This window comes from Antedon bifida, chromosome 7, assembly GCF_963402885.1.
Source record: "Antedon bifida chromosome 7, ecAntBifi1.1, whole genome shotgun sequence".
Classification (NCBI taxonomy): domain Eukaryota; kingdom Metazoa; phylum Echinodermata; class Crinoidea; order Comatulida; family Antedonidae; genus Antedon; species Antedon bifida.
The window spans coordinates 2332517-2476695 of record NC_136232.1 but is presented as its reverse complement, the minus strand read 5'-3'; the positions used below and the strand labels follow the sequence as shown (position 1 = coordinate 2476695).

General features: G+C 33.4%; 10 protein-coding genes and 1 long non-coding RNA gene across 14 annotated transcripts; 6 read left to right on the top strand and 5 right to left on the bottom strand.

Moving 5' to 3' along the window:
- Positions 1-5221: 5221 nt before the first annotated feature.
- Positions 5222-10140, top strand: LOC144848342 (uncharacterized). Its single transcript, XM_078705060.1, has 3 exons — positions 5222-5618; positions 5841-6080; positions 9705-10140. The coding sequence occupies exons 1-3, from the start codon at positions 5222-5224 to the stop codon at positions 10124-10126; spliced, it is 1059 nt and encodes a 352-aa protein (XP_078561186.1). The 3' UTR covers positions 10127-10140.
- A 1009-nt stretch (positions 10141-11149) lies between these two features.
- Positions 11150-29852, bottom strand: LOC144847539 (GRIP and coiled-coil domain-containing protein 1-like). 3 transcript variants are annotated; one of them, XM_078703951.1, is made up of 18 exons: positions 29836-29852; positions 25706-25856; positions 24462-24607; positions 23215-23367; positions 20790-21008; positions 19116-19165; positions 18874-19015; positions 17886-18067; positions 17429-17622; positions 16770-16912; positions 15842-15958; positions 15161-15241; positions 14724-14857; positions 14101-14227; positions 13293-13454; positions 13092-13135; positions 12663-12792; positions 11150-11933 (listed from the first exon to the last, which is right to left on the bottom strand). In XM_078703951.1, the coding sequence occupies exons 2-18, from the start codon at positions 25788-25790 to the stop codon at positions 11889-11891; spliced, it is 2154 nt and encodes a 717-aa protein (XP_078560077.1). In that variant the 5' UTR covers positions 25791-25856; positions 29836-29852; the 3' UTR covers positions 11150-11888. The 3 variants fall into 3 exon arrangements, with proteins under 3 accessions (XP_078560077.1, XP_078560076.1, XP_078560078.1); XM_078703950.1 differs by lacking the exon at positions 29836-29852 and adding an exon at positions 26523-26610; XM_078703952.1 differs by lacking the exons at positions 13092-13135; positions 29836-29852 and adding an exon at positions 26523-26610 and having other exon boundaries at positions 13249-13454.
- On the top strand, positions 28771-31241 carry LOC144847541 (solute carrier family 45 member 3-like). The gene is made up of 3 exons (XM_078703954.1): positions 28771-29951; positions 30269-30534; positions 30997-31241. The coding sequence occupies exons 1-3, from the start codon at positions 28829-28831 to the stop codon at positions 31210-31212; spliced, it is 1605 nt and encodes a 534-aa protein (XP_078560080.1). The 5' UTR covers positions 28771-28828; the 3' UTR covers positions 31213-31241.
- A 44760-nt stretch (positions 31242-76001) lies between these two features.
- On the top strand, positions 76002-83042 carry LOC144847558 (uncharacterized). The gene is made up of 3 exons (XM_078703980.1): positions 76002-76139; positions 80590-80868; positions 81519-83042. Exons 2-3 carry the CDS (start codon positions 80601-80603, stop codon positions 81698-81700), a joined length of 450 nt encoding a protein of 149 aa, XP_078560106.1. The 5' UTR covers positions 76002-76139; positions 80590-80600; the 3' UTR covers positions 81701-83042.
- A 4970-nt stretch (positions 83043-88012) lies between these two features.
- LOC144848341 (histamine H2 receptor-like) lies at positions 88013-88973 on the bottom strand. The gene has a single exon (XM_078705059.1). It carries the CDS (start codon positions 88971-88973, stop codon positions 88065-88067), a length of 909 nt encoding a protein of 302 aa, XP_078561185.1. The 3' UTR covers positions 88013-88064.
- Positions 88974-97053: 8080 nt separating this feature from the next.
- LOC144848339 (galanin receptor 2a-like) lies at positions 97054-102457 on the bottom strand. The gene is made up of 2 exons (XM_078705058.1): positions 102401-102457; positions 97054-98471 (listed from the first exon to the last, which is right to left on the bottom strand). Exon 2 carries the CDS (start codon positions 98447-98449, stop codon positions 97397-97399), a length of 1053 nt encoding a protein of 350 aa, XP_078561184.1. The 5' UTR covers positions 98450-98471; positions 102401-102457; the 3' UTR covers positions 97054-97396.
- A 4423-nt stretch (positions 102458-106880) lies between these two features.
- Positions 106881-113742, top strand: LOC144847550 (very-long-chain 3-oxoacyl-CoA reductase-like). The gene is made up of 10 exons (XM_078703967.1): positions 106881-107084; positions 107700-107746; positions 107941-108016; positions 108870-109045; positions 109366-109410; positions 111536-111570; positions 111825-111906; positions 112303-112368; positions 112704-112853; positions 113166-113742. The coding sequence occupies exons 1-10, from the start codon at positions 106922-106924 to the stop codon at positions 113271-113273; spliced, it is 948 nt and encodes a 315-aa protein (XP_078560093.1). The 5' UTR covers positions 106881-106921; the 3' UTR covers positions 113274-113742.
- Positions 113743-113763: 21 nt separating this feature from the next.
- LOC144847549 (inactive hydroxysteroid dehydrogenase-like protein 1) lies at positions 113764-121028 on the bottom strand. 2 transcript variants are annotated; one of them, XM_078703965.1, is made up of 7 exons: positions 120797-121028; positions 119959-120081; positions 119115-119225; positions 118670-118770; positions 117569-117685; positions 116777-117004; positions 113764-116017 (listed from the first exon to the last, which is right to left on the bottom strand). In XM_078703965.1, exons 1-7 carry the CDS (start codon positions 121008-121010, stop codon positions 115910-115912), a joined length of 1002 nt encoding a protein of 333 aa, XP_078560091.1. In that variant the 5' UTR covers positions 121011-121028; the 3' UTR covers positions 113764-115909. The 2 variants fall into 2 exon arrangements, with proteins under 2 accessions (XP_078560091.1, XP_078560092.1); XM_078703966.1 differs by having other exon boundaries at positions 120927-121011.
- Positions 121029-121107: 79 nt separating this feature from the next.
- LOC144848073 (uncharacterized) lies at positions 121108-127492 on the top strand. The gene is made up of 2 exons (XR_013613822.1): positions 121108-121491; positions 126996-127492. It is a non-coding gene; the product is annotated as an uncharacterized LOC144848073 (long non-coding RNA).
- Positions 121855-125614, bottom strand: LOC144848071 (uncharacterized). The gene is made up of 2 exons (XM_078704744.1): positions 122490-125614; positions 121855-122380 (listed from the first exon to the last, which is right to left on the bottom strand). Exons 1-2 carry the CDS (start codon positions 125460-125462, stop codon positions 122102-122104), a joined length of 3252 nt encoding a protein of 1083 aa, XP_078560870.1. The 5' UTR covers positions 125463-125614; the 3' UTR covers positions 121855-122101.
- Positions 127493-129820: 2328 nt separating the features above from the next.
- LOC144847540 (zinc transporter ZIP12-like) lies at positions 129821-143501 on the top strand. Its single transcript, XM_078703953.1, has 13 exons — positions 129821-130143; positions 133556-133819; positions 135085-135292; positions 135495-135571; positions 136308-136436; positions 137169-137343; positions 138151-138320; positions 138762-138926; positions 139555-139644; positions 140117-140171; positions 140425-140577; positions 140781-140968; positions 141321-143501. The coding sequence occupies exons 1-13, from the start codon at positions 129883-129885 to the stop codon at positions 141456-141458; spliced, it is 2073 nt and encodes a 690-aa protein (XP_078560079.1). The 5' UTR covers positions 129821-129882; the 3' UTR covers positions 141459-143501.
- Positions 143502-144179: the final 678 nt, after the last annotated feature.

The following is a 144179-nucleotide window of genomic DNA, read 5'->3' as shown; positions in this document are numbered from 1 at the left end:
ACATTAGAATATAATAATGATGATGATAATATTGATGATGATGATAATGATGATGATGATGATGATGATGATGATGATGATGATGATAATAATGATGATGATAATGATGATAATGACGATGACGATAATAATAATAATAGAAGGTAAAAGAGGAAGAGGCAGACCTCTTTGAAAATGGATTGATGACAACAAAGAATGGATAAACACAAAAAGTTATGAAAATTGGATAGAGACGGCTGTTAAAGCATGACCTCCAACCTTCAATGTGAAGATGAAACCAAAACCAAATATAGATAGACATTATGATCAATTATGATTATTTAATAGTTTGCTTATATTTATTTCTTGGAAATACTTTTTCCCCAAAATAATTAAGTCACAATATCGTGTGCAATTATGATGGCATATATTTCAAGCTTGGATATGTATTTTAATCTCAAAAGTTAAAAGTTACAGAGTCATAAACAAAAGTATTTTAAGTTTACTTTGGGAATAGAAAGTAAAGTTTTATTTTTAATATAAATAAGTACACGTGATGGCAACTAAAAAAGGACATTTTAGGTTTTTATTTCCTTATTGCACAATGTTTAGTTTGGTCTAACCATAGCAGAAATACAGTTGAAATAGGAATCTGTTTACTCACACCAAGTTATCAAAGAACCAAGAAGTTTCTTAAAACAAAAATGATGATGTTGTGTTTAATAGTGTTTATCAGTTTGCTGTTTGTCAGAGATGTTACAGCAGAAGAACAGGACGTTGAGTTTGATTCAATGTATCATTCCAACAAAAATGGGATGCAACCTGTGAAGATCATACCGTCAAGTAAAGAGTATAATGTTTCATTATATGGTTCATATAATGTTGGCTACAATAACTTCCAACAATACTCATCAAAGTTGACAAAAGTCAAATGCGAACTGTTTATCTCTTTCAATTTACAACAAAATGCTGGAATACACACCTGCCAAGATTATGATAATCAGTATTTTCTGATTCCTTTAGGTAACGTCAACGTCAACGACAAATTTCAGATCAGATCTATTGATTGGAGAATTGCCTGTGAGGACTTAATAAAGTACATCATAGAAGGCGAAGAGATAACAATCAGATGCAAGGTGAAACAAATTAGAAAACAGTACAACAATTATCAAATGACAATTGGATGGATCCAAGGTAAATATTACATTACAGAGTTGTATCAGTTAAATAAGGACACAGAGACAGTAAATTTTAATCAGACCTTTAAATGTTATCAATGGGGATATGGTGTATTCTTTTATTGTATTTCTGGAATTGATATACAATTTTCAATCTGCTATACATTGCTTTTAAAAGTTTACCCTCAATTAACAGTCAAAATATATAAACTGCATGAACGTTGCTTTAAATGTGAGGCTACAGATGGATCTGGTGAGAAACACTATACTTGGATGTTAAATGGACAAACCTTAAATAATTATCGTGGCAATGAAAGTCTAAGATGCTTCACCAACTTAACAGCTGGTGATTACGTTGTAAAGTGTCTGGTGACAACTACTGCTCAAAGCAGCTCTGATGAGATAGAATTTACAGTGAAAGACAGTATGCCAACTAATGCAAGTAATCAGTGCGAAAGTATGCCAACTAATGCATCTAATCAGGAGACTGCAAACAAACTAACCATAATCCTGGCATCAGCGACAATGATTCTTGTAATAGTGGTGGTTATTCTCATTTACCTACTCAAGAGAAAATCTGGCAATCTTCCACAATCTGCTGGAAGTAATCAGAGAAACAGCACCACTGTGAATTCCGTCAGTACTACTAACGTTCCACCTACAATACATGCTGATGATGGAGTGTACTACACAAATAAAGATACAGCAATGAGTGCTGAGACCAACAACAATAGAGATCAGAACACAGATACAGACAATAACAGCATAGAAGAAGTTGCTAAAGTACCACATCATTATTTTACATTAGAGAAATAATCAGGAACATCTTTTTTGGAAACTCACAGTAAAAAAAAAGGATATTGTTTCACAGAGAGGACACATCTCAATATTGCATTGCATAAAAATATTAAAACCAAACCCAACCAATCATTTTTATGTAGGTTCATATCATAAACGAATAATTTCGTATTTCGTTAAAGCACAAGCTCACAAAAATAATATAGACACAATGATGCCATCAGCAATTTAGCATATCAGGCCGAAGCACAGATTGAAGAAACAAAAATATATTCAAACTACAAATACAGAGTAGTTTGAGGAAATGTTTAGCACTGAACAAAGTATTAGTAAGCAAAGTAACCATGAATTGAAACGTGTCAAAAAAGGTGTTTTTTCATGGTAGCTGTTAGCAACTGAGACTAACACAGTTTCAATACGTTTTTCATCTTATGAAATTATAATGCTATTTGGATACATATTATAGTTTATAGACAAAATATATACCGGTAGTTTGTAAGTATAACAAAATATGGCAATAAATTAACTTGTTTTTTAAAAATAAATCTACTAAGTTATTACCTGGAAGTGCTTATCCTAATAGTTGGGTTTTCAGATAATATTCTGTTTAAATAGTCTTACAAAAAGCAAATTTGCATTTACATTAAAATACAATGTTAACTAAAATATTTTGTTTGTGCTTGATTATTTTGAATTCCACTACAATCTGTCACTTCATGCCTTTGCTGCAGCAAGAAAAAAAGTATGATACTGATATTTGATTGGTTACATCAGAATATAGTAATGATGATGATAATGATGATGATAATGATAATAATAATAGAAGGTAAAAGAAGAAAGGGCAGACCTTTCATGTAAAAATTCTTTTCCCGTTGTAACATGATGGAGTGTAATTATGATGGCGTGTATTTCATTGCTTGTAATATGCATTTTAATTTTATACTCAAAAGTTACAAACATAATCAAATTAAGTTTACATTAGGAATAGAAAGTAATTATTATATTTTTAATATTAATATAAGAATTTAACTACACACATGACGGCAGTAAAACAAAGTAAATTGTAGGTTTTTATTTCCTTTGGAAAACTTTACTGGACATTTAGTTTGGTTTCACCATTATTAGCAGAAATACATAAAGTTGAATATAGGAATCTGTTTACTCAGACCAAGTTATCAAAGAACCAAGAGGTTTAAACCAATTAATTAAACCTAAACAAAAATGATACTGTGTTTAATGGTGTTTGTAAGTTTGCTATTTGTCAGAGATGTTACAGCAGAAGAACAGGACGTTGAGTTTGATTCACTGTATTATTCCAACAAAAATGGGATGCAACCTGTGAAGATCATACCGTCAAGTAAAGAGTATAATGTTTCATTATTATATAGTGAATATAGTCTTGGCTACAAAAACTTCCAACAATACTCATCAAAGTTGACAAATGTTAAATGTGAACTGTTCATCTCCTTCAATGCACAAGATACTGGAATTTACACCTGCCAAGGTGATGATAAGCAGTATTTTCTGATTCCTTCCCTTGTCACAAGAAAGGATATGCAAGATACTAACTGGAGAATTGCCTGTGAAGACTTAGAAGAGTACATCATAGAAGGTGAACAGGTAACAATCAAATGTAAAGTGAAACGGATAACAAAACCAAACAAAAATTATCAAATGACAATTGGATGGATCCAAGGGAAAAATACCATTAAAAAGTCGTATAATTTATATAGGAACACAAGGGCATTGCCTTTTAATCAGACATTTAAAGGGTATGAACGGGGAGATGGTATATTCTTTTACTGTGTTACCGAATTGAAAATTGAAAACCATCGGTGCTATACATTACTTTTAAAAGTTTACCCTAGTCAATTAAGAGTGAAAATAAAGACAATGCATGGACACTGCTTTAAATGTGAGGCTATGTGTGGATCTGGTGAGAAACACTATACTTGGATATTAAATGGACAAAACTTAAATAATTATCAAGGCAATGAAAGATGCTTCACCAACTTAACAGCTGGTGATTACGTTGTAAAGTGTCTGGTGACAACTACTGCTCAAAGCAGCTCTGATGAGATAGAATTTACAGTGAAAGACAGTATGCCTACGCTAAGTGATGCAACTGCTAATAACAATAATATATACATCAACCACAGTCATTCTGTTGATAGTGCTGTTTATTCTCATTTATCTATTAAAGAAAAAGTGTGGCAACAACACTTCACAACCTGATGGAACTAGTAATACAATAACTGCTCATTATAATAGCTTATACACTGCTAATGTTCCACATGCAATGAGTGATGGTGAGGTGTATGACACAATTGATGATACGACACGAAATAGTGAGAATGACAATGAACATACATATGAAGAAACTAACAGAGAAGAAGTCACCAGAAATTAATCAAGTAATAAACTAAATAACTTTATATCTTTCTGATATCTTTCAATGTACTACGTTGAGTTAAAGAACATTGTTACACAGAAACCGCAAATGAAAAATATTACAACTGTAGTGTACCTCATATAGTATATCATTTATAATATATACGATATGTGTTGAAAATAAATATATGTGTTAAAATACATATAGAGGTACTTTTTATATATATTTGAAATGTAAATACAATACATTAAAAAATGTTAGAATTTGTGTAAAATCATTTGCAAAAAGAGATATTAAATAATTTACTGATACAGTTAAAATAGTTAGCAACATTTGTGTTTAAAAATAACTTCTGGAACTTTATATTAAATAGAAAGAACATAATGACTTATATCGTTATGAATTCAATGGTCTATAATAACTTGTTCTATCATATTGAGTCTAAATTATTAGTTTTTAAGATCCATCAATTTTTCAAAACCATATAATTGTGATTGGTTAATAAAAACTATGCTTCTTATAATTTCATGAAAATATTTTCCCACATTAAAAATAGTGCAATTAAAATTGCTTATAGATATGTCATACTGAAAGTTGAATGTTATTGATAAAATCATGTTAAGTTTACTTAAAGAATAGAAAGTAAAATTATATTTTTAATATAAATATATCAACTACACAAATGACGGCAGCAAAAAAAGAAGTAAATTCTAGGTTTTTATTTCCTTTGGAAAACTAGACATTTAGTTTGGTTTCACCATAGCAGAAATACATAAATTTGAAATAGGAATCTGTTTTACTCAGACAAAGTTATTAAACCAAGAAGTTGAATCCAATTCATTAAACTTAAACAAAAATTATGTTCTGTCTAATGATGATGATCAGTTTGCTGTCTGTCAGAGCTGTTACAGCAGAAGAACAGAACGTTGAGTTTGATTCACAGTATTATTCCAACAAATATGGGATGCAACCTGTGAAGATCATACCGTCAAGTAAAGAGTATAATGTTTCAATATATGGTGCATATAGTGTTGACAACAGTAACTTCCAACAATACTCATCAAAGTTGACAAAAGTTAAATGTGATCTGTTCATCTCCTTCAATGTACAACAAAATTCTGGAATATACACCTGCCAAGATGATGATCATCAATACTATCTGATTCCTTTAGGTAACGTCAACATAATTCAGATTGAATATATTGATTGGAGAATTGCCTGTGAGGACTTAATAAAGTACATCATAGAAGGTGAAGAACTAACAATCAAATGTAAGGTGAAACAAATAATAAAATGGTACAATTATCAAATGACAATTGGATGGATCCAAGGAATGTATAACATTACAGAGTCATATCAGTTAAGTAAGGACACGCAGACAGTAAGTTTTAATCAGACCTTTAAAGGTTATCAATGGGGAGATGGTATATTCTTTTATTGTATTTCTAGAATTGATATACAATTTTCAATCTGCTATACATTGCTTTTAAAAGTTTACCCTCAATTAACAGTCAAAATATATAAACTGCATGAATGTTGCTTTAAGTGTCAGGCTACAGATGGATCTGGTGATAAACACTATACTTGGATGTTAAATGGACAAAACATGAATGATTATCATGACAATGAAAGATGCTTCAACAATTTAACAGCTGGTGATTACCTTGTAAAGTGTCTGGTGACAACTACTGCTCAAAGCAGCTCTGCTGAGATAGAATTTACAGTGAAAGACAGTATGCCAACTAATGCAACTAATCAGGAGAGTGCAAACAAACTAACTATAATCCTGGCATCAGCAACAATGATTCTTTTAATAGTGGTGGTCATTCTCATCTACCTACTAAAGAGAAAATCTAGCACAACTCTACAACTTGCTGGAAGTAATCAGAGAAACAGCCCCACTGTGAATTCCGTCAGTACTACTAATGTTCCACCTACAATACATGCTGATGATGGAGTGTACTACACAATTAAAGATACAGAAACGAGTGCTGAGACTAACTATGTCTACAGTGGAGATCAGAACACAGATGCAGACAATAACAGCAGAGAAGAAGAAGCTAGCCAAAAAGATTCTAAAGTACCACATCATTATTTTACATTGGAGTCATAATCAAACAACAACTTTTTTCAGAAACTCACAGTAAAAAGGAACCTTGTTTCATAGAGAGGACACATATCACAGTGTTGCATTGTTTGAAAAATATTTAAACCAAACTCACCCAATAATTTTATATAGAATATCATTTGCATGTAGATTCATATCATAAAAGACTTTTTTAAGATGATGCCTGATCAGAATTTTAGCATCAGGCCATAAGCACCGATTGAAGAAACAACAATCTATTCAAACTACAAATATACAGAGTTTGAGGAAATGTTTAGCACTGTACAAAGTATTAGTAAGCAAAGTAAAGATTTAAACTTGTAAGAAAATAAATAAAATGGGGATTTTTTCATGATAGCTGTTAGCAACCAAAACTAACACACAGTTTCAATACGTTTTTCATCTTATGAAATTATAATGCTATTTGAATACATATTATAGTTTTTAGTAAAACTATATAGTTTGTAAATATAACAAAATATAGCAAATATATATCAGTTTGTTAATATCTAACTAACACTTTCTTTGTGCATATGTTAACTTCTTTTTTTTTATATGTAAGTGTGCCCTATATTTGTTTAATCCACTAAGTTATTACCTGGAAGTGCTTATCCTAATAGTTGGGTTTTTGGATAATATTCTGTTTAAATAGGCTTACAAAAAGCGAATTTGCATTAATATTAAATACAATATTAACTAAAACATTTTGTTTGTGCTTGATTATTTTGGATTCCACTACAATGATTGCTGCAGCAAGAAAAAAAGTATGATATTGATATTTGATTGGTTACATTAGAATATAATAATAATATAAGGTAAAAGAAGAAGGGGCAGACCTCGTAGGATATAGATTGATGACATCAAAAAATCAATCAATCAACACACAAAAGTTATAAAAATGTGTGAGGCAAACATTGGATAGAGATGGCAGTATGCCTACGCTAAGTGATGCAACTGCTAATTTCAATAACGTAAGCATAATAATAACAATAATATATACATCAACCACAGTCATTCTGTTGATAGTGGTGTTTATTCTCATTTTCCTATTAAAGAAAAAGTGTGGCAACAACACTTCACAACCTGATGGAACTAGTAATACAATAACTGCTCATTATAATAGCTTATACACTGCTAATGTTCCACATGCAATGAGTGATGGTGAGGTGTATGACACAATTGATGATACGACACGAAATAGTGAGAATGACAATAAACATACATATGAAGAAACTAACAGAGAAGAAGTCACCAGAAATTAATCAAGTAATAAACTAAATAACTTTATATCTCTTCTTCTTCGTATTTGGAGCCAACTTCATATGTGAAGACTCTGCTCCTCCAACTCTGTTTTGCTAGCTCTACTGTATTTGGTTGTGTATTATTATTCTATTTAGTTATTCTTTTACAGAGAGAAACTGACTCCCTTATTTATTTTTAATTATTATTATTATTATCATTATTACTTTTTTTTTTCCCCCTTACTTCTCCTTTCACTTTTCTTTCTCTCTTTTCTTCTTCCTTTCTTCCCTTCCCTATCTTTCTAAGATCTTTCAATGTACTACGTTGATTTAAAGAACATTGTTTCACAGAAACCACAAATGAAAAATATTACAACTATAGTGTACATAGTATATCATTTATATAAGATATGTGTTGGCTTTAAAAAAATATCATGAACTTTAATTGAAACACATTTAACTTTATTAAAATACATAAAGTGGTAGTGTTTATATATATTTGAAATGTAAATACAATTAATTAACATTAACAAGTGTTAGAATAAATCATTTGCAAAAAGAGATATTAAATAATTTGCTGATACAGTTAAAACAGTTAGCAACATTTGTGTTTAAATGTATTTAAAAATAACTTCTGGAACTTGATATTAAATAGAAAGAACATAATGATTTATATCGTCATGAATTCAATGGCCTAATTAATCATATTGAGTCGTCAAATTATTAGCTTTTAAGATCCATCCCTTTTTCAAAACCATATAATTGTGATTGGTTAATTAAAACTATGCTAATTATAATTTCATGAAAATATTTTCCCACATTAAAAATAGTGCAATTAAAATGGCGTCTCATTGCTTATAGATATTTCATACTGAAAGTTGAATGTTATTGTTGAAATCATGTTAAGTTTACTTAAAGAATAGAAAGTAAAATTATGTTTTTATTATAAATATAACTACACAAATGATGGCAGCAAAACAAAGTAAATTTTAGGTTTTATTTTCTTTGAAAAAACTAGACATTTAGTTTGGTTTCACCATAGCAGAAATACATACATCTGAAATAGGAATCTGTTTACTCAGTCCAAGTTATCAAACAAGAAGTTGAATCAAATTCATTAAATTTGAAAAATTCAACAAAAATGATGCTGTGTCTAATGGTGTTTGTCAGTTTGCTGTTTGTCAGAGATGCTACAGCAGAAGAACTGGACGTTGAGTTTGATTCACAGTATTATTTCAATGAAAATGGGATACAACCTGTGAACATCATACCTTCAAGTAAAGAGTATAATGTGTCTAGTACATATAGTGTTGGCAACAATGTTTTAAAACAAAACTCTCTGTTAAAGTTAAAAGTAACATGTGAACTGTTCATCTCTTTCAATGTACAACAAGATGCTGGAATTTACACCTGCCAAGATGATGATCATCAATACTTTCTGATTCCTTCACATGTAACAAGAAAAGATACACAAGATCCTAATTGGAGAATTGTCTGTAAAGATTTAGTAGAGTACATCATCAAAGGTGAGGAAGTAACAATCAAATGTATGGTGAAACGGAAAACAAAACCAAACAAAAATTATCAAATGACAATTGGATGGATCCAAGGGAAAAATAACATTACAAAGTCGTATAATTTAAATAGGAACACAAGGACATTGCCTTTTAATCAGACATTTAAAGGGTATGAACAGGGAGATGGTATATTCTTTTACTGTGTTACCAAATTGAAAATTGAAAACCATCGGTGCTATACATTACTTTTAAAAGTTTACCCTAGTCAATTAAGAGTGAAAATAAAGACAATGCATGGACATTGCTTTAAGTGTGGGACTACAAAAGGATCTGGTGAGAAACATTATACTTGGATATTAAACGGTTTGAATAGTTATCATGGTAATGATGACAATGAAAGATGCTTCAACAATTTAACAGCTGGTGATTACATTGTAAAGTGTCTGGTGACAAGTATTGCTCAAAGCAGCTCTGATGAGATAGAATTTACAGTGAAAGACAGTATGCCTACTAATGCAACTAATCAATGCCAAAATATGCCAACTAATGCAGCTGCTCAGGAGAGTGCAAACAAACTAACCATAATCCTGGCATCAGCTACAATGATTCTGTTGATAGTGGTGTTCATTCTCATCTACCTACTCAAGAGAAAATCTGGCTCAACTCCACAACCTGCTGGAAATAATCAGAGAAACAGCACCACTATGAATTCTGTCAGTACTACTAACGTTCCACCTACAGTACATGCTGATGATGGAGTGTACCACACAATTAAAGATACAGCAATGAGTGCTGAGGCTAACTACATCTACAGTAGAGATCAGAACACAGATGAAGACAATAACCGCAGAGAAGAAGAAGTTAGCCAAACAGATGCTACAGTACCACATCATTATTTTACATTGGAGAAATAATCAGGAACTAAACCACTTTTTTTTCGAAAACTTACAGTAAAAAAAAGAACATTGTTTCACAGAGAGGACACAACACAATATTGTATCGTTTGAAAAATATAGAAACCAAATTCAACCAATCATTTTATATAGCATAATACCATTTATATGTAGGTTCATGTCATAAAATAATTATTTTTTATTTTTTTAAAGCACAAGCTCACAAAAATAATATAGACACAATGATGCCATCAGTAATTTAGCATATCAGGCCAAAGCACATATTGAAGAAACAAAAATCTATTCAAACTACAAATATACAGAGTTTGAGGAAATGTTTTTCATGGTAGCTGTTATCAACCGAAACTAACACAGTTTCAATACGTTTTTAATCTTATGAAATTATAATGCTATTTTTAGTAAAAATATATAGTTTGTAAATATAATAAAATATGGCAATATATAAATATACAGTATATATATATACACTGATGAAGGGCTAGTGTTGCCCGAAAGCTCTGCTAACTTTTCTGGCTGTTTTACTTTATCATTTTGATTTAGCCTTTCGCTTATGCTGTGGGTATCAGTGGCTGGATCTCAATGGAGATACAAAAAAAAAAGTGAAAAGCCAGATCGAAACGATAAAGTATAAAGTTATATATATATATAAATTTGTAAATTGTAAGTTATTATCTGGACGTGCTTATCCTAATAGTTGTGTTTTTGGTTTTTTTTCAACAAGTGCATTAATAATAAAAAATGTTAAATAAACTACAGTATTTGTTTTTGGTTTCCACTACAATACATGAATGAAAAATTATTAATAACAGAAGGAGGAGGAAGAAAGGTTATTAAATGATGATGATAAAGACACAGAGACGTGGTATGCAAGTTGAAGATTAACGCTGACAGTTAACTTTAACCTGAACGACTATGCTTTATATAATAAAAATACTATACTATAATAATGACAGCATTCAAAGGAAGGAAGAGGTTCTGCGAGAATTGTTACGGAAAGTCGTTAAAAAACAGTTAAAACCATAATACACTTTATTATCCTTAGATACACTTTATTAAAAAATAAATAATTCAATGGATTTAACAAGAGTACTCTTTAAGTTCAACAAGAACAAAAACAAAATTGAAACATATATTTCAGAATAATATTGTTGATTGATGTTGAGTATATCAGCGAATCTGTCGACTAATGGTTGAGATTCTTTACAAGCGTTTACACAGGGTATAGTACAATATTTAGGCGGTGAGCCTTCAAAAAAGACCATCCGAGTCCCTCCTGCTCGTTTCACAATTAAATTATATATTACTACAGTCCATAAAATAGCTAATCAAATATTAAAACTTTAGATAATTTATGATGAATTATACAATAACTTATAATATTATAACGCGAGATCTTCTTCCTAGCACCCTGTGTAAAGATAAACCAATAAGTACCATTTGAAACTATCATAACATTTCCATGTCACCGAAAGAGTTTTTGTCTAAATCTGATACAAAATGTGATTTATATTTTTTATAGATATTAACAATTTAAAATAGAATGGTCCCAAATTTCATCTTAATTAAAATCAATTACAGTATCAATGCTCAAAGAAAATCCAAATTAGGTAATTAAAAACAAATATTCAAATGATAAATAATGCTGAATAAGCAATAAGTAAGTTATATAAATATAATATTTTAATGCCAATCTTTCAAAAACAAAACAGTAAGGACATTAGATAAAGTTTTACATAAGTTATATATCTTGTACTGTATATTATTAGCCCCACCAGCCTGCTGCCAATTTCTTAGTTACATTATCAACCTGAAAAATAAACAAATTTGATTTTAAAAGTATAGTAATAAACATATTTGACTATAACCCCACCTTCCTACTTTAGACTAAATTCATACACACACATTTGTTTGTTTACATTGGTAAAGTAATCCAAGTATAATCCTATAATACTATATAATATAATTCTCTATAGGATTTTCCATTATTTAACAAAACAGCTCCATCATCAGTTCTGTGAAAGGGATAAGTGTGAATGTAGTTTAATTGTCCTCTAACCAAGGACTCTACCATATACGATTAATAGGTTTACAAGACTTCTGAATATGAATGTGTAGTTTAATTTATAGTGCAACAATAGCATTCAATTACAGCAACTTGATCTTACCTTTTACTCTTGAAAATGTTACTCTTCGATAATTTTGCTCTTCAATAATTTTATTCTTGAAATTTTAATCTTGACAATTTTACTCTTGACAATTTTACTCTTGACAATTTTAATCTTGACAATTTTACTCTTGACAATTTTACTCTTGAAATTTTAATCTTGACAATTTTACTCTTTAACTTTTACTTGTGACAATTTTAATCTTGGCAATTTTACTCCAGACAATTTTAATCCTGACAATTTTATTCTTAACAATTTTAGACTTGACAATTTTAATCTTGACAATTTTACTCTTGAAAATTTTATTCTTGACTACTTTAATCTTGCAAATTTATTCTTGACAATTCTAATCTTTTCTCAAACTGACTTACCTCTTTGGGACTAAAATGTAGAATTGTAGCGATGACATGGAGCAAACTTTGTTTACTGGAGAAATCATCTGTTTGTATATAGCCCAACACAACATTCTTTAAATACTCTAGGTTCGTGCCTTCTCTAGACCTGTGTCAATAAAAATTTCAAAACGTATTACTCAAGAAAAATAATTATGAGAATAAAATCTATCAATCTACTATGAAATGGAATTTAATGAATTATTATCATTTACCTATCAACTTATATCTTGTATTGTTGTAACACATGATCTTTTCACTAAAGATCTGTCTACACTATCAAAAGTGTGATGTGCCCAATATGGTAGTGATATGACATCATATTTTATGTCACATAAAGGTTGATAGTGTAGACAGAGCTTAAGGCAATGTAATTTATCTATTTAATACTCTGCACATATATCATACCGATTTCGTTTCCATTTTTGCACTTCTTCTTTCAATTTCTCCACCTCATTTTGGTGGGTCTCCTGACTTTTATCATGTTTCATTGTAACACATGACGAAGTCATTAAGGTGAGGTAAGTTATTTTGATCTATTTAATACTCTATAAGTATATCATACCGATTTCGTTTCCATTTTTGCACTTCTTCTTTCAATTTCCCCACCTCGTTTTGGTGGGTCTCCTGACTTGCAGCATGTTTCTCCTGTAGTTGTCGTAAGGCTGTTTCTAGTTCTAACTTCTTTCTCTTAATAATCGTCAATTCAACCTCTTTTCTTGACTGTTCTTCTGCATAGTGCAGTAACGAAGCTGTTCCAACACCCTTCATCTGCAAAATTATAACCATATAAACATTAGTTTGTTAATCAAGACAGTACTGGGTATGGTCAACTAGCGTTCTTGCACCCAACAAGTCATCCAGTCATAGATGTAATGCTGGTTAGTTTGGACATCTGATGTTAGATATAGGCTTCAGATTTAGATCCTTGTAAAGAGTGAGAAATCTTATTTAAAACAAGCTATAGACACTTTTATAAATTTGCTATTAAAACTACATGTGCAACTGGAGTCATATGATGGATTCAACTGATTTATGTAGCAAACTATTAATGTTTTTTTTATTTGAATTCCTGACATCTCTTTGACTTGCAAGTAAGGATATACCTAAAAATGTATTTCTTTTATATATAACTGAAATTATAGAGTTTGTAAACAGAATTTTCAATAAGGGGATAGTCCTGGTTCTTCTACTGTCTTCTATGTGGTGGTGGGCAAACACATGAATGAAACTTGGGTGCTAGTCATATGGCGGTCCATTTTTTACTTTTTATATTTTGTATTATTTCGTGTGCATGACTTTTTTTAACCTATCTAAATACCAGTTCAACCGATTGACGCTGTTATACTTTATTATTTTTTTGACAATAAGGATACCGATATTTTGTGTTTGCAATTGAGAAAAGCTTAAGACTCACTAGTGCAGCTGACTGTCTGTTATGCAGCTGTGTGACAGTGGCTTCAGCTTGAACAGCATGTGGATCATCATGCTCATCATCATTATCTGTAAATACACTGGAAGATCTGGAAGACGGGCTTGCATCACTGTATATAGAAAACAATTATACGTCAATATCCGATTACCCAGCATAAGTAACTTTGTTAAATATATTGAAATATTTTAATCTATACATATTATATATTGAATCATCGTCTTGTGCTGGGTGGAGGTCCAAATTACTTAAAAGACCTACTACCTATATACAGAGTATCCCTCGGAGGAGAGTTGAACCTGAAGTTGTAATTATGACAGCTTCTATCAGAAAAGCTGGATTACATTTTCAGAGATGGAACATAAAAAGCTGTATTGGCTCATATTGGTGGAATTATCACACAAACTACTTTGAGGATCGAAATGAAATTAAATTATTGAAATTGAATCTTAAAACCTATTTTCAAATTGTAACTTGAATTGTAAATCGTAGTATAAAAAGGCACTATACTAAATGTATATAATGTAATCATCCCAATATAAATCATCCAAATCCAGGCAATCAATATTGGCTTTAAATACATGCCTATAAAATAATTCTAGGATTACCTTTGGAAAGGTGGAATATTATGTGGATGAAGTTGTTGCTTTAAGTTTTCAATTTCCTTATCTTTATCTGAGAGCAAGGCAAGTGTGCGATCACGCTGTTTGTGAATCTGCTGCTCCATCTCGGCCGATCTTTGCTAAATTATAAATCAATTAAACAATTAGTTTAAGTAGTCTTAATACAATAGAACAGTTAATAACAACTTTATAACAAGTTCTTCTTGAGTAGAACAACAACCCACACTCTCCACACCTGGCAGCATGCAAATTGACCACTAAATCTTGAGAGCACAAAGATGGATAGTAAATTAAAAATAAAAGAAATCCTCTGGCTCTTAATCCACATATATAATACAGAAGGATTTGAAACTAAAAATTGTGTTTAAAAATAAACATGTTATTTTTTATTTTAAAGAAATAGTAATAGTTGTGATTCCAACCTTAAATTCATACTGAGCTTGGGATATTTCAGATTTGTGGCCATCTTTTATCTTTTTCATTGCAGCCTCCATCTTTAATATCTGCAAACAAATCACTTTTTGGTATTTACTTACTTACTACTAAGGATGGCAACATAAATAAGTCAGTTTACGAAATGTAGAATTCCTTCTTTTTATGAATTTTTAAGAAAATTGATATATAGCCTGATGTCTGGACTTAATTCCAGTAAAAATGTTTAGTCTCAACAATTACATATATATATTGTTGCCCGAAAGGTCTGCTAACTTTTCTGGCTGTTTTACTTTATCATTTTGATTTAGCTTTTCGCTTTTTTTTTGTATCTCCATTGCGATCCAGCCACTGATACCCACAGCATTGTCATTTTTTCAGTAATTTGTCTTTGGATTTATATATATAAGTATATGTATATAAGTCAAAGATGCTCTCCAGGTGGAATGCCATCCTGAGATGAGATCACGTCATCTTGTAGTAATTAGTCAAAAAAAAATTTATTTGTAATTTTACTTTCTATGGACCAGAGATTCCGAAATAAAAGATTGATTGAATAGTGTGATGATGGGATAATGATTATGTTGGTGATGTTGCTGAAGATTACGATTTTGATTATGAATATGTAATGATCAGTAATCACTAAGATTTGTTTTTACACCTCGGTTTACCTTGTTTTTATGTTCATCCTCTTGGTCATCTAGTTGTTGTCTTAGCACCACAATCCTGTCTTTCATGTCACTTAGCTGTGTCTGCAGACCATCTATCTCCATATTGCTTGTGGTGTCCTACAAGAGATGAAGAAAAATGTTGTAGTGGAGCTGTAGCTTGGTGGTTAACATGCTTGCCTTCCAATCTCAAGGTCCGGGGTTTAATCCTGACCTAGTGTCAGGGTTGTAACTCTTTCAACTCCACTACCTATGCCTCAAATGAGACTTAGTTGATAAGCACGATAAATTATTAAATAGTTTTAAAATGTAATTGACAAGTTACTCGCAGCTTAGAGAAAGAAGAAACATTGATGTTGTATAGGTACTAAATGGCCACATACAGCTATTATTTAGAATTGACAATTGTTTTTAACCTTAAATAGATTGTACAATAATCTATATATAGTTTTTCACAATCATCCACAAGCTTCTAAAACTGGAATTACTAAATAAAAAATATCACAATAATATTGGTTCATAAATAATTGAATGTATTCTGCATAGTGTTTAAAGAGAGGAAAATCACAAGAGAGGAGGAATAAAAAATGTGCATAAGTTTCAATTAAAATATAAATACCACTGACCAATCACAATGTGATGGATCATCCGATTGTGATTGGTCACCTCAACTTTGGTTGTTCCTACGTCGTTGTGTTGCTTCCAAGTGAGAACCAAGCCTAAAGCTCTGTCTACACTATCAAATTAGTTTGACAAAAAAAGTTTGATATGCCCAACTATGGTAGTGATGTACCCAAATATGGTAGTGATATGACATCATCAAGTCCATATATGGTCACATCACATTTTTTTATATCACATAATTGATAGTGTAGACAGAGCGTAACAGAGATTATATTAAAAGTGGTGGTTTTTGTTGTTGTATACTAACCCTGGTATTTTTACTCTTCAGTACACTCTGTGCTCTCATCTTATACCTTTCAAATTCATCCTTAAGCTGTTTCAGTTCCTGTTGACATGCATGATGCTGATTTTGACTATCCAAACTTGAGTAGTCATCTATATTACAGATTTCTAAAAAAGAAGCATGTTTCAGTTGTAGTTCTACAAGTAATGTTGTAATCTTTATACAGTATATCATTTTATTTCATTCTAGAAAAACCCCTAAGAACAACACACTAGAATTACAGTCTACAGTACACCACTTTGACAATTATCAAGTAATTCACATTTAAGGCACCGAAAACAACAGCAATGATAACAGGTTCAAGGACTCTTAGACAACAGTTCTGGTTGTAGAACAAGTCTTGTCGGATAAAGAAATTAAACTGGATGTAAGGTGTACACATTTGCCTCATGTGCTCTTACAAGAACCCAGTCTTTTAGAAGAGATGGGGCTACCCCTGTATGCCAATACATGTTAGCCATGTTTAAAAGATGGCTGATTGAGTGGTGACCTCAGATCTATTATGAATACCTTTACCTTTACCTTTATTACAACAAATAACAAGATGATAAAATCATTTCAGTATGTCCGCTTGATAAACCATTATAAACTGTTCAAAGAGTCACATAATAAAAACTACTTGCCATCAACATCAACAGGTTTTTCTTCTCTCTGATAAGCCAGTTTCATGAGTCCTTTATACTTGGTTATTCGCTCCAATATCTCTGGGACACTGGCTGTTTCATCTAGGTCATCACCCATCTTCTCACTCTTATTGGCTGCTCGTGCCAAGGCTGTATTCTCCAAATCTAGCTGGGTAATTCTCTCTTTTAATCGCCTGAAATTACGTAATTTCTTATAATAATATACACTGAAATAACAAATAGTTATTATTACAGTCAACTTTCCCAATACCAATATGTCTGATTTTCCAGAAATTCTGGTATTCAGAATGTGTGTTCAATGGTAAAATAGAATTTGGGACATTTTGGTCCCAAAGAAAAGTCTGGTATTGGGAGATTTTTTGGTTTTCAGAGAGTCTGGTATGGGAAGAGTTGACTGTATTATAAAGTTATAATTATTTTCTAGTAATCAACTTACTGTATAGCCAGCTGATCCTGTTGTCGAACTCTGGAGTAGTTTCCGACGACATCAGAGAGTTCTGAGAGTTTAGCCTCTAACCCAGCCACTCGTTGTTCCTCCATTGATGCAGTGCGTTTCACTTGTTCCTGTGCTTCTTTTGACTTCTGCTGTTCTAACTCCACTTGCATTCTGTGCTGTGCCTATAAGAGAAAAGAAGATCTTTGGGAATGAACTAAAATAGTTATGAAGAATTTAAGTGGATAGGAGTATATCAAGATACTGATCAAGAAAATAATGTATATTACCGCTTTAACGATTTTGTACACACCATGGAGTCAACACTAGTGTTTTATTTAACATGAATTTTAAAAAATCAAACTACTCCAGAGTTTAAACACTGGGGTTGAACACTTAAATGCACTCCACTTGTAAAACTCATTGTGGACACACCAAGGTTTATTGTTGATGTGAATGAAGTTACTACAGTTCCGGAGACACTTGGGTGTTTCTCAAGAATAAGTAATAAGAAATGATGGACAAACAAATACACTGGATAAGACTACAGATACAGAATCGTACGAATGATGATTTATATGGTAATGTCTTGATGCATACAGAAGGGTCTATAGCATATAGCATCAACCAAATGCACACAGCACTTAAAGTACTTATCAGAAATATTAAGATACACAACTGTACATACTCGAAGTCTCTCGGAATTTTGCTCCAAAAACACACAATTCGAAGTCGGCTTAGGTGGTCAAGAGGAGCTCTGCATCTTATCTAAAGCTCTGTCTACACTATCAAACTAGTTTGACAAAAAAAGTGTGATGTGCCCAAATATGGTAGTGATATGCCTAAATATGGTAGTCATATGACATCATCATGTCTATATATGGGCACATCACATTTTCTTGTCACATGTTTGATAGCATAGACAAAGCTTTATATTTGAATATCTGGAGCAAAAGATTAAGCAATTGTACATTTGCCATAAAACAATTACCTTCATTTCAGCCATTTCTCGTTGGAGATGTAGAAGCATAGGTGACGGTTTGGAAGCACCGAGTTCAGTCTCTCTTAACTTAGCACGAACAACACCTAGTTCATCTGATAATCGTTTTACTGTTTTCTCGTATTCATTAGTTCTACAATAAAATATGATATTTAACGCTTACAAGTGTAAGTTGTCTTCTAAGGGTTTAAGGTTGCACAGTAGCAGAGTTAAATTATTATTGTTTTATTTACCTGTTTGGTGTATTTCTTTGCCTGGCTGTTTCATCTTCTAATACTTCAACCTAGAATCAATTAGAATACAACTATTTGAAAAACAATTTCTAAACTATTAAATACTTCTTATGTGTTCCAATTATTACATCACTTTGACCATGTCAAAAATTATGCTACTGCAGTTACTACATGTTGAAGTTTTACCCTGCATATGCAATTATTTTTTTTGAATAACCATATACACTGTTTATTGCTGTGGCTCATGAAATAAAATCATTATTACATTACTGCAGTAAAGAAATGTAGCTACTGCAGTATTTTACTACAACAGAATAATTTTGAAATGATTGCTTATGTTGCATATCAATCAATCAAAATGACATTTATTTCTTTCATTCATAAACAAATATATTTTCTTTCAATATACAAAAACAAATGAAGGAGGCACTGTTTCAAAAAGTGCCTACTGAAAACACAATATTCAAAGATGAAAAAAATGAGTTTTAATAATTATAATAATTTACATTACTACTGTAATGGTTTGAAAGATTAAATAGAATAAATAAATAGGCCAACCATTTACCTGGAGGTATAGTACTTGTTTGTTTTTATATATTTAGGCAACTTGTCAAGGATAAGTATAAGTTTACTATCCTTCTCAAAGGTGACAAACATAAATTCAAGATCTTCAACAAGGGAACAATTACTATTATAGTATAGTATTGGTGAAGAAAACACACCTTTAAGACAACATAACAACACAGGTCAATAAAGAACATTCACCTGCCTAACATTGATAGAGCAAGGAGAAGCCACAACTAAAGAACATTCACCTGCCTATCATTGATAGAGCAGGGAGAAGCCACAACTTTGGTGGGTAGGATCACTTGATTTTAAATTTGAAAAACTTGGAAATGGAAGAAAATTGAAAGGGCATGATGTTGACAAGACACACTAGGGACATTTGTGGTGTATTCAAACAAGATGAATCTGTGTCACATTATAGCTGGGCACGAAAGGCTTCTAAGAATTTGTCATTTGTACGGAAAATGTCACGTTCACTAGTTAAAATAGAGGGCGCTAAGAATATCGTGGGTATTACTAAAAAAATAGTGTTATTTATTTCTTGGAAATCCGGCAGCACAACTTATGCAATAAAAAAAAATTATGTCAAAGACATTTTGGGTGAACTCTGAAAAAGATGAAACACAGTTACAGATGTTACAGTTGGAATTTATGAGTGACATACTTTATTGAATTACAGTATTATTAAGCATTATATAAAGTGTTTAGTTGTTCCCTTGTCTACTGGGAACTATATGTACGTCACACTATGTTTTCAAATGTACTGCTTTCTGTATAATAAGATGAAAGTGTATTTAATACAAACAATATGTTTTTTAATGTATTATAAATAACAAATAAATCACAAAATAACTAAGCTGTATTATAAATAAATGGCCTCTTTATACTAGGATGAAAACGAATGATGATAAATAAAAAATCCTAATACAGTCAACTCTCCCAATACTGGACTCTCCCAAAACCAGACCAGAGGTCCAAAAAGTCCCAAATTCATGTTTACCATTAAATACACATTTTGAATACCAGACTTTCCAGAAAACCAGACAAATTAGGCCAGAGCAAAGGTGTCCCGTATTGGGAGAGTTGACTGTATAACCAAGCATTTACCATATGTTCGAGTCTTTCTTTTTCTGTTCGTTCTTGTGCTAGAAGAGTTTGGAGCTCACGGAGCATCACGGCATGGTCGATGTGTTCCTGTTCTCGTTCGTTTTGTTGGCAACGAAGTCTTGCTTTAGCATCATCTAACTGTTTAGTTAATTCAACCCGTGTTTTATTGAGTTCCTCTGTTATTTCAACAATTGTTGCTGTTTTTGATTCATTATCCTCCTATAAATCAAAAGTACAAAAGGAATTACAAAACAAAAAATCATAATTGAGCACATGTGGCGCAGTGTGTTGGACGTTTGCTTAAATCCTTAGGCAAGATACTTTCATTTCATTATTTATTTGCCTCTCTCCACCCAGGTGTATAAAATGAGTACAGGTTAGAACAAGACACAATTTTGCACTGATTACTAGCTGCATTGTTATGGGAGTATGATTTCATATGGTTCAAAAAATGACTGGGATAATAATGTGCAGCACATTGAGAACTTGCTTATATGCGCTATATTATTAAAATATTTAAGGGGTGGGAAAGAACTCTTTTGCATGATAGAAATGTACAGTATGTATTGCAAAATGTTCAACTTTTAAAGAAATTTCTGAAAATGATATTGTTCCCAAACTATTGACCCTTTGCTTAACTTGTGTTGGTTCGCATTTATTCAATGTTTTTAATTAGGCTTTTCAATTCATTTGATGTAAATCCATAATATTATTATTAATATTAATTCTATAACTTGTAATAGATTTGTAATAATATTTTGCAATGACTCAACAAGTTCCACTATTTGTTATTTTATGTACTAGTTTCTGTTTTCTAAAAATAGTTACGATTTCCTTTCAAAAGAAACAATGTTTTATTTTTACTTTCTGCATTTACATCCTAATGTTGTAAAACACATCACATGATAACCAAAAATAAGTCTAGTCTCAATCCTGCCACATGTATGTTACTAATACTAAATGTAATGATCTAAATTTATCACATTAATTAAAATTATCAAAAAAACATACTTGGAAGCGGTAGTTAACACATCATGTTAGACCTGGGGAAATGTGGTTTTTCTAAAAACAGACCACACACATGTCTCAAGACATTACATAGATGACAATGCAGTTAGTTGTTGCTGACAGTTATTGAAATTAATAAAAACAATTTGTCTTATATTCAAAACATCTTTGTAAAGAACCTTGAGCCATCATTTCTTAGAATGATAATTGGCTATTTCTAAGTATTTTTTTCTTCAACATTGTGGTATGTGTGGGTAAAAGTGGCTGAGCAGTTAAAGCAGGGGCGCACGTAGACTGTAGCCATAAAAATGGCACTGGTTCAAGGCTCTTCTCGACCATTGTTTGTTGGTAGAATAAGTTTTCTCGGATAACAAAATTAAAACTGGAGGTCCTGTGTACACTTTAAAGAACCTAGTGTTTCTTTCAGTTTACTGAATCACCCCAGTTTACTGGCCATTCTGGTAGGTGCTGCCCTGTTGCTAGTCAGTAGAAGACCTACTCGAAAATTCAATTGAGGAGAATATAATAAAACAAACATCTAATTATTTACATACAATAATTTCTTCTTAATTTCTTAGCACTGAGCAGATACTTTTTTACAATTAAATGTTCGACTACTTTCTATTTTTAATAAAACATTTTTTGTTTGAAGTTACTTATTTTGGGTCAGATAACACTGCAACATTAATTAGGTTGTACTTTATCTAATAATTTGTCCAATCAACCTTTTTATTATGCAGACGGTATTTTAGTTTACACCAGGGAAAAGATAATTTCATAGAATGACCGTAGTGTGATATTAAACTCTGTTTATGTTTAAAACATTGTTGTATGGGATGTACTTTATCTTATCTTGTGCCCACCTTCATGTTTTTATTCAACAGAATGTGAAATTTGTATTCACCAGGGGAAATATAAATCTGTTAACAGACCGTTCCTTAATATTAAACTCATTTTCTCGTCTTCATAACATTGCGACATGGTTAAGGTGTACTTTATTAATCATAACCTAATTCATTCAATATTTTGTTTCCACCACAGAAAAGAATGTTAAATTTCAGACATACTATTTCTTAATGCCAAATACATTTTCCCTTATTTTTTTTCAAAAACAATGTGGTAAATGTTGCACTTGGTATCAAATCTTAATCTTTTGATTTCGGAGAAAAACCTACCTGTATATATTTATTGTTATTTCAGATAGTACAGGTTAAGAAGGGACAACTTTGGTACTGTAATTGAAAAGGTTATTGAGTCACGAACATAACACTATCACAAATAATGTAACCTGAAAATTCGGAAGGTCATTGTGGAGCAATAGCTTGGTGGTTAATATGCTTGCCTTCCAAACCTAAGGTCCCGTTCAAACTTACTTTTACTTGTAACTTACGACCAAGGCAGTAATTACTAAACATACCCTTAAACTTTTTTTGTCTGCTTGAAAACTAGCCTCCATCTTGGATTTTTGAGCTGTTACAGTTGCTAATGAGTTGGTCAGAGTAATTATCTGTTGCTGTAGTTGTTGTACTTCATCCTTGGTCTTTGTAGACCTTTGCTCCTCACTTGACTCCTAAAATATTCAATCAATTTATTTATATCATCATTAATCATTAGGTTTGTTTTTCCAGAACTTGAGATAGAGCAAGGATTAGAATGGACTTAACTTAATTTGGGTGTAAGTTTGGGTGCTCAGAAATGGAGTCAGGAGAGGATTGATGTGGGTGAAAGTTTGGGTGCTCAGAGATGGAGTCAGGAGAGGATTAATTTTCGGTGAAAGTTTGGGTGCTCAGAAATAGAGTCAGGAGAGGATTAATGTGGGTGAAAGTTCAGGTGTTCAGAGATTGAGTTAAAAGAGGATTAATGTGGGTGAAAGTTTGGGTGCTCAAAAATGGAGTCAGGAGAAGATTAATTTGGGTGAAAGTTTGGGTGCTCAGAAATAGATTCAGGAGAGGATTAATGTGGGTGAAAGTTTGGGTGTTCAGAAATAGATTCAGGAGAGGATCAATGTGGGTGAAAGTTTGGGTGTTCAGAAATAGATTCAGGAGAGGATTAATGTGAGTGAAAGTTTGGGTGCTCAGAAATGGAGTCAGGAGAGGATTAATGTGGGTGAAAGTTCAGGTGCTCAGAAATGGAGTCAGGGGAGGATTGATGTGGGTGAAGGTTTAGGTGCTCAGAAATGGAGTCAGGAGAGGATTAATGTGGGTGAAAGTTCAGGTGCTCAGAAATGGAGTCAGGGGAGGATTGATGTGGGTGAAAGTTTGGGTGCTCAGAAATGGAGTCAGGAGAGGATTAATGTAGGTGAAAGTTTGGATGCTTAGAAATGGAGTCAGGAGAGGATTAATGTGGGTGAAAGTTTGGGTGCTCAGAAATGGAGTCAAGAGAGGATTAATGTGGGTGAAAGTTTGGGTGCTCAGAAATGGAGTCAGGAGAGGATTAATGTGGGTAAAAGTTTGGATGCTTAGAAATGGAGTCAGGAGAGGATTAATGTGGGTGAAAGTTCAGGTGTTCAGAGATTGAGTCAGGAGAGGATTAATTAGACCTATAATTATTCAACTATAATTAAAAACCACAACATCCCAATGAATGGTGAAACATACTAATATTAGAACAGCTACATGTTGTTGGGTTAAAATTGAAATGAATGCCATGCACTTGTTTACAAACCTTGTTATTGGTGGAATCATTATCTAAATCATTTTCATCTTTCTCTTGATTCTTTAAACCTTCAGGTTCTTTTGATGTAAGTGCATTCACACCAGCCTCTAATGCCTCTTTCTCTTTCAACAACCCTTTGTATGCTTTAACAACATCTGAAAATAAATCAATTATTAATTTGTAGGCCATTAGTATCAAATCAAATTTCATTTTAATGTCATCCTAATTATGGCCCAGAAATTGTAAGAGCTGGTAATTATAACATAAATCAATCAATCAACTTTTTGGTTTAAAAGCACCATCATTAATTAGCCAAATCACTAATGAATAAATTATCATGATTCATCATATCTTATTTCTTTATTTCATCAAATAATGACATGACATGCTCTACATAGACAAATCAAACAACAAGGAGGATTTTATAGTTGCTTATTAAATGTCTTGAGAATAAGACAGGACTTGCACCAAAGACTCTGCATTAGGTAGCCAAGCTCCTAAACTACTTAGCTGCAACTCAGAACAACTCTATCTACATAAACATTTATTTACATCTATTTACATTTATTAATACTATTAGTTGACAGCTTAGTAGATATTTGTTTCAATTTTAATAAGTTCATATTAAGTTCAAGGAGAACTGTGGGCACACAATGTTATTCTCGTCGCAAATAGAAGAAACCAAACAGTAAGTTAGTAATTAATTCTAGAAACAGTAAGGAAAGTGTCTTATGGACATCCTGTCGTCATTAGAAGCAGGTGAATTCTGTACTGGGTTGGATTCCTTGGGGACACAGTTTGAAAAAAGATGCATTTAATTTCCTGTCAAACCCAAAGAAAACCGACCTTCATATTACTGTATAAACATAATGTAGTTTTGTTCCTTTCTAAACTACTACTGTAAGTTAACAAACAAATCCACAATAATTTCGCATCTAAATAGCACATTGCCAGGGTTGGCAAGTAATATTACAGAATGTCCATAATTTATTATAGCAAGTTGAGAACTCTGCATTAGTATTTTTTAAGTAACTAACTGTATATCCATTATTTCAAAATGTTATCATTCGCAAAAAGCTATCTACGTCAAATTACATAGTAATTTTATGATGGTCTGTTTTTTCTTAAAGGATATAGGCCATTTATTTAATAAAAAAGGACTGGAAGGATGAACACCATTTAGGAGGGGGAAGAATGCACACCAATCACCCTTGGATATTGATTTCTACTCATAACAGATAAATCATACATACCTCTAAGTCTACCTTCACATCGAGTTAGTTGATCTTGCTGCTTGTCAATCGTATCTAAAAGTTCTTTTCTCGTTGTTCGATTCATCTTCAAATATTATTTATTTATTACTATAACATCTTTGTGCTGAATCTATCCATTTTTTATGAGAATCTGAAGAAAATGATTATTTATATAAAATTAATGTGATGTCTCTAAAATCTTTAGTTAATGAATGACATGCAATAAACTAACAATAGCGTACAGTATTATTGTATGTATTCTTCAATCAGAGAGAGATGAGGGGAAATATGTATATGTAGAATATGAGTTGGAGGAAACTGCATCAATAGTTGCTCAATTTCGACATTGTAGCTTTTAGTCATCTATCAATAGTAAAGATTTCTACATATAGTCTATGGTGTAATCGATTGTAGTGTAAAATGTATGCAACAATTTGGCTGTTCCTTTTGTTTGAATGATATGTACTGTATACTTTGCTTTGTTTGTGGAGAGGTTATAATGGAAATTGTCTTCTGTGCTGCCACATATATTTCTTCCTAAATAAATCAAACTCTGATTGGCATCACATTTTTCAGTTTGTTGCCAATTTTTCAGGAGGCTCATACTCATAGGCTAGGCTTAAGCTTAGTACTTATTGTGCAGAAGACCACCGCCGCGGCGGCCTGAGAGAAAGAAGTGAGGAGGTTGCAAGTTGTTTGTACACGAGGCCTAGCATTTATAAACACTATTTATGAATAGGTAAACATTATACATTTTCAAAAAAACACAACGGTACATCATAACACGTTAATATCAGTTAAAACAATACAATTTTACCTATTAAAAGACGTTAGTTTTGTCAAAACATTCTCCTATTTTTACGCTGTCAAAATAAAAACACGACACGTCAATATAAACACCGCCCTCATTTTCAATGCACTCCTCAAAGAACAAAACTCTGGGCTCCCAACAAGTTTTTTTTTGAACATTAATATTATAATGTATACTTTACTTATTCGTTTTAAACACACCTTTACAAGCTGCGTGTGCCACGTGTGTTTCACTGATGAATTTACAAAAACTGAAAGAGGCCTAATCTCAAAGTTAAACTGATTTTATATTGGTCGGCCGCCTTTTACTCTTTTAGAGTCGGGGTCTACTTAATTTTAGACTAAAAAATTAAAGCGCATATTATGCATAAAGCCTACATACCGTAAATATTCTAATAGTAACCCCCCTTCTAATAGTAACCCCCTTTCTAATAGTAACCCCACTTCTGATATAGTAACCCACCTTATAAGTTCTATAATAATAACCCACTCCTCTAATAGTAACCAATCATGGGGGTTACTATTAGAGTCACAAAACTATTGACAAAATGATTGATTGTTTATGATGCAGCCGTATTTTGAAAATAAGGAGATAATGCATGTTGATCTCGGGAGTGGGGAAAGACTGAGTGTTTTTGAGTTTAAAAAATAAAGTTATTCAACCAAATTTGTTTATTCGTACTGTTTTTTATGTCTGACCGGAAAAGTTGGGGGTGGGTTACTATTTTCAGGTGCCTAATTTAAGATTAGTAATAGTAACCCACTACTCTAATAATAGTAAACCCGCTTTTAATAGTAACCCACCCTAACAAACAATCAAAGACCTAATAACCCAGGGTTACAATTAGAAGATTTACGGTAACACGTTTTCAATAGGACAACAGCTGAAAATTGAAACTGAAAGACTGCAGTAGCAGGATTGGAAGGCTTATATCATGAGGAATTATTCATTTTACTCATGTTTACTTTAGTGACGACAATTTATTTAGTCTATCTATATATTTTTAAAGTAATATAACCCATTTTTTTTATTTGTCAACCGCTTATCTTTCAACTTTTTGACACAAAAATGTGTTTCCATAGGAGGATACAGTTATCATAAAAGTAAACAATTTCTTTTAAATATTTCTGTTGGCCTTTTGGGTGGCCTTGTCATATTTAAAACTTTCTTGTACAATAATCATAATATTTCTTACCAATCAAAAAAGGCCACTCGACTTTTTGACGTAAAAAAATAAATAAAAAACCAATCCATGTTTTAAAAGATCTTGTTTTATGATTTTCATTCTGTTCAATCTTAATCGTACACTAAAAGGGAAGGGTTTTAATTAAGTGCTTTTTGAAAAGCAGTTTCGTATATTATTATTAAATTTCAGCCGCGCGCGGCGCCCAACGCTGAGGTCAGTCAAGCATGACATTTATCCTTTTTGTCTTGAATGTTTACATTATACCAAAGAAAAAAACACGTTTCGGTGTGCATTGATGATGTGTCAAATCTTCCAAACTGTCTGAAAACGCATAGTAATACTTCTATATTAGCAATTATGTTTATACAGTTATAATAGACTTATCCTAATTGGAAACCTTGTTAGACTGTAAGATCTAACATACTAACAAAAGGCTTATGTGCTTAGTTATTAAGTTAGCCCATCAGTGGGACCATGGAGTGGTGGTCAAGGTCAGGAGGATAGCCTGGAAATCCTGCCTAGTTAGTCGCCACATAGCAGGCACTCTGTAGGCCTAGCTTTATACAAAGTCATAAAAACCATGCAGGGATCCTGCACGATATACACACCCCAGAACAAGCCAGTTGCAAATATCTCACCAAACCCCCTCATCAATACAAACTGAAGCTCAGTGGATGAGGTTTATTTGTAGAGAAAGTGTAATAAATCCTTTGACCAAATATTTAACTATAAAATAGTTTATCGGCAGCATTGTGTTAGCTTGTAATTCACAGTTTGACTTGATAATGTTTATCATAGATAATTAATACAAATATAGTGATATTTGATAAGGATTTAGAAAATGGTTCAAAGTATAAATTCTGTACATCCCTGCAATACTGAGGCCATAGACATCCTTTTCGCTTCAGCTTTTACTGTTCAATAGCTTTGTTAATTGTTTCAACTTCCTCATTATGTTTTTTTCATGGTCATGAAATCCACAAAATGTCATCGTACATCAGGTATATTTCCCAAATTTTTAAATTGCAAATAAAAGGTAATACATCATCTATTTTTTTATTCTCCAGGTAATAAAAAAGAATGGACAAAACTAAAGATGGGTCACTTTGACTAGTTTTCTAGTACGATGACGATTGACCTCAGATTTGGGTTGAGCTATTTGATAGTTTTAAACTTAATAACATGCAGCCTAGAACTATGCACCTCAGCAGCCTTCAGTTACCTTCCACCAATGCTACTGGAGGCTGGCTTCTCAGAAAGTGGCATGAGTGTTGTTATGGCTATAGGACCACTCATTGCCCTGTTCTGTGTTCCAGTAATGGGCGTGATGAGCGACAAATGTACCTCAAGATTCGGAAGACGAAAACCATTCATCCTACTACTTTGTGCAATAACCTTATTATCACTTATATTCATTCCTAACGGAAATAAAATAGCGCATGGAATGACCCACGTAATTCCAATATCCAAGCATTCTGCCGAGTTGAGCATAATGGCTTTATCCGTCATCCTGCTTGATTTCAGTTCACAAGCGTGCTACACGCCACTTGAGTCGCTGTTGTCAGATCCTTGTAAGACGGCAGCTCAATACAACCGAAGCTTTGCAATGTTCTCGTTAATGATGAGTCTAGGTGGATGTCTCGGTTATCTCATCACGTCAATCAACTGGATGGATAATTCGTTCGGCATTTACGTAGGAGATCAAGAACTCGCTGTTTTCGCTATTCTCGTGGTTATATTTATTATATCTATGCTTATTTCTATTTGTATAGCAATTGATCCACCATTTGAAAAATTAAATACGAACGGTGTTACATCAGCAAATGAAGGGCAACAAGCACTTCTATTGACAGAAAATTCTACAAAAACTACCGACAACAATTTGGACATTTTACCGAATGATACTTACAAAACGGACATAGTATCACCTGCAAACACTATACAAAAATCTTTTCAAGAAAATTTAACATTATATTCATGTTTTACCTTGCTACTGGTACCTCTAGTTAAAGTATTTAGATTTATAAAAACAATTTCTCAGACAATTACAAAGATAACCATTTTTGACACATATAATTCATATACCTCTATGCCTGTAAACTTTAAGAAGCTGTGGTATGCCGATCTATTTACCTGTGTTGGCATCATGGGCTTCCGTCTGTACTTTACTGATTTTATGGGAGAATCTCTCTATCATGGCAACCCTGATGCTGCCAAAGAATCGGCTAATAATCATCTATATGAAGAAGGTAAAAAAAAACTTTTTTTCATGTTTCTTTTGTTTTCTTTCTGTTCTGGCACGGTTCCGGTCTGATGACGACAAATCAAATCAAACATCAATGTTTTTTTATGATGCTGCATGCGTCTATATGGCAATTGATATACGTATAGCTGTGTGACAATGAAACATTGATGTCCAATTTGATTTTCCCGTGCTGGACCCGAACCACGCCGGAACAGGCGTGAAAGACCTTTTACACTATTAACTTTGAATTTAAAAAAAAAATTAACTAAACATTAAACAATTAAAAACCAAAATAAAACAAAAACTTTTATTTTTTTGTAGGCATACGCATGGGCAGTTGGGGTTTGCTTCTCAACAGTGTGACTTCCATGATATTCTCGGCATCCCTGGAATATGTAATCAACATGTATGGATCTAAAGCAGTTTATGTATTCGGTATGGCCATGTTTACAATGGCAACTTTCTTCATCTTATTCTTGGATAACATTGCTGTGGTTATTTTCCTGGCTTCGTTAACTGGATTTGGTAATGTTGTTGTTACTACTTTACCCTACACAGTCTTAACCATGTATCACGAACAGCCAGAGGTAAGCTCTTTGATTTAAAGATGTATTTTCCCCAAAAAACATGAAAAATGAAGATTAATAAAATCAGACTTTGAACAGGCCATTTTGTATTTTTAACAAAGTTAATCACTTCCGCTCAATTTTTCAATTTTTGGTCAAAGTAATATGTGACATTAAAATGGCATGTTCATGTTCATATAACTAACTACAATTACACAATTATAAATAAAACTGGAATGGGTATTATAATATATACAGTAGATACTCTAAAACAGAACACTGCCTTTACAAATTAAGGAGCATACGATTTGCAGCGACAAAAGACCGTTCATCTGACCAAAACAGTGTCAAAAAATAGTTCATTAATTAACTTATCTAAATCTCCCTATAGTCATTTCAATCCAGGTTTCAGTTTAAAACCTTTAGGGCACAACATTCTTAAGAACCAATCATTATAGTATGATATTCTCTTTTTTTCCCTAGGTTTTCTTTTCTGATGTTGATACTTCAAAACTTTTGAATCGTAAAGGTACAGATATTGCCTTACTTGATGGGGCATATTTCCTTGCGGAAGTGGTTGCGTCATTTCTTTTCGGCGTCATTGTGGAATTGACAGGAACGACAACATCATACATTGCTTGCTCTTTTATCTTTGGTGTCATTGGTTTGACTTTTGTATTCAACGTTAAATTTTCTTAAAATTTGTTTTGTAATATTTATTTATACTGGATGACCTCTTCAGTCAAAGATTGGTCTCCCAAAGGGCCCAGTTATGTACACCGGGGTAACTTCCTACTCGTCTCGAAAGATGTACTGTACTAGGTTCTTTAAAGTGCACATAGCTAGCCTTATAGTGCTTATCCGAGAAGACTTGTTCTTCCACCTGAACCATGGAGCAAGTGAGCCTCGAACCCTTGCCGATGTTATGGCTACGTAATTACGTTTCTCTTTGCCACAAAGCTACTTCAAAGTAGTTTTTCTATCCATGTGCAACATATATCAAATTATTACTCCCTTTTTAAGACAATCTGTATTTTTAAAAGATAATCTTTGCAGCGGTATTCTTTCTAAACATTTAAATATTTACATTTATGTCATTAGATTTTGCTTTATATTTTATATTAAATTTTATATGATTTTATTTATAAATTTTTCTTAGAATAGGTTAAGAAATAATATTTTTATAAATTTGTTTTATAGACTTTGTTAATAAAACTATTTATTATAATAACTTTATTGGACTTCTGGTATAAGCCCATCTTCAGGTAAAATCCCATCTTCTGGTATAAACCCATCTTTAGGTATAAGCCCATCTTCTGGTATAGGCCCATCTTCATGTACAATCCCATCTTCTGGTATAAACCCATCTTTAGGTATAAGCCCATCTTCTGGTATAATCCCATCTTCAGGTACAATCCCATCTTCTGGTATAATCCCATCTTATGATATAAGCCCATCTTCAGGTACAAATCCCATCTTCTGGTATAATCCCATCTTCTGGTATAAGCCCATCTTCTGGTATAAACCCATCTTTAGGTATAAGCCCATCTTCTGGTATAAGCCCATCTTCAGGTACAATCCCATCTTCTGGTATAATCCCATCTTCTGGTATAAGACCATCTTCTGGTATAAGCCCATCTTCAGGTAAAATCCCATCTTCTGATATAAGCCCATCTTCTGGTATAAGCCCATCTTCAGGTACAATCCCATCTTGAGGTACAATCCCATCTTCTGATATAAGCCCATCTTCTGGTATAAGCCCATCTTCAGGTACAATCCCATCTTCTAGTATAATCCCATCTTTAGGTATAAGATATAATTCACACCATTTTCTTTTAATGTTTCAGAATAGAGACAGTACATATGTTATTATTTTATCATCTTTACACATCCAAAAAAAAAAAATAATTTATTGATAGAGCTACATACCCCTGTACAATTCCTGGATCTGCCACTGCTTCTATGGTCTTCGTTTAAATCTAGCAATAAGTGAAATGGATACAAAAGTACTTAACAAATTCATGTATTAAAGGTAAAATGGGGTGGTATTTTTTTCCCCCAAAAAATAGAAATTATTGCATTCATTAATAGGATTGTGAAGAATGGTCTTCAGTTTCAAAGTGAGATACTGTTTGCTATTGTACAGTTTTGCAGTTTTTTAAAAGTTTTTACAATTTTGTTACTTGTTACATTTGATTTGATAATGACTTAATTAATTTAGAAACGATTACATTGATATCATAGATATTTATTATTTAAACATTAATTTTCTTTTCTTTAATATTTTGGACGTTGCTTGCAATTTTAAACTTATGTGTAGTATTTTTATACTGTAATCTGTTATTTATCTAAAATATTTTTTCAATATAAATTTTGTTATTTATAATTTTATAATATTTTTAATATCATTGAAAACATTTACAGATTTAAGTGCATTAACATTGTTTAAAAGTTTGATATTGATCTAAAATATGTTTGAATAACCTGTCCTTTTAATTTAAGATAATTAATTTATTTTATTAATTTGATTTTTATCTTGGTACAGAGAATTGTTTGTTGTGTAACAATTTTCCAGATACTGCCATCAACGTCCAGAAGAGTAGCATATTTGTGTGCAATAACTGGTATATGATTTAATATACAGAATATTCAATAAATGTCCATACCTATATTGTGCTCCAACATGTGTCTTGTGTTTTTTTCAACGCAATTTTACCCCATAACGAACATGCCACTGAAATGAAAATGAAATTAAGATGTTTAAAGAGGCCTGGGTAGCGTTCCCGTTTGAATGGAATTTTTTTTTTTTTTTTTTTTTTATCTATTTTTGAAAGATCATTCACTTTAATTCACATCCAACAGCCAAAGGCCTATAACAGGATGCCTTAAAAGATACAATATTATTTGTATATATATATATATAGATTTTTTTAAACAACACAGAAACGACAAGAACAACAAGAAGACGAAAAACAACGGGCACAAAAAAACATGGCAAAATGGCAAAAATTGGTTACAAAAAAAGGTTAAAATTAAAGGTAAACGAATGATCGGTATTTAGAGGGAAAAGGCAACAAGCAAATGACAACTGATGGTTAAACATTTAGTGAATTAAAAATAGTGCTACAATAATCGAAAGAAGGTCTAACTAAGAAAATGTACAGATGAAATTTAGTTTTGCTATCCAAGGTTTTGCAGTGAAAAATGAAAAAAATACCGAGTTACCCTTACTAACAATAGTATCTACATGATGATTAATATAAATATATTTTTTGCAGCGTTCCCCGTTTAAAATTCCCTGCCTACTAATGCTTTTCTTTTTCTTTCATTCAGAACGCCGTAAATGAATATTATAAACGTCAGTTGGGACGGTGGTTTGATAGAAATGATAGTTGCGATGATTTGATAAGTGAGTGAATTCATGCAAACGAATTATGAAAAATGAGCTGATTGAAATTGTACGCTATAAAGCCAAATAGACAACAATAGTCTACACGTTATAAAGGAAATTATTTTTAAACTAGTAAACTTTTCTGTCAGAGACAGACTCCGCCGGCTGCCCTCCCTCCTCACTGGGACCCCTGCGCCTATTATAATGAAGTATAGGTTATCCATGGCGGAAAAAATAAATATTGTTTGAAGAATTTAGAATTCTCACTCCTGAGGATGATCGAAGTATATTGATCGAAACTTCGCAAATTTTTTGTCAACATAAAAAATAAATATATGAATAAATAGATAATATTTTCCTCCTTACCGGAACCCCCGCCTATATTACAATACATTTAGGTTATCCATGAATACAAAAATATATTGTTTATTTATAAGGTTTGCGGACAATCTCAAATTCTTTAGGACGATCGAAGTATATTGATTGAAACCTCGCAAACTTTCAACATAAAAAATAAATACATATATAAATAAATAGATAATATTTTCCCTCATGGTTTATGACATGTGTGGCGCATATACACGCGAGTATTCCACGTGTTATGGTAAATATTATGGTTAAAATGTATCTGTCGGCTAAATTAGTAAGTGTCTGTGTCTCTCTTGACAGAAATATCCGTGAACTTGCTAACGCGTCTGATAAAATTTGCATTAGATAAAATATTTGTAACGGACATCCATCCATAAGTCAAGGTTTTCAAAAACTTCCTACGGGTAAATACCTTGTGTTGGTTTTACTGAAGATTTATAATAATTAATAATTTAATAAAAACATTTTGATCTTCTTCTTCAGACTAATCTAAGTGCGGAAGTTATACGATGAAAAGTGGCTTGAATTAGTCTGGTGTAGTATTAACCAACAGTCAAGGTGAAAATACTATGTTTGTTTACTTTTAAATGTATATTTTTAAATTAACAAAAATATTATGATCTTATTCAGACTAATCCCAGTGTGAAGGTTTACGGTGAGTTGGATTAGTCTATACCAACAGTCGCGCCATTAACCAAATTTGTTTACATTTTAAATATTATAAATTAGCATAATTATGAACAATTATACAATAATAACATTACAATTTCATTCTTTGTAGATTTAAACTTAAATTTAGCAAAGGTGTTTTGAATGTATTTTTTTTATTTATTATGTAAATTGTGATTGTCTTTTTTGTTGTTTACGTTTGTCATTTTTATGTATTATGTATATATTTCTTTCTTTCCCATCTTGGGGGTGTTTTTGAATAAATGAAACTTTAAAAAGATCAATCAAATACTTTTTCTGACGTCATACAGAAGACCGATGTAAGGTGTCCAGATCTATTATTACAATATGAATCATTTTTATTATAATTCCGTAAAAATTCCCAGAAAAGTCTAATCCAAAAATTGGATATATAATTCCCTATTGTGTAGTAAATGTAAATTTATGGGAAACTATGATTGTTTCCGCCGTAAATATCCATAGTTGTGAGTACATGGGATTTATAAAATCGAACTAAAATTGTAATTACAACAACCCACATTCTCTCAATCAACGCAAGAGCATCATTGTTGCGTTTCGATTGCGTCATTATCTCACGGGTTTGCGTCAAAGTTTCCATTTGTATCGCGCATACGCCTAGCCTACTTAACTCGAATACAGCATCCCTTCGAATAAGCACCAACTTTAATTCTCAAAAGTCTACCTGTAAATTGCTACTATCTTGACAGGTGTTCACCCACATTGGTTTACATTTTACATTTCTCTACTAGAAATAGTTTACATTTTACATTTCTCTACTAGAAATAGCATTTCTCATAAACCTATAGAGCTTTTATGGTGACATTATCCATTTATTAGTCGCTTGCAACGCGACTCTACAGCTCACTATGTCGGTCGGTCGGTCGGTAAACACTAACTTGAGCACGCGACTGCCTTGTTTTCTATAAGTTCTCCCATCCCCTCAATCCAGGGCCCTTTAAAAGGTTACGTAGGTGCTTGGGCGTTATGAATAATCAAAACCAGTTCTGCGTCATCAACACTTAATATGGTTAAACAAAATACGCACCACCCAGGTAACGGTAAACGGCCCACGGATGACACAACCGCAGACACGACGCTTCCTCGGAAGAAGAGACAACGAAGACAAGAAGACACACACACAGTTGACGTCACATAAGTAGGCCTACAGATGAAACGTCACATGTACGTGCTCCAATGCCAGCCGCGTAATCCAATAATACTTCCCAAGGGTTGTTTGTGAAACTCTTGCATATTAAAATAAACATTTATCCTTGTTTTATAAATTATTATATCATTTTAGCATGTCATCATGTATCTCGTCGTCTTTAACTATTGTTTCCTTTTCAATTACCGGTATTTATTCTGAAATACACTATTAGTAAGTTATACAATAAGAAACGTTCTGGCAAATGTTTTAACATGACGGCCCAGGAAACACTCCTATTAAAGGGTACTTTATTGGGTCCCGAAGGTGTCCCCTAGAGGTCCTACTGTATATTATTACAACTCGTTCAGCATAGCTCCGAGTGGTTCAGTTCTCACTTGTAAACTGGTTTGATCATCGAGTGTGAGTGACACCAACATTAAAAGAATGTTCAGCGCTCAATTATCCCGGACTTTTGGGGTACTGGTGAACCATCTTTTCCGATGCCAAGGAAATAGTCGTTTTAAATTACCACTGCACGGTTCATCCCGGGAAGTAAAATCTCCTTTGGTGTAGGCCTACAACCGTGATGCAATTTGTTGTTTCCGTTTATGAAGAGTCTATTTGTTTTAAATAATTCCTCCCTTTTAATTTAGTCTGATTAAATTAATCAATCAATGATTTGGATCAGGCCAGATTTTGATTAAAATTATAATCTTGCTTCGCGAGTAGTAGGCCAACCGTAAACTGCGCAATTTGCGATAGACCATTGCATAATATAAGTCCGTTCCTCTATGATTTGTCGGGGTAACTATACTCAATAAAATTTACTAATATAATATATTGTGGCCGGAATCATTTAATGAAAAGTTATCTACTATAAAAGGGAGATATATCTAAGAAGATTAAACAAGATTATTCGTTAATGATCCTCATTACTACTAGTCATATTATTGATAAACAAGATTAACGTTAAGCCAACGAGTGGGCAAGATCACCATTCCACAATATACTATAAATTAAATAGCCTAAACATGTCATTTTCGTTTGTCGGAAGGAGTTGAAAACATGATCGTGCCCAACTAAATACTTTTCACTATCCACTACCGGGGATTTAATTTATAATAAATATAGGCTTACCCAAAATACTTTAAGCTCGGTTTACACTATCAAACTTTATGTGACAAAAAATGTGATGTGCCCAAATATGGACATGATAATGTAACATCACTCCATATTTAGGCATATCACACTTGTTGATAGTGTAGACATACCTTTATAAACTAAACATGACATGATTCCTTCAAAATAATATGTAAATTAAACATGATTTAACTAAATCTGAAATAATCCCTGCATTATTGGATAAATAGAACCTTGATTCATTTTGATGAAGTAATAATAACATTGTATAAAATGCGCATTATCAATGAACAAATAAAGAAAGAGATGGTATTCATCTTCAAATAAAAAAAAATAATACAAATGCTTTCTTTTGTAAATTTGATTTCACTTATGATACACTTTCTAAATTATCGTATCGTGAATAAAGTATTTTTTTTTAATTGATTGTGTTAAAGTTCTGAACAATTTACAGCAATATCAAGTTAACATGGTACTGTTTCGCTGCACAGGCATCATAGTCGTCATAATCGTCCAAACAATGACACAATTTCAGCGAATCTTTTTATCATATCTCAAAATGGTCTGGCAAAACAGAATTTAATCGTATAAGTGCGAGATCATCATCATATTATTATACTGGCCTCCTGTCATTACCATCACTAACACTATCATCATAATCATCATGTCATCATCCCATGCATTGTCATTCTCCTTAAAGCTTGGTTCCCACTAGGAGCAACGCAAGGAAGGAAGTGGAACATAAGTGGTTCGACCAATCACAAGCGATGGATTATTCGAACTGTCGGTTGTCATTGGTCAACACGCTTGCGTTGCGTCTACGTTTCGTCTTAAAGCCTGGTTCCCACTAATAGGGCACACGCAAGGACTGAAGTGCAACCCAAGTAATTTGATCAATCACGAGCAATCGATTGTACTGTCGATTAGTTATCATTGGTCAACTCGTGTTGCGCTTACATCTTTACGTTGCGTACCACAGTGTAATAGCGCCCGGTCCGTCAGTTTCAACGGAATATGCAGGCCTACGTAACATCAAGGTAATCTATTGCCTTGTACATGTACAGTGGGTGGTTACACAACGGAACTTTCATTTAAAATCAAAGACACGTAATTCCCACAATGCAAATTAAATGAATAACAACAACTAGGCCTATTGTGAAATGTTCTGCAAACACCGCGGGAGTACAGAGATGATTGACAATGACTGTAAAAAGATGTTCACTCGATGTATTATTATTATGAATAATAATAATAATATAGTTATTAAAATACCAGACACTTGAATGGGAATGATGCTAAAAACGGACTTGACAATAATTGGACGATGAAAACGATCTTGTACAATCTAAACAGATGCTAAATAAAGAATTAACTTTGTCTGAAAACTATGATAATAGTCAATTAATTGAATGATTGGAGTCAAGCCATGGTCTAGAAAAGTGAGAACAAAAATAGAATATTAATAGTGGGTGTTCTATCTCAATTTGCGTTTTCAAGAATATCATCATAATTCGTTTCATAAATGTAAACAAGGCCATATACATGGCTGCAGTCACGTGCGCAAATTTGAGTTAGTATTTACCGACCGACCGATTAACCGACCGACATAGTGAGCTGTAGAGTCGCGTTTGCACGGGACCAAAAACAAACAAACAGGGCCTAGCAATATATAATAATTCATTTTATTTAAACTAAATTTACAACAATTTTAATTCAAGTTTTGAACGTAGAAATATTCAATTTAGTATTGTTATTTATTGATTTTTTAAGGGATACCGGTACATTTATTTAGTTTATTGTCACTGCCTAAAAAATATATATCAACTGTGTAAGCGCACACTTTTAGTGTTATTGTGAGAAAAGCAGATATGGAAAATACATTTTCACTCAAATTTAACAGGTGATTCTATTGTCCTATTCGTACTAAAATAATAGGCCTAAGTATGTTATAAAATGTCTGTACCAAAATGTATTGGCCTAGTCTGCCGCCTGTTTAAGTTTAATTGAGATATCCAGCTTCTACTGGACTGGCAGGAATCTAGTTTGGACTGTGTTAAAATGGCAAGATTCTAAATGACTGAGTACCATCAGCAGAGCTTCTGATATGGACGGATGGTGGTGACTTTAGTAAAGATTTTCCATTTGAAACCAATCAAGATTGGTAGAAAGTAAAATGCAGGACTCAGCAAAACGTCTTATATGAATGGGTTGTGGTTGCTTCTTTTTAAGATTTTCCAAATGGATTTAAAACATCAAAATTGGTAGAAAGGAATTTTAGCGAGATGCAGGAATCCTTGAACATGTACAATGATGATGGCTACAAGATTCTAAAGAACGGAGGTATACCATCAGCAAACCATCAGCAAAACGTCCGATATGGACAGACAGTGGTTGCTTCTTTTTAAGATTTTCCAAACGATTTAAAACATTAAAAGATTAGTAAAAGAAGATGTTCAGCAAAACGCAGGAATCCTTGGACATGTACAATGATGAGGCTACCAAATTCTAAAGGACGGAGGTATACCATCAGCAAAACGTCTGATATGGACGAATGGTGGTTGCCTTTGCAAAGATTTTCCAAATGGATTTGAAACATCAAGATTGGTAGAAAGAAGATCTTAAGGTGGATGCATGAATCCTTTGACATGTACTATGGCTACACGATTCTAAAGGACGGAGGTATACCATCAGTAAAACGTCTTATATGGACGGATGGTGGTTGTTTCTTTTGAAGATTTTCTAAATAGGAATTGAAAAATTGAAGATTGGTAGAAAAGAGATTTTTAGCAGGACGCAGGAATCCTTGGACATGTACTATGATGATGGCTACAAGATTCTAAAGGAAGGAGATGAGTACCATCAGCAAAACGTCTGATATGGACGAATGGTGGTTGAAAAGATTTAAAGATTTTCCAAATGGATTTCAAACATAAATATTGGCATAGAAAAGAGGTTTCATTTTTAGCATAATGCAGGATTTGAAGACGGGTTGCTGTTGAAGGGGAAGTGTCATCAACAGGAATCCTGATAATTATGGACGTATATGATGGTTACGTCTTTCTACAATGGATTGAAGAAGGATTATTGAGAACTGTCTTACGCAAAATTCATATACTGCTGTCAAATGCAAAGTAAATCGTTGAACCTTGTTTCAGTTGTATCAACCTCTTTCCTTGTCAAATCACGTTTATCATGTCTCTCCTTGCTAATCGCCAACGGCTATCAAACATTACGTTATAGCAATACGATACAGTAACCATAATCTACACTTTTCTTTGAAATTTGACCAAAAAATCAATACTTTTTTTTTTAATTCTCAAGGCTATCTTTCTAAGATTTTAAGCTATATAGGTTATTTATATATTTTAATAACATTTTGTCAATAATTGTCTGAGAGTTGCGCTGAGTTAATTATTAATTATTTTAGAAACAAAAATAGAAAGTAAGAAAAAAACAGTAAGTTGTATTTCGTAATAAAACTGTAATATTTAGGCATGCAGTATTGGTGTTTTCAACATATTGTTCTTGAACTATGTTCACCTGTATGTTCCCTGATTGGATTTTCATCAATGTCATGTTGTGTAGCCTATTGGGGGCTTCTTAACCTATCTACACTATCACACTTTATGTAAAAAAACAAAACCAATGTGATGTGCCCATATATGGACACGATGATGTTATATCACTACCCTGTTTTGGCACATCCCACTTTTTTGTCAAACTAGTTTGATAGTGTAGAAAGAGCTTAAGAAATGTTGTTATGAACTTTTAAATATATTGTCCCCCTGAAAAAAAAATAAAAAAAATGTTTTTGTTGAATAAGCCATTTCAATATTATATAATAATTATTCACTTAGACCAATAATTGGATCGGGAAAAAAAATTATTTGCCTGAAAACTAATTTAAAGCCAAAAAATAGTTGAATTGACTGGAAGTCAATGGGTTTTTGGATGAATTTAACCGCTTATTTAGTCTTTGTATAAGTAAAAACATTATTTTTTCTACGGAGGTGATAAACTTGATGAAACTGCAAATGGCATATATTTAAAGCATATGTTTCATGTTTTTGGTGGGATACTACATATTTAAATAATTTCACATGCACAGATCGATATCATTTTCTTCCGATTTATGTTTCCGAAGTTGTAGATTAGTTTCAATTATGAACGTGTTTACATTGCCGAATGTTACATTAAACTCTAAAATGCCCATAGTCAATGACTTACTCAATTCAAAATGCACGAGGAAAGGAATACATATATATGCCTAATTTCACTGTCATGTCTGGATGATATTCAATGCCTATTGTTAGCCCCGTCCCCTCCCAACTTCACCTTTAAAACAATGAAATTGTAAGCTAAAGTTTGTGCGTGTAACATTCTTGTCTCTCTCTAATTTTAATATATTGCCACAAATCGTAATTCATATTCTTTAAAGAGACATTTCTAATATTAAGTAAGGTTTGCGGTACACCATGTGTTTCCAAAAAAAAGAAATAAGGTAAGTTTAGAATATCTCCATGCACGTTTTGGTATATTATTCGTCTACTCAACTTTACCCCAGAAGACAGTTAGCATAGGCCCAATGACCGAAATATTGAGACATTCTCAACTTTATTATTTCCTTTTTTGGACTCACACATAATGTATCATAACCTCTAATTTTGTGTTTATCATCCACCTAAAGCTCTGTTTACACTATCAAACTTTATGTGGCAACAAAAATTGATGTGCCCATATATAGACACGAGGATGTCATATCACTACCATATATGAGCAAATCACTACCATATTTGGGCACATCACACTTTTTTTTTGTCAAACTAGTTTGATAGTGTAGACATTTGAGACGTCCCTTTCTATTAAAATAATGGGGGAAATGATATTTTACATATTTATATGTTATATATATAATGACGTTGTTTCATTTACTTTCATAATATATACGACATTTAATATTACTGTATTTTATATTATTTAGTTCACACTTCTCTGACTTAGTACGTTTGTAAAAACGAACAATACCCTCATTGCTATTCGTGAAGATAATTGAAATTCGGACATTATGACATTTTAGTAAAGTGAATAAACTCTTTTATTTAAAATCAGTTTACCAATATCTAGTCCTCATGTACTCGGAACTGGGACGTTTTCTGCATTACAACTCGAAATCAAGTACAAATATGACTTCGCTTTCTATGAGCAATCCATGTGTTGATCGTAAAAGAGTGGTATTCGATCCGAAATGCATTTTAAAAACTCGAACAAAGCCGGAGGCTGCGAAATGCTATCTTGATATAGATGAAGAAAATCGTAATCATGTATAAATAACAACATTTGTACGTTTTTTTTTATTCCTATCTGTTCGCTTATTTGCCGTCAGTATGGCGTACCGGTATCGGATACGCCATTATGTTTAGCAATACAAATTATGGAAATGACGTCAGTATAAAATATATTTGAAAACATATTTTTAAAGAAAGATATCCATCCATTCAAAGCCATGATGCAAACAAATTTCTTTCTTTGATATAAGCAAATACAATGCTTTAACACTTTCTCGGATTTCAAAAGTTCGATAAAAACTTCTAGAAATTTCAAGAGGATTGTAATGTAATTATGCTTGTCAAATTTTGGAATCTACAAACAGTTTGATATAGGTCTACTTGGAATTTAAAATGCAAAAAAAGTATGACGGAAATATGTCCTATATTATGAAAGTAATGAAACAACGTCATTATATGTATTCTATTATTAGAAATCCATAACTTTATAATGAAATCGTGTTTTTATTCTCTTGTCAATCATAACTGCATGATTACAATTCAGATTTCTAAAGATAATATACTAAAACTTACTATTTAGGCCATAAAAAACGCCGAATTCTACGAATTTTATTATTAGATGTAACATAAATTTATAATGGAATTGTCTTACGTTCGCTTGTCAATCACCAATCGTATGGTTATCAGAAGTCGTGTAAGACAATCTAATGATGTTATCTGTAGTTCGGTAACGCATACAAGGTACATGTAATAACGAAAACAATAAAACGTTATTACAAAGAGATTTCGACATCACCCAGTAGAATCAGAATAACACATGTTACAAATCAAATTCGTTTTATTGCTTTTACAAAATATAGATTTTAATAAGCTCGTAAGATTTTTGCAAATGCCATTTATTACGCTACGTTACGTCTCAATCTGTTGACTGATTTATATTAATTATTTGACTTTAATTTGATAGTTTGAAACTCACAAGAGAGTAAAATCAGATAATAAGTATGGTACTACAAATGTTATATGAATATAATTATGTAATTTAAGTTTATCAATGTATTAGGCCTTCTAAGATGTCACTAATGTAGCAGCATCAGGTAAAACATGTAAATGTGTTATGTATAAACAACAATTATTATGTCTTTATTGTTTTATATAAACTCAACGTAATAAAACAAAAATAATATGTTTAGTTAGTAATGTTTATAAAAGGAACATTTGGCATACATGGCGTGCCATAACTATACACTGGAGAAAAATCAAATCACCCGCTGAAGAAATAATGACTAGACGAGACTCAGGTGTTAATACTGACAGTTATCATCAATCTTTAAATAAAACAAAAATGATATCGAATTTTTACACCGCAGTGTGTCAACTTGAAAACACAAACACTTTGTCGTGAATATACTCACCATATCCGACAATGTTGACGGTGAAACCCCGCATATAATCTACGTGATGATCGGTGCAAAAGACAATATTAAATACATTAATTTTTACATAATTTTCAACTGGAATTATTTAGGCCTATACGGATTGCAGCCTTGCTATAATGTTGTCCCAATCAAATGTTATTGAATTAAATATATGTATTATTATTATTATCTTAAGCTCTGTCTACACTATCAAACTTTATATGACAAAAAAAATGACATGATGATGTCATATCACTACCATATTTAGGCATATCACTACCATATTTAGACACATCACACTTTTTTGTCAAACTAGTTTGATAGTGTAGGCATAAATTCAAAATAATGAACAACGCCACCATGAACGCGACAAACTTTCCCATCAAACAGGGTTCACTGTGACAATGTGTTCCCATTCAATAAGTATGGCTTTCACACATACAATAACGTGTCTCATTCATTTGGTTCTTAGTGTGTTCATTCTAATAAACCTGCGGGAATGATAAAGGTAGGGTCTATACCCGAGGTGTCGACTACAATAATTAGTCTATATGTTGTCAGTCGACGTAAGTTCACTCTGATGATTTCCTGTAGCTTACTGGCTGCGTCAAACAAATTTAGCCTTGTCTGCCGGCGAATGTAAACCCTGCCGATGTCGTTCCCCCGCTGGGGCTACATGTCTGAAGATGAGTTTGGTGTTTCTGCATAACAACGAACTTTATCCGAATCTTTCGAGTTCATCGCCATCGTGTTTTGTAAAAGACATTTGTTTTATGTCAACGAAGAGTTTTCTAACGTTTTTCTCATTAACTTTATGACATACTGACAATTTTGAATACTGATTAAAATATTAACACTATTAAAATGATGAACAGCAAACAAGACCCATGCGGGGACCGAGGTTCGCATGCTCTCTTTGAAACAAACTATAGGCTTGATTTGTGACAGTTATATACAACAATAAAACTACATTAAAAAAAAACAGAAAGGAGCTGGAAAATCACATAATTGCTTTTAGAGCATGGAAAACAAACAAGACTTCTGCGGGGACTGAGATTTGTGTTCATACAGTAGTATGAATGCTTGGTTTTATATCTAACAATTAAAGCAGAACGAAGAAGCTGCGGAACCCCCCCCCCCCCCCCCCCCCCACCCCCCAACAAAAAAAAACAGGGACGAGCTGGAAAGCGTATAAATGCAGAGCATGAAAAACAAACAAGACTCATGCGGAGACCGAGGTTCACATCCTACAGCACTTACGACGAAAACAAAAGAGAGAAATATGTTCTAAGTAATCTGATTTCGTAAAACAAATTAATATCGTAAAAGCAATTATATACATCCTACAGATTCCAATGTCCCCTGATATACTTTTTGTTACAGAACTCATATCAGACATTTATGTTATTCTCCCTTGTCTCCTTACGATGTCCTGACCCAGAACCCATCACAAACAGAATCCTCGTCCCTGTAAGCTTTTATTTGTATTTCAAATCCTAAATATTGCTTAGGCTAAAATAACCACAGAAACATTTAATTGTAAAATACAATTAGTTTCAAGGTATTTATGAATATTCTGGCAATTGTTGTCGTAATATGTACCAGGGGGATTTACATCTCCTGAATATACAGTCAATAAATATTAGTAAAACCTATAATGATTGCAAAACGTAGACTTTAATACCGTCATTTGTTTAGTAATTATAACTCTTATATTAGAACAGATATGTATGTATAACGTATGCCCCCGGTGGTAATAAGTATAGATATATGAATTATGTGCAATTACAATGTTTTAATGGAAATTTGTAGAATCTTATTTTGAAAGGAATAAATCATAACTATTTGATTGTGTGCCAATTTGCCATAATACTCGACGCCCCAGGTAGATGTCGCAAGTGACACCCCGAAAACACTACCATTTTCATCAAACTGTTAGCTTGTTGCCAGTTTGGATAGATAGCAAATGGTAGGGCCTAAAGCTCTGTTTACACTATCAAACTTTATGTGACAAAAAAGGTGAGGTGCCCATTGACATGATGATGTCATATCACTACCATATTTGTGCATATCACTACCACATTTGGGAACATTACACTTTTTTTGTTAAACTAGTTTGATAGTGCATACAAAGATTTATGAGAATACAATAATTGAACGATAATAATTGGGTAACTACTGCGAATAATAAAATAAATAATTGGAATTATGCTTATTGCTGGAGTCATCTATTTTTTTTTCAAAAGATACTTTCGAGTAACCTGAGAATGACACGTTACTTTCAGATAATAAAAGTTATTTTATTGCATTTAAAATAAAGTGAATTAAACTGTTAATGCAATTATCATGCAATTGTCTACAATATTCAATAGTTTTATAGTGAATTATTCACCCATATTAGTAATAATATTAACGAAAAATGAGTGGAACTATATCATTAGAATTAGTCTGAAATGTTGTACCTAATTGAGAGTCAAGTAACTAAATCCAGGCTTTGCACTTTATTAAGACGTATAATATAAAGACATCTCATGGTCTATTATAAACGAACATCTCAAAATCTATTTTAAGCGCATTTTATGTTTTATGTGATATACTGTATTGTAATTTCATAGGTTCAATTTTATTGCGTTGTAAGATACATTTATTTCTGTTAACAGCGAGTTGATCGTAAATTAGATATTGTTTAGTATAGTTCTCTCCAATGAGAGACTTTTATTCAGTATTATTATACTGATTTAAAACTATACAAACAACAAGGCCAACAGCCATAAGTCGCGTGCTAAAACGCATAGTGATACCGGACCGACAGACAGACCGACAGACCGACAGACAGACCGACCGACCGACCGACCGACATAGTGAACTATATTATTTAAAACTATACAAACAAACATGATGCAGGCGTAATACGCCCTCTTTCGCATGGATCTTTTCGCGGAAAAAACTTCAAGCAGCATAATTATTGACACGCGACCGATTATCGGTATTACTGTATCCTCCAGTATCATAGGGAAATTTCGTAATACAGCATCACATGTAATGTCTAGTATTATAGACCATAACCTAGCAGTAAACCTAACCAGGAAGTTGTAATTAGTATAATTACAACTCCCTGATCTAACCTTTCCATGATACAGGCACCACATATGATACTCAATCAGTAACGAACTTATAGGCCTATGTAAGCCATTAATTGTGACACCCGAAAACACTACCATTTTCATCAAACTGTTGTGCTTGTTCCCATGTTGGATAGATAGCATTGGCATTTTGTTATTAATAAGGTAACTCATAGAGAAATTAGTTGACTAATAATCTAAACCATTGCTTCCAAAAGAGGGCTGGTATACTCTCCCTAAATAACGACAGAGCACGATCGTCGCTACGTTTTACTGTGCAAAATACTGTATTTTCTGTTAGTTCAATGCACTCTGAACGAAATTTGTCACCTTTTGGTATTTATAATTCCAAAGGGAAGCATATTTACTATTTACACCTCTGAACACTGGCTTGATCTTAGCGGAGGTAAAACAGAATTTGGGCGACTTCATATTATCCATCAATTAAAATACCTTACTATAAATCAATCAAAATGATAAACCTACAAAGGCAATAGGATGTCTTGCCAAAACTAACGTGTACTTTTTGTATTTTTAGGTCTATAATAATATGCTATTTATAAATGATATAAGCTTACGTTTGTTTCCCGTGGTTATAAACGGTAAAGTTTCTCACAATTTCATGTTTATAGTATAAACAAATTACTGTAGTATTAATCTAGAAATCATAAATACATACAAAATTTGTTACCAAACTTTTTGTAATGTAATCATTGATAATGACAATAGGCTTAGTAATCCTCGATAGTTGTGCAACTGTTAGAAAGATCAAAATAACGTTTACGTGCACGTAAACTTTATTTTGTGTATCTTGATCTTCTAACAGTTGCACAATTATCGAGGATTGAATACTGAATTAGATAGTACCCAATTGTGGAATAGGGCCTACCATTATTTTCAGCATTTCAACGTACTATTACAGTGTGTCTTTTGACGGTATCACTGACTAAATGAATGGAGGTTTATTTTGTTTCCTCCATTCTAATGTCAAGTGTTTTACGCATTGCAGAATTAGGATGCCTAAACACTGTATGTCCTTATAAAAAGCCAAGTACGCTACAATGACAAATTAAGATGCTGTTTACATGTAAAGTCATTTAGATATTATAGGTCATTTTAACAGGTTCGCCCACTCATTGTATAGGCCTATTCTTCAAAACGATTTGCATTTTAATGAAAATTAAACCAATTCAATTGGTAGCAGGTGTGAGTGAATAAATAATTAAAATTAATTCAAAATAAATATAGTATAACCTATAGGTGTCATGAAGGTGTTGGGAACTCTGGGATCAAAACTCTAATTTCTCATGAATGATTATAGGTTCAAAAATATGAATCAAATTACATTATGTAAACGGTGTATTACTATAAGTATTAATTTTAGGCGCGTTGCTCCAAGGGACGCTATAGGTAGCAATAATAGTGAATTACTGTAAATACAGAAGGTGACGATAGCCTACATTTACAGGGGGAAAGCACGACAGCAGTAAGCACAAGATAATAAACATCATAGTTATAGATTAGACACGTCACACAAGACGCTCTAAACATGACACACGTGGGCCACCGCACCTACTGTACGTCAGGCCTACCAGGTAGGATACCTCCCTGGGCCTACTAACGTAGACCTCACTACCAAGTTCTTGCAAGTATACATTGTTGTGACCATCAAAGACAGGATTATTATGCGATCGTGTATTTTAAAGTACGTGCATCGTTTTTTTTAATTGAATGTCAGTAAAATTATAAAAATGATCACCTATAATTTGTTAGTAAGTAAGTGACTTATTGAATTCGTGACGAATTGAATTCTAGTTATTATCTAAGCATCGTAACCACTTATAAGCTATACTCAATTTATATATTTAAATAGGAGTAGGATTAGGAGGCCTCACCCTTATTCTATAAGATACGGTTGATGTACAGAATAGTGACCGTTAGGTTTTTTTTACGCTAAGCTCTGTCTACTCTATCAAACTGGTTTGACAAAAAAAATATGGTAGTGATATGCACAAATGTGGTATTGATATGACATCATCATGTCCATATTTAGGCACATCACTTTTTTCACATAAAGTTTGATAGTGTAGACAGACCTTTAGAAGGTTTGAACAAAACATTTTTTCCCTAAATCCTCATCTAAAGATAAATACTCTTTTTCTATTGTTGTTCACATATTGAATTTAATTACGTAATAATACTAATAGAGTCACCCTTCGATTAAAATCGTTGTTTAAATAGCCAAGATTCCGCATATGGCACGCCACGGTCAAATCGTGAAATAAACATGTTGCTTATTGCTCAGGTAAATGGTTTTTATGCTCGAACGCACCAAAGGAATGACATTAACTAAATGAATAATGCTGTAATTTGTTGATTAATATCAAGGTGTTTGGAATATTTTTAGTTTAGTAATATTTTTACTCGGAATCTAGTATTAGGTATGCACTAGTAGTCTCCATGAAGGTGACAAAGCACAGGTTGAAATGTTCACATATCATGGTTTTGTAAATGTCACATTCCATGAAAGTATAAATTGATGACAACAAAAAAGGGACAAATAACAACAGATTATGTCAATCAAAGTACGCTTGCCAGTGACAATATTTGTGGCAGATCTGGGGGGTAGCAGCTCCTATTTTATTAAACGACGCACGCCACATCGGTTTTATGAGAATATAAGTTTTATTTATTAATAATAAAAAATACTACTTCTGTTGACAAAGTCTTTATCTGAAATCCTGAATAGAGTGTGGCCTATCTCAATCATCATCTGTATATATTTGAGAGATATCAACAATAATATCTGAACTTGATAATAAGACTGATACGATAGCCGCATCAAATATAAACAAACATGAAACTAGCTATATGAATTCAAAAGTAGTCGGCCTATAAAATCAATTTTTTTTAGAAATAAATTCTAAAAATACAAGAAAAAATCGAACAATTTAGGCCTATAAGTATTTTGGTTTTTAATAATTTTAGCCTAAATAATGAAAAACGTATCTATACTGTTTAGTATCCATGGGCCGGATTTATCAAACTTGTCTTAACTTTGCCTTAATTCCTTGATAAAATCATCATGATTAAATTAGGGTGTACAATATTATATATAATTCTTCCATGGTATTCCCAATTAATTTACATTATACAACACCATCATAAGGTTAAACAAAACCGGATTTTGAATTTGGGCCCAAACATCTCTTGGACAGCTATACGGGCAAACGAAAAAAAAAACGCTTATCCTATTTTGTTTACGTTGTTTTCCTTATATTAGCCCAGGGGTATTTATACTTTATTTTGACCACTGCAGTTATTTTACATACCAAAATATTTTACTGGATTATCAGAAGGACAAATTTATCTCCCACTGAGAAATCCAAATTCATTGACCCGTTTTCATAAGCTTATTTGAGTTCTTGTTCATCACCGAAAGATCTAGATATTTACTTGATGTCCTAATGTGACGTATCTATTAGCTAATTACACCGTACATTTGCGGCATGTTTTTAATGTATGTGATGGTGAAGACACAACGATGACATGATTGAACATGCCATGCTCAAAACACAAACATACATTTAGTGTTCAGCCTATATAAAAAACGTTAACTACGTAATAATATTGATCTGGCGACATGTGTATCGTACAAAAACACAAATGTTTTTGGAAAAGGTGAGCGTGTACTAGAGTTCAATGAACTAATAGGCTTACTGCTAGGAATTATTAATAGAATATTTAAAAGGGAAATACTACAAACAAAATGCACATAAATCAGAACAAAATAAACATTTTAGGTTGAAAAAAAACCTCATAAAAACAACTGATTTAAAAATAAAAACAATTAAAACCCATAATCCCTATCTGTCATTTAAAATGGAACGATGTACACACATCGCCTTATGTTAACCAGTGTTGCAAATTTAGATACCATACGATGCCTGGTGTATACTAAATTATCAACCCATGAAACGCTCTAAACATGTCGACCCGTGTAATTTAGTGCTGCAAATAACGATTTTGGTTTATCAACCTATCATTAATATTTAAAATGCAACGCTCTTGAACATGTCACCTTAACGCCATACGATGCATGGTGTATACTATCAACCCATGCCGACACTGTCAAACATTTTTAATGAAAGGCTCTAAACACGTCACCTCGTGTCATTTAGTGCTGCAAATAACGATTCTGGTTTATCAACCTATCTTCACTACATTATTTAAAATGCAACGCTCTTGAACATGTCACTTTAACGCCATTTAGATACCATACGATACCTGGTGTATACTATACAACTCATGCTGACACTGTCAAACATTTAGAATGAAACGCTAAACACGTCACCCTTTAATGCTGCAAATAACGATTCTGGTTTATCAACCTATCATCATTACATTATTTAAAATGCAACGCTCTTGAAGAACACGTCACCTTAACGCCATTTAGATACCATACGATGCTTGGTCTATAACAGTACAATACCTGTACCATCCATATCTGTCATTATTTAAAATACAACGCTCTAAACACGTCACCTTAACGCCATTTAGATACCATACAATGCTTGGTGTATAACTAGTACAATTCATACCATCCATATCTATCATTATTTAAAATACAACGCTCTCAACACGTTACCTTACAGGTACGTCTATGCGGTACCTGATTATTTAAAACGCGACGTCCTCAACACGTCACTCCACATCATTTATGATGCAGTTCGTTGAAAGAGAAGAAACTATTTCATGATTTATACAGTGTTCATGATGTTATTTCTATCTCAATGAGTGTAAAATGCATTCTATTATCAGTATTGTTCAACATAATCGTCTAGACGTGATAAATTGTAAATTGCACACAGCGAAGACACTTTGGCCTGCTATAAGGTTTTAGGTCAGAATTAAAGCTAGACTTGTAGATAATCTTTAATATAAATGATAATTCTTTTGACAAAAAACAAAAGGAATTCGTATCATATTGCATTAAACATAATACAGCTACATACATTATTGTTTTATGTGCCAGTATTCATCAGCAAACTCACGTGACATAAAAGAGCACTCTATACAATGATCAGTATTCTACAAATGTTTGAAGGCAATTCCATACTCGTTTAGACACAGGACGGACAGTCATATCGCTCTCTACCATGGTAAGGGTGGGGAGACGATCTCCTACTCATATTGACAGCAGCCACAAATAGAGCACTCTCTTGATCGGTACAAGGGGAGACGATCCACTAACTCGGCAACTCGTCCCGACGGCAGCCATAAAGAGCGCTGCCGAGCATGATCAGTACAAGGGTGGGGAAACGACCCCTTAACTCGTTTCGACGGCAGCCACAAAAAGCTTTGCCTAGCATGATCAGTAAAAGGGAAGACGATCCCTTCATTCGTACCGACGGCAGTTACAAACAGTGCTGCCTTCTTAAGGGGGGGGGGGGGGGGGGCAGCCACAATCCTATTCATGCTCAGTGCAAGGGTGGGGAGACGATCCCCTACTCGTTTCGACATACACAAACATTTTCTTTACGTATATACAAGGGAATCGGCTGAATGTTTCATCCGAACGATGGGCAAATGAGAGTAAAATCATTTTGTAAAATGACAAGATAGCGCTGACTTACCAACAAAGGAATACAGTTCACATCATTATAAAGTCATTGGTTCAAATCCTAAAAATCCTGCTTTTAGAAAGTTCATGCCTTGCGCTAAAATTACAAAATCTGTGGGAAAACATAACTGAAGTTAAACAGATACATTAATATATGTGGTATACTTTTAAACCAATAAATTAACCTTTCAATTGTAAACATTGTTGTGGGAAATGTGCGTATTTATTCTGTGGCAACTATTTTTGGCTTGGACTTATATGATGTTTTTTAAACATTTGATGTATTGTTTAATTTTCGTACACAATACATGATTTGACGTTAGGCCATAAACTAAGCCTAACCAAACCTTAACATAATAGGTGACACTGTATTACATACTTTGCTTCACCTTATTTACACCGGGATAACGACTACACGTCTCGAAAGATGTATAGTGCACATGAGCTAGATGTGTACACTGGACCTACTGTTTATAGTCCTTATCCGAGAAGACTCGTTCTACCACCAGAGCCAGAGTGGCATGGAGCGAGTGAGGCTCGAACCCTTGATGTTAATATGGCAAGGTATGGGGTTTTCACTGTCTTAACCGCTTGGTCACTCGCTCGTAAGTCCACGTAACGTAACGGGGTTCCAAGTATTCGAAACCGCTACATGTTTTATATCTTCCAATAAAAACAATGAATAAGGAAGAAATAGATGAGCTGATGCGATGGAATGTAGTAAGGTGTCCGTACACCTGTTGGAGTAAAGGTCTGTTGATTGTCATATGCTAAATCTTATTCACATAATATACTAAATACTGAAATGGAATAACTTTATTATGGAATCTTTGAAAAAATGTTTGTATTTTACCCCCTCGATGAAGATGTTAGTGAACATGACCATGGCCTGCGCTGGGTTCTGACCAGATAATATAGCAAATAACAGAAATACCCAATAAAAATGATAAACAGGCAGAAATACCAATATAAATATTTGCACATCATTCTAAAATATCTGTTTGTCCACATTCCTTTTAAAAGTTTTGACCGGAGCACAACGACAAATTATTTAATTGGTAACAAAACGCGATGCTCCAATTCCAAATCAATCATTATGAATCACTAAAGTCGTTGAAAGCAGTTTAAAATAGATTAATAATAATACATATTCCTAGAATATTAATTATTTTAATTAGATATAACGGAATAAGTGGACATACAAAAAATACCAGAAATTAAGTGAAAAGCAATTATATAAGGTAATAATTATAGGAAATCTTTTAAAACTGAAGTCACAAAATTTGTGTTCGGTGTGTGACGGTAATTCTCATCAACTTTGAATTATTATGTTATCTTTAATAACTATTTCACTATGTATTATATTTATTATAATTATGTACTTTGATATTAATTTGTTTACATGATTTGCTTGATATCTTCTAAAAGAAATAGAAGTTGAACTCGACGGCATGTAGTTGCCTTTTCTCTCTGTTCTTTTTATATTCTCTTTATTAAAAAAATACTGACCAATTTACATCTCGTGGCCAAATTGCGTTTAAAAACATGTCAAAAAATACATAAGAAATGTAAGAATAAAAACAGCATTAAAAAGGGAAATAACAATCAGGCGAAAAAACAAACACATACAGTTTTTTAAAAAAGGCAAGAGCATTGTCGGAAGTTGGCATGGATGGTAAAATTGAGAATTCAACTCCAACAATTCGACTATTAGCAAATCTTTTTGTCCATATTTCACTCTGTTATTTTGATATTGTTATGCTTTTTACTATTTTTTTCTTATGGATGAATAAACGAAACTTGGTGATAGATTACAGTTCGTTATAAAATGGTCAGTACATTAGTAGGACTATATTCAAATCTAAAAAGTTAATAGGAAAAAGAAGCGAGATGCGCGCATGCGTGAAACCGTACCATTTGTATCGCATAAGTAGTTGTCTGACAAAATCAGGAAGTGTGAGGTCATTGCGTAACTCGTCTGGTCAATCGAACTAGCATGCAGTAAATCCATTGAAAGCATGTCATCATCAAATAGATAACAAATCCGTTTGATAGTAATTGATATAACGGAATAGTTCGTTAGAAATTTGACAGCTAAAATGAAATACTGTATATCCTTATGTCCAAACATAGGAAGTGTAAACAGTCACTATAAATCCGGATCAATCAGCGTATGTGACGACCATCATGTATAAAGGTCTAGGTATAAATCCCGGTCAAGATTACGTCATGACTCTATTTAAAATATAGTACTGAATTTTTATATTTTTCCCTTCTACATAGTTTCCTCTTTATTTGTAATTAGCGAGGGCCGCTTTGATTGGCCACCTTTTAAAGTCTCATACTTGAATGCGACTTAATATGCAGAGGAATAGGTAAATACTTACCTTTAAAAAAATCAGTGAATATACTGTAAGTTAATAATAACATTAGCGGTTCAATAATATCGTGCGACAGATAGAATTCTGCTGAATGCAAGGATTGAGGGAAAATAATATATATGGCAATTTCGTGATACATAATATGTATTATTATTCTCATGTGTTTCACTTGTAACGCCTTGTACACTTTATGTGACAAAATGTGATATGCCCATATATAGACATGATGACGTCATATCACTACCATATTTGGGCACATCATACTCTTTTTTTGTCAAATTGATAGTGTAGACAGAGCTTTACACAAGCTTTCCATGATACAGGCACTATACAGGCATACTTTATTCGGTACGAAATTTGCCTATCGGTACTTGACAATATATATGTGGAAATGGGCTCGGTACATCACGAATCGGGTGAATAACCGTACAAAATGTGTTAAAGGCAACATGGTATTTACAATAAGAAGGATATACTAAAACTATCATAATCGACGGTGGTAGGCGTATTTAGCCCGCTATATGCTTCTTTTCCCTTTAAAGGGTTGGAATGATGTGTCCCGTGTGTTACATTTAGCGATATGGGTTAGAGTTGATTCGAACTGGAACATCCTTTTTGTATAGGGACATATAAGTACTCCTTAGCGAAGAGTGAATGTATAAACTCTTCCTTTGTACCGGCACCATTTGAAGTCATTAAATAATATACAACTCATAAAAAAAAGGGCAATACAAAATAACATCCCTAAACTCAGATCAGGTCAGAGGTTTGCCCTACTCTGACGTCATTTTGTACTTTAAACATTGAGAAAACTTGCGAAGAAATTCGCAAGGGGATTCGAACCCACGACCTCGGATCCGGATCACTAGCCTTGCGTTCACACCTTTAGACCACCGAGCTTGCACTGATGGCTAAATATGGATTTGATTCGCTGCGGATTGCGAAACATTATGACATACATGGTGCGTTACATGTACTATCTTGGGAACAATTCCGGAAGTTTTTAGATGTATGCAAAATAAAGTAAGACAGTGTTATGGAATGAAACCTAAACTAAACTGTTCCGGCAAAATGTAATTCCTAAATGGCGCAACTTGTCACGTCGAGTCTCCGCACTATCCTTTATATTTAATTGTCGCATTTTTCAAAGCGACTATGACAAATCTCCTTAAAGATGTATTGTCCACCTGAAAAAAATAATTCTTACATTTTTTTTAATACGCCATTTTTTTTTTTCAATACGTCACCTAATAGTTATCCACTTTGACCAAAAATTGGATCGAAAAAAATGTATTTACCTAAAAAACTGTATAGCAAAAAATAGTCAAATTTGCTGCCAGCCAATGGGTTTTTGGTTAATAACCATTTATTTTGTCATTTTATAAGTGAAAACATTTACGGAAGTGATTAACTTGATTAAAACTACAAAATAATCTATTCGAAGTCTGACTTTATTAATTTTTATGTTTTTGGGGGACAATATATCTTTAACTTTTCGAATATGCAGGGTTATTTGACCACCTTGCAAGGAAAATGTCCATCTCAATGTATGTCACTATAGTTCGCTTGAGGCCATTGTTCTTTCTTGCCATTAAAACTCTCATTTTTTGCATCCGCATATTTTTATAATGTTTACAACAAATTATTTGGATTAAACGTTTTAAATAGATTAAAACAATTCCATTGTGTAAAGTTGAATATATTAAGATGGAAGGTATAATGCAAATCATCGTATGCCTGGAACAATGCAATATATTATTCCAATTGTGTCAAATTATAGGTACAATGTACTATGCTAAAGATTACATTAGGCAAAACAAATTTCCATATATAAATAAATGCCTGTTTATAAACTAAAATCATACACAATTTTAAATGACGATGATGATTTTAATGAATGAATTAAAAACAATGCCTTCATGTATTAATGTCTTATTTGGATGCAACGACGTATACACATAACAGGCGCAACGCAATTTAGTCGGTCGGCCAATCACAAGCGACAGTTTAAATGATCCATCGCGTCCTGATTGGCCGTCTAAATTGCGGCACACTTACGTCACTGCGTATTTTGAGCGCAAAGTGTATACCAATCCATGCATTATAGTATATATGATTTTAAAGGAATCAGCCAATTAACACAATGATTTTGATGTGTGCTATTTTAAGCACTAAAATTAAAAATATTTCCGGTGGTGTGACACGCAGCATAATAACAGGGAAGATTGACGTATGATATAAAATTCATATTGTTAATTCACAATATTATACTTTTAGTAAATACAAAGTAAAAATAAAACATGTTTATTATTTTAAGCAATCACATAGAGTATTATTTTATAAATACAAATAGAGGAAATAAGTATTAATTATTATCATTATTATCTTCACTTCCTGTTGGTTTAAAATTTATTTATTAAAGCTCTGTCTACACTATTAAACTTTATGTGACAAAAATGTCCCCATATATGGAAATGGTGATGTCATATGTTGGCACATCACTACCATATATAGGCACATCACACGTTTTGTCAACTAGTTTGATAGTGTAGACAGAGCTTTAGATGATTTTTGTATTAACTTCTTGAAAGCGTATATCTTTTGATATCATTGAACTTTAACATGTAATTGAAAATACAGCTGGTTCTCAGGATAATCGAGTTAAAGCAATAAAATCAATAAAGCAATCGATTCACTAGTAATTTTCGATAATCAATATTTCATTACTATTATCAATAGTAAATCGATTTTCCATCATTAACCTTACAATAATCGAAGTAAACCAATGAAATCAATCGATTCACACAGTAAGCAAAATGATTTTCGATAGTCGATATTTCATAATAAAAGTTCTGTGTTATCAATAGTTAATCGATTTTCTATTAATAAAGCTGGTTCTCAGGATGATCGAAGTAAAAACCAATGAAATCAATAAATCAATCGATTCATACAGTAAGCAAAATGATTTTCGATTGCCAATATTTCATAATAAAAAGTTCTGTATTATCAATAGTAAATCGATTTTCCATTATTGAAGCTGGTTCTCATGATAATCGAAATAAACCAATGAAATCAATAAATTAATCGATTCACGCATACGTGTTGCTAATCAATACACATAAAAAGGGAATACTATCAATAATTTGATTATCCAATAATTAAATTCAAACAAACCAATGAAATCATTTTTTCTTAAGTTTCGCTATGTTTGACTCAAAAAAAAAAATTATGAATATTATTATTAATAGTAAATTACTGATGATATCGAATTCCCATTATTGTAATCTGAGAATTCCTTATTAACAATGGATTACGTATAGAAGTGGAAAGTGACAAAATCGTTTATATTTCTCATCAAACTTAGAAAAACGGAATTAAAAACCATTTAAAGTGTTAATGAATGTCGTATATATTATAGTATAATATATCGTATCTTTTATCGTATTATGTCCAGCCATATCCTTAATCTGAATGTTGAAAGTATAGCCTACGTCTGTGCGGGCGGAATTGGGTCGGTCGGTTCTGAACTGCAGTTAGGTTATTTCTTAACTGAGTTAGGTTATTTCTTAACTGAGTTAGGTTATTTCTTAACTGAGTTAGGTTATTTCTTAACTGAGTTAGGTTATTTCTTAACTGCAGTTAGGTTATTTCTTAACTGAGTTAGGTTATTTCTTAACTGAGTTAGGTTATTTCTTAACTGAGTTAGGTTATTTCTTAACTGAGTTAGGTTATTTCTTAACTGAGTTAGGTTATTTCTTAACTGAGTTAGGTTATTTCGTACTGCAGTTCAATAACTGCAGTTAAACTAACATCTTGTGTTTACAAATTATACTTTCCCCAAGTCTGTATTTGACTTGTATTTTTTTCATGTTAGTTCACCAGTCAGCTTTTCATTTTTTTTGTCTGAAGCATTATAAGTATGGAACGCCATATGTGCATTTTTACTAATATTAAGTAAAAACACGCGAAGAATTCATATAACGCATGGTGATCCTTTTCTTTTGATGCGCGGTAGAAGCTACCTGTACATCGCCTCTCATACAAATAGATTCCGCAACAGTTTCAATTCAAAAGCACACTGAATGTTCGAGACTTTTTTCGAGGTTTTGTACTGTTTTTTGGTTGTTTTTTTTTTTTTAGCATTGTGTTGTGTAAAAATGTTTCAGAGCAACACCATTTTCAATGTATTATTCATACAGATGATATAATAAATGGAAATGATGATGATGTTTCCACCGATGTATAAATGAATCATTACCTAACCAATCCATTAGGCGACAGCATTTTGTGTTTCGTAAATTACAAAGGATTTATTTCCAACATTGTACAAAGTATTCTCTTTTTTCCCCAATTGTTACAAATCGTTTAAATAGGTACCCATTAATCACTTTGGGCAATAATCAAGTTAAGCTCCCCAGCGGGGTGAAAATTTCGCACATCTATATATTAAATTAATTACTCAAATTAAAAGTAGGATAAACTAGTGACGCCTTGAGGCATCTGACGTTTTTATATATGAATTAAACAAAATTCGATGAAGATGAAAACATGTAAATCCGAAATAAATTCAAAAATGATTTTCTTTCAATGAGACATGTATTTACCAATTATAGATAGTAACAGAGACGTGCACAAAATATTAGCCAATAATCATTCTTTTAATTTTTCTTTTTTCTATTTCTTTTCACACCGTACAACCAAACGCAATGGTACAACTGGAATGCAATCCTCCTATATCGTTTCCCAAGCTAAAGATAGTATGGGCATATAAAGCCGATTATAATGCTGAGAAGTATGAGCCCGTCACTTACTCAAGAAGAAGAGTCAGTCAAAGTCAGAATGGCGATTTAATTATCGGCAATGCAGAGGTAACGGATAAGGGATTCTACGTCTGTCAAGCCAACAATGATATTATGTGCGCTTTATAAACCTTATCTTATCTTATAATTATCTCTACAAGTTTAAAATTTCATTTCGAACTTTCTGATTTTACGATGCAGCACTAATTACGCAGCATTAATTACGCAGCCGTAATTAAATTACGCAACAATAGTAGCGTATCAAACACGTACTGAGCATGACCTGATGGAGTGTGTTAAGACTTGTTATACTGTAGTTGCAAACTTTAGTGGCGGTGTCTTCGCAATACTATACATATAATCTCACTCTTTCCAAATCATTAGAACGCCGAGAGGCACATACTCGTTGTGTTGTTCTCATAGGCGTGGGCAGGTGGGGGAGGGCCATATTCGGCGTGGGTGTGTAGAGGGTTAGGGGATTGGGTGTCCTCTAGGTATAACATACGCCAGCAAAATGAATGACACAAGAAACTGTAATTGAAATCAGTCCATCACAAGCCGATTGGTGACATGCGCAGACGATAGTAGAATGAATGTTGCCTTGAGTCTCGTAACCTACTGATCTTCATTCTCTTGATAGATAACTTCCGAGTGTAACAAATTATGTTTGTTAACTATTGACGTTCACGTCACACCATCGTCACATGGTTCTCTATTAATGTATAGTTGGCATCAATATAATTGATTATTCATTTGGTTTGATTCAATCTACAATCTACGTAATTTAATTTAAATCGATAATTTGTTTACAGACTTCTAAAATATCACATTCAATATAACACCAACTCGCTCTCTGACTCCCACTCATTACGAATGTACGTGGAATTACTAATTATACATAAGTTCAACTCGTATTAAAACAATTTGCAGTTTCTGATCGACATAATAAAGCTTCGAGAATTTTTCTCATTCATATATTTTACTAAAAACAAAGTAACAACCCTTTCAAGATCTCCACTAACAGTTATACAATAAAAATAGGCCTACATACAAAATATAAAAAAGGGACTGCGCGTGGACTCAAAAAGAAATGTGTAATGCACAACTGTCACCAGGCTTGACAATAGGCTTTTCCATTTTGTTAAAATTCCATTTCCACGTTACAACTACTTACTAACTAACTAGCTTGGTTTCCACTACGTAAGCGCAACGCAAGCCAGTTGACCAATGTCAAGCGGCAGTTCGAATTACCATAATCTATCGCATTTCATTGGTTAAATCACTTGCGTTGCGTTTAATGCCTAGTTCGCAACATCACAACGCGAGTGTGTTGACCAATCACAAGCGATGGATTATTCGAACCGTCGCTTGTCATTGGTCAACACGTTTACGTCCTTGCGTTACGTCCTAGATATCGACGCCATTCAATGATTATCGGAAATTGTAACACTAGAGATATTGATAACATCTCTATGTTGTTATTATCAATATCAATATACTACTAAAATAATATCACAATATAAGATGATAATAAAGATAACAATTTATAAAGAATCATGATATAATGATAACAGAATAATTGGTAATGGATAAACGATATTATAATAAACATTTGTATTGACAAACATGCTATTTCATATCACTTTGTATACAATTATTTATTTATATATGAAAGCAATCATGTTTTGAACTGACACAACAACAACGCGGTAAACACGGCAATGCTTACGTCATGTACGATTATTTTACGCGCATAATTTCCCCACTAAAACAATTATGTGATTTTAATGTATCTTAGATACAATGGAGGTGTGGTGAAGTTGATTGTTACGGGTTAATTAACACACATGCCCTTGAACCATATCACACATGACTGCGACGATTTAAATTTGCTCTATAGTAATTCCTCTGTGATTTGATAGAGTACTTTATATCACATAGTGATGAAATATTATTATTTTTGATCTATACCTCATTTATGATGATTGATGCATCGTGATTAGTTAATAATCTCAGAAATTAATTGCGGTGAACCCTGCGCTTGGCCATATAAAGATACAAAGCGCACAAATATATCACTATAACTGACTCATAATTCTGAAAAAGATTAATACGTTTATAATATCGCACAAATTAAAATAATTTTAATAAATTACTCATTTTAATTAATATACTAGATTTGTGGAAGTTCAAACGAAAGTAGCCGGCACAGAATTATTATTATTATTAATATAACCATATATTAATAATAAGACTCACGACTAAAAATTACCTATCGTGACGTATTGATAAAATGACGAACTATTTGGCTTTAATATTATTTTGAAATAGGCCTAGAGAAAAATATAAAATTCTGCGATTGTGCATGCGAAATTGTTTTATACTTACGCATATAATTATTACTTTAATTAAGTTTGAATGAATATGAAGGACTTTAATAATTACCGGCTGAATGACCCTTGATGAAGAAGCCATTCCCTTAGGATACCCCACTAGGGACATTTTCCAGTGAAACGAATCAGAAGGGAGGGTGGATGGAGGGCAGTGACGTAAACGCAGATGCATGATTCCCCTGGTTTAGGAACCTAATAAGTGGCCCTCCACCGTTTTTAGACTTTGTTGACATATTTCAATGCTTTTTGTATTCCTCGGGGCCCTGCTCAGGGGTCTCCATAAGTTCCGGGGCCCTGGGTTTAGCCAGTGAGCGCTCATAGCTATTACACCACTGATGGAGGGAGGATTAACACTACGGCCCTTGTGTTGGAAGGTTACTCCTATTTAATGGGTTTTAATGTAATAATGTCACTATTATTGAATGCATCATGATAAATGGCATGTTTAACGCAGGAGGCGGACTCATCGTTTACCGAACACGTTGTTTCAACATTCTGCGAAAAAATACTGAATCATTACGAAATCGAATCGTTTCGAAATTTATCTCAATTCACGGAAAAAAAAAAATTGGAAAATTTGCCTTCACTTTACCAGTAGTTAATTGCAGGGCGGGGCTAAATACATGATTCACGACGGAACCAGTGTATGTTTGGTCTTTAGTGTATCGGAAGATTAAACAAACGTATCTATTACACAAATATTAATGTTCATAAATGAAAACATTAGTTTATCTCATAATCTCATAGTTAAATTGTTTATATATAATTGATACAACATTAATTTGGAAAAACGTATAGTAAGCCATAATCTATTAATACATTAGTAAAGAATCTCTCTGGGGAGCTTTCATGTGAAAAGAACTAAAAGGGGAAATATAACGGCACGCCATCCCCCCCCCCCCCCCTCCCACCCCCACTATTCAGAAGACATCCCTGGGTCCTGGTGTGATGTGTAAGTGGTAGAGGTTCTACCGTATAAACAAGTAAACCCAGAATGCATGGAAGAAAAATGGGCAGTTTAGTGGTGGTGACACTCGACAAATGGTGAGTTTAGTGGTGGTGACACTCGAAAAATGGTGAGTTTAGTGGTGGTGACACTCGAAAAAATGGTCAGTTTAGTGGTGGTGACACTCGAAAAATGGTCAGTTTAGTGGTGGTGACACTCGAAAAATGGTCAGTTTAGTAGTGGTGACACTCGAAAACTGGTCAGTTTAGTGGTGGTTATACTCGAAAAATGGTGAGTTTAGTGGTGGTGACACTCGACGAATTGTCAGTTTAGTGGTGGTGAAACTCGAAAAATGGTCAGTTTGGTGGTGGTGACACTCGAAAAATGGTCAGTTTAGTGGTTAATTGTATAGATCTCTTGCGCGTTCGTACCGTATTGACAACTAAGTCCAGTTGTATAATGGTTAGGACATCGGCAAACCAAGCAGAACGTTCCGGGTTTGAATCCCGAAGTTTTTTTCTCATTCTCACCGATTTCCTTATTTTCAACGTTTCAGACTAATTTATTAATTTTCAGTATATTACCGAGCGGTTTAGAATGTATTGTGTGCTTGTAAATTTATTATCAACTGCCGGATCCGCCAGTGAGTATAAAAAACCCTCTTATATACGATAAATAAAGCCTACTTCATCTATCACGCATACACTTTAAGCATTTTCCGGATTATTCCAAACGGTATTGTTCCGGAGTACTGTGTATTACTCAAAACGGTGGGGTTCCATTAATTACCGTACGTTTTCTATAAACGGACAGTCCCTCGCGATTTCCGTTTGAACTTACCGACAGGTGCGTCGATTTATACACCTTGACACCGTTTTCTCTATAATAGTAACCACTTGACTTTAGATTCACATCACGTTCATTCTATTGACGATAGAATAATAGTTATACAACAATGACAGGGGATATTATAGTATAATGATTCTTAATAATGTTCATTTCCTTTGCTACTTATATATTTAGTATTATTTATATTATTATATTAGAACTTATTACGTGACGTATATGTCTCATTTTGTTCACTGCACTTACCTACCGTACCTAATCGAAGTCAATATAACATATTACATAACATATTATGGTGATGATGGTGTATTATACTCCGGTTTGGGTGCTAGATTGGTGTTTTTCACTCTTTCTCGTTATTGTCAAGCGCATAGAGACATCGTTTATTTGCGCTATATAAATCTATCTATTATTATTTATTATTATTACATCTACTTTAGGGCCTATATATAAGGCCTATACTAGTTTGGCAGTGTAGACAGAGTAGGCCTACACCGTCTGCACATAACTATGTTGATGCCTCAGGAAATTCTGAAAGACTAGGATACTCAGATGCTGGGGAAGTCTACCCATATCCTCCCTTCCCTGTCAAACAGGGGAACACTAAGCTCCTCCCCATTCCTATCCCTTAAGTTAAGTTAAGCGTTAATGATAGGGCCGCTGATACGATGTTATGGCGCAAATAAATAAATGAAAAATAAATTCTTTCATCCCGCGAGGAAAGATATACTGAATATGCCTAAAGGACACACATGTCCGTGAGTATTATGAAAGAAGATATATATGTCGCAGGCCTCCCCTGTATGCGGCCGGTGGTTGTTCGAGCCATTGCCGGATCCTAAGTTATGGCATGTTAAAAATAAGATATATTATATTTCCACATCGGAGGTACTTATGAAGCCAATAAGTTCAGAGGTCAATGGCATCGGAAGTAATTGACAAAAATGTCGGTATCTATAAGACACCATCGGTGGCAATAGTGAAATTAATTAGAATAAAATAAATAATATTTACCAAATTTCATCTATATTTTGTTTCCGAATTTAATAGTCGGTTTCGGAATTAATGGATTAGTCTATGAGACTAAGTACGCGGTTGCATTACACTTTTGAGTGTCCTGTTTTGCTACCAAAGCACGTCAATCTATATTATATAAAATGTATCTATTAAACAGATGCTTTTACTTATTATATATATATATATATTTCCTAAGCAAGAACTACTTGTTAAATAAATAAAACTATGGAAGAAAATATTAACTCAAGTAAAATTAGATAATTTGATGATTAAGTTTACAATGAAGATAAGATATGTTATCATGAATTAGTATAAGGTGTATGTATAGATGTATGTTATATTGGTGCATACATGTATTCTACATTCCCATACTGCAAATAGTTTGGTTATGCTTTGTAGCATGTTACAAACCGAATACTGACATTATGTAATTATGATGAATTGGATAATGTACAAATGTAAAAATCATAATGAATGAAACAATTTTTAATGATGATGAAATAAAAGTGGGAAACCCACAAAAGACAAAAAAAAACCTCAAAGTATAGATAATACAGCTTGTGATGGCTGAACTTGATACTAAAAAACGTGGATCATCTTCCACGGCGGACAAAAGCAGTACATGAGTAAGGGGAAAATGACAAAAAGCTTTCTACTTTCTAATGAGTTTATGTGGTTAAGTTATCAGATATTGTTTTGACAACTCCTTAACTCCTTTTGTAACATGATCAAATCCATTTCCCCCTAACTGAGTAGATTTATTATCATTTTATTTATATATTTATATAAAAAGATGTTGTAAAGTAGGTAAAATCATTTAACCTTGAGTTATTCTAGAAAAAAAAGTTAATTCCACGAAATTAGACATATAGGCTTCCCACACACAATACCTTAGGCCACACCTATAAACATTTTGCTTTTACATTTATTATATCCAACCACATGATATATCAATTGTAACAGCAAATACATCTCATTGTCGACATGTATTCGAGTTAGTTTTGACACGTTTTATTGAAAGGCCTAATTATTACCGACCCAAATATCTGTACAACGTCTTGGATCTGTGAAACAAAACAATTGTAAATGTAGATTTATACGGCGGTAATCATTTAAAAAACAAAAATAATTCACATTACTTTAATACTATTTAACTAAATGCATCAAGTAAACCGTGATGCGACAAGGTAATGAATGATGGGAAGAAACTAAAAGGATCGATCAATTATATTAACAACAAAAACCCGATCACAGTCGACTACTCAATGCATATTGCATATTTATAACTACACAAAATCTTTATAGAAACAGTTTTAAAACACAATTGACATTTGGACACTTCTCTAGGAATAATAATAATAATACTTTTTAAACAATAACCATGTGAAAAAAAATACATTAGACACAATGTCGACCGTGCCTAGAAATAGTAAATTGCGTACGGTTGACCGTACCGATAGAAAATAGTAAATTGCACGTAAGGTTGACCTTACGTACACGATATTCACTTCCAAGATTATTAAGAAACGTTGATTGTGGAAATTTTGCGATTCATTTATAATATACACATTATAACATTTAAAAATTTAATAAATGGTGAAGAAAGAGGAGAACATAGGAGTGTAAAATGCCTTTTCTAAATGTTGTTATTTTACAAGAGAATATAGAAGACTTATATATCTTATAAAAATGTGAACTAAAACTTGGATGAGTCCATAAAACATTACTCATTATGATGTACGTAGTTGGAAAAAACACACCACAATTAATAAACAATTCATTTTACTCTTCAACAATTGAAAACAACGCAATTTTCCAAGAACGATTGTAAATGGAAAATGAATAATAAACTTGCCATGACTTTTAATGTAAACATTACACAAACAACAATAAAATATCAAGATCTGTTCACGAAAAGGCCGTTAGGTCGTAAGAAATCAGTGCTAAATGTGCAGGAGAAACGTGACAAAGTACTAAATTAGCTTATTGTCATGATATTAATCTACGCCTACAAATAACGTTTAGATAAAAAGCTTTAAAAGATGTAATAAAATGCGAATGTAAGATTATGATACAAAAATCTAAATCGAAATGTTCGTCATAATATGTCAGCATTTAATTGTTGGAGAAGCGCGATAACAAGTTGGTCTAATTAATTTATTCTATTTATAAAATCTAAAATCATCTTTGATTTTGAAACCGTCAGAGCTTTCTAAGATGATGTCACGCGTGGGGTTAAATCATCTTAGAAAGATTTTAATTTTTTAATTTAATTACTTAATTATCTACATAATGATGAAAATAAACACTTGTGTTCAAGATGTATTGTCCCCCACAACATGAAAATGATTTGTTTTGATTCAATTTTTATGCCAATGGCATATTCACCAAACAAAATTTAAACATATTTTGCAGGTGGACAAAACCCAATACATCTAAATATATTTTTGATGAATGACTAAAGCTAATTGACGGATGAAACAAAACATTTTTTTTTTAAATTATTAATAAACAATAAATTACATAATGACAAGATTACGTAATATAGGAAAAATCAAATGTCGGAATGTTATCACAAAATAATGGTAAGTAATGGACAAATATTGAAAAAAAAGCTAAAAAATATTGATATTGATGATATCTTTTGCTTTATTTTCAACACCAATATCGCTCTGCACTTTTCTAGTGAACTTACCTGTGTGCATTATTAATAACAATACAGTCATAATATTATCATTATAGTATATGCCTACTGATAAAACTATTAAAACCAAAATAATCGAAAACTGATAATATAATAGCGATGGCGTAAGTAGGACGAAAGAAATAATCGCTAACATTATATGTTTTATAGAATCTGTCAATAAGAACAATACACTAAAACCACTTCCTTTTGGACACCTCTATCAAGTGGACACTTTCAAGTAAAACGAACAAGTGAAAATATTATTTGTCAACAATATCAATAAATATCTAGGGGAGACACTTTGTTGGTTCCAAATGTATCCCCTTAATGTGTTCTACCGTATAAATTATATTAGACCTATGGATTAATTATTTATTAACTGACTGAACAATAAGAATTTGCTACATCCATCGTACTTTAATAATATTAAACTTTGTTTATTATTATTACTATATGTTATGATAACAACAATACTATCATTAATAATATGGCTATTGATATATTCAGTAATAATATTCGAATAATATAATAGGAATGAAGTAATTAAAAATAGAAATAATAATCGCTCAATATAGAGTTTTAGTCTGCAAAATCTGCTGAACTATGTCAATGCAGATCTTGATGGAATAATAATTTGTATTAGAAAAATGAAAAATCAGTTGATAAACCGTGAACAAAGACAGTATTGGAAAGAGAGATAATTTAGAAAACAAAATGACAAATGAACGTGTATAAAGTACCGAAGTAAAGTTATGAAGAGGAAAGCAATAAATAGTAAATGCATTGGACATGATAAGTTAATCTGGGACGCAAAATATTGTAATATAGATTCTGAAACGTCTATGATGTTGTGAATAAAATAAGACACATCTATAATATTCATTTGTGTTTAACGTGAATTAATGTGTCGATGTGGCTTGAATTCTAGATATGGACGACTAAATATACCGGTCGTGGAGATGATGGCGATTTCGTCAACGGTACAACGGGCGGCCAAGGCGACAATTACGATAACGACTAAGAATTTGACAACGGTTATGAACAGACAACATATTGTTGAAGAACATTTTGACAAGCATGATGACTCCAGTAGTTTGAAGGCGGGAAACAGAGAGGACAATAAATGATGATAACAAACATGTCGACTCCAATTGACGGCGAAGAACAGAGAAGATGGCAATGATGACGACAAACATGTCGACTCCAACATATTGACAGTGAGGAATAGAGAAGACAACAATGATGACGACAAACATGTCGACTCCAATGACGGCGAAGAACAGAGAAGAAGACAATGATGACGCTAAACATTTCGACTCCAATTGACGGCGAGGAACAGAGAAGAAGACAATGATGACGATAAACATGTCGACTCCAATTGACGGCGAGGAACAGAGAAGAAGACAATGATGACGATAAAAATGTCGACTCCAATTGACGGCGAGGAACAGAGAAGAAGACAATGATGACGATAAACATGTCGACTCCAATTGACGACGAGGAACAGAGAAGAAGACAATGATGACGTTAAACATGTCGACTCCAATTGACGGCGAGGAACAGAGAAGAAGACAATGATGACGCTAAACATGTCGACTCCAATTGACGGCGAAGAACAGAGAAGAAGACAATGATGACGACACACATGTCAACTCCAATTGACGGCGAGGAACAGAGAAGAAGACAATGATGACGACAAACATGCTGACTCCAACAATTATTTATGGTGAGATAAATTGAAGACGACAATAAGTGAAAAAAGAAGGAATGATGGAAGGCTCCGGTAACATGAATGCGAAATTAATATGCATGTGTACACGATTATTCCTCATTAATATAACGATCATTTTACATGGGTATTAAAACAACATTTCAAAAGAAACGCATTAATATTTTACATTTACATCAATGCCATTTGGTTAAAATATGTGATAAATTACTAATAGTAAAGTTACCGATAATGTGTCATTTATGACAATTACTCGGCTTATCTTATTCTAGGAACGATAAGAAAAACGGTTACAATATGACTATTTAATCTCCTCTATTTTAAAAATGAAATTATACTTAGTAATAGTAGCCATCCATTATTCAAAGAAATTATCATTAATTTTGTACAAATTGATGAGTATTACAGTCTAATATTACTCAATGGTTATTGACAATTTTTATCGCCATTATGGGTCAATTGGAAGCGATAAGTAGATACAGCCAACAAGCAGAAAAATTAAGATTCAATTCAAACACAGGTGAGGTGGATAAATGATCTATACTCGTAGACACAGTCTAATGTAAAGAGGTAACAAAATAACACCATATCGGAACAATTAACTGATCTTCTTTCATCATTATCGATCATGGAATTGTCTGCGGTTTCTTCCTAAACATTACCACGTTCTTTTGAAAAGAATTAGTAAAATCTACTTCCTGTAATTTTGCCTGACAGCGAATGTTTTAACATTCTTTTATAAATCACAACATCCATCAGAGACGTCAAGAAACGTCACTGCGAACAAAACTAACATGTTGTATTCTAATGGTCCTAAGTTGATGATTTCTAAAACTGAACAATTAAGATCGATACATATACATTATAATGTCTAAACAAGGCCTATCACAAAGTTGTATCGTTGCTGAGTGGTAATGGTTTATATAATTTCTCTCACTCGTTCATTGAGCAACTGGTGACGTTGTTTCTCATAACTTTAACCAAAATTTAGAAATAGTTCCTGATATTCGACGAACATGTGAAACTTTATAACCAAACTTTGCTAGATATAGAACAAATTAAGATACAGTACTTAGAACAGGTCTAACCTGCTTGTTTCTCTCCCAAACCAGTTGGACTCGCATCCATAATTGGTCTTATCGACCAGTGAGCCCTGGCCAATTTGGATCTATGCCACCGGAAAACATTTACTTTTCAACCGCTTGAAATGGAGACGTAACGAATTCATTTCTTCCTCCATTTCCATCTTTAATTTAACTTGAAACCAACCCCGTCGTTCGTTATCACGAATTTCTTCTGATGATACCACAGAATTATAAAGAGTCATGCTGAGAAAACAGATCAATTCAAAACATTGTACTTATGAAATAATAAAGTTCATGCGGGAAAACACAAATATGACATAGTACATTTGATGCATGATTAACTTTAATATAATACAAAAATACAATAGTGCCGTAGGCCATCATCTTATAATCAATATTTATATGAAATCTCAATTTCTGATTTTTCTAATACTAGAATAAGTACAAAAGAGTAGTGTCCTTTTTACTACATTTGTGTGTTTAATTAGTGTTACTTGTTTAATCAGGGAATTAAGAGTGAACATTTCATTCTTCCCTGGTTTAATTAAAGATGTATTGTCCCCAAAAACATGAAAAATGAAGATTAATAAAATCAGACTTTGAATAGCCCACTTTGTAATTTTTAAAAAAAGTTTCCGTAGAAAAAAAAACACGAAAAAATAATGTTTTCCACTTATAAAATGACAAAATAAACGGTTAAATTCAGCCAAAAACAAATTGGCTGGCAGCAAATTTGACTATTTTTAGTAGCGTGGACGCGACTCTATAGTTCACTATGTCGGTCGGTCGGTCTGTCGGTCTGTCTGTCGGTCCGGTATCACTATGCGTTTTAGCACGCGACTTATTGCTGTTGGCCTTGTTTGCTTTAAATTTTTGGTCAATGTAAATAACTATTATGTGGAATTAAAATGGCATATTGAACAACAAAAATGGTAAAAAGTATTTTTTCAGGGGGAAATATATATCTTTAATGATGTGGATGTTTACTGCATAATTCAACAAAATCACGTGATATTCCATAATGACCAATTAAATCTTCCATGCTTTGTTATTTACCCGGGTAATACATTGATCATGTTGCTGTTATAATTGATCAATCACTTGTATAATACAACATTACAATCCTTTATCCATTTAGGTTCATGAATAACCGTAAATAAATGTTTGAATAAGAAAACCTGACCACAGCAGTAAAATAACGATCTTCGGATCAGGGGTGAATGACAGTCTTTCACAGTCACTCTCGCAGTTTGTTTATATTGTCAAATAGCTCTATACACTCTCGCGGATGACTAATAGATGATACGTATATAGGCCTACTATCGCTACTCTTTAAATCTTGTAGCTACACTATTAGGTAATGATGGTAACACTTTCATTATGTATCTATTAGTCATGTGACGTACTGTAGGTTAGATGGAAGATAATTGTTCCTAGAAATTCATGTTTGTCATTCATGTTCAGGTTGGCGGTCTAAAACGATGATAATGGTGTGTTTGTTGTCATTCCTAATTTGTAAACCCCTTCACATGAAGTTTGATTGATCATGCTGCTGTCAGTGTAAAACAACGATAAAAATCATCCATGAGAGCGCGCGTGTGAACGCGATTCTAGCTAACCACTTAAACCACCACGCAACACCCATTGTGAAGTTATAAACACAATCAATATGTAGATAAATATTAGAATAAATGATTGACATGTATATTGTGAAAGTCATTGACACTATTAGGTAAGTGTGAACAAAACACAAAGACCATACCTCGTTACTGAGTGAAACACACATGTGAACGCGTACGCAATAATAGCAACCATACACGTGACGTCATCTTATTACGCGTTAGGTTTCATAGGAGATAATCACGTAGGTTATGGGTAGTTGGAAGTTAACAATTAACCCATTCCCCGTGATAATTCCTTTTTATATAGCATGATTTATCCGAAACCCATTACATCTTGTAATTAGGTAGACCTATTCCTTCATCATCAATACTTTATACACAAACGTTATAATATTGATATTATATTGTTTTTCAGTTTATCAATAGACATATGAAACATAGTATACAGGTGTGACGTAATACTGAGCGCGCACGCATACTTATTAACCAACGGCTTTTACATATGTACCGCGATGCCATTTATATAGCGTTGTTTGGTCTTATTCTGTGGCACAGCAGAAATTAACGTTAAAAGCACTCGAGATGCTGTGATTTCAAAAGGCCCCCACAAAATAAATGGCTTTACTGAAAAAAATGAATCATACAATTATTGATGTTATCATTTTCAAATATTCAAAGGTTATTGTGGGTGGATGCGATTAAATTCCCATTACATTAAAAATGGTTGCCGTGAATTGTATATTAGTATTGACATTTTGTGCATTTTGACATAGGTTGGGTACCATTATGTTCTCAGTTTTCGTAGCTGGATATAATACACCACCGCAATGACGCAAGGAGACTGACTTTTTCAGTGTGTAACGTTTATATTTAATATCATCCACCAGACTTACATTTTGTCAAAATAAAAGAACAAACGTTCAAAAAGTCACGTGGAACAACATACATACTAATATAATAACATTCGATCACGCACGTCGTCAACATTTGTGTCCTGTTATATCATTAAAGCTTAGTTCCCACTAGGACGCAACGCAAGTAAGCCGCAACGTAAGCGAATTGGCCATATCAAAAGCAATGTCGTTTGTGAATGGTCAATTCGTTTTGCTTACGTCCTTGCGTTGCGTTCTAGTGGAAAACCGGCTTAATGAGCTACAGCAGGCTGAGATACATAGTATCACGCATGATCCACTGTTTTGTAACTTTGGACTCAGACGAATATTTTAAAGAGCTCTTTCATATGCCCGTTTAGGCTTATTATTTACCACGGGTAAGTTGGTTTCAAGGGCCAATTGTCGCTAATTTTAGTGGGTAGATCACTAACTTACCCGGCTAAATAACTAAGCCAGAACGGGCACGATGTCTTTTCATCGTCCTTTACATTGAACTAAATACGATGTCGGTTCGGATGGCTTGCCAAGTAACGAAATTCGTAGATTGCGCGCGCTGTACAAGGCTTTGTTTCCACTAGGACACAACGCAAGTATGTAAATAAAACGCAAGTAATTTGAGCAATCACGATGAGATCTGTCGCCTGCGATTGGTTAATGCGTTTTTGTGCCTACATTGTCGTCGTACGTCCAAATGGTGAACCAAGCTTCAAGCGTGCTTCCCACTAGAACGTAACGCAGCGACGTATCGACGCAAAGTGATGTATTGCGTAATCACAAGTGGAAACCGACGACGCAATAGTGGTGCAAACATCGCAGGTTTGATTTCACGCAGGCGGGGGCAAACACAATTATTAGAAAGGCATTTGCTTACGTTGCGTAGACTGCGTTACGTTGCGTCATATAATGAGAACCAAGCTCTATCCTTTGTTAACGTTTTCCGTCTTTCGACATTACGCTTTCCACAATTTGTTTCCATTTTTTTCTGTTTTTGGCAGGATGGTTTGGTAGCTCTATATATACGGCAATGTTATTAAAACACACGACGCACTGCTATATTGTACTTATTGTGTATGTTGTCTTACGAGTTTACTTACACGCATTCTCTGTTTTTTCCCCTGGAATGAATAATTAGCTTACTGTAGTGTGATCAATGTTTGTTTAAATTCAAATCAAAATAAGAACAATAATCTAGATATTCATGCTAAATGCAAATTTCAGCAACCGCTAAGCCGAGATGAAGACAGTCGTCATCAACAAATAGTGGACAATCAATCACATTAAAACACTAGTTTACTCAGTTTTTACCAGAGCGCAAAGGCGGTCGCCTGTAGTCTAGGTTCTAGACGCATTTTCAAATTAATATAAGTAAAATATGAATATTTTGGCACATATGGCGTTCCATGCGTATAATCTTGATCTCACCCAAAAAAACAAACAAAAAACGAAACGCCGACTGATGGACTTACATAAAAAAGACAATGTACAGATTTGGGGCAAATCGCCTAAGGATGCCTGGTGCGAAGCGTCTCGTTTATACACGTTGATGCTTTATATACCAGCCATGAGCTTAGTCGTCAGACAACATTCACGATCACTGCTCAGTCGTCGATATTATTATTAGGTCGTGGTTGTCAATTATTCGGAGAGGTTCACAACCATTTGAAACTTTTGAAACGATTTTAAATCTCCAATCTCCAATGTTTACTTTTGGTCATCCGTACCGGTCAACAATAAATACAACGTACCAACTTAACTTATTGAATTAATTTTAAATAAATTCATTTTTTGCCATGTCTACAATAATATAACAATGGTCAACTGTGATGAATTGAATTGTAACGGTTAGGCCCACTTGTGATGACAGACAGTTTCAAACAAATATGATGACGATTTTGATGTCCTATTCTGTCAAACGTCTAGTTATTGTGGTCAGTAAGATGTCCGTTGGTTTATGTCCAAGGACATACTAAAAACTTGACCATGCAATCAATTCGGATGCTATTTCAAAAAAGACCCACGGATTTTTGTACGATCATCAATAAAGTGTTTACACGAAATTCCTGCCTGGTACAAATCAATCATATTAGTGGCATTATAATGACAGAACAAAACTGAAGATTTCAGTAAAGGCAGTTAGCGTATAGGTAATAATTTACAATAATAATTACAAATATAGTAGGCCTAAAATAAGTCACATTTAGTAGGCATATTTCATATTCACGGGTTAGTGTGCCATGTGCTCGTTCGTTTAATAGGAAAGTGTCCCCCTATAGGAGTGTCCCCCCCAAAGGAGGGGAAACTATTGTAATAAAATCGTTAATGCTATTTGTATTTTTATACCGCAATTCCATTGTCTTTTCATCCTAATTCATAATCACACTGTAATTATATTGTTTGAAGGTTTGCATGGCGAAATCATATATGATGTTGATATAAAGTTTAAAGTTGACAACCACGTATATCTGAAAAGAACTGTTGAGTTTCTCGACGTTTCGATCAATATATACTTTGATCGCTCTCACTCTTGAGGACAATCAAAGTATAGTGATCGAAACGTCGTGTACCGCAAACTTTATCAACACACTGTGATTATTCGGCACTGTTAACACCACAGAGTCATATACAACTTCTGTGTATCAAATAGTTACGTGCAATAACAATCGCTGTACATGCTATTATTTATATTATTATATATAATCGATATGACTGTTGTTTTATCTGCGTAAATGTACTAACTACAGGTAAATAGAAATTGACTTTTAAAACAAAATCCTCAGATCACTGAAATGGATGTAACGCCCCTAAGATCCGGTTTAAACCACGACACTCATTGGCTATCCCCGATTCTGCGGGGTGGCAGCATATATATATATATATATGAAGTTATTTGCTATTTGTTCCAAAGCAGATATTTTATGAATAGGATGAAACAATTTCTTTTCTTGATTTAAAACTCTTTTTGTATCGAAGTTTTGAGAAACAAATATTACTATTGGAATAGAGCGACAAGCCGGGAAATAATAATTTACACTGCAATTAATCAATTTGTAAGTATTAATATTAATGTTCTTCAATAATTAATTATGCATATCATGTATATTCATATCTATATATAAGAATCTATATAGGTAAGTACACTAATTATTATAATTATCATTATTAAGCACACAATATAGGTACTGTATTATTATAATTGGCTATTTTGTCGCTTAATATCTTTTTTTTTATTCTTTCTATTTCAAACCACGCTTATAATACAATCTTTAAAGGTTAATAGTTTTTATGAGAGAGTAATTTTTTCCCAAACCTTGTCATTTCTTGTTCTTTAGTTTAACTTGTTTAATTTCCTTTTTCTTTTATTTATCTATTTATGTACCTCAGTCGAGATAATCAGCCATTATTAACTGCGGCATTCTTGGTCGGTTTTTAATATGCAAATTGTCACCAAGCTGAAAAGAATGTTTTTAAGTGAGATTTTGAAGTAATCCGGCAGATATAATGTTTCGTCGCTTAGCGTGGTGTAGCTAATCTCCAACAATATTCGGTAACTCTTTTGAAATGAGGATTCAACGAATAATGTAAGCCGTCGAAATACAATGTGATGATATCGAGGTTTATTATCTCATTCAATTCGTAATACGAATGGCATTATTATCACTTACCTGTCGTATAGTATCTTATTGATGCGTAAGCGCAAGATATATTCTAACAAAAGAGATGTAAATCAGTGTATTAATTCGTTCATTCATTTTTTATCCGATATTGAAGTTTTTTTAATTTATTATACATTGGTTTTTCACATTGCCACAGCCCACCCCATATTTTTGTATTAATATATCAGTAATCCACATTCACCATTGATCATTCTTCAGATATGTCATGTGACTAAACGTTGATTTTATCATGGAGGTATGTACCTCCATGATTGTACAATCGGAAATTGGCGACATTAGAAAAAAATAATATTTTCCACTTTAAAGATGTTTTACTGTAAAAAAAAGAAAAATACGACAAAATCGAGTATCTGCAGGAAAATCATCGCTGTTCGTATTAAGTATAAATTGTGTATAATTTGATATTAATTTATGTTAAGAACTGTTTATCTACGGTAACGTATTTTATTTCTACAATGCATATTCATGATTTACCACTAATTAGACAAATATTGTGTTCCTCAGCTCTTGCCTCTTATTATTGATAGTCATACGGCAAAAAAAAAACCCGTTCCTATAAAATATAATAGGTTAGAAGCGTGTAATTCCGTTGCGAAACATTAGCGAATTAATGAATTAGAAATGTGCTAATTGACTTTCGTTATTCAGTACTCTAATATTGAATTTATAGACGTTAATTATATGTTTAGGGAACCATCTTTCATTACGACATGGCATACGGAAGTAAACAAGACCGTTTTACTACAACAAGATTGAATGAATGAATTTCTAACATCCACCTTTGCCATATATAGCATCGATTAATGAACGCATTAGAAGTGTGCCAATGTGTACGTTTTCCATTTTGGGATCAATACGATTAAATAAAACAGTGATGTTCGCTTCTGGAGACGTTTCAGTTTACAGTGCAAATAGGTTGCATCCGTTTCAGGTTAAAATTATAGTGTATATAGGTGTTTTCCTATTAATAATAAATGTGTGCACACTTGGTAATTGAAATTTGTCTAATTGACGGAATGTGGCATGGCGCAAGTATTGCAACTGTTCATTCCAACGAATGAGACGGATTTAGGGGATAAATCTATTTTCGCAATCAAATATTTCAGTTTATAGTTTAAAAGGTTGACATTCCAATCGTAATGGTATAACTGTAGCAAGGTATTTCGATAAATAGTACATTTACTTCGCTACTGTATTACGCTGGTCTGGTCATATTTCGACATGCCGAATGATAATGATACTAGTTCACGAATTATAGTTTGCGATTTCATTTGATGTTCTTTGACAGTACAATGACTTAATCCAATTATTAAAAATTATATGTGAAATCCGTCACAATTATTTAAGTAATATTTCATATCAATCGTATGTACTTGGGGTGGTTCACACCAATATGAGGTGCCCAACCTCACACTACTGCACAACCGTCATGTCAATGAGGGTGTACGCGTTCCGCGTAATGATCACTAGAAAACCGTTTCAAATTGCGTGTGCGATATTCACCAAACTGCGCATGTGTATTTTGTTACTTTGAACCGTAATAACCGCACGTTTTACATTCACAACGTTTCCACAAACCTATCGTAAATCTAGTTATGCCATGTCCCCCGAAAACTACAATTGATATAAATTAATTAGAATAATGGGTCTTTGATCTTAACGTTTCCGAGAATACCCTGTTTTATTGAGGTTTACATTCTATTAAAACTGACATTCATTCAAACAAAAGCATTTAAAAAAAACCAGAGAGCATATTCCACAATGCTGCTCTAAACAAGCTTGTTTAAAGGGTCTTTCACACCTGTTCCGGCACGTTTCCGATCCGGCGCCGGCAAATCCAATCGAACGTCAATGTTTCGTTTTCACGCGGCTGCGCGCATATCGAAAGACCCCCTTTATACGGGAATATTGTACAATGAACGAAATGTTTGTGATATAAAATTCAAACAGAAAGATGCGGCAGCGTTGTAATTAATGCTAAATCTAAAAGTAGACACAAGAATTGATGTGTGTAGATATTTGGTTAATATCTCGCATAGGACGTTAATAAGAGAGAGCATAATAACCCACATTCGAGAACAATCACGGTTTAATGTCGGTAATAAACACATTTATCAAAATTGCATCAAAGATAATTAGTTTTTCCTGATTAATGCAGGTGAATAGGCTGATTAGCTTTAAAGGTGATTTTGCTCGCTATCATCTTGTTGCGACCAAGGCTAAGAACACATTATGTGCTCGCTCGCAACAGCTAAGGTTTAGTTCACACGGACGCGAGAAACGGGGCTCACCAAAACCAAGTGTCAATTCACACTATCATTTCAAATCTGAATATACTGGCACTATTTTGCAATAAACGTGTACATTTATTTTGAGCGACAACATTTCTTGCCCTTTGAATATGTATTAAGTTTGGGTTTATAGATGTGTTGATTAGTGTTACATTTACTGAATCAAAGGCTTATCACATATTAAATTCAACCGCATTCTGAAAAACTAACATAAGAAATAGGGCACATCTCGTGAAACAAACAATTGTTGTTTCCCCAGATAACACATTAGACTTAAAAAATATATTTTAATTCCATTACCAAAACACTAATCGAATCCCTTAATTTCATCGCCATGGTTACGAACGCACTTTAATGATGCATGACATGTAATGAGCGATGAAATTTTCCATCTATTTATAAACGGACATGTCGCCACCGTAAGTTACAGTCAAATCATCCAATGAATTGGTAACCGGAAGAAAATAACAGTTACGAAACATGTTGTTATTCATGGATGTTCAGCAACTGTTTTACTCGTGCTCGTTAGGCTGTTAAATTATTTTGATTATTATTTCTTTGACGCACGCACTGATGAGATTAAAGGCACTCCTGATGCCTTTTTTAAGCGTTATGACAATAGGTCGCAACAATTTCAGTAACGCCACCTGCTTATTGCTGCGTTCTTATATTTATTAGTGCATAATTGTTATGATAACATAAGCAGCCAAGCTTACTTTATCATGGTCTCGATACACAGATCTAAAAGGGAATTAACCGCTCAATATCTTCGTCGCATGCGATTTTAAGAGAGGCAAATATATACGATAATTATGCAAAACATTTAGTGGCAAGGTTTTTGTATGTCAAGATGTAATGCTGATGTATGATCGTACTTTGCCCTGAAATAGTCACGGTGTTAAAAAAAATATCATGATTCTATAATATAAACGCATAAAATAAAATAGGATTATACAGTATCCACTTTTTTAAAGTATATTGTATTATCTATATAATTATAGATTATAAGCTTCTTTCCCACTTTGACCCATGTCATATTTTACAGTAAAGATCCCCTCTTATGGGCCACTTTTATTAAAGGGACACCCCTATTACAGAAAGTGAAACAAATGTGGGGCTATTATGATGTTTTCACGACGGTCACGCATATTCATGTGACATCCATATTATGGGTTGTACCATGGACATATAACCATGATTTTACAGACGGCCCCCGCCTTTTGGGACACCTTTATTCAAGGGACAGACATATTAAGGAAAAAGAGACGAAGGAAAATATATTTTTAACACTCATTATAAACGGACAACAGCTTTTCCTTTAGAGGACACCTATTCGGGGTTCTACGGTATATCGTAAAATTAAGTATGTCTAAGTAAATCGCGTGGGGGCGACATAACTGTGTTAAACCAAATATTGTGTGTGCATGTTTTCTACAAATAATATTTCATATCAATGTTGTGTTTATCAAAAAGCCATATTTCGTTTTTACTGTTTAATAATAAAAATATATATATTTGTTTTATCTATACAGAAATACATAAAATGGAAGTAAGAACATATACTTTTCCACTGATATTACTGGTACTTTCAATTCTACTATCATCAACATCATCTACTGTAAATGGCAGACCTGTATATCAAGATAGTGAACAACCACTAACGTTAGATTATTCAACAGTAGAAGAAATTTGCTTAGCTGATTCCCTTACAGCAAGGCTACTTTGTCGACTCATTTTAGGACAGACAATGGAACAGGCGGCATCACAATCACAGCAAAATAATCATGAGATTCAACGTATTTCAAAACGAAGTAAGTTGCAATAGGCATTCATTTTATTCATTTGGTCAAAATCAATTCGTAATAAATATAGAAAAAGGTAACAATCAGTATAAAAGTGTCGCGTGAGTCCCCAACACTGAAACTAAAAAGTGATTAACGACAAACGGTGCACTAAAAGCCAATTTTTCTTCAGTAATATAAATTGAAGTTGTCATTCAAGACATCCTTTAAATTTTAATATTTTCAAAAGCAACTTTTAACAAATCTACGTCAAGAATGATACAAAGACAATCATGAATTTGACGCGCAACGTCATAAGTAGCGCCACGTTTCACAATTTGACCAATCACAACGCAAGCGACAATGAGTCATCCGAAACTGTCGCTTGTCATTGGTCAAATTACGATTCGCGTACGTCCATGTCGGAATCAATCCTTATAAACCAATATCTATACTACACTACATCATGCAGGATTATCTCTTTCAATTATGGATATTGCATATAGATAGATTGATATTAACATTGCTGTACTGCGTATACATTATGTTTACGTGTATCTTGCATTACGTGATCAAAAATGTAATTTTTATACGGCCGAGCGGCTGGAAAAACGCGGTTCCATTTAAAGATTAATGCAGTTCACACAATCTAAACCTTTTATGTCATTCTTTTATTGCAGACGCTATTGATGCATTTGTAAATTTACTGCAAACATGGGGAGTAAGAGTAGAAGATGCAAGACAAAAATATCAACAATTACTTGACGAAGGCCTAATTGATAATAATGGACAACCTGTCGGACCATCAAATGCTTTGAGGGAACTCATGATGAGCAGAAACAGGCCGGCAAGGAAATCATGAAACTTTGTGTTTAGTACTGTACATGTTCAGTTATAAGCGACCAAAGTATTATTACTTTAGAGAGCTGTCCACACCGTGTTGATTCGCAGTAAACTTCGTTATTTATGACAACCACAGTATTTTGAAAAGTTAACACATTTCACCTTGTTGAAGCCAATTATAAAGTCCGCTCTGGCGTGCCATAGATGTTTTTTTTTAAACACTACCAGTACCAGAATACGACTTTATGCAGGTCAAAATACAAATAAAATAAAGCCTCGCGTCTACATAATATTTATTTTGTTTAGATATTATATATTCCACTCCTATAATCAGTGTACTATCAAAATCAAAATGAGGGTTTTTGTAACAAAGATAAACAAAACTAGGAAAAAAAGTTTAAACGAATTTAACAATTTACAACTAGCATAGAATAGAATTTCCATTTTATGTGTCAGCTATGTTTAAATCGATTTTACACCAGATTCATAGCATCCTTGCAAAAGCAATGCATTGCCCTAATGTGTCTGTAAAGCTTAGTTCCCATAAGGCTTGGTTCACACTAGCAACGCAAGGACGTAACGCAACGTAAGTGATTTGACCAATCACAAGCGATGGATTATTTGAACAGTGGCTTGTCATTGGTCAACTCGCTTGCATTGCGCGTACGTCCTTGCGTTGTGTCTCTAGTGGGAACCACGCTTTAGGATGCACGCACCACAAGGAAGGCAGTAGTAGACGTGGGAACCATAGGTTACATAAAATAATTTAAAAATATGTTTTTGTTTTTTAGCTGAATTTGCCGCAACGTTGTCTTAGGCCTATATGGCTAAACTTAAAAACAGGGAAAATTATGTAATTGTTTTGCTGTTCATTCCAATATAGAATTATTAATTATGAAACTTATAAATTCAACCTCGCGATATCCATGGTATTCAAGTTATTATATGTATATTTTGACGACGGAACATGTTCCATATATTTCGCTATAATTAAAGCTACACAATTGCCAGAATTCAATTCTTGTACTGTATCACCACATAAGAAATTATATGGCCAGTATACAAGCAAATGTCTTAATACAGTGTCACATATGTATCATACGTGGCACCTGTATTATGTTTAAGGTTAAGACCTATATGACACAAGCGTCACATATGATATAATGTAACACTGTATCACTGTCTGTACAATAGATACCGAGCTATCGACAGCTCATGCGTAATATAATATATATTGTTTACTTATAATATAATTATTTATTGTTGTATAAAGTTTTAAAAAAGAGGCAATATTTATTTATTTATTTATTGATATGTATATGCGTATTTTAAATATTTATTAGGCGATGAAAATAAATTTGCAAAAGAATTCAAGAAATTTTATGAAGCATTACTTTGTATTAATATACGTGTCATCCACAACAGTCACTCAATATGCAATCCCTCCTCTGAAATACCCCCATTAAGGGACATCTTTATTAAAGCGTGGTTCTCACTAGCGACGCTATGCAACGCAACGACGTATTGACGAAAAGTGGGAATCGACAACGCAAAAATGCTGTAAACATCGCGGTTTTGATTTTACGAAGACGAGTGCAAGCACGATTACTGAAAGGGCATTTTCTTACGTTGCGCAACGTTGCCTTCGCTAGTGGGAACCAAGCGTAATAAGGGGACACTTCCCCGTCCATGGAACGAACGAGGGGTAACGCATGCGTTACGGTTTACGAATACCCTTCTTCTTCTGAAGAAATTGGTCTGGCCAGTCAGTCACCCAATTACCCATTCCCGCATTAAAGAAAGTGATTAATATTATGATAATGACGTATAGTGATCCTACGATGATAATGACGACGAAAAATAGTAAACCGGCTGCAAGAGGGTGATGGCGAATACAACGACGTTGACTGATGACTACAGCATGACACGGTACTACAGTACTAAGCCGATGCTTGAGCTCAGCGGAATATGTGATAGCATAGCGGGAATCTTAATAGCATGAGTATTATCACGTGTGACGTAATAAATTATATTAAATAAATTATCTTTTTTTTATTTAACAAAAATTAAAATTTAGGAAAAAGAAAAGACGTACAATTACAATCCAATAAAACTACTAAAACTTAATATTATAATGTGAGAAATTATTGTGTTCCACGTAATTTAACAATTACTTTACACTTGCTATATATTACACAGGCATCGAACTAATACAGCCCAAGTATTTATTGCCTTTTTTATGTTACCGACATTTCGGGTTTTGTCTGTGTTTTCAAGTAATAATACGTATGATACGCCATATGCGCCAACATAATTATATTTTTACTAATATTACTTCGAAGCAGTAAATAAAGACATCAAATCATTGGTTTGAAATGACGCTCTGTTAAATGTAATTAGTAAATATAACTTCCTTCGTTGTTGCGTCCAAGAAGAACCAAGCTTTTTTAACAGGATATTTAACTAGTAATGGTATCTGTAATCAGTAAATGCAATAACCAAAGGGGGCGTACCGCGTTAAGGTCAATTTACACAGACGACCGGTAACGGTAAGCAGAAAACCACGTAGCTTGTTTCACGTAGAATATTATGTATCTATCCTGAGCGGAAACCGCCCGTCCGCTCCGCGTTATGTAGATTCTATATATTTATTACCGTTACCGCTCGTCTGTGTAAATTGGCCTTTAATACGAAATGTAAACACGCAAGTATAATTTAATACTGGCTAATGTACGAATAAATGAGTTTAAAAACACCAGCTTTCAACTTTGTCACATTCGGGCACTGCCACTTTGTACGGTATTGTGGCCACAGGCGCGCGCCACATGTGATACGTGACACTGTGTTACACAATTTACCATGATACTGGACATATAATGACATGTGTGAAGACAGATAATCGGGCGACATTTTTTTTAAACATAATTTTTACGACAAGTCAACAATGTCGTTGAAATGGTACTAACAGTGTTACGCATGATTCTGAAAAAATGCTAGTTTGCTATCGACAGTTATAATCTCTGAGGTCTGAACTTTATATAACCTTGAACCACATCATTGATTATAAAACAAAATTATAAACGAAATTGATTAAAAATCATATAAAAATAAACAAAAAAACAAATCAAGATGGATGCGCTGCTATCCAGCTGCGTGGATATAGTCAAGTTAACATTTTCTTCGCTTCACATCGGAAAGCGTATAATCTCTAGCCGCAAGGCTCAAACACACATCAAGAATTCATTGCTTAAAATTACGTTAACAATATCTATATAAGAAATAAAAAATGTCAAAATGTCCAAGATGAATAATAAGATTTAAAATACAGTAGTACTAAGTTATGAGATCGCAAACGGTCCTCGCACATTAAAAGAAAATGAAAATACGAACAAACTAATTTCAACTAAAAATATGATACGTATGAAACGCCATATATGCCAAAAAAGTCGAATCGTCGCATAGAACCTATTCAACATGATATTTATAGGCCGTCTTTTTACTACGGATTTTACACACCGGGGTGCACACATACAAAATGATGCGTGCCGGTCCGCTGTGTGTGAACTAGTACTAGTAGGCGATGTGAAAGGGCGACAGGCATCTTCATGTATGGTACTAGGCCTAGTACTAATTCGTACTCCTAGAGAAACATGTGAATGGGGGAATAACCTGCCTGCCTACTAGGATGAGTTGCGCACAGGTGTGAACGACACATACTACAACCTTCTACACCCCTAAGGGTCCCATATCCGAGAAGACTACCACCAGATCAATGGTCGAGGAGTTTCTTGAACCGGTGCCGATTGTATATAGCTACTGTATGGTTTGCAACGCCCCTGCCTTAACCGCACGGCCACTCGACTCGAAAATAAGCAAGATGCTCTACAGTTTGCTGTACGTTTGTTAGCAATACAATATCTTCATGTATGGAGGTAATGAAATAGAATACACACTGGATTGGAATAACCTATCGGTCAATTATTACCATGAATATTATACCTGTTAATAATTACTTGTATTATTAATCAAGTATCTTCGGGCTTAATATAGCTGTCATCATTCTAGCTATTTGTCATGTTGGGGAAGTGATATAACGCACGAAGAATTTGCACAATAAAAACACATTGACGAAATGAAAACGGGGATAATTCAAATTTAGCAGAGGTAACTACCAATTGTGTACCGTGTACGGTATTTAAAACAAGAAATATTTGTAATATTTCAGTGTTACATGTAGCCTAAATGGATGATGTCAACTAAAGTCGTCCCTTTTCAAAGTCGCCTCTATAGGCAAACTCGCCGCATCGCCATTCGACACTTTGTAAACGTATTCATGCCGTGTAGGCCTATAGAGTGTCTTAAGGATAAAAGTGCAAACTAAGATTAAAATTATAGCTAATAATGGTACAGTTATGAAATAGTAATAAAATAAATTTAATATGATTTTACGTTACATATGTATATATTTAGCAGGCTGTCTGAAAATACATCTTTGTTAAATCATGGAGGAAATTCACAACGATAAATTCATATGTACAGATAATCTGTAGTCATCTAATGATTTAGCATGTGAATCGAATACGACAGAATCAATATTGTGTTAAAAGTTCAATGTATCAAAACAGAAGATAAAAGACTCGTATTTCATAAAACCTAACCTTTAAATTGTTCTTCAATTAGTTTCTGTCTATCAGGAGCATAAATAATCCTTATATTCCATTATCAGATCGCATTAGTTGTTTTGTAACGTATAAATGTTACAGGTCATTCAAGTACGTTTTAGATAAAAATAATAATTCTTGTGCTATTTAATTGACTTTTACAACTATTTGCTGATGTGTAGTGTATGCAATTTTTAACTTGATAAAATTTATAAACAGTATACATTTCATATTATAAAATGATTATTTAAGGACACTTTTAAATAAAAAGCGAACAACGTCTTAAAAAACAATGTTAAAAAATAAATTCTTATTCAAACCAGGTAGGCATATAATAGAGTGGAGCTGAGTATAGCCTACTTCTTGAAGTTTAGTGCTATGCTACCAGCCTAGGCCCTAGGCCCCTCCTGAGCCCTACCTTCTTTCTAGCTATTTTTTATATTGTTCGCAAAAGTATTGCCAGCCACAGGCAGGATAGCATTGTTCATTGTTAATGTTATTAATTAATTAATAATACATGCCTAGGCTAGGCCTACCTACTCTAGGCTAGGCCTACTGTTTAGGAAGCCCCTAGCTAAACTAGTATTTAGTAAGCACTAGGCCTAGGCTAGGCCTAGCCTACCCTAGTAGTAGTAGCCAATAGGCTAGTATAGCCTAGGCCTAGCCTACTTCTAACTAATAGGTGTCATGCCTAGCTAGGCCTGCATCAACTAAAATAATATTTGTATAGGAAAAACCAATGACTTACCAACTTTAACAACACACAATAGTGTGGGCGGCAACACCGTGTGTAAGATGGAGGTGATATTCTCCAGATAAGAAAGAGTTTCGTGTCAGGTCACCCTTTTAACCGTGGCGCGCTAGCTGTCAAGACGTCGTACGAACGACGATTCCTTGATCGTCTGCCCATATTCGCGGCTACTACCCCCTCTATAGATCAGAGAAAATTCCAGTTCCAACAAAAACAGGTTTCAAAAACAAAATACAACTTTAAAAGGGATTCTATTACCAATTTGAACTCATACTTATAAGTATATCATATATTCCAATACTCTATACTAATCATATTCAAAATACATTGAAAATAAATAAGCGAAATTGTTAAATAAAGTACTTGCGCCCTCTTGAAAGCAATAACGTTTGTTCTTGGTAAGAGAGGGCGATATACTTTTAACACGAAAGTCTATTATTCAAATACAATATATCTAAACACTTTATTGGTAAATTGCGTAATGATAGGATCAGGGTCATAGTGCTTAATAGATACAAGTTAACATTGGGTTTCAGTGGGAATATACAGACGTCATAATAAAGTTGTTAACTTCTGATATATGTTAACTAATATTTCAAAAAATTATCTCTTTTTTATATACATTTTGAACAGACGATGGGCACTCGCCATACGTTCTTCAGTTTAGACACGATGGGTCACTATAGTTTAATAATATTACCTCTCAAATGTACCGGTAGGCCTACTTTCCGTGAAATAAAAACAAAAATGTCTACAAATTCATCCCCATCATCCTTATTATAGGCTACCAGCATCCCGGATAGCTCCTTTGCGAAGCTATGTTCTTAATCGTCACTAATGTCAGTAAATAATGTATATATAAAATATGTAGGCCAGTGCGTACAACCTAGTATGTTGTATTGACATCGCTGTAGTCGTTGAATTATCTTGTTTGTTACTTTGTATTTCAACGTTCCCTGTCATTAACATTTTTATTTAATGCATAAATTTGTCCTAACTTTCTTCTGTGTAAAAGCATACACAAACGGATTCAGAATGCTGTTGGAATACGCAATTAGTAAAAAAATATTACATAATTGGGGCGTTTTTTTACATAACGATTGCCCACTTAACGTAGTATACAGCCAGATGAACTTATCTGGACCCCACGTTATTGTAAAGAAAACGGTCAAGAACAAGAAAACCCACATCATTTTGGATTTAGTTTTTGTTAGAGTTTTAGCAGCATGGTTCTGTTGATATTTATTCATATTATTTGCCATTTCCGCCATACTTTTGATTATCGTCTTGTAAATAAAGAACATGTATATTATAGGAATCAGGTACGAAAGCAAGAAAACGGTTACTCCAATAAACGTAAACACATAAGCGTTATTGAATGTTTCCAAACATTGACCGCATTCATCGACAACGCTAACAAAGACAGTAAATACTTGTAAGAACATTCCAGCAAGCCACGGGAAAATTAACATAAAGTAACGCTTCTTAGAGAAAATGATTGTTTGGTATTCTATAGGAGTGACTACTGCCCAATAGCGATCCAATGCGATCATCAACAGGCCCATCACAGAAGCAGACAAACTCGCCCACATTAGAAATTTAGAACCATAAATTCGGCATACTAAATTCATTATGATACTTTGATCGTATTTGATGTCAGATACAGGAATCATGAATAAAGATGAGGTGAAATCACAAACGGCCAGATTACACACTAACTGGTATGTCATCTTTGATCGAAGAGATTTGTATGTAATGATGACGAAAATTACGATAGAGTTTCCAATTAAACCTATCAACCCAAAACACATCTTCATGATCTTGAAGGGGTCTTCTGCAGTATTGGTAACAACTGTATCTTCGCACGTTGTCGTGTTCATCTTCGACAATTAGTTTCTTGTAAATAAGAACAAGTTTAAGTCAAAATGTCTTTACTTTATTGATAAATTTACAAAGCGTTTTCATCCATAACCACTGACAATATTTTAATGTACATAATTTTAATCATGGAACTTTCTAAAAAACACTGCCCAAGTTGTTTTGTACACAATGTTGTACATTGGGTAAGTACACCTACATCAATGTAGGAACAGAAACATTCGTGTCGGAAAGTTAATTTAATCACACATTATACTGTTGAGAACAGGACTAAATTATACCATAGAAAATGTATAAATAACAAATAAATGAAAGAAGAATTTGACAACTTACATTAATTTAAAAAATCTTCGCTGCAACAACTTAATACACGTCTGAGGAGAATCAGAAGAAAGAATATAATACATTTAATAATGCTGCTTTATTATGGTAACTGAATTTTATTTACTGAATAGATGGAAAATTATTGGCTGGAATAAATTAGGCGTTAGTGAAACCCATCAATTAGCTAGACCATTTTACAGACACGACATTACGTTTACATAACACACATTTTAATGGTTTCGTAAACATGGTCTGTTCATAAACTGGCAAAACAAAACGAGTTCATTAAAACACGTTAACGTGAACAGATAGGCGTTGGTTGTTTCTAAATGTTTGTATATGTTTTTGAATTAACCTTTCCAGAATATTAAACAACCAATCAGCCTACATTCTTTTCTCTAGAAGCCCACCCCAAATGTTAATTCGGTTAGAAAACGTTGCGATGCCTACCTAAATTTCCTCCAAGGTGAATCTCCTTTTTCAGGCCCTTTCAACTTGCCTCGTTGTACTGGTATTCATGTGGACAGTTTCGTTACATAACATAGTACTTAGAGAAGAACATCATCCGATACAAATGAACTGTTTTAGTTTAGATGATAGTTTTATTCAATCATCGACAATTAGTTCAATCCAAACAATTATCATTGTCTTTCATGATATAACATCAACTGGTTAATTAAGAATTGGTTTTATTGTTCTGAGATTTGGTTACATAATTAGGTTCAGTCACACCGGCTACTATTTCTATAATTCGAATCATTGTTTCTATGTAATATCGTGTAATTTAAGGAGGAATGTCAATACGAAAAAAAACCGTTTTAATGAAAAATGCTAAATGATTGACATCTCGTGATTAAATGACGCCACACAATAGTTATGTTTTTTTATGGTCTACTGTATCTCTATTAAAAGACAATTAACAAACATACAGGAACAATTAGTATAATGAACCCAGTGATTTCGACAGTATTGTGTTGGTGAATTTGTAATTGTTCTGAAAAGTAATCAGACTTTTCTTCTATTTTTAATAAAGGCACTTACAATTGGGGTAATATTAAACAAACTCTGAAAAGGCTGCGGCATGGCATTATAATAAGAATAAAGTTTGAAATATAGAATCATATGGCTTGCCTCACTTTTTCCGAGTTTGGGCACTTTTGGTTTTGCACAATAGTGGAATGTGCTGCAGTGGTTTGTAGTAGAGATATACAATTAAGTTGTTAACTTAGATTATGTTCCCTTATATTTCTAAATCATTATCTTTATCAATCAAAAGGCAAATTATTATTTTATTATTTTTATTTATTTTTATTTATTTTATTCAGTTGACAACCAACAGCGATGAAACCGCCACTAACAGGTTGAAAAATGACAATTATGTGGGTATCAGTGACTTCGTGATTTCATTCAAAATGTTTAATTATAGTATTTATATGCATTTTTAATGTTTATACAAATTTTATTCTAAATGTTTTTTATACAATCAGTACAATAGGAGACCTACTAGATAGTGATTAAGTTTGCTTTTTAGGAATCCTGTCTCTGCCTGGTTTTGTGGGATGTTTTCTTGCTGTTTATCCAGGTTTTTTTATACTGTATTTTTATGGAGACAAAATAAAAAAAATGAAATGAAAATACAGCATGTACCTTCTTATATCATCCATTGCTCCTTTCTGAAACTAGTTATGTTCTAAATATAATCAATCTAATAATTACTGTCAGTAAAGAATCTTATTTTATAAAATATGTAGGCCTAGTGCGTACAACCTACTATGGTGTAGTACCGTCGCTGTACACGTTGAATATCTTTTTGTTATACTTTTTCAACTTTCCATTTCATCAGCAATCAGTTTCAAAATGCATACATTTTTCCTAACTTTCTTCTGTGTAAAAGCATACACAAACGGATTCAGAATGGTATTTGAATACGCTATTAGTAGCATGAATTTACATAATTGGGGCGTTTTGTCACATAACGATTGACCAGTTAACGAAGCATACAGCCAATTTAACTTATTTGGACCCCAAGTTATTGTAAAGAAAACGGTCAAGAACAAGAAAACCCACATCATTTTGGATTTCGTTTTTGTTAGAGTTTTAGCAACATGGTTTTGTTGATATTTATTCATATTATTTACCATTTCCGCCATACTTTTGATTATCGTCTTGTAAATAAAAAACATGTATATTATAGGAATCAGGTACGAAAATAAGAAAACGGTTACTCTAATAAACGTAAACACATAACCGTTATTGAATGTTTCCAAACATTGACCGCATTCATCGACAAAGCTAGCAAAGACATTAAATACTTGTAAGAACATTCCAGTAAGCCACGGGAAAATTAACATAAAGTAACGCTTCTTAGAGAAAATGATTGTTTGGTATTTTAGAGGAGTGACTACTGCCCAATAACGATCCAATGCGATCATTAAAAGGTTCATAACGGAAGCAGACAAACTTGCCCACATTAGAAAGTGTGAACCATAAATTCGGCATACAATATTCATTATGATACTTTGATCGTATTTGATGTCAGGTACAGGAATCATGAATAAAGATGAGGTGAAATCACAAACGGCCAGATTACACACTAACTGGTATGTCATCTTTGATCGAAGAGATTTGTAGTTAATGATGACGAAAATGACGATAGAGTTTCCAATCAAACCTATCAACCCAAAACACATCAGCATGATATTGAATGGGTCGTCAGTATTGTTGGTAACAACTGTATCTTCGCACGTTGTCGTGTTCATCTTCGATATTCAGTTTAAAGTGTTCCTTTGTAATTAAGAACAAGTTTTACAATAATGCTTTAATGTATCGGAAAATTAGCCATTTAGCCATAAACACTAAAAATATAATCTTAACGATGAAAACATTCGAATAGGAAATCTGTATAACCAAAACAATGCCATATTTGTAATTTTGGTGAGTACATTTACCAATGTAGGTAAACAATTAATTCTGTAACATTATACTGGCCAAAATTATACCACAGCAAATGTATAAAATAACCAATAAATAAAAAAAGATTGACAACTTCCATTAAATAAAAAAATCTTTGCTGCAAAAACTTTCTGAGAGGAATGTCTTCTTGAAGAAAGAATCAGAATATAATACATTTAATAATGCTGCTTTATTGTCGTAACTGAATTGTATTTACTGAATATTAGATAGACAATTATTGGCTAGAATAAATTAGGCGTTAGTGAAACCCATCAATTAGCTAGATCATTTTACAGACACGACATTGCGTTTGCATAACACACATTTTGAATCGTTTCGTAAACATGGTCTGTTCATAATATAAACTGCCAGAACAAAACGAGTAAAAACGGTGTTTTTCTTCCTGTCAACTCACGCATGAACTGAGATTCGTGTGGAATAGTTCTATTACAAATGAACTGGTTGAACATATAAAATATCAACTGGTTAATTGAGATTCTGTTCATGACTTCTATTGCTTCAACTCGAATCATTGTTTCAATTTAATATCGTGTAACTTAAGGAGGAATGTCAAGACTAAAGAAAACCTTTTAATGAAAGATCTTGTACGATTGACATCTCGTGATTAAATGAAACACAATTTATGTTTTATTTATGGTGTATCTCTATTAAAAGACAATTTCCCGGATTCTCTTATACGATAAGCAATGGCTCTAGCAGAATAATCAACATAGCGCCACCTGCAGAATAAAACCGAGTTTTTACATTTTGGCAGACTGTCACTGAATGGATACCAAGAAACAGTGTGACACAATTATTCATTTATTTATACCTCTATGCTTTAATGAATCTCGGAAAGCAAATTTCGTTTATATTGTATTGTATTACAACAATTCCTAAACTTGACTAGATGATTCTACCAACGTTTCACGAACTAAATTGCTACTGTTCCTTATTTCTGCTAAAGCCTGGTTCCCACTAGGACGCAACGCAAGGGCGTAAGCGCAACGCAAGCGCGTTGACCAATCACAAGCAAAAATTCGGATAATCTATCGGCTTGTGATTGCTTACGTCGCGCTTACGTAGTTGCGTTACGTCCTAGTGGGAACCAAGCTTGAGTATGACACGTCAACAATTAAATAGCTGTCTAATAACTTAAACTACATCATTGCCAATACAATGTGATCGTGGGTTAATTTGCATTTGGAAAACTTTTTCTGGTTTTTAAATACGCTAAAAAAACACTAAATAAAAATTCAATCTAAATTGTATGTTTATTTCTTTGTTTATTTAATAATGTTTATTGTTAATTCCAATATAGGTAAATCGAATTCAGTGTTCTTATACAATACAAACTAGAACAGCATATTGTATATACATTAAGTATCATTTGAATTATTGAACATTCTATCAAAATGTTATTGCTTATCGTATTGTTATTACATTGAGTCGTTTGTAGAAATTGATTGTACTAATTATTTAATTCGATTGTCATTCAGTACATTGTCTATTAAACCATTTTTCTAGAAATAAAGACACGTTCACGTGAGTTGAAAGATTGAATGTCCTATTTAACTCAGCTTCGCCAAGTTAAATAAGTCAGTCACTCTCTCATTTTAACGAATACACACATTCATTACCGTTCTATAAAAGTAAACTTGTTTTTAATGAATCCACTGCTTCCATCTTGAATAATCTATTAAAAATTAAGTACACAGAGTTAATAATGTACTTGTAAATTCAAAAGTTCATGTGAATTCTGCTGCGAAGGCTAGAGACGTACTAAGTTGACGCGTTCAAATCAAACCATGTTGAAAAAGAGAAAATACGGTTAAACGTACAAATAAGGCGTTCTATGAAAAAGAAGACAACATGTACAATCAAATAGTAAAATGAGAGAATAGAGAATCTTGAGATAAACACTTGGATTTACAAAATAGATAAAACTACAAGGTAACAAAATAAGTGACTATACATTTTATTGCACAAAACGTTACATTACAAAACACATTATGGATATAAAAAATAGCATCATTTTGAATACAAATGCACAAATATGATTCGATTGTCTTTACATTTTATATTTAAATATACTTTTTGTGGGAAACAACAAACTTAACTTAACAAGTTTTCTTTCTCAAATCTTTCGTACAAAGTTCTATATCTATCAATTTTGATTTTCACAAAACACAAGTCTATTGCTTGGTAACTAGTGCTCAGTTGAATACGGGGTACTGTAGATTGGAATGGAAGGCAAGAAGAAAGACGTTTATGGCCAATTATTAGAGTTTAAAATACACTCTTCAATTCAATTCAATTCAATTCAATTCATTTATTTTCCAGAAGACATATAAAACATATAATACAATAAAAAAAATACAAACACAAGAAAACTAACACCAGTCTGGCGGATTGTAGAAAAGTGACAAGTCACTATGCGAGTACTCTCCTTCTGGTGCAAAAACAAGTTAACAACAAAATACATTAAATAAGGCAGGGAAAAACTTAGAGGAACCAAAAAGGCACAAATCAGTCACTTCAATAAGGAGGGTATCCCACAACCTCGGAAAGGAAATAAAATGAGTAGTAAAGAGTGGTAAAATGCATTGATACGAGAACCCATATGCCTAAAATCTAATTTATAATTTCTACGAGAAACTGGTGTGGGCAACAATGCACCATCAACCAGAAAATCTACGTAGAGATACTTAATAACAAATTCTCTTCCTGGATAAAATGATACAGAATAGAGAGAAAACCATTGTCGATTCTGAAATACCGGCAATACCTTGCTCTTAGTCAATTTCGTGAAATACCTGCTACACTACAATTGCTATTACAGGTATAGGGTAGGCTATACCGCCAGGCTACCACACCACATAGACACTACAATACCGTATGCCACGTGAAAAGAGGTAAACCGCTGTTGGTTTGTGTAGTCTATTTCGTTAGATCCCCCACATCCCTACAACAGTTATAGACACTAAACAATGGCATATAGGTAGGTATCTCATTCTCTTACATTGGTTTGTGTAATTTAACTTAAATTGGACTTAAGAATTGAATTTATTTTGTCCATTCGATCGATGGCGCCATAAGTACAAACTCATTTACATATAGTATACGGGCGAAAGTTGGTTGTGGTCAGTACAATACATTGTTTAAATAATAATAGTTAATCGATTCAACATGATAAAATACTAAAACGATATAACTATTAACATTTTTAAATTAATACAAAACACGTATCAAACAAATATTATTTTAGTAGCTGCAAGGTTGACGACAATACACAATCACCAAAGAGGTAAAGCATACACGACGCCGTCAAAATATGATCAATATTTCGATATTGTCATCATGAATAGTAGACCTGCAGTGTGTATTATTATTTCTTAATGATAATGTGCCCATAACATCTAATACTGAATATCAATTTGATAAATGCATCACAGTGCGTGACTAATAATTATATGTGCCAAATTAACTAGTACACGGGGAGTGACACTAAATATTTATTGTACATGACATTACAATGGACAATTGTGTATGATGCTATAAATTGATAATATGAGGAAGTTTTAAATTAAATTAAAATGTCTCAGCACGTTTTAAGCTTTAATGTTCGTAAATTTCAATATACATGAATATTGGAATAGTTATAGCAACTTATAAAAAAGTAGTTTTAGACGCACATCAATGAAAGATTTTGGCATGTTGCGCGCGTTATCATTTTAGTGGAAATTATTTATTGATGTAATTTAACGCGTTCGAACGCAATAAACCGTTCCTGGAGTTTCTTGTCTACTGACTGACTACAGCCATCTGTATAAGTCTCATGAGTACACTTTACAGGCCTGCATTGCCTCTTTTTCAAATACGAGAATAAGTAAAACTAATTTGTCAACATTCAACGAAGCTAATTAAAACAATTGTCATAAATTAAACACAGTATTTTTTGTCTCAATTTTGATTGATTGTTATGTGACTTCATAACATACTACACTTAACACGTGAGTTTAGAAATCACAAAGGGTGTTAAGATATATATAGTATATATGTAGAATGTTTACAATCATTTTTTCCTTGAAAGAAGCAAAAATAATGTATAGTGGTGATTTTATTGCGGCACTTAAGACTAAATACTGAATAGGCCTAAAATATAGTATTTAAAGATAAGTAGTGATGACGTAAGTACAATACTAATGGAAACAAATAAGGCTGATTACATGTGTAGTATTTAAAATAAAAACTGATTTAGAAGGCCTAATCGGAAATTTTAAAACATCTTTGAGTTTAAGATACTACATACAACATTGTTCATAGTGCCCCGAAATACATTGAAAGCTACCATTAATTTGTATGAGCCTCGTCGTAGGCTACGCCTACTGGCCTTATATCATCCATGGACAATCTATGCCTTTCTGTCCCTGACACTAGGGGTTTTGGACAGTGCGTTTTCTATTCCTGGTCCTGGAATAATATCCCCTTAGTAATTCGGCAGGCTCCTAGTTCTCGTGCTTTTAAGAAACACATTGAAACTCTAAGTCCTAAGTTGCGCTCTTAAAGCATTTGTATTTTGTATATCATTATACCGGTTCTGTTATTACTCTGTACGGCGCTTTGATCTTTCTTTAATAATAATAATGGTTTTCATATTGATTATACATATTATATTTATTTTAAATTATGAGCAAAGTCATATCTCGTAACGAAAAAATGAACTCATATTTATAGTATTATCTATTAAAATTGAATTGCTAAGGACAATATTTGTGCGTACGCCCTTGAACAATATTGATATAAAGTACCTAGTCATCGATTTTGTTAATGCATAGTTTTTTTTCCACGAAAACGTGTGGTTACTAACATAACCATTTAATGGATGGTGATAGTCAATAACATTTATGTTGTAGATAGCTGATACAATACTGATTGTGTACACAATTTACATTACATTACGTGTGGCATGCGAGTAATATTCGAGTCCCATGGGTGCTATCGCGCGTCTCCATTAATAGCCTCTTTTTCGACTCTTTTCTGAAAGCCATGCCATTTGGGTTGTATTACTAGTTTTTGTCACTAGACATCCGTACGAAAATCAGCTGAAGTTGCGAGTATTCTGTAACTGCATTGTCACAATATAACTTTAAATGGAACTTATAGAGGTATTTGACATTCTTGACTGGCTTGTGTTGTCGATTGCTGATGAATTGTTGTCGATTGAGTATGCTGTTTGATCTCGTCGTCGTTTCTTCTTGCAATCGATTCCCAATTTCTTTCGCACTGTCTTCTGCGTAAACGCGTACACTAGTGGGTTTATGATGCTATTCGCATACGCAATAAGAACGATAAGTTTGTTATATACCGTCCCCTTGTACACAGAAGCACCCATAGTGTATGACAGGTATAAGAACTGATCTGGCCCCCATGTTATTATGAAGAATACAGTCAAACCGAAGAATACCCACACCATCTTTGTCTTAGTTTTCTCTAACTTTTTAGCTGACTGGTCTTGATTGTACGTGACCATGTTTTTCGCCATTGTAGCCATACCTTGTATGATCTTGTAGTAAACGAACATCATACAGGTGATAGGTATTAAGTAGGAAAATATAAACACCGAACTTCCGACTAAAGGTAGAGCGTATTCCCAGTTGTAAAAGTTCTTACATTTACCGCACTCATCAACATCTCTGACGATTATACAAAAGCCCTGTACCAAAACCCCAGCAACCCACGGGAAGACGAGGAGTAGGTAGCGCTTCTTTGAGTACACGATTGTCTGGTATCTAAGTGGAGTGACGATGGCCCAGTAACGATCCAACGCCATCATTAGTAATGCCATTACAGACACTACAAAACTCATCCAGAGCGGGAAATCAGAACCGTAAACTCTGCAGACAAACCTCATCGCAATGCTTTGATCGTAAAGTACATCTGGTCGTGGAATCATGAAAAGTGATGCTATGAAATCTGCACATGCAAGGTTGCACACCAACTTGTACGTCATCTTAGATCGAAGAGACTTGGAGCTGACGATCACGCCAATTACAATAGCGTTACCAATTGAGCCTATCAAACCAAAGCCTAGTAGTAATCCTGTATACGGATTTGTAAAATCAATAGGCTCTCTTAGGATTTCTTCACACTCGGTTGTTGGTAGTGGAGAATACATATCGTCATCAGTTGCGTTCATCATGAACTTATTTTAAATTATAAATCTGTAAAATACAAAAGAATGCATCGTTTAGTCATACCATTTACAATGTGTGATACAACTAAGGGAGGGGTGGCATGGGGTTCACGACTCACTGCCACACCCTCGCCCACTTGGGCGTATATCAAATTGTATCAATGCATTCCTTTCTATGATGATAATCCTACAATACACCAAGGCAATCTAACAACAGGACACTGAGCTTGCCTTGCCAATTTATGAACTCGTAACAGTCTTTTGATCTTATGTCTTGCTGCGACAAATACCAACAGTATATGTACATATTCTCCGTATGGCATCCTGACAACTCGCGGTCAAGAATGATCAATTAGAATTTGAATATCGTATTTACACTTATAATTAGTTTTTAGGATGAAAATGTTATTCATTAACTATATACTTAGTACAGGCTATATGTGACATGTATCCTATGTAACCTTGAAAAAACTAGAAGCCTGCAAAATTTTTTTGGTAATTATTCACACCTAAAGCTACAAAAAAATACCAAAAGACCTTTTATTAGAAATTTTTCAAGGTCAAACCATATATAGCCTCTACTATAACTATGAAAATCATTTGATCGATTAACGATCGTTCTTCTTATTACCAAGTAGGCAGGATACGATAAGATAAGATGTGCAACGTGAACGACATATTCATGGTGTAGTTTAAACTCGTTTACACAATAAAAGTACTAAACAATGTATTATGTATATGGAGTAAATTTAGTAAAGGTACTGTGAACTCATTTAGAGTTTGCTTTAATAACAGGTTACGTAAGCTACTGAAGTTACCTAGTTATAATAACACAAGCATGATGTTTGTAACGAATAACGGTCCCTCATTCTATGAATATTGGAGGAACTCCATTCGTTGATATACATTTTGCGGTACACCACGTATATTAGTTCTGAATTCCTGACATTTGCAATATTCTGATTCAAACCCTAGTTAATTGTCTGGAGAAATTTTAGACTCGAGCGCGCAATCAGGTCTTAAATGTTCTCTCTTATTGCTTATATTTCTTGATTATGGGTTAATCCTATATTGTCGCTCTTCATTAATGAAAAATGGTGCACTTTTACAATGAGCTTTTGCTTCGGGATGGTAGTTGAAGGAAACTATAATTATACAAAAAAAATCTGCGCGTGTGTATTTAATCCAGATAATTCAAGTTTAAAAGCTGATTGAATTTGTGTCTTTTATAATCTTTTGTATCTTGTTCTTTTTTAACATTTACGCATCAAATCATTTACCAATTATGCATTCTATGTTGCTATATTGTTATTAACTACCAATAAACAGCAATAATAATTCCTATCGTCATATAGGCCTATAGGATATTTTTATTAGATGTAACTGAATCTGAGACGCCGAGTTTTGGTCGCTTAAGGTTCGTTCTTCTTATTATCAAGTAGACATGGTACGGTACACATTCTAAATAGTATACTCGAGTTGTATCAAACCCCATGACCCCAATCTTTTAGTACCCCGGTTTCGAGTCTCGTTTTGCTCTGTGCCCATTGCGAAACTCATCTGCCCCTCATATAACCTCTTTTTCCATAATAATTACTGTGATAATTAACAATACGATTAAGGTATTAATTATTTAGAGTGCATGTTCAACAAAAGCATATCTTCGAATTGGTTTTTTCTTAATATAGAAAAAAAATCAATATACATCTAACCTTAGACACGAATCTTGAGAAAGGTTATTAATTATTTATTTTATAGAATCACATTAATATTAGTAATAATTGTAACTGTTTTGATTAAATATTGAATAAATACTTGATTAAATAAATCCTTAACTTTCATGTACATGTACATGTACCCCCTCCGTTGGGACACGTTTTTCAGGGCACACTCCTTTCCCGTGAGAGGAACAAGTGGAACTGTTTTAACACGGCCAATCCCAATAAAACGTGGTTCCTACTAGCGACGCAACGTAACGCAACGCTACGACGTATTGCCGCAAAGTGCTGCATTGCGTAATCACAAGTGGGAACCGACGACGCAACAGTGCTGCAAACATTGCAGGTTTGATTTCACGCAGGCGGGGGCAAACACAGTTATTGGAAGGGCATTTTCTTACGTTGCTAAAGCGTGGTTCCCACTAGCGACGCAACGCAAGGACGTAACGCAACGCAAGTGAATTGACCAATCACAAGCGATGGCTTATTCGATTGTGATTGCTAACTGTCTATAACTTCGCTTGTCATTGGTTAAAACGCTTGCGTTGCGTTTACGTCCTTGCGTTGCGTCGCTAGTGGGAACCAAGCTGTAGACTGCGTTACGTTGCGTCGCTAGTGGAAACCAAGCTTTAGTTTGGTTCCCATTTTTTCCCTGCGATGTTTGCAGCACTGTTGCGTCGTCGGTTCCCACTTGTGATTACGCAATACATCAATTTGCGGCACTACGTCGTAGCGTTGCGTTACGTTGCGTCACTAGTAGGAACCACGTTTTATTGGGATTGGCCGTGTTAAAGCGTGGTTCCCACTAGCGACGCAACGCAAGGACGTAACGCAACGCAAGTGAATTGACCAATCACAAGCGATGGCTTATTCGCTTGTGATTGCTAACTGTCTATAACTTCGCTTGTCATTGGTTAAAACGCTTGCGTTGCGTTTACGTCCTTGCGTTGCGTTCTAGTGGGAACCACGCTCAAACCAGTTCCACTTGTTACGTCGCTGCGTTGCGTTCTAGTGGGAACCACGCTTTAAGGGAACACAAACACGAATATGAATTCTTATATAACATTTTGAAAGTAAAGCCTTAAACCAAAAGTTTACAACCTGTGAGAGTTTGGAAAATATACTGCTTGAGAGAAACATTTTTAGAAGGTTTATTTTTATTTCCTTTCTTCTTATTTTCTGTTCTTAAAAATGTTTCAAAATAAATATGGTTTGTGATTAATTGTTGTTTTATATCATACCGTAACTTCGAAATTTTCAAGTCTGATTGCTTTAAAATTTGTATCGTGCAAGAAAAATAAATGATAAACAAAAATTGACTGTATAAGAATATTTTTTTCCATAGATAAATATGATTTGAATTAGAATACTTAATGGATTTGTAAAACAAAGAAAAAAGGCTTAGGCCTCATACTAAAACATTATAAAATATTGAAGGTCAAATTGTTTATGTACTACATCATCCACTATATTTTTTAACTCGAATTCTCATAATTGTTCAATTTTATATTCAAAATTGTCGTTTAAGCCACTCATAATAATGATAATACCGTGGAAGAGTTAATTCAGTAATGTAACTGTTTCCTATTATTGAGCATATCATACACATAGTTATATTGTTACGAATTGATTTGTTAAAATTCCGTAACATAAATAATTACTATAAAGTTACTACACATAATAAGGTATTATTTATTTAATTTTAATAGCGTTACTTAAGTGAGCAATTATACTTTTATAAGGTTAAATCTAGACAAGCGTATAGCTTTTTATTTATTTTTTTTTTTTTGTCAAATCATAATTTAAATATGTAATAAATTATTTTACATTTGACAATAATAAGAAATATGGACAATTATGGAAAACTACATTATGGATTTTCTCCGTAAGAAAATATACAAATGTATTATCCATTAACTTAGGCCACACACATTTATTCTTCACAACCTATAGTCCTACAACTTTTTATTAGGCCTACTCCTTGTTACTCTAGGCCTATATAAGTAATCATTAATACATTAACATACCTGCAAACCAATGATTAATTTTCTACCGAAAGCATTTACCTCTTCTTCATCAAATCAGCTTACGAACTAAATAACTTAATCTCTCCAAAAAGTAGACGTCTTATATTCAGAAATCCCTGTATTATACTACGCATGCGCAAGTCACTTTTTGTATATCAGTTATTAATTATAGCAAATTTTGTTTTACAGAATATTATTTTATGTTAACGTACCTGGTAACCTAAAACGGCTGTGGTGATAGAATGTTTTATCTTCAAATCAGCTTTTAACCATACCAATCTCTCAAGTGAGAGGGTCTAACACGTTATTATATACATAAACTGTGCCTTTTATTGCGCATGCGCAAGTGTTTATTATTCACTAAATCAGAATGTGTCAAAGACTGAACAAATGGTTTAACTGTATTCATTCATTTCGTTCATTTTGAACAATTTCCAGTAATTAGGATAAAAAATCATCGTAAAACGTGACTTTTTTTATGATAACACACACTTCGCTGATTAAAAAGGAGATGGAAAACGAATACTTAATGTTTTAATAACACAGATTATTTTTAAAGTAAAGATTGAAGCTATGAGGACCAAATGATGGCAATTAGGTTTCATTTGGAGAGAGAAAAACACAATGTAACTTATCATCACGTATATACGGTATCTGTTGATTGCTTTAGAGAAAATCAAATGATGTAAGAGTGCACCTGACATTTATGTTAGCCTTATAAAATGTACTATCATAATTTAATTTATTTATTGATGTATAGCCTATACTGATTAATCGCAAGTGCACGTGGCATGCAGAAGAGAAGCAAAGCTTGCACTAAACAGAAATATATTTATAATCCTTTGTTAAAACTCATTCGTTCCTTGTTGCTATTCTGAAAATCGTCTTAAATGTCATACCTAATTTTCAGTTCAATGCTGTATTTCCACATACAACAATTATATCAGAGGCAAATTCCGTAATACAGCATCACATGTGTATCACATGTAGTGCCTGTATCAAGGTTAGGTATATAATACTAGGTGTTACATATAATATGAAGCACATTTTATGAAATTTGTCAATGATCCGGTTCTCATCAGATGTCACTTTCGAAAATGCTTTATATATTTTTAATCATAGTTCGTGACGACTTTGACCTCGAATTTCAACTAGAATTGACGGATACAACATTCTAACTTACCTATTAAATTAATACATTTTTACATCCTAACCGATGATTACGCAGAGTCTCATCTTCGTTAGCAGAAATTGGAATTGAATTTTGTGGAATTGGCGCAAGTGGAAGGTGTGAGTTAATAGACAGTAATCAGCATAATTAACAGAGGGATGGTCTAAGGTTTAATTCAGATAATGATAGGGCCTTAAGTTAAATACTACTAATTAAGTGACTCGTGCAATAATATCTAAGTGGTTTCTTTCTTTAATTGGGACCCATGAATAATTAACAATAATCAAAATAATACGGTTTTTCTATCTTTTTTTATAAAAACTAAAAAATGTTGATAATGTTAACGAATACAATTTAGAACAGCAGCACATAAGAACAAATAACAGTTTTGTGGTTTCCTTCTTGTTGGTGCTATTTTTCTGTGTATTTTTTACTGTTTTATGATAAGCCAGTTTTCAAAACAAATTTCTGTTATTTTTTAAATGGACAAAATAGGCCTAAAGATACTATGACTATCATGATTATATGTTCTGGTAACAAAATATAACTCAAGTAATTTGATGTCAATACAAAATAAATATATATATATATATATATATCATCGATTTTTAATTTTAGCGAGTCCATTTTACATTTCTGGGATGGGATTCATATAGTTTTTGAATATCAGTAACGATAGCGCAAAACAACATATCTTCAGTTATCATCATAATATCATTATTTTTTTTAAGAGAGAGAATGGAAATATATGGTGATTTGTTATTAAAATGATTTTTTTTTCTCTCGACCTATTTCAGTGGCACCATTATTACAAATTAACAAATTGGTGATATAGTTCTGTAAAAAGAACTGTTGAGTTTCTCGACGTTTCGATTGCTTCGATCACTAATATACTATTTGTATAAATACGACATTTTCTATTAAATTCCTCTATGTCTGTAAATGCAGATTTTTACATTCTGTACATTTAGCATGCATGCGTAATGTTTAAAACAATGTTTACAGAAAAATCATACAATCAGATTTCTCAAGTCATGATATGTGGAACTGATTCAAGAATACTGATCTACAACATAACACACCATGTTGTATTCGTTAAGTAGGGGGACTTTTTTCCATTCCACTCATATTCATTCTTACTATCGCTCCCCTCAACAGAATAATTACATACGGTGATAGGAATATGAATTTATCATTATTGTTAAGATATTCGTTAAAAAAAATCAATATATTGTATTGTGTACAACAATATAGTAAAAACATCAAACCTTCAATCAAAATAATACCTAGGTCGGTAGCTTGCTTTTAATCGTTACATTTGATAAATGATAAAACATAATCATTGTATCATTACTATAGTAATGCTAAGATTACGTTTAGGCCAAAGTATTTTGATATTAATAATGCTTTTTTAAAATTATTAACGACGTCATTATTCTTCTTTTAAAATACAAACCTCAACATTAATTAATTTGATACAATGATTATGTTATAATTATCATTTAACCTATATATAAATTATATAACATAATCATTGTATCTTTACTATAGTAATGATTACGTTTATGCCAAAGTATTTTTATATTAATAATGCTTTTTTTAAATTATTAACGACGTCATTATTCTTCTTTTAAAATACAAACCTCAACATTAATTAATTTTATACAATGATTATGTTATAATTATCATTTAACCTATATATAAATGATATAACATAATCATTGTATCATTACTATAGTAATTTATTTATTTATTTATTTATTACCATCTTTACTGAGGATAGCCTATCCAGTTCCAAATAGAACTGATCATTCAGGGCCCTCGATAAAACATACATACAGTACAACACATAAAATATTAAATATTCAAATGACATAATATATATTAAAGGCCTATAAATTTACAATGATTATATAAAATTCATATAGAAGTTAAAATCTGCTAAGATTACGTTTAGGCCAAAGTATTTTGATATCAATAATGCTTTTAAATTATTAACGACGTAACGTCATTATTCTTCCTCCCACGTGCACGAACGCAAGTAATGAACTATAGTAGGCTACACCCTAATTAACTCGTCGGAAAAACATATATATTTTTAAAAGTACACGATTTGTATAAGTTAGGGGATCCACCACAATTAATGACAGTGATTATTTTTCAATAGAGCACAATAGTTTTGGAATAATTGAAAGATAGCTCGTTTATTCAATTTAGAAAATGCTTGTTTTGCGCGATATTCAGGATGATAAACACGGTGGACCGGTATAATCCCCTATAACGATTTTAAATCAAGAAGAAGCGATCGTGTTACGGTTGTAGAAGTACTGTCAAGAGAACAGTACGGTAGGCTAAGATGTGTTTAGTTTTTTTACATACGTTTCTATAACGTTTTTTGTCTTTGTGTAACGTAATTTCCCATAAATTGAAATGTTAAAAACAACGTTTTAAAATCCTTTTTAAAACGTTTCGAAATGACGATCACAATTGTTCTGAAAATTGGTAATTATTTCGTTATATTATAACGTTCTGTAAACGTTTTGATTTCATTCTTCTGTTTGAGACTTTTTTAGTTTTTTTGCATTCGTTATTATAACGTTTTTTCTATGTCTTCGTGTAACGTAATTTCCCATATACTGCAATGTTAAAAAAACAACGTTTTAAAATCGTTTTTATAACGTTTCGAAAAGACGATCAGAACTGTTCTGAAAATTGGTAATTATTTCGTTGTATTATAACGTTCTGTAAACGTTTTGATTTCGTTCTTCTGTTTGACAGACATTTTTAGTTTTTTGCATTCGTTATTATAACGTTTTCATAACGTTTTGATGCAAACGTTGTTCAATTATAAAATTTATTTCTACACAGAAACGTTGAAAAAACGTGTTTAAAACGGTTTAGAAAAACCAAACCTTAAAAAACCCAAATTCAAACGTTTCGATTACGTTTTACAAACGTTCTGTGTTTGCTGGGGAAATGATTATGTCGACATTGTATAATTTCTTCTTCTTTGCTATACTCCAAGTCTAACTCATGTTATATCCAATACCGGTAGGAGATTGATACCACTAAGTGATAATACAATATACAAAAATGTCAATTAAATAAAAGGCTAATCACATTTTGTAGGCCCTATTTCCTTTCGAATTATATTTTATTTTCCTATATCGCCCGGAGTAGGTATGATTCAAACTTACTGGAGCCTACTTGGTCGGAACGTGTTCATAAAATGAGTTGAATTACATGTTTATGGTTTTTTATGCCCATGGCTACACATTACTATGATTCAAATTAATGAAGCTTACTATACCTAAATCGATTAAAGTTGTTTATAATTGTGCAATATTTTTGTATGCATAATAAGAATATCTTCTGGGGGTGGGTAAAGGGTTTGGCGTTTTAGACAGAGGGTGGGGGAGGGCCAGGACTGATTGTTCGGAGTTAAATCAGGAGGAGGGACACAAAAATAGGACTACTTTGCACATGCGCATAAAACACTTTTTTTTCTATCTCTCTTTCGCGCTGTGCTGGATGACTAGCTGCATGCTGCAAACTTTGCATCATGTTTATTGATTTGAACCAAGCATTTGCTGCGCTTGGAGCAGTCACTGCCAGTTATCTTGCTTTCAAGATACTACTTTCTATTTTCCGTGGATTAAAGGCGTACTTTTTTAGCCGTTCTTTGGGTTTAAACACAAATCTAGCTAAGCTCGGAAAATGGGCAGGTACGGTAATGAAAGTGTGTGTGTTAGCCAAAGAAACGCGTTCAACTCGGCGTCTTAATGCGGGAATTAAACAAACGACTGGCGTCCAAGTAGGCCTAGGGTAAAACATAAAAGAAGCCTACCTATGATAACTACCACATCAGGCCTACTCTAAATAAAGGTCTAGACCTAGCCTACTCTATTTAGAAAACCTTTAGTTAGGGGACTATAATAGGCCCCCTTACTATGTTTTTACAATTTGTGCTGGGCAGACATGAGAGAGATGAAAACAAACAGTCGTGACCAGCCGAGCGTAAAAAAACAAAAATGACAGCATTTTCAGTGAATTTCAGGAAACCCAAGTTAATTAAAAAAGAGTAAAATGCTCTTAATTTAAGACTTAAAAGATTGACCTAGGCTAGGCCTACATCACTGTATGATTGAAAACAATTTGTTTTGATTGCCTAAAAAAATGCATCGAAAAAAACACCACATCAATTTTACTTGGTTACCAGACAAGAATATGAGTTCTATATATGTGTAGTTACAGTATGTTATATCCCCACATTGATGTAACATTGATGTATTCTCTTTCTACATTCCTAAATATTAATAAAATGTAACTATTTTTTGCAGTTGTAACTGGAGCTACAGATGGTATTGGCAAGGCATATGCTGAACAGGTAGGTTACTCATGATAAAGGCAAACAAGTCTATTAATTAATACACTTGAAATATTGTTCAGATGGACAAAGGAACGTTTATGTTGTTTTTGAAGCAATATGTTCTTGGTGTAATTTAGCTATATAAATGTTGTACTTTAGTACAATACTTTGTATTTTGTATAATGCTTATATTTTATTTTCCTTTTTTGTAGCTTGCAAAGATGGGATTGAATATTGTTCTGATAAGTAGGACAATGTCTAAATTGGAGGAAACAGCCTCTGAAATAGGTACTGTAAGAATTCAATTGTTTTTTGTAGCAAATTCTCAATATTGTATGACCTGGGCCATACAATATGTGTGTGGTGTACAAATAGACAAACAAGGGACAAATTTTAAGGGCGCATGGCCTAGTGTGTTTTTACACAGACAAGTGGTAATGGTATGTGGAAAAGCGCATGCTTGTCCCATGTAAAATCTGTATCTATACTGAGCAAATTTTCGCTCAACCGCCCAACCTCTCTGCATTTCATGTAAATGGTCAGAAAAATAACATAAATTCTATATTGTTGTTTTCCACTTTACCACTGTGGTAAAGTGGTAAACAACACTCGTCTGTGTAAATTGGAGTTCAAGACCAATGCTTGTCACATTGCTTGTGTCTTTAGGCAAGATGCTTACATTTGGCTCTCTCCACCCAGGTGTAAATGGGTACCTGTTAGGTTCAAACACATGTGCTGATTACTAGCTGCATAATTATGGAAGCTGTCCCTACCGTTGTAGGGTAATTATGTGTATCAGTAAGTGCTATAAGATCAAGGCAATCTAACTCTCCTTGCCAAGATAGGAACTCGTCCTTTGATCTTATGTCTGTCTGCAACAAATGCCAACAGTACAGTTCAATGTACTAATTCTCTGTTGTGTGCGATGTGTGTAAGAGGTGTGAAATTGATCGTGTCGCAGACACAGCTAAATCTTTTGATCTCCTGAGCTCAGCATCTTGTTGGTAGATTGCCTTGACAAGATTGAGAGCCATATGGTGCTTTGCCTCAACACTGCCGAATAATAGGAAAAAGCAAATAAGCAAATTCATTTGGGATAAGTGCTTCAGTCATCACATCTCTCTATCATTGTTATTCACAGTGAGCCGATACAAAGTGGAAACACGTGTTATTGCAGTGGATTTTTGTAAAGGTCCAGAAATCTACGGTGACATTGAAACACAGTTAGATGGATTGGAGATTGGGGTACTGGTGAATAATGTTGGCATGTCCTATCCATTCCCAAACTATTTTCTTGAGCTTGAAAATGTTAAACAGGTAAGGAATACACAGTGACTACACTATGACCCTTATTTACACTTGCAATGGCACATTGACGACTTATTACTTCATTTCTCAAGCCAGTGGTAACAGTTCACTGCATGCACCCACCCACAGCTCCTTGAAAGGTGGTCCCCAGGTCTATGTGACTGCCCTAAGGTTGGCCTAACTCTGGAGTATTTACAATTATCTGGAGTATTTACAAACAACCAATCTAAGTGTAATTGGGGTCTATTTCAGTGTAGCTCTTCATAACAGCGTTTAGGAAAAGGTATGTTTTTCCATGTAAAAATATTTTTGTTTTATTTTTCCTACAGAAAATTATTGATATGCTCAACTGTAACTGTTTGTCCATGTCAATGGTAAGTGAAATGTGTTTGTATACAATGAGCTTTTATTAGATTGGCTAGAGGGGTGGACTCTAATGTTAGCAGTTCAAAAAGTGATTCTTCATGGAGAGAGAACCAACAAGATGACGGCTGCAATCGACCATTTGATACGCCCATACGCAGTGTTGAGTGTATAAATGTGAGAAGTATTCTTTACATTCTCATGTATGACACCCAACGTAGCGTATAAACATGAACACATTCTATATGGTCCTCGTATACAAAATGATACCAAGAAATTATTCATTGCATTGCGATTAACAATATAATTTATAAAAAATTCTAAATAATATTTATAATAACAGATTTACGGCTGCCATCTTGTTGGTTCCCCCTCCTGTTGGAATCACTTTTCACTCAGGAGTACTCCCTCTAGCCTTCGATTATTATCTCTATGGTTGTATAACATTTTACCTGTTTATTACGGCTCCCCTCCTGTTGGTTCCCCCTCCTGTTGGTTCCCCCTCCTGTTGGTTCCCCCTCCTGTTGGAATCACTTTCTAGTCAGGAGTACTCCCTCTAGCCTTTGACTATTATCTCTATGGTTGTATAACATTTTACCTGTTTATTAAAAATGGAAAAATGTGGATCAAAGTTATTGTTCCAATTTTTGTCCAATGTCAAATAAAGATGAGTGATCATCGTAATGACTTTTTCAATACTTTGATCTATTAATCCAGTTTAATATACAATCTAGTTTACTGACTAATTGGTTATTCATATAACAAGAACTATCCAATGCTACTTGTGTCTTATTTTTGTACATCCTCATTCTTAACATGAAGGTCATATGAAAAAGGTAAATAATTAATTTTAATTTCATAAATTAAATTGATTTTAAAAATCTTAAAAATCACCATTCATATACATTTTAATATCCTCTCATTCTCATATTCTAAGATTGGAAATGCACTTTAGATATTAAACAACATACAATGGGAAGGACAGGGGAAGAACGCATAACTGTAATTAATGGAGAGATTTTTATATAATAGTAGTAATAGATCAAATGCTTACTTTTTTTATCATTGAAATTTTCCTTTATGAAATGGAATATTGTCAAAATCAAATAGAAAGCATCTTAGTACTATTAGAGGATTATTATCTTTAGTATATGAATAACCTATGTAAATAAGAGACCATGATTGGTCGAAATAACATGTGACTATCACTACGAGGATCAAAAACGTAATAGTTGCATTCAAATATTTCTTCGATTATGATTGGTTAGTCAACGGATTGCGCCCATGAACAGGACAGTTTTATTGTTTTATTTTCATTGCAAAAAAAATAAAGCATAATGAACTGCTACTAATAGCAAGCAGACCATTAAGCTCTCTGTCTACACTATCAAACTAGTTTGACAAAACAGTGTGATGTGCCCAAATACGATAGTGATATGCCCAAATATGATAGTGATATGGGCACATAACATTTCTTTTTCACATAAAGTTTGATAGTTTAGACAAGGCTTTATGTGTACAAAACATAGACACCTATGACTGTGCAGAAAAAACATTTTAAATATAATTGAGGTCAACTGACGTTGTTATGTAATCTCTAATTTTGAACATAATCTTTAAGTGCTTTAATATTTTGCTGCTTCAAGATTCATATCCAGTGAAAACTTGGCCTTTAAATGTTCTTGATATTAATATACTGTGATGGCATGTTCTTGCAAACTTGTGAGGGCGTATGGTACAGTGTGTTAGGCATTAGACTACTGATCATGAGATTGTGGGTTTGAATCCAATGCTCGTCACATTGCTTGTATCCTTAGACACTTTACTTACATTTGCTTCTCCACCCAGGTGTACAGATGGGTACCTGGTTAGGTCAAGACACAACTTTGTGCTGATTACTAGCTGCATTATGACAGTATGTTTTCATACGTGTTAGATCCAAAAATGTCCGGGTAATAATATTTATTCTAGATGGCCCCAGTGATATCACTGTTTACAAACAACAATTGTAGCGGCAGGTCTTGGACTCCATGCCATCCTGGTTCCCTTACCATTCAACCATCTTTCTTCCTCTCCTTGTATATATTATTATATATTAAAACTAATTTCTAAACATTATACATTTTATATTTATAGATGATTGCAATTTGTCTTCCACAAATGGAAACAAGGTTTGTGTGTGTGTTGTTTTTGTTGGCATTACTGATTGTATTGTACAGTATTTCAATTTTAAAAAGCTAATCTGTTAACACCCTCCCACCAAACCCCTCCCCCTTACTCTCTAAACCACTCCCCCTTGCTCTCTAAACCCCTCCCTTTGCTCTCTACTTATTCACTACTAACTGCTAATCTCTACTATAAAAATATGGATTATATTAGTAATATAAGAGCTGTAGAGTATATTTAATTTTGTTTTTCTTTGAAGGCGGAAAGGAGCGATCATCAATGTGTCGTCCGCATCTGGTTTAACAACATGTCCACTTTTAGCTCTTTACTCAGCAACCAAGGTAAAACTGCATTTAGTGTAAGCTGTTCATATACTGGTTTACTATGTGTTATTCCCCAAATACCTGAACAAATGAAGGTTAATAAAATCAGACCATTTTGTAGTTAAAATTAATCACTACCATAGAAAACAAACTAAAAAAGACAGAATAAACGGGTAATTGACTTGCAGCCATTTATATTTTTGCTTTAAATTTCATAACTATTATGCGACATTAAGATAGCTTATTCAACAACAAAAAATAAAAAATTACAAAACATATGGTTGTCTAGTAACTCTTTCAGCTCGCAAGAGTTTATACACACCATACAAAATGCAGGTGTTATGTTAAGTTGTGAAATTAATATAAAGATGTCAGTTTTTATATTAAAGTACAGTATTTTGTTTTTATTTATAGGCATATGTAAACTTTCTATCACAATGCCTCCATTATGAGTATCAAGACAAAGGCATTATAGTTCAAGTAAGTTGATATAAATTATGTTTGAATATGATCCCACATTCTAATCAAGGCAATCTAACAACAGGACACTCGTAACAGTCCTTTGATCTTATGTATGGCTGTGACAAAATACCAACAGTACTGTATTATGTACATTCTCTGTGGCACGGTGTCTGTTAAGGGGATCATGTCACAGCCACAGATAAACCCTTTGATCTCAGGAGCTCGTAATCCTATTGTAAAGCTCTGTCAACACTATCAAACTATTTTGACAAGACAAGTGGTTGGTTGTAATTTTGAATATCTTAAATAAATTATGTTTCAAATGTCTTCTTTTTTAAAATATCTTTTTTAAGTGTGTTGCACCTTACTTTGTGACAACAAAACTTAGCAAGATAAAGAAAAAATCTTGGACAATTCCAAGCCCAGACACATATGTACGCAGTGCATTGGGAACAGTTGGTGTGGAGAGTGTGACAATGGGATGTACTTCCCATGCTCTGCAGGTAATTATTAAACATAGCAAATTAAATACCACCTAATTAAATACCAGTGTACTCACCCATTAAGTAAAGCTTTTGGAACATTTTGTAATTGGAAAGCGGTGGTAGATCCAGATAATGCTAGATCTATATAATGCTAAATCTATATAATGCTAGATCCAGATAAGTGTAGATCCAGATAACAGTAGATCCAGATAATGGTAGATCCAGATATTGGTAGATCCAGATAATGATAAGATACAGATAATGCTGAATCTAGGATCTCATCTTATACCTAGATTTAGATTTTTACCATTTTTTTCTTTCCTTCTACAGAAATACGTTCTAGAGTGTTTACCTGAAAGTATGGTGACCAAGAACACCATGGGCTTTCTTAAAGGTACTCGTGCCAGAGCGTTGAAGAAACAAACAAAAACAAATTAATATTCACTGCTGATGTGTAACCACTTTTAATAAAATAATAAATTTGTTTTCTCCAACACCAAAATGAAAATTGTGCATTATGAAAAAATGTTTTTTTCAAATTTATATCTGATTTTTATAACTACATTGAACCTTCCAATATAATTATCTCCAATCAGTAGTCTAATAGAGGGGCAAGTCGCACACAAGTCGATTTATTTGATCCAGAATGAATAAACATCATAACAATGTAGGATCAGGAAGACTTTCATTAAGGCCAAAGGTCGCATGCATGAAAGCCACCCAAAAATTAAATATATACTTTATATACTGATATTGAAATGTTGGCCTTTCCATAAATAAATTTTCTTTCAACAAGATGAATTTTCTATGAAATATTATAATATATATTATGAGATATAGAAATTATGTTGTCAAATTTGATTCATAGTAATTTTCATTTGAATTCATTCTATTGATGACCTCAATATAATACTTTTGGTGTTGGTAATTAAAATAAAAGTTATACTCAAAGGTGTAACAAAATAAAATTTATGGCATAAAATATACACGGTTTCAATGGGTATGCAAATTCCTATGCAAATTTTTATGAATAGATTTAACTTCAGTAGTGCTAGTAAGGATCACTTTCATGGTGTTGAAATCTTTGGTTTTTTCACACTCGTCAACATGCATTGCAAATATCACAGATTGTAGAGTTTTTAATGGAAACTCGTAACCATGTGATTTGCATACATTTTGTCTATTGATTTGCATAATTTATTGTTTCATCGGTTGATTTGCATAATTTATTTGTTCTTTTTGTATAACCACTGCATTTCATAAATATCAATGTACTGATAATTCAATAAAAAACACCAATAAAACATGGTAATAGTCAAATTTGTCTGTGTCAATTAATATAAATAATATATAATTTGACATTTATATAGCGCTATTTCGTGAAGATCAGAGGGACTTGGATATTACACTTTTTCAACAACATTCTTCTCCCCTAAGGGCGGGCCTAAGGGTCCCATCGTGTCAACAGCAGCCAACTACGGCGCCATTACATCTGTCCACGACAGTGGCTCAGTGTGTGAACTAGTACACCTACTCGTCTCGAAAGATGTACTACAGTAGGTTCTTAAAAGTGCACACAAGCAGTATGTGTACACCGGACATACGGTTTATAGCCCTTATCCGAGAAGACTTGTTCTACTGCCAGAACCATGGAGCGAGTGAGCCTTCAACCCATGCCGATGTTATGGCTATGGATTACGGTTACACTGTCTTAACCACTCGGCCACTCACTCTCACTAATATGATAACTTAATCCATGGAGGAAATATATATTTATATATATTTCCTCCATGCTTTATCTAGCTTATAATGGCCTGTCTATGTGCTTGAACGACCGCACAACCAACGAGTAATGATCTATCTTAAATTATGTGCTCTTGATTAAATGTTTGTCAACTAGTACCAGAAGTTTTTCAAAGGATAATTGAATCGTTAAAACTTTTGATGTGAAGCTGCAGATTTTTTGTCATAAAGAAATGATTTTGGACAGTAAAGATTGGGGAAATGTTAAGAAAATAAAATACTAAAATAAATAAATCATTTTTAAAATCATGATAATGACATATTAATAATTGAATACATTTAATGTATACCTAAAAAGCTTGACAAACATGATTCATTTAAAATACTATAAGTGATAAAAACAAAATATTATTGAATAAATATCTGCAAAAAAAGAAAACTAGACTTGCCTAGCTATTGATTGTTCCTTTTATGGTGTTAGTAGTGCAAACAGGCAATTTCACATCCTAAGTATAAGTTGCGTAATGGCTATGTGAGCTTACGGGCTCCTGAGCAGTGTCAAGTAAGAAACTACCATTAGAGTCGGAAAAAAGCTAAAAATTCCAGAGGCCTTCAGCATTGAAGGGCCATTTAGATTCCCTAAACCAGGGGTCTCAGGAGTATAGGTAAGACACACTATGTGTGCTACACATGTTTTAAATATAAATTAAGCCAAATGGCCATCTAGAACCTAGACCAATATGTAGATGAGCAAGGCTTATAATCCTAACAATCTCACTCTTTATTGCAACAACTAAATTATTTGTAAAAATCTGCTATTGTATGCTTGTATGTGAAATTAAATTCTAGTAGGTTTGCAGTACATTATGTGTTTCTAAAAAGGAAATAAGGTATGGTTGAGAACATTTTGGTTTTCTTATGCTACAACCATGTTGATGCTATTTGATCTATTGCTGCATTTACCTGATTAGTAATTACATAAGCTTTTCTACACCCACAAATGAACAAATTTGGTTTGGTTTTTTTATATAGTTATTATCATGATATAGTTTCTTTGTGAATGAAAGCACTCAGAAAAGTTCTTGGCAAAATATTGCATGTTGATATTTCGGCCCATGTTAAAAGAATACAAATTTGTCATTATTTGTGAACCAATGTTCTTGCATTTCAATTCAATATACCTATTTACACTGAAAAATAATAACAGAATTATAACTTAAAAATTGTAGGCGCTATCGTGCTAACAAACAAAGCAAATACTATGCAAAATAAAATAATTTTGCATAGTAAAAAGCATTTTTGAGTGGTTGTTGAGGTTCATTATTTTCAGATCATTTCTTCTTCTGTTGTCCAGCTTTGATCCTCCTCTTTATTGCACTGTTGACGATGTTGGTGCACCATAGCCAAACACTCTTTGGTAACATTTCTACAATGTAAAACTACAAGAAAAGGAATAATATTATTGAAATCAGTTTGGTTAAGTTAACTAACTTTGGGATGACCTGAATTAGTGTTACCTAATAACAAAAATGTGCAGTTTATAATGTTTTAATGACCTTTATTCAAATAAGTGTTTTTTTCTGTCCTCCAAATTCAAGTGGAATACAGTAAAACACCTATTAAGGAGACACTTTTGGAAGTGTCTCCTTAATAGGGATGTCCAATAAATAGAGGCATGGTCGTAGTGCAAAACATATATTGCCCTCGTTTGTTTCTGAGTTAAGTGTCCCTGAATAGAGGTGTTCCAAAGGAGAGGTTCTACTGTAGTATTCGTTTCGTTTGTCCCATGACCTAGATGGTCGTAAGGGCGTAGCAGACGAGATACAGTAGTACTCATCATGATACGACACTCGGGCATACGCCATATCTCCCAGCGGTGCCTATCTCCTCTCCGGGCTGGCGAGGGTTTTTCAGAACAGACACACTTGTGGGTGTCCAACCACCATGCACATGAGCCAGATGTGTACACTGGACCTATCATTTATAGTCCTATCCGAGAGGACTTGTTCTACCACCAGAACCATGGAGCGAGTGAGCCTCTAACCCTTGCCAATGTTATGGCTACGTAATTACAGTTCCATTGTCTTAACCGCTCAGCCACTCACTAACTGTAGTACACCTGTCTCTTAAATTTTTACTAAACACTGTGCTCATGTAACAAAGATCATCACAAGTTAATAAAACAATTAAATGCTTACCTGTAGTTGATGAGGCCAATACCCTGTCGTTCTGCTAGTCACACCTAGTGTTCGCAAAGCACTTTTGGCATAAAGACTGGCTGATGGTATAAAGTAGCCTGGACTCTGAACATCGCCACCATATTGTGATGTCTTGGTGGCCACAAAGCATGGCATTAGGCTCTGCACCATTATTCCTTTGTCTGCATACTCATACTGTAAGGCTTGGGCCAAATAATCTAAATAGGTCTGGAAAGAGTACATGTCTGTAGTCAACCAAAACAATTTTCCCAATACTGTATCTAAATTTGTTAAGTTTTATAGGCAGTCTCATGTGTGTTAGAACTAACTCTTAACTAACCTTTCCTGATACAGGCATCATATGTGATAGACATGTGATGCTGTATTACCAAGTTCTGTACTGTATTCTTACTGTACAATATTGTTGTATGTCAAGATACAGCACTGAGAATTCTTTTCTTCTACATAAATGCATTTTAAGAATCAGAAAATCTGGATTCTATTTAAGTGGGAATATCCTCATCAGAGAGAGAATATAATTTTGCAAGACTTAATCTTAAATTTAAGCATAATTGTTTTTATGTTTATATATTTTATGTAATTCTTTTTTTTCCTTGCCATGTGTCTATGACTACATGTCGTTTCTCGACCAAATTTGTTTTTTAATTTCTTTTGTAAATGTACATATACTATGTTGATGTTTGCTGATTTTGGTTGAAATAAATGTTGAATTGAATTGTAAGTGAATACAGGCTATACAACTTTTACACACATAATTTATGTTTAAGTTACCTTAGTAGCTGTATATACTGCTAGTTGTGGACTTGGCCTAATGGACGTTGCTGCTGATAAATTCACAATGGCTCCACTGCCTCGTTCCACCATTTGGGGTAATACAATACGACTCATCTGAAAAAATTAATTTACATTTCAAACTAGCAGTTTTGAGGTGTTCAGTCCTCATATTCTCTTCTATGTGGATGAGGCTATTTGTACAGTCAACCAGGTGTAAAATATAAGTTTAATTGGCTTTGTCGACCATGCATCAAATTCATTGTTCCCTATTCCTACAGTCAACCGTGCGTCTAATGTCTTGATTTTTATCGAAGGTCAATTTCATGTGCTTTTATTCAGTTGTCTATAAGCACAGAAAACTAGCCAGGGTCAACTATGCCGATAGCAACTAATAAATTACAGTTGACCATGCTATTGTCATATTTGACTGTCACTTCCCTCCTATATAGAAGGGATATGGTCAGAGCTACCTTAACAGCTATGTGGGTTACACACATAATTGGCCATGCTATTGTCACATTTGACTGTCACTTCCCTCCTATACAAAAGGGATATGGTCAGAGCTACCTTAACAGCTATGTGGGTTACACACATAATTGGCCATGCTATTGTCACAGTTGACTGTGTAGATAGTCACTTCCCTCCTAACAAAAGGGATAGTGGGTTACACACACAGTTAACCATGCTATTGTCACAGTTCACGGTGTAGATAGACACTTCCCTCCTATACAGAAGGGATATTGTCAGAGCTACCTTAACAACTATGTCGGTTACACACACAGTTGGCCATGCTATTGTCACAGTTCACCGTGTAGATAGACACTTCCCTCTTATACAGAAGGGATATTGTCAGAGCTACCTTAACAGCTATGTGGGTTAGACAAACAGTTGGCCATGCTATTGTCACAGTTAACTGTGTATATAGTCACTTCCCTCCTAACAGAAGGGATATGGTCAGAGCTCCTTTAACAGCTCTGTGGGCTCATAAATGGCATCATTATACCGATAACAAACTGAAATACTATCAATTACAGGTTAATACAGTTCAATCCATTGAAGTGGCAATAATGTTTTTTTCTACCCGGTTTCCAAACTTACAACAGTTGCAGCAGTGACATTAACGTTAATCAATTGGAAAATTCGATCCATATTCATCTCATGCAGATTTTCAGGATAGTACATTACACCCACATTGTTCACTAGGGAAAAAACAAAAAGGATTTTTTTAAAATGCCATAACTAGACAAACTTTTAAAGAGCATTTTATTTGTCATACTAATATTGAATGCTCAGGTTTTTTTTTATTCATGCCGCATGCTGTGTTTTTTTAAATGCATGCATGCTGTGGTTTTTTTTAAATGCATGCATGCTGTGGTGTTTTTTTTTTATTGTATGCATGCTGTTGGTTTTTTTTAATGCATGCATGCTGTGGGGTTTTTTTTTATGCATGCTGTGGTTTTTTTCAAATGCAACTTAGCACTAACAATAATTCGTCCAACCAATTTTGTTTATTTGTAGGGGAATTTAACAAGAACGATCTTACCTAAAATTCCTATTTCTTTGTCTTTAATTTCTTCTTCAATCATAGTATAAATGGCACGTCCCTGACTGAAATCAGCTGTCACTGTGAGCGTCTCGATTCCAAATTGCCGTTCTAAAAATAAAATTTCTCGTTTTCTAAATTGCTCATGCAGCAACGGCACTTAGTATTAAATTTATCATAGTTGGCATTTTGAGCAGAAATCAGCCTATCAACATGAATAAATGTTTGTTATGCTCTATTGATGTTTTTGAGCCTTTAAATGTTTTCGCTGTATAATGTATGTATATCTGTGATCAACTTTTTAAATCAGTACTGTGATCTACTGAATTTTTTATCACATAAAAGATGGAAATAAATATATAACTCTAGTTGATGATTTTAATTAAACCATAAAAAAATAACTTATTTCTCCATGTATTTCTTCATGATCAAATTATGGAATAAAAATTGTGTTATAGCGCATAATCTCCACCATAGTAAATATATTGACTATGTCTCCACTAATGTACCATCTGAAAAGTAATCTTGTACTTGGTGCACCAATACCTTTGCAGTTCAAAATGAAGCTAAACTGGCAATTTAATAAAAGCACAAAGTCTTACAGTAGCAAGGCAATCTAACAACAGGATGCTGAGCTCTGGAAATCAAAGAGTTGATCTCTGGCTGCTACACGATCAGTACCACGCCCCTTAACAGACAACGCGCGCCACAGAGAATATGTACCCAGTACTACAGAATTATTGGTATTTGTCTCAGCCAGACATAAGATCAAAGGACTGTTACGAGTTCCTAAATCCTGGCAAGGCGAGCTCAGTGTCCTGTTGTTAGATTCCCTTGGTCTTACCTAAATCTTGGGAACATTTTAGTAGTTTATCACTTGATCTGCTAATTAAAATAATATTCATCCCATAACTTGCAAGTTCCTGTGCATATGATTTACCTATACCATCCGTACATCCTGTGACCACTACAAAGAATTAAAAACTTAATGCAATTTATTAGTATTAAACTTAAATTAAACAGGTTTTGCGAATGGGAAATGAATGCAGTGGGTTGGTGACCCAGCAGGGTAGTACAACCCCAATGTTATTGATTAAATCCCTTTTTTTTGGCACGGTTCACCTAGTTCCCTTGCAGAGAAACAATATAATTTAAGATGCAAGGCCGGTCTTAAAATAAAAAAACAAGGCACTAGATGCACAGATTGTATCATAACTACGCTTGACCATGGCTATATAGAACTTGAATTGAAATTCCATGCATGATTGACAAACTGAAACAGCCTCATCCGTAAGACCTGCATATTTATAGGTGGATCCAACAGAGGGAGGGGAGGTTACTTGGCCCTCCTCCCCTATTTCAACATTCTGGATTCACCTGTTATGATATTTCACTATTTAATATCTCGAATACTACTACTAGGCTACTACTATGTAGCCTACACCTGTCTGTAAATTAATTTATTAAATTGTAATAAAATAATAAATAATATTCTGAAAAATATTTCCAGAATTTCCAGCTCCGACGCTGTAGTATTTCTAGGCTGCACTTGGCATCTTGGGCTATATTAACATATTAGGGTAGGCTAATGCCAGGACCTAGGCCCTTCCTATTATTTCTGCATGCCATTTCAGCGGAGAGAGAGCAGCTGGGCATGGCACTAGCCTAGCTGAAGTACTCACGTGCCCACCGGCCATACCGGCTTACAAGGTTGGGTCTTCCCTTTAATTTAGGTGCACCATACACATAGATTGCCCTGTAACATCCATGTATAATATTTAATGTCTTTTGTGTGGTGTAAATTGCTCCTACAATTGCAAATGCTTCACTGAATGACGTAAATTGTCGAACAATTCCGTCGAACAACAAGTCAAACTTGTCTACGGCGACCGCCATCGTGATGATTTTGTTTACTTTTTGTGTGTCAAAGTTCAAATGCTGACCTGGATTATTATTTACTTGGGGGAGGGGGGGGGGGTAGTGGGGTGCCTTAGGGTCAAAAACGTTACACGGATGACAAAGTTTTCAAATTTTGCACATATGTTCACTTGGACATACAGATTAAAAAAATCACTGTAGCCAAGAAAAAAAAAGTATTTTATGACCATATTTGGAGTATTTTCAAAATGGCCGCCAAAACAAAATGATGGTCCATATCTTAGTAACCGGTAGGGGTACAGAGTTCATTTTAGTGTTAAATTGCTTAGAACACATATGTTTCTATTCACTCTAATACAACATTTTATTAGAAAATGGCCGGAATCATCATTTCCGGAATTGTGACCTTTGACCCTAGTATGGTCATATCTCGATAACTACTGACAGTAGAAACATGAGGTTGGTCTTAAAATATTCACAATATACATGTTAGTATTTGGTCTAACGAACTATTTTTCCCAAAAGTGACTGGAAATCATAATATTGACCTTTGACCCGATAACCTCAAATTTCGTTACCGAATGCGCATAAAATCAAAATATTGGGCTTAAATTGTCAAAAATGTATATTTTTGTATTAATTAAGGTAATGACTGAATTTGTCAATTGACCAGAAGTAATGATATTAACTTTTGACTTAAATTTTGTTTTATATCACTACAACATTGGCAGTAAATCGTCAAACACTTATTTTTCACGCAATACATTGTTTTCTCAACAAATTTAAACAATTACTTTTTCATATGATATGTTTGTTTAGAATGATTCAGATTGTTGTATCTAGAGATATGGCCTACCTGGTTATGTGTAGAGGAATGTTACATTTTACTATGCGTGATTACATTTCCAGATTATTTTCTGCAAGTTGTAAGCTTCAATAAATTAATATAACTGTTTTGCAGTGTATTATATTTACAGTTTACACTTCTTCATTTTATATTTCAAACCTCAGTTATTAAAAAATAAAATAAATAATAATAATAAGTATTAACTATGTCTTAGAAATAATAAATTCTGACACGGATCGTCTGTATTCAATTACGAGTAATATTATCTGGGACATTTGCAGCTGCACAGTTCTGTACAAGGGAGGTTGGATTTGGCACATTTGCAAGTCACACAACCACGGTCAGATTTGCAGCCACATTTGATAAGTTCATTGCAGGCCTTGGCTGCTTCTGGTTTAGTCATCCAAACTGGCTTCCAATGTGTGTCTTCTAATGTCCAACCCCAATCTTCTGGAGTAGGAATAGTTGGTTCAGCATTCTGACAAGTGGTCCATATACCTCCTTGATATATGGCTCTTTTCACATGTTGAAGTAATGCATCCTACAATATAAATGTAATATAATGTACAAACAATGCTGTTTAGTTGAATAAAAAAAAGTATGCACTAAGTATAAGTTTAATTGTATTCCAACCATTCAATTTTAATTACCTGGGTGGGTGGAACATGAGCAATATCCTTGTTCTTCTGTGAAAACATATTTCGACGGGCTTCATTTACTGATAATGATATGCTGCTTTTGTTGTATAGAAGAATAGTGAGCCGCTCAATATGTTTGAAGTTGAGAGAAAGACAGTCAACTTGTTGAAAAGGATGTCTGTACATGGAAAGAAATGCCTCTGTTGCCTCTGGAAATGATTTCCATGCTTTCCAAGCACTCTTCTTACTCTTACCGAAAAATGAGGATGTAGTGTCACAACCTGAAAAAGCATGGAAAAGTGGAAGGGCGCATGCCATGCTTTCACCTAGATGTCTACACATGTTGTTGATGTTATAGTAACAGAAGTGATTACCAGTGCCGAATGCAACCCACAGTTTCAGTTCAGGAAATCGATGGCAAAGATTGAAAAATTGACCAATTAGAATGATGATAATGTCAGTATCCACAGTTCGCACCATGATTTGTCTTGCACCATGCTCCAACGAGTGCACCAAATGAATTACAATCCTGGTATCTGCTTCTTCTTGTGTTGAGTTACTCATGTTGTTTCCTTTAGATATGACTGATGTACCCTTTGTTATGTACACATTCTTGTTGTCTGTAAATGATTGTTGTTCAACTAACTCAGACAAATATAGGAATAGTTCCTCTTTGTTTTTGGAATTAAGAAGGAAGTCTTTCCACTTGACAGGTGTCTTGGTTTTTGGTTCTACTTTTAAGCGTACACCTTTACCTCTCTTCTCTCTAGTAGATTCTTTAATGCTTGATGAAATATATCTATCCCACACAACATCTATGCGGCTGGTTGTCAATAATTCACGCTTAATAAAACCTAAAAATACTTGCTGGCCAAATTCAAGAAAGGTAGGCGCAGTGGGCAAAGTGTGTATAAGAGTTCCTCCGTCAAATATTTTTGCATCAAAGCGGTTTGGTGGTTCTGGTTGACCGTCACAGTTAAGACATTTCAGTAACTCTGACTTTGTCCCAAAGCGAAGCTTACCATCGTCTGAGAGAGCAGGTGGATAAAATTGGTTCTCATGTGAGAAAAAAACAGCAAGGTCGCCGTCTCTTCGCTGGTTTGCAATGTATAATCGAGCAAACAGACTAATCTCATCGCGAGCAGCACTTAACTTATTATTTTTCTGTTTGCATTTAGTCTTTCTTGATTTCAGTAGTGCCAGTGAATTTTTCTTTATGGAATCGTGGATTGACTTGCTTTTGTCTTCAAGTACTTCTTTCTTAAACGTATTGTAACGTGATTTTCCTATTTTCTCTACCGTTCGAACGGTGGTAATAACCGACTCTTCTGCACAATATCTGGTGTTCAAAATCAGCAGCTCTGGACAGTCATCTTGAAACGGATTTCCAAATCCTCTGATTACTTCAATCAAACTCTTGCTTTGTTTTTGAAAGGTTAGCTGCGTTGAAAGGCCCTCTTCATGGTGATTGAAATTTACTTCAGGATCTTCTGGTCGCGTGTAACCCTCTTCAAACTCTGTTAAAAGCCGTGCCTGTTCTGGTCCACTAATCATCCATCTTTTGAATGCAGTAGGATTTTCAGTAAGGCCCACAGCTCCTCCTTTACCCTTAACCTTTGCATTATCCTGCTCATGTGCCTGATCTCTGGGGATACAGGAGAATCTGTTGTTATTCTTGTTAACAACCCAATTTTTGTAGATATCTTCCTTGATAGCAGATGGTAGTGCTTTCATGTCACGGATGTGAACACTTACCCAACGACTGTAATTCTGATGGTCAAATGCGAAAAACAGGTAGATAAGTGCTTCAAGGGCTTCTACAAAAAGTGGGAAGTTTCTTTCACGATGCGCTCGGATAAAAATAAGTATGAGGACTTCGGAATTTAGGACAATGTCCCAAAATTGAAAAGTAGGACTTTTATCAATCATGTCGAGTCGCCATCCTTCGAAGCTTGTATTCTCGTTACTGAACATTTCACTTTTCTCGTAAGCCTCACGCTGTAGCTTATGTAGTACAAGAGATGTTACTTGGTGGGCATGACGAGTACGAGTAATATGGGAACATGTCAAAAAGGAGTCAACTACCCCTGAAGTACCAATACCAGCTTCAGTAAGAGCATTAGTCCATCCAGAGCAGGCTAAAAAATCGCCAAGAGCATTCCATAATCCCTTTTCTAGATGAAGGCCTCCAAAAAGGATAACATATTTGTCCTCTCCATAGATGTCTGGCCATTTCCATTGAATGTATTTGGATTTTGCAAAAATAGGACAATCACATGCCATTACCGGGATCTGACCAGGGTTCAAAAATTCTGTTGTTGATTGTAAGATGTTCATACCATGTTTTATCATCGCTATAGAATCTGCTTTTTCCTGAAAAAGTGGCAATAAAGAGCTAATTGCACGTGGATTATACGAATACGATTGAAGAGAGGCGTGATAAGCTGCCCAAGAAATAGGTTGTCCTTTTGTAAGCGTTTCCAACTTCAGAAGATCCATGGCATGCCTCATCCACTCTCCTTCCCTCTCTTGAGCCATATGTAGGTTTCCTTCAAACGCAATTGGGTTACTATTCGGCACAGACGTCGTTAAAATATTGAAGGAAGCAGCTGGTACTACAGAATACGTTTCTGGTAGTTCAGGCTTTACCATCATCGCATTCTCAAACTGTAAAGTTGCTGCCTCTCTGCGTATTCCTAGGTTATCAGCTGATGGCTGTTGGACTATGCTAATTCCAGTCCCATGAAATGATCCTTGTGCTGTGGTAGAAGAAGGATTATAGTCTAAATTGTCTAATGCTCCAATTACTGCCAAACCTTTCCGAAGATTAGACGGACACACAATATCATCAGTCTTGAACTGCTTACACATCGAGTAAGTTAGAGATTCCTCAAGTTGAAGGATTCGTTTGTAGTTGATGCTTATACCTAACTGTGCAAGTTGATCTATGAGTAGCTTACTTCTGGTATTGGTGTGAATAAGCATCCCAATGTAAATTGGTAGAGGTGGTTCTCGGTTTAGGTTATGACGCTCAGTAGGCCTACCAGTTTCTTCTCTTACCTTCTTCTTGGAGTTATAAGAAATCAATTGGGATATTGTAAGGCATGTCTGTGAATTGTCAACGTGCTCCTTCGTGTTTGGCCCATATAAAATCATAGCTATCAGCATTTTTAAACTTGGTGATACCATCTCTTGGCAACGAGGAGGAAATGCCCCTTTGAACTGAAAACCATCCGTCATTTGAAAAATATCTTCTCTGCAGATTTTTGCAACCTTTGCAAACAACAGCGCTTCTTCTTCATACTGTCGACGATGCACATCTTTCCACATTTGATATATGGCCTCTTCAAAAATTAAAACACATTTGTATCCATCAAAATGCTCATGTAGGCCCATGGTTTCGAAATGTTGTAGAAGGATTTCTTTCAAGCGCGTTTTATTAAATGATATATTCTCTCCAAATTGATGAAGACGATCTTCAAACCAAGAATGTAAATGTGATAATTGAAATAACAATGTTCCCTCTTCTACTAATCCCTCTACATAAGAAACCAATTCTGCAAACACTCTGCCTTTCACACGATCTCTTTCTGTTTTAGAAAAAGACAAAGTATTGCTTTGATGTTTTCTATATCGATTTCTAAATTGCGTCAAACAATCCATGTGGTATTTTGCTGCAATAGCTACTAAATCACCATTCGAAATAGTAGCAAGAAGATCAAAATCATTCATTTCTGTCGCCATTCTTCGAAGTATTTTTGTCAGTGACACCTTTGAGTATTCATGAAGCTTTTGAAATGTATCTTTTTTGCAGAAAATACAGTTATTTCTGCTAGGACTTGCAACTTTCTGTCTTTTTGAAGACCGCTCTTTCGTATCTATGTTTTCTTTTACTTGATGTTTTCTTAACCTTTCCAGCTTAGTGTTGTTGAACTTCAAATGGCAAGAATGATGCCACGAGGCACCGTTTTTAATAAAAGCCTCTGGTGTACCATGGTCTCCATATTCTAATGAAAGTGGTGAAGCTTGTAGTTGCTTAAAGCCGTCTACATTGTTTAAAAACGCTTCGTACACACATCTAGCATTAATGTTTCCTCGTTTTTGTGGACACCTTAAACTTTCCGATGTAACAGACTGGCATATAATGCATCTTGACCAGTCCATTGTAAGTGTTTACTTACACCTAGTCTAGTCATAGGGCTAGTGTCTCGAACATAAATTCTGTGAAATATATAGAGTAAACTTAAACAAATAACAATCCTGATAGTTAAAAAATAATTATGAATGTTTTTCTTTTATTCATTTTCTATCATTCATGTTTTAACCAAAATATGTGTAAGAAGCAATTCCTGTACCTATGGGTCCTAAACCTATAGCCTACATCAATTATTTAAAATTATTAAAAAAAAATTGTAATTATTAAAATTATTTAAAGTTAAATTTAATAATGATGTGTAATTGCAATATAATTTTTCACAAAACTACACTTGGGACTCCCTGTAACTAAGCATTTGCTAGGCCTATGAGAGGCATCCGCTTTGCATTGCCACAGTCGTTTTCGCCGTGGAGGTATGCCTAGCAACGAGCCTGTGTTAGCCTAGCCTAATTGATAATCAATTTAAATGCTTAAAAGAAACAAGAAAGTAAATTAATGGTAACCTAATGCTTTAAAGTGGTAAATCAATATATATATTTAATAAAAACACTTGTTTGAAATCAACAACTGCTTTATAAGCATAAAAATACTTACCACTTGGCAATTATCCACCTGTCAACACGTTTGACTTCATAAACTTTTAGCCAATCAGAATGCCGGATTTTATGAATACTCATTTTGGAGGGAAATCTTTGTCTAGGTAATACTATAGTAATTGATTGTATATAAAAGGGGTTCTATGGACCTTAAATAATGAAATCATTGTTATTATTAGTATTTATTATTCTCAAATAGAAACTATTATAACAAATATTGTGATTTATTTTAACTGGTCTTTGGAATGTTAAAAAATAGATTATGTCGAAAAGGCACTGCTTCTCTATAACACTGAAGTTAGTTGTAGTGATATAAAACAAAATTTAAGTCAAAAGTTAATATCATTACTTCTGGTCAATTGACAAATTCAGTCATTACCTTAATTAATACAAAAATATACATTTTTGACAATTTAAGCCCAATATTTTGATTTTATGCGCATTCGGTAACGAAATTTGAGGTTATCGGGTCAAAGGTCAATATTATGATTTCCAGTCACTTTTGGGAAAAATAGTTCGTTAGACCAAATACTAACATGTATATTGTGAATATTTTAAGACCAACCTCATGTTTCTACTGTCAGTAGTTATCGAGATATGACCATACTAGGGTCAAAGGTCACAATTCCGGAAATGATGATTCCGGCCATTTTCTAATAAAATGTTGTATTAGAGTGAATAGAAACATATGTGTTCTAAGCAATTTAACACTAAAATGAACTCTGTACTCCTACCGGTTACTAAGATATGGACCATCATTTTGTTTTGGCGGCCATTTTGAAAATACTCCAAATATGGTCATAAAATACATTTTTTTTCTTGGCTACAGTGATTTTTTTAATCTGTATGTCCAAGTGAACATATGTGCAAAATTTGAAAACTTTGTCATCCGTGTAACGTTTTTGACCATTTTTTCCCTTAAGGCACCCCACTAGGGGGGAGAGACCTTAGTAGATGTTTTGGCAGCATTTGATAAATATTGCAAACAATTTATTAAAGTAGCCCGGAAAAAAAATCTGATTTAAAACATTTTTCAATTGAGTTTTTTTCAAGTTAAGGCATAAATATTTAATCATTAATTATTTAGTGAATATTATTGTATACATTACATTCTGTATAATATTAAATTCTGTATATATTACATTCCAAGACGTGATATGTTTTTATTTTGTGCAACTTCGAAATTGAAAGAGGCCCATCTCGAAAAGAAATGAATAATTATTATTTGATATTAAAATTATATACAACAAAAACATTTAAATTTTTCAGGAGAAAAATATATCTTTAATAAATAATAAACATACACATTTTTGCTTATTTTTCCTTGACTGACTGCACTGACCAGAGATGTCTTTGAAAAACAGTAGAAAATGAATAGGATTCATGATCTGGATTCAAGGTTCGATACAAAGGTTGTAGACAGGGCACTGGTGTCGATCTGAACTTAATTTAAACTTTAATTCCTTCTCTACATGATGCATGACAAAAGGTAATTATTATGTCTCAAATCCTATTATTCATTCACATTAATTACCAAAGTTAATAACAAGAACATATGACCCAAATCATAGCATCGGACTGAACAATTCAAAATTATTTCACACTCCGCCACTGCGCATGCACCACCCAGAGCTGTATTAATAGAAACACTAAAAAACCTGAGACTGTCAGAAAAAAACTAAGTCTGATTTTGATAAAAGCATTATGGCAAGGGTTGTAAAGAGGACACTTATCACTCAACCTAATATACACTTTGTGATGCATAACAAAAGTTAAGTACATGTCTCAAATTCTATTATTCAATCACATTAATTGTCAAAAGCTGGTAACAAAGAACATATGACCGACAAACCGCAGAGAAATTCCTTCACTCCACATAGGGATTACTTAGTTAAAATTAATTTTCATAAAATCAACAGAAACCCTTTAGAAATGTATTATGAAGATTCGATAACTATTAGTAATAATAATGACAATGATGATGATGATAAATAATAATATCCTGGATTTATAATTAAGCTGGCTTTATTTTTTTTAAATACACAAAATAGGGCCTACTAGTTACACATAAAAATATTATATACTATGATATATGAAAATACATCTAGTAAAAAAGGATACATTGGAAGCATTATACAAAAGGCCTGACAGAGCACAAGTGCATTCTCATCAGTCTTAGGCACTGATTTATTGTTGATAATTATTTTATTACGGGCTTAAATGAATACAACAAATATAAACGTGGAATTGAAATCACGTCATGAGTTTATTGCAGGACGGTATGGTACATTTAATAATTCAAAATCTATCCACGATGTTGGTGTGTGTAAGACTGACCATGGTCCAATCCAACGATTGATCTGGTTGTGCTGTCCGCATGTTTTGTCCCGCTAATTTTTTACAATAGGCCTATAATACTTCAAGGACAACTCTTGAGGGAGTTGTATAATTAGACAAACTCTTGTAGATTGTTCACATAACAACGTTGTTAATGATTGGCTGCTTACGTATTTGTGACGGTTGTATTAAGGATAACATTTCTGGAACGTTCGGCAATCTGCTTTTGTCTGCTTCTTATGCAAATACGAGATAAAATCTGCATGACTGAACCTTATCAGAGTGTGTTGCACACAGTACGAAACTGAACTTCAAAATGGCAACCAAACTTTTTTTTCGTCTCGTGTGCATTGCGCAGATACTATCAGTGATTCGATCTGAATATGAAATACACACAGAAGAAGACCATCACGACGCATTTGACTTGTCTAAAGATTATATCAAAGAATTAGAGTTACAAAATGAAGAGCACTCTGAAAATATTACGACAGCTGGTGTGTCTTTGTTAGTGGAAAATATTCTAAAACGTACGAATTGTTCAAACCAAAATGGCATGACTGAAAATTCTTGCAATGAGGTAAGGAAGAAAACTATTAGTATTATAATTAATATTTGTTTTATTTTTAAAAACAAAAGTAAAATGAATGAATAATTTTACAGCTCCCTAATATATAAGTTTGAATATAATTTTAATGTAGATTGTGTAATGACTGTTTAAAATTGCCACTTTGGCTCGTTGCTTTGGGGTGTTGGGGCGATCGAACTACCTGTACATCCGGTCCAATTAAGCTGATGTCATTGTCGTTACCACTATCTACCATTCACGTTACGGGTTCTTTCCAGAACTTTAATACTTATTAATAAATTAATAGAAATAGCTTAATAGTAAATAATTAGAAATTATAGTCGTAGAATTAAATTCGAATTGAGGCCTACCGTTACTGTAATATGGAATAATCGTGTAAATTTAGTTATGACGTACTTTAAATTCAAACACGGAAATGAAGAACAACAAAACAAACGTTGAATAGTATTAAATGTAGCTGTTCGCAGGCTTGGTGTTTCGATGGAGTGTTAGTAATTAGGTCTATAATTGCTTTGGTGTTTCATGCAAACAAAATTATTTGTACTATTTTACCAGTAGGCCTACTATCAGGGAAGAGTGAAATTTCCCTGGTACTATTTATACAGACACAATGTTTGTGACTCAGACTGGTTATTGTGTTCGAACAATTAAGATATTGTATTCCGTGGCCGGGTTAAGTAGATGTGCTCTCAACACTGGATCTTGGCCGTTTTTTGAATTTCACATAACCTCTGATAATTTTTATGTATATGTACGCTTTGTATTTTTATTCATAAGTCTTCGCATTAAATGTTTCCATGACGTGTGTTTTTTTTAAATTTATTGTTGATTTTCGAACACACGATCTCACATAGTTAAGTGTCTTCGTTTCAATGTTATTCATTCAAAGGTAATTTGTTGTCAGGTTGTTGTTAGGTATAAAAGAAGATCCGCTACAGTAAGCTCGGCTTTATGTCAATAGCTTTTATGTGTCATGGAGCTAGAAGTATTAGTGACAGTAATCTGTCTATAATACTAATTAATACTCCTGTACTACGTAGACTCAACGTTAAGTAGGTAACCTGGACTAGTATAGACAGCATTTTAACATTGTCCGTGACTTTTCACGTTGATTAGGCTACCTTGTCTACCAGCCATGAGGAAGGTCTATGGCAGTCTTCTTCCTCTCCTAATATTTTATTTTTAAATCTATCTAGCATAACTATCACTTACCGTTCTCTTCTTGTTTTACCATCATATCTTCCTTCTATCATAATTGTCAACAGTCCTTCTCTAATTCTATGTTCTATTTTTAGTTTTGCTGCCATTATATGCCTCTTCTCTCCTATCTGCATGTTCTTGTTCCTTCTGTATTGAATTTTGTCCTCTAACTTACTATCTTACTGACATGTTCTAATCCAGTGTATTTTTCCTGTTTCCACAATGCAACGCTTAGCCTATACCAATGATTTAACCATATTATTTTCTTGCTTTCATGCTTGCCTTATTTATCAGAAAGTGTATGTATTTTGAAAATTGTCATTTTTTCATTCTTATCCTTCTTATTATCGTTATCGTAGACATCAACGAATTTTATACTACAGTAATTTCTTGTTTGTTTGTTGTTTTTTTAATGTTTAACCATTTGAATGTAGGCTTACTGTACCCTACATAATAACAGCTTATTAGATCTATTTAATTATGTAAAACCGCCAATCAAACAAGAAACATGAAATGCATAGGCCTATTTACATTTGCAACATACTTGTAAAAGAATTTCAAATTATGTTTTTTAATGGTTCTGTCAGTGAAAAATATGCTGGTATAATTGATATAATTGTTGAATTATGTAATTTTCTTTTTTAAAAAATCCCCAAAGAAAGCATTCTATTTTAAAAATCACTTTTGTTTCTTTATTTTAGAAATCTAACGGTTAAGTCACTAGTAAATGTTATTGTACAGGAAATAGCCAGCCATTAAGAAATTAACATTTTGTTTTGCACATAATATTGTTATGCCCTACATAAATAAAGTCTCCCTGAGGAGAGATCAACTCTAAATAGACCTATTTTTTTTTGGAACACGGAAATAAAAAAACACAATCCAATGCTTTATTACTTATTTTAGAGTAGGTGGTTGTTGCGGCATGCCTGACTGTACAAAATAAACATATGAGTTATAATAGAAGTTTAAAGATGTTGGCTGCATCTTGCATTTTGAGATTTTACATTATACAAAAAACAATTTTCTTATTAAAATTGTCTTAAACGATATAGGCATTTTGTTGAACATTCCGATGTATTTTATTAATATGTATGTTCAATACATTTTATTTATAACTCGAAGCTGTTATTACTGATCATGAGAAAGACAAATATTGAGCGCTGTTTACAATGGCAAGATAATGCTGTGCAAATTTGTACCTCTTGTGTATTTTAAAAACATTTTAGACTTCTGAACGCTAAGATGGAATTTTATGTTGTGCAATTTTTAAATTCTTTTTTTTGGGTGTATTTTAACATATTTTAGACTGTTATAATGGTCTCTTAAATAATAATTTGTTGTTCGTTTTGTAATTTCTTGTGTATTTTAACATATTTTAGACTGTTATAATGGTGTCATAGAAGATAATTTGTTGTTCGTTTTGTAATTTCGTGTGTATTTTAACATATTTTAGACTGTTATAATGGTGTCATAGAAGATAATTTGTTGTTCGTTTTCTAATTTCTTGTGTATTTTAACATATTTTAGACTGTTACAATGTTTTCTTACTCTTAGATGATAATTTGTTGCTCTTTTTGTAATTCCTTGTCTATATATTTTAACATGTTTTATTGGTATTTGTCTATCATGACGAAATTGAATTTTTGAATTGAATTGAATTATCATAACTGTCTCAGCACACAACAGAATATGAAATAATATCAGTAACGAAATTAGATTAAGTAATAATTTATAAATTTCAAAAGAAAAGTTTATATTATTGAATACAAGAACAATGTAAATATATGTTTATTTGAAAATTGTATAATTTGTTATCATATTAAATTTAATTATCACTTGTTGTTTTATCAATGATTTATTTAATAATATCTTAAAATTGTGAAATTTTAGTCTTTTTTCACTATAGAGGGACTCCCAACTTAAAGCTTGCTTGCTGCGGCGTCGTCCCTTTTCCACTTATATTTCTTGCATTTATTTTTAATATGTTCATTATTGGTTGTATATTTATTATGTTACTCTGTATTTTGCTCTATTATTTGTGGAAATAAATTTTATTATGATTACTATTACTAAATTGGTATGGGCTATGGGATTTCAATGTCATATTAATCCTCCAAAAAATATTAATGAATAAAACTGGTTCAATATATCTTATTTGTTTCCTCCAAAATTAAACGATTTCTATTTTATTTGTATTTAGTGCTTAGATCCCGTTGATTTGTTCAATATTGTTGGTGCAGATGTTGCCTACGGCTTGGACGAGGACCAGTATGAGAAGGTATCTCTTGTTATCTTGAGCATACTTTCAACGCATTATGCCACTTGTGTGACAAGCAACACATATGACCAACATTACGTAACACTCACTGGTGGCAACCAAAATGTGGACAAGCTCGCTGAAGATGATTTTGAGTCGATTGTGCAAAATGTATCACGTATTTATAACGCTGATATTTATTACAAGGTATTTATAGAAATTATATAATACCCAGTTATCACCAAAAAAGGTGATTGGTTCCCACTACTAAGCAACGCAAGTAGTTTGTCAAATCATAGTAACATAACTCCCGCTTGTGATTAGTCAAGTTACTTGCGTTGCACGTAGTACGGCGTTGCGTCATAGAGTGGGAACAAGCCTTTATACTTATCACAATACCAACCACAACAGTGTAGTGCTATAATTTATTTAGGTGTAGATTGAAGAATAAGTTTTAAGTTTTACTAAAGTAAATTTTAATTTAGACCAGGGCTGCTGTCATACTAATCATGTTGGTCCAACACACAGTGACCAGTGGTCTGGAACTATAACAGTAGATTTTGCTTAAGTTTGTAGTTATTGTCGTTTTCGCGCCGCGGCTTTAGCCAACTATATTCCCAGAGGACATAAGCATTCAGAAGCAGTATACGTATGAAACGCCATGTGTGCCAAAATATTTGCCTTGCTAGAACATCGACTAGTTAAGTCTAAAACTAGTCCTTGATTAACTTAGTCCATGGACTAGTTCAGCGAACTATGATGTGTCATTGAATACTGGAGTTCGTTTGGTAAAACCTACATTGTAAAACCTCTGGTTGATTAGCGAAATACAATGCTATTATAGCACGTTTAGGTTTTGCGTTTTGAGAACATTTTGTATGATCCATTGTTTGACTAGGTCAACTATTTGTGCAAGAATTGTTGTTTCACATTTTCAACTAAAATTATCAATCCGTGAATATACCATAGTATTTCATTTATAAATAAAATTTGAATAAACATTTATAAATTTTTATTGTATTGAGCTCTTTTAGACGATCTAAAAAATTAGAAAATTAATAATACATTATTAGACATGCAGTTTAGAAGCCAGAGCACATTTTACATTTTTAAACAAAATGGTAATATATATAAACAACAATTCTTTGGTTTTACAACAAATGGTTTTAGTATACATTATTCAACAATTCTCGAATCATAAAAATGGTCTTTTGGCTTTCGCTGTGAAATCCGTTCATTTTGGATCGTCACACCATGAAATCAATGTTACTGTATGTAGACCAACCTATTTCTAAACATGTAGGAATTAGTTTCTTAATATTTAGAAATAGATTGTTCATACAATGTCCATGGTGCGTTAGATGTATTAATTAAACAATTTATTTTTTTTATTTCATTTAATTGCAAATTAGTGTATACTACTTTAATATGATTGGTATATTTTTCTTTTAAATTAAATTTGTTTTAATTAGTGTTTTACGGCTGAGGATGTGTTTGATCATTTAGTAGCAAACCACACAGTTGGCGCAAAAACCTCTGAAGTACAGGAACTATCAGCTCTTGTCATTTACAACCTCTTCAGGGGCTATTGTATTGGAGAACCGACGGCCGTTGATCCGGAATCATTCACTGACGAACTATTCGAAATGTACGCAGATGATGATGTCATTACAGAAGAAGGTATATCATATTTAGCAAACCCCTGTCTACACTATCAAACTTTATTTGACAAAAAAATGTGATGTGCCCATATATGGACACGATGAGGTCATATCACTACCATATTTGAGCAGTCACACTTTTTGGTCAAACTATTTGAAATTATCAAACAAAGAATTTCAATATTTTATATTTAAACTATTTAAAATTATTTTATTACTAGGATTTGAATTAATGTTGGAAGCTCTAGAAATTGGTGAAATAACAGAAGACCATGGAGATGAAGATGCAGGGGAAGATGTAAGCATAGCTATTAAATTGAATCTAAATATATTCTAAATATATGTAAACAACTATTACTTTTTTTAAATGCCCCAATGCCTTTCAATTACTTGATTGGTTGGAATTGATGATATTTAAAATCTACATTATATACATGTAAATGGTATTCTGAAATTATGAATATTCATTTTGGTGTAGCCCAGGTCAAGTAGACCAAGTAAGTAATTAACCAATCATATATTTACCAAGTACCACCTGGAATTGTTTACAGTCAGTAACGCCCTGACCCTCGTACCTTACTCATTCCGTTAATAACCATGTTATCTACGAATCTCGTGTACAACATGTTTTGATTGGTCGTTTTATTATGTTTATCGGTATAGCAAACAAATGGCCACCGGTATCTACTTGATGGATTGCAAACAAAATAGGCCTATTCTTTTCATGTTGGCCTACTAAATATCCATGGATTGTACTAACAATATCTGACGTTTGCAACATTATTCCACGTTAAAATGTACAGATCTCACCATTTATAATTATTTTATTGGACATAATGAAATATTTCCCTTTAAAATTAAGTTGTTATTGTCATACAAAATGTGTGAATAGAAAGTAATATGTTGAAAATCACTGAATAAATCTATTAATTATGTAAGTCTGGTGCTTGCATCAGTAACATTTTATAGATTTGAGTATTTTTAAATGCACAAATGTCTGTGTTCAACTTGAAACGAAATAATTATTTTATTAGGATGGACATAATCACCGAAAGAGGAGAGAAACCGATGACGACGATCATGATCACGATGACGACGATCATGATCACGATCACGATCATGATCATGATCATGGCGATCATGACGAGGATGAACATCACTATGTAAGTGTAATATGTATAAGAATATGTATAAGTATATGTATATCTACCCGAACACGAACTTTATAGAATAATGACAACTGTCAAAAGTACGTTTTTAATCAATTTTTATCGTCTTTTTATTTCCATTTTGTTACTTATTTTATATATTTAAATTACTTTTTTTTGTTTTTTATTTAAATGTAAAATAACGAATGCAAATATGGTTTTAAAAACATCAAAATCAATCATTTTATGTATATACAGCAAATGTTTTTATTACAACTACTTTTAACGTTGTAACATATAAACGAGAGGAAAAAATATGCTTAAAAAATATAATATTTATAACAGAGTATGATAATAAAAGTGGGACGAACTCACACAAGACAAAACATTTATATGCATATCTTACGGCCGCCAACAACATAAGGTCGGTGGCGGTGAACACTAGGCTAGCATGACTTAGTGACGTCATTAGTGCGGCTCCCGGACCACCACCTGAAAACAACATTTTTCTTCAGTCATTATTTATCATCATTGATTACGTCAGAGTTGGCCAAACTAATCAAAACACATATTAATTTCAGATTTGTATTTTTTTCACAATCCACTAGGCCTACTATTAATAATGTGCAAATCCTGTTCGTGAACTTGTTTATTGTTAGTTGGGTATTTAAGGTTTATTAAACTCAATGTGCATTTGCAATTCAATTTAATCTATCCGGATTTAATTGAGATTACTGCGTATTGTAGTGTTACAGTGGAGAGAATTTGTTGGACATATTTGGGATTGATCACGAGACTGGACTACACAGAGACGATCTGCAACGAATATGCCCGGCGCTCCTACAACAAGTTTTGTCGAAGTCTTGTAAAGAAGTCCATGAAGAACACCCAACAGAAGAACCGGAGGAGGACAAAGGAAAAAGTACGATTTAAATATAATTTGATGATTTATTTATTTATTTATAGAAATTCGACACAATAGCAATACAAATACATCAATATTCATAGAGAAAAAAGAGACATAGACAATGGAACAATTATGATTTGATTGATTGATTGAGAATTGTTGTTTGCATTCATCGAGAAAAGACAGTAAAGTCTGCGGTACACCATGATTCATAAAGAAAAATTGAGAACGTGTCGACGTTTCGACCATCTGCAATGTCAATGTGGTGTACCACAAAATGACCTTCATTGATTGTATTGTACAGAATATAACAAAGTACATAAATAAGTACATAAATAAGTACATACATTCTCTTTCGATGACTTTTCTCACAAAATGTTCAACACCTGAAATATTTAATTTCAGATCCCTTTTCGACGTTATTTCATTTTAAATAATAATATTTCAAAATACTCCGTTTAATAAAGCTCTATTTTATTAAGCTCTATTAATTGATGGTAGTAGCTGATTAATTAATGGAATATGTATTTTTATAATCTTTTTTCTCGTTTTTCGTGTTTGTATCGTTCCCTTTTTGTAAGTGTTGAGGGCTTTCATGCATGTCATCCTCGGCTGTTATGAGTCAAACAAAGTTGAAGAAAAAAATATCTGACGTTTGCAACATTATATCCACGTTAAAATGTACAGATCTCATCATTTATAATTCTTTTATTGGACATAATTTTTAAAAAAACATAATCCACTCGCATTGCAAGACGCCTGAATTGATTCAGTTTTATATAGATTAAAAAAAACACCATATTATTTTTTGTATTATTTTAGAATGGGCTATTGCTATATCATCTGTGATAATTATCAGCTTATCATCTTTAATGGGCGTCTTCATTTTCCCGTGTATTGGTAGAACATCTTATGTATACGTTATCCAGACTCTAATAGCACTTGCAATGGCGACTCTTTCTGGTGATGCAATTTTACATCTTCTACCACAAGTAAGTTGTTTTGTTTGATTATCTGAACTAAAACAAACGAAATTATATTAACGAAATACATGAGAGATTTCTAGCATACATAATTAATTCTGTTAATTAATAAACGCGTCACCTCGTTCATACTGATGATCCAGTAAATTTAACTTTCGGAATTACCCAAGCTAGCTCTGTTTACATTATCAAAATATTGCCCAAATACGGTAGTGACATGACGTCTCTTATGGGCATATCACATTTTTTTTGTCACATGAAATGTGATAGCCTTTTTCAAATTGGTGTCCACCACTCGGCGTTTCGATTTTTGTCTGTAAACTAGAATCTCAAATATTATACGTATGAAACGCCATGTGTGCCAAATACTTTTTACCAATATTTACTCGAAATGGACCTAGAGTAAACTACCCTCAATGCTACGCCGTTGTATTTTATATGTTCATGTAGGCGTTTGGTTTGCACGCACATGGTGCAGACGCTCATGACGATCATGAAGATGAAGGTGACCACGGGCCTCTGAGTGAGGAGCTGGAGTACATCTGGAAGGGACTTGTTACTATGGGGGCTATCTATGCATTCTTTCTTGTTGAACGAATAATGGGAATGGTGGTGGTAAGTTGTATACAGTATTTGTATTTGTTAGTTATTCCACTGACCTTTCGAGCTAAAATAACTATTGTGAGGCATTTGATTAACAGCCAAAATGCTTTAAAATGTCTTGACACGTTTCGAGAAACTATTCTCATCATTAGAACAGAAAACAACGCCTAAAGTATTTATTTGTATTTATAAATTTGAAAAAAGGTACTATCTAACGATCGTTAAATAGTGCGTGATATTGCACGCCAAGACAGGAATTTATTTAGGTGTTATATAATTTGATGTTTTTTTTCAATCACAGCCTTTTATTTCGATTGTTATTAATCGATTATTAGGTCTTTATAGATCCTATTAGTTTTCAAACATATTTTTAAGATAAACACATTCGAATATCAATTTATCATGAAACGTGTGTTTTAAATGAAGTAGAAACGTTTGTAAAAATGTTCTATCTAGCTGCTATTAGAGCACTGAATGTACGAGGATGATGTGGCCTAGGTGAATTAGAACTCACCGTCTTTTAAGAATGTGTGCCGCTGATTTAAAAGCGTTCAAATAAATTTGAGTTTACTCCCAATATATAAATGGCATAACAACTACTTTATATTATAATATATTTTGTAACGTTTCTTTTTCCAAGATGGAAAGACGAGAAAGTGCACATCATCACCACCACCACGGAGAATTTCCCTTGAAGAATAGCAACAACGTCAGTAAAGTAGGGCCTAAGGTTTGACATGTTATTTACTCAGACAGCGGTCTTCCTTATTCAATAATCTAGTAGTATATTCATTCGACGGATAGTTCTTTCGCTGTCCCATTTGAGTGAGTGGCCGGGCGGTTAACACATTGGAACCCGGGGTGGAACCGTAAGATAGGCAATGGTTCGAGCCTCACTCGCTCTATGGTTCTGGTGGTAGAACACGTCTTCTCTAACCATAGGTCCAGTGTACTCAAAATGCAGTTAAATACTCCTAGTACATCTTTTCAGAAGTGAGGGCTAGTTTACACCGTCTAACTGATCATATTCCTTTACGTTGTGCACTCTGGTAGAACAGTCTTCGACTGAAGAGGTTTCTTGTCACAATCATTAAACACTTATTATAGGCCTACACAGGAGAGATGGGTAGACCTAAAATTGATTTTGTCAGAGATACAGTTCTATTCTAGATCCAAACTTTAAGTTGTTCATATTTTTACAGGATGAAGACGAGTTGCCGGTAATTTCTAACAAAGAACAAGAAAGTTTATGCAAGAGTAAGTTTAAAATTTTCACCGATCACCATAAAGCTCTGTCTACACTTTAAAAAAAATGTGATGTGCCCAAGTATGGTAGTGATATGCTCAAATATGGTAATGATATGACATCATCGTGTCCATATATGTGTAGCTTAAGTCAACAAAACAGTTCCTGTTTTCTTGTCATATTCTTGTTGTTATTACCTTTATAGTGTAAGAGTTATTGTTTTGTTGTTGATAATCCTAATAAATTAAAATATTTTCTCTTTAGGATTTTCGTCTGTAGCCCTTATGATTCTTATTGGCGACAGTGTTCATAACTTTGCTGATGGTTTAGCAATCGGTGCAGCATTTGCTCTGTCTATTGGCGCTGGTGTCTCGACAAGTGTCGCTGTTCTTTGTCACGAGTTACCTCATGAGTTTGGTAAGAAATTTAACTGAACTACTAGTAGGCCTACTCTAATAAGTAGATCATCCGTCTATGCTTAAAGTTGTGCTTCAACGGAATGAAATGATTCCTTTGAATAATGCCACGTCCGGTATTAACAATGTAAATATGGCTCTACTGTATTTATTTTCAACGGATTCAACATTTAACAAAAGGACAACATTGTTTTCTGTTAATAGGCGACTTTGCTGTTCTGTTAAACTCCGGCTTGAAATTCAAAGAGGCTTTGATACTTAATTTCCTGAGTGCATTGGCTGCGCTGGCCGGCGTGTGTGTTGGTTTACCGATTGGAGAGAACACTGAAACTCGCCAATGGATCTTTGCCGTGGTTGCAGGCATGTTTCTATACGTTGCTTTGGGTAACATGGTAAGTGCAGGCTATTCTTTAAAGGCCTACCTTTTCGGTACTTCTTCTTTCTATATGATCCAGAGCATATTGTCTGTTGGTTTTTTGTTTTAAAATGTTGTATTTTGTTAATCTGAGGCGCTTTGAAGCTAGTGGTTCCACCTTGTAAGGCGCCTCTTTGTAGTATACTGAACAAAAAAACAAAACAAAAAACAGATTGGCACAAAATCTTACACTTTACTATATATGTAGCCTACAACTTGTATCTAACCATCTTCAATATCATGTGATTTGCAAGTCTTTTACTACAAGCCAACCACTATGATGGCCTTAATGACTTATTTATCACTGAATTAATATTTTGTTATATTAGATGCCAGAACTGATGAATCCTGGTGTACAGTCGGGCAAGTGGTGGGTGTTCCTGTTACAAAACATTGGCTTTATAGTTGGTACAGGCATTCTACTTGTCATTGCTCTTTATGAAGATGAGATAGCAATTGACGTATAGGAGACTGCCGCAAACAAGTGCAGTGCCGCTGAGGCTGAGAGCAAAGATTAACTAGTATAGAAGCAGTTGATTTTGTAGGGAAAAATAGAAGAAACTTAGATTATTAGGCCTACATATTTAATTAAAGATATATTGTCCCCCTAAAAAAATATTTTCAAAATTTTGTGTTGAATATGCCATTTTAATGTCACATTCACTTTGACCAAAAACTCAATCGAAAACAAATTATTTACTTGAAAAAAAATTTATTTTAACTGAGCAAAAAATACTTTAATTGTTTGTCAAGCAATGGTTTTTGGTTAACATTTACCGTTTCTTTTGACTTTTTATAAGTGAAATAATTAAAAAAACTGCAAAATGGGCTATTAAAAGTATGATTTTATAAATATGATGATTTTGGGGGACAATGCATCTTTAACAATGAAATACCAAAGTATATATAGTTAGAGACATATCAAGTTATTTATAGATAATAAATTGAAATACTTAAAAACAAAACGTAATACATTCTTTATGGTGAATAACAATAATAATCTGAATTATATAATTACAACAGTATCCTGCATTGGATTCAATCAGAGAAGAGTGAATTTCACTCTTCTCTGATTCTATCTTGTTTCAATGTTTTGGGTAAAGAATGCCAACTTGAGTTATACTAAATGAATTTGTTTAGCGACAAATTATGAAGGAATCCAATCGATGGTTAACAAATAGCGAACCAAAGTTTTAATTGTAATTTCTTTAATTATAATAATTGATAATTAGACAATCTGTATTAGGCCATGTAAAAAAAAGATGAGTTGTGAATTGTTCACTCCTACGTACGTCCGAATAGTAGGCCTACCGTGATGATTTTGTTTCCCATGTCGATGAACTAAGATTCTGTTGTAGTAATTTAAACGCACTTGAATGAAATACGTCACCAAGGAACATCTACCTCATTTTGTACCTTCAGTGGTCTACAATTTTAAAGGAAAGAAGGACGACCAACAACCTTTTTCTTACGTGGCCTTATATGATTATCGTTTTAATGTATATAACTGCATTGATACTCTATTTTTGATAATTCTATTTTTGATAATTAAAGAATGTAGTGTTAGTTAAATCTAACCATAGTGTTAAGGAAAATCCAATTCTATTTTGAAATTTCTTGTATAATAATCATAATAGATAATCTGTATTTAAACATTTTAAACAATTTTAATCTTTATCTTCATGTAGATGTCAAACTGTTTATCGTATAATTATTTTATAATAAATAGAAAAACACCATGTCATAAACAAAATGGTTGAGGAAATATTTAACAAAATGTATTAATTAATATATTCATAGAATAGAATTGTTTTTTCTCAGCAATTTTACAGTACTATATTTATCAGAGAAGAGTAAATCTAACCCTTCTCTGATATGTATTTAAAGGCCCGTTCCCATTGGTCATCTACACACGAAGCGAAACGTCAGCGTCAAATTGCTAAATTCAAGCAAATTCACGACGCATGGAGCAATCGCAATTTCCGTGTTGAAGTTGAAAATCGACTGATTCCTACACGTCACATCCGATTCAATTTTACACTTGGCGAGCGGCGTCTCGCTTCGCGTGTTCAGTGTGCACCGGCCTTAAATAATGTACCAACATAAGTACGAGTCAGGTATACCAGACTCGTACTTATGTTGAACTTGTCGGTTTATGATGGAAACTATTTTCATTATGAAGACGCCGTTTCAGAATGTTGTATTGAAACATATCTACTTTATTTATTTAAACAAAACCTTGATTAGTCCTAGTATAAAAATACCTTGATCTACACTGTAGATAAAGATTCCAATATTAATATATCACATGTCTTCATCGTCATGAATAAAACAAATTGTAATGGCTAATGATTGACAAAACATAGAAAGTCTCCATGTTTGGTAAATTAGTTTAAAACGTATCGAATATTTATTAGTCTTGTAAACTAGAATATTATTAGGCCTAGATCTTTCAATCATAATCAAAGCGTTAATTTTTTTTATTAAATGTGTTTTGCTTCTCTTTGAAATTGTTGTCTTTGATCTTATAGTATGACTATTATTGATTACCGACATATTAAATTAGAAGAACCTATGCTTTGCAATCGCTAGGCCTACATAGATAACCATGGCGAATTTCACCGATGAAGTAATGTTGAATTTTACAGCTAACTGCACTGAATTTATCTCTCAACCAGTGGATTTTGGAGACCCATGCTATTGTATATTACTTTTGTTCGGTTTAACCGGTTTAATTGGAAATGCAATTGTCATTGTTGTTATCGTCAGTACGAAGACTCTTCGATCGAAGATGACGTATCAGTTAGTGTGCAACTTAGCGATTTCTGATTTGATATCATCCGTATTTATGATTCCCCGACCAGATATCTTTTATGACCAGAGCCTTATAATGGAGATTGTCTGTCGAGTGTACGGTACGAATTTCCCGTTCTGGACGTCTCTAGCCGCGTCTGTGATGGGACTACTAATGATAGCTCTGGATCGATACTGGGCAATAGCAACTCCCTTTAAGTACAAGTCGATTGTATTTTCTTCAAAGCGATATATTCTCTTAATGTTTCCATGGATATATGCCGTTTTGGTTCAAATGTTTGGTTGGTTTATTAGAAGGGTTGATGACTGCGGCAAGTGTCGTGAGATGTTTAGCTGGCAGTACGCGTTACTTTTAATGGGAATCCATATATTCA

Bases quoted from the DNA above. Each gene is read 5' to 3' on its own strand.
- LOC144848342 (XM_078705060.1), top strand. From the start codon at position 5,222: ATGATGATCAGTTTGCTGTCTGTCAGAGCTGTTACAGCAGAAGAACAG. The intron at 5,619-5,840 runs GTAAGGTGAAAC...TGCTTTTAAAAG, and splicing joins TGAAGAACTAACAATCAAAT to TTTACCCTCAATTAACAGTC. The intron at 6,081-9,704 runs GTATGCCAACTA...TAGAATTTACAG, and splicing joins AGAATTTACAGTGAAAGACA to TGAAAGACAGTATGCCTACT.
- LOC144847540 (XM_078703953.1), top strand. From the start codon at position 129,883: ATGGCAACCAAACTTTTTTTTCGTCTCGTGTGCATTGCGCAGATACTA. The intron at 133,820-135,084 runs GTATTTATAGAA...TGTTTTAATTAG, and splicing joins ACGCTGATATTTATTACAAG to TGTTTTACGGCTGAGGATGT. The intron at 140,969-141,320 runs GTAAGTGCAGGC...TTGTTATATTAG, and splicing joins ACGTTGCTTTGGGTAACATG to ATGCCAGAACTGATGAATCC.
- LOC144848339 (XM_078705058.1), bottom strand. From the start codon at position 98,449: ATGATGAACGCAACTGATGACGATATGTATTCTCCACTACCAACAACC.
- LOC144847549 (XM_078703965.1), bottom strand. From the start codon at position 121,010: ATGGCGGTCGCCGTAGACAAGTTTGACTTGTTGTTCGACGGAATTGTT. The intron at 120,082-120,796 runs GTGAGTACTTCA...AATTCTTTGTAG, and splicing joins CCGGTATGGCCGGTGGGCAC to TGGTCACAGGATGTACGGAT. The intron at 117,686-118,669 runs GTAAGTTTGGAA...TAATTTTTTCAG, and splicing joins ATGTCACTGCTGCAACTGTT to ATGAGTCGTATTGTATTACC.
- LOC144848071 (XM_078704744.1), bottom strand. From the start codon at position 125,462: ATGCTTATTCACACCAATACCAGAAGTAAGCTACTCATAGATCAACTT. The intron at 122,381-122,489 runs GTAATTAAAATT...TTTATATTGTAG, and splicing joins CTCATGTTCCACCCACCCAG to GATGCATTACTTCAACATGT.
- LOC144847558 (XM_078703980.1), top strand. From the start codon at position 80,601: ATGGAAGTAAGAACATATACTTTTCCACTGATATTACTGGTACTTTCA. The intron at 80,869-81,518 runs GTAAGTTGCAAT...CTTTTATTGCAG, and splicing joins TCAACGTATTTCAAAACGAA to ACGCTATTGATGCATTTGTA.
- LOC144847541 (XM_078703954.1), top strand. From the start codon at position 28,829: ATGACGATTGACCTCAGATTTGGGTTGAGCTATTTGATAGTTTTAAAC. The intron at 29,952-30,268 runs GTAAAAAAAAAC...ATTTTTTTGTAG, and splicing joins TAATCATCTATATGAAGAAG to GCATACGCATGGGCAGTTGG. The intron at 30,535-30,996 runs GTAAGCTCTTTG...TTTTTTCCCTAG, and splicing joins TGTATCACGAACAGCCAGAG to GTTTTCTTTTCTGATGTTGA.
- LOC144848341 (XM_078705059.1), bottom strand. From the start codon at position 88,973: ATGAACACGACAACGTGCGAAGATACAGTTGTTACCAATACTGCAGAA.
- LOC144847539 (XM_078703951.1), bottom strand. From the start codon at position 25,790: ATGAATCGAACAACGAGAAAAGAACTTTTAGATACGATTGACAAGCAG. The intron at 18,068-18,873 runs GTAATTGTTTTA...TTTCTCTTATAG, and splicing joins GAGAAATGGCTGAAATGAAG to GCACAGCACAGAATGCAAGT. The intron at 11,934-12,662 runs GTAAGTCAGTTT...TTTATTTTTCAG, and splicing joins TACATTTTAGTCCCAAAGAG to GTTGATAATGTAACTAAGAA.
- LOC144847550 (XM_078703967.1), top strand. From the start codon at position 106,922: ATGTTTATTGATTTGAACCAAGCATTTGCTGCGCTTGGAGCAGTCACT. The intron at 109,046-109,365 runs GTAAGGAATACA...TTTTTCCTACAG, and splicing joins AGCTTGAAAATGTTAAACAG to AAAATTATTGATATGCTCAA. The intron at 111,571-111,824 runs GTTTGTGTGTGT...TTTTCTTTGAAG, and splicing joins CTTCCACAAATGGAAACAAG to GCGGAAAGGAGCGATCATCA.